This window comes from Oncorhynchus gorbuscha, linkage group LG12, assembly GCF_021184085.1.
Source record: "Oncorhynchus gorbuscha isolate QuinsamMale2020 ecotype Even-year linkage group LG12, OgorEven_v1.0, whole genome shotgun sequence".
NCBI classification, from domain to species: domain Eukaryota; kingdom Metazoa; phylum Chordata; class Actinopteri; order Salmoniformes; family Salmonidae; genus Oncorhynchus; species Oncorhynchus gorbuscha.
The window spans coordinates 60,967,001-61,111,179 of NC_060184.1; the positions used below are offsets into that span (position 1 = coordinate 60,967,001).

Genomic DNA, 144,179 nt, shown 5'->3' on the forward strand with positions numbered 1-144,179 from the left:
ACGACGCCAGGACAGCGGAGTCAATCACCACCTTCCGGAGACACCTGAAACCCCACCTCTTTAAGGAATACCTAGGATAGGTTAAGTAATCCCTCTCACCCCACCCCCCCCCTAAGTTTTAGATGCACTATTGTAAGTGACTGTCCCACTGGATGTCATAAGGTGAATGCACCAATTTGTAAGTCGCTCTGGATAAGAGCGTCTGCTAAATGACTTAAATGTAATGTAAATGGATATAAATACTAAGTGGTATCAACAGAAAATGGATTGCAACTTGCAAAACATGCGGGATGAAAATGACAGACGGAGGCGCAACAATTTCCAACTTTGTTTGACATTTGAAGCTGCACAAAGAACTGTAAGTCCGGGCCAATATAGCCGACAGCTATATATAACTTTGCTAGTGTAGCATGTAGGCTAACGTAACATTAAGTCAACGAGCCTCCACACAGTCAGTCAGTGCGGGAACGTGATCATTGCACCCAAGATTGAGCTACAACTGGCTAGGCAGTTGGTAGCCTAAATCCTGCCTGATGTTACTGCTGTTCCTAAATCCACTGACATATGTTAGCCTACTGTAACCACACAGAGTGTGTGTGTGAGAGAGAAGGTTGGGTGATTGTGGTCAAGCCTACATCGCCCGATTGCGTCCCATAGCGGGGGTCATTCTCATGGCTACCCATGTATTTCCATGAAAATGTTAATTTGGAAAGTAAAAATTATATATATATATATTTTAAAGCATTCGTGATTAGCGCAAATGTATTATACTAACTATTACCCTTGTTAAAAATATGAAATGGTATTACGTTTGGTGAAGAGCACATTATGACTTGTTATACGACTTGAAACTCAAAGTTTAGGACTTGAGACTTGACTCGGACCTGCCTGTCTTGACTTGGGACTTGACTTGAGTGCTAGACTTGAGACTTACTTAAAACAATGACTTGGTCCCACCTCTGCATTAGAGTGTCTAGGTTGAGAAACAGATGCCTCACAAGTCCTCAACTGGCAGCTTCACTAAATAGTACCAGCAAAACACCAGTCTCAATGTCAACAGTGAAGAGGTGACCCCGGGATGCTGGACTTCCAGGCAGAGTTCCTCTGTCCAGTGTCTGTGTTCTTTTACCCATCTTAATATTTTATTTTATTGGCAAGTCTGAGATATGGCTTTTTCTTTGCAACTCTGCCTAAAAGGCCAGCATCCCGGAGTCACCTCTTCACTGCTAATGTTGAGACTGGTGTTTTACGGGTACTATGTAATGAAGCTGCCAGTTGAGGACTTGTGAGGGGTCTGTTTCTCAAACTAGACACTCTAATGTGCTTGTCCTTTTGCTATTCTGATTAGAGCCAGTTTGCACTGTTCTGGGAAGGGAGTAGTACACAGCGTTGTACGAGTCCTTCAGTTTCTCTGCAATTTCTCGCATGGAATAGCCTTCATTTTTCAGAACAAGAATAGACTGACGAGTTTCAGAAGAAAGTTATTTGTTTCTGGCCATTTTGAGCCTGTAATTAAACCCATAAATGCTGATGCTCCAGATACTCAACTAGTCTAAAGTTTTATTGCTTCTTTAATCATGACAACAGTTTTCAGCTGTGCTAACATAGTTGCAAAACTGTTTTCTAATGATAAATTAGCCTATTGAAATGATAAACTTTAATTAGCTAACAACGTGCCATTGGAACACAGGAGTGATGTTTGCTGCTAATGGGCCTCTGTACGCCTATGTAGATATTCCATTAAAAATCAGCCTTTTCCAGCTACAATAGTCATTTACAACATTAACAATGCCTACACTGCATTTCAGATCAATCTAATGTTATTTTAATGAACAAATAAAAAAGTGCTTTTCTTTCAAAATCAAGTAAATTTCTTAGTGACCCCAAACTTTTGAATGGTAGTTTCTATATTAAAATTACATGCCTAGTTCAAGTGGTCTCTGAGCAATAAGAGTACAGATTAAACATGATACAAATGCCCCTGCTCTCCCCTATCATATGGCATACATCTATTGTCCACCTGCCAACCCTCTCTCAACACCGGAATACCGAACAGTACTATAGTCCCAATCTAGGCTAATGTAAAACAGTACTGCTGTACCTACCCCACTGAGACTGGCCTTCACCACAACTTAGTAAGGGACACTGACTCATCATCCTCCTTTTGTTTTCTCACTGTCTCTCCCTCCTTCCCTTCTTCTCTCCATGTCCTAAACACAATGCATAGTAGCTCTCTGTGATAAGGTGCACTGGTGGTGTTTCTAATTAGTACAAAGTTCTGGTGTGTGTGTGGGTATGTGTGTGCGCAGTGCGTGAGTAAGTGCGTGTGCATTTGGCGAGTGCATGAGAGAGTCTGCACCTGTGGTGTTTTTCATTAGTACAAAGTTCTGGTGTGTGTGTGTGTGTGTGTGTGTGTGTGTGTGTGTGTGTGTGTGTGTGTGTGTGTGTGTGTGTGTGTGTGTGTGTGTGTGTGTGTGTGTGTGTGTGTGTGTGTGTGTGTGTGTGTGTGTGTGTGTGTGTGTGTGCGTGCGTGTGTGTGTATGCGTGTGTGCGTGCAGTGCGTGAGTTCGTGTGTATTTGGCGAGTGCATGAGAGAGTCTGTCTGTGTGTCTGTGTGTGTGTGTTAGTGTGCATGTGTGTGTGTGTAAGTGTGCATTTGTGTGTGTGTGTGTGTAAGTGTGCATTTGTGTGTGTGTGTGTGTGTGTGTGTGTGTGTGTGTGTGTGTGTGTGTGTGTGTGTGTGTGTGTGTGTGTGTGTGTGTGTGTGTGTGTGTGTGTGTGTGTGTGTGTGTGTGTGTGTGTGTGTGTGTGTGTGTGTGCATGTGTGTGTGTGTGTGTGTTAGTGTGCATGTGTGTTAGTGTGCATGTGTGTGTGTGTGTGTGTGTGTGTGTGTGTGTGTGTGTGTGTGTGTGTGTGTGTGTGTGTGTGTGTGTGTGTGTGTGTGTGTGTGTGTGTGTGTGTGTGTGTGTGTGTGTGTGTGTGTGTGTGTGTGTGTGTGTGCATGTGTGTGTGTGCGCGTGTGTTGAAGCTCAAGTCAGTTCCTCTTCACAAAAATCCCTTTCTGCAGGAGAGTGACCATCCACTTCTGTCACCCACCCACACAAGGCTCAAATGATCCCTTAAACATGTCGTGAATATGTCAACTTTGCCGTCTTAGGGTCACATACTCTGTAATGGCCAATTCATCTTAACAGTGGAGGCTATTGAAGGGAGGACGGCTCATAATAATGGCTGAAACGGAGCGAATGGAAATCATACGTTTGATGTATTTGATACCATTCCACTGATTCCACCTCCTGTGCATCTTAACTGCTGAGGCATCCAGTGCCTCGCAGTTCTTTCATGTGTACATTTTATTCCTACTAGCACTGAGTTTGCTAATAGCTACTTTATTGAGGGAAAACGTACTTGCTATGCCTAAGATATGTGGTTGTCCCCCTAGCTATCTTAAGATGAATCCACTGACTCTAAGTCTCTCTGGATAAGAGCATCTTCTAAATGACTCAAATGTATATGTACAATTGAAATAATGATATAAGTATAATAAGAATAATACATGTTTACTGTGTGCATCAGGTAGCGATGACCCCACTCATCAGGTAGCGATGACCCCACTCATCAGGTAGCGATGACCCCACTCATCAGGTAGCGATGACCCCACTCATCAGGTAGCGATGACCCCACTCATCAGGTAGCGATGACCCCACTCATCAGGTAGCGATGACCCCACTCATCAGGTAGCGATGACCCCACTCATCAGGTAGCGATGACCCCACTCATCAGGTAGCGATGACCCCACTCATCAGGTAGCGATGACCCCACTCATCAGGTGCGATGACCCCACTCATCAGGTAGCGATGACCCCACTCATCAGGTAGCGATGACCCCACTCATCAGGTAGCGATGACCCCACTCATCAGGTAGCGATGACCCCACTCATCAGGTAGCGATGACCCCACTCATCAGGTAGCGATGACCCCACTCATCAGGTAGCGATGACCCCACTCATCAGGTAGCGATGACCCCACTCATCAGGTAGCGATGACCCCACTCATCAGGTAGCGATGACCCCACTCATCAAGTAGCGATGACCCCACTCATCAGGTAGCAATGACCCCACTCATCAGGTAGCGATGACCCCACTCATCAGGTAGCGATGACCCCACTCATCAGGTAGCGATGACCCCACATTTGTCGCCATATTAAAATGGAAATGTGAGCAAGATGTGCTCCGTCTTCTGTCCAGGGAGGGGTTCTCTCGGTGAAGACATTCTAATTCTCCACCTCAGATAGTTATGTACAGGAACTTCAGAAAGTGTTCAGGGCCATTGACTTGTTCCACATTTTGTTGTGTTACAGACATCATTTAAAATGGATCAAATTCAGAGTTTGTGTCACTGAAGTCAATAAGTATTTAACCCCTTTATGATGTCAAGCCTAAATAAGTTCAGGAGTAGAAATGTGCTTAACAAGTCACATAATAAGTTGCGTTTAATTTTAAATGACCACCTCATCTCTGTACTCCACACACACAATTATCTGCAAGGTCCCTCGGGCGAGCAGTGAATTTTAAAAACAGATATAATTACAAAGACCAGGGAGGTTTTCCAGTGGTTCACAAAGAATGGTACCTATTGATGGGTAACAAAGAAGCAGACATTGAATATCCCTTTAAGCATGGTGCAGTTATTAGCTACACTTTGGATGGTGTATCAATACACCCAGTCACTTCAAAGATACAAGCGTCCTTCCTAACTCAGATGCCGGAGACAAAGGAATCCGCAGATATTCCACCATGAGGCCAATGGTGATTTGGAAACAGTTACAGAGTTTAATGGCTGTGATAGGAGAATACTGATCAACAACATTGTAGTTACTCCACAATTACTAACCTAAATGACAGAGTGAAAAGAAGGAAGCCTGTACAGAATAAAAATATTCCAAAACATGCATCCTGTCTCTGTCACGTTCTGACCTTAGTTCTGTTGTTATGTCTTTGTTTTAGTATAGTCAGGGCGTGAGTTGGGTGGGTTGTCTATGTTCCTTTTTCTATGTTTTGGGATTTCTGTGTTTGGCCTGGTATGGTTCTCAATCAGAGGCAGCTGTCAATCGTTGTCCCTGATTGAGAACCATACTGAGGTAGCCTGGTTGAACTTTTGAGTGGTGGGTGATTATTTTCTGTGTCAGTGTTTGTTCCACACGGAACTGTTTCGGTTTTGTTATTTCACGTTGTCGTTTATGGTTTTGTTCAGTGTTCATTATTCTTATTAAACTATAATGGACACTTACCACGCTGTGCATTGGTCCTCCGATCCTTCCTACTACTCCTCCTCATAAGAGGCACTAAAGTAATACCGCAAAAACTGTGGCAAAGAAATGAACTTTTGTACTGAATACAAAACGTTATGTTTGGGGCAAATCCAACACAACACATCGTTGAGTACCACTCTTCATAATTTCAAGTAAGGTGGTGGCAGCATCGTGTTATGGGTATGCTTGTCATCGGCAAGGACTAGGGAGTTTTATTTTAGGGTAAAAAGAAACAGAATAGAGCTAAGCACAGGCAAACTGCTAGAGGAAAACTTAGTTCAGTCTGCTTTCCGACAGACACTGGGAGACAAATTCACCATTCAGCAGTACAATTACCTAAAACACAAGGTCAAATATACACTGGAGTTGCTTACCAAGGTGACATTGAATGTTCCCTGAGTGGTCTAGTTACAGTTTTGACTGAAATCGGCTTGAAAATCTATGGCAAGACTTGAAAATGGTTGTCAATGATCAACAACCAACTTGACAGAGCTTGACGATTTTTTTAAAGAATATTGGGCAATCCAGGTGTGCAAAGCTCTACCCATAAATATTCACAGCTGGAATCAGTGAAATAGGGGGTTGATTACTTATCTAATCAAGTTTTATTTTTCCATAATTTTCAAATAAATGTTAGAATTTCTGTTCCAATTTGACAATACAGAGTATTTTGTGTAAACCATTGACAAATAAATGACAATGCAATCCATTTTCATCCCACCTTGTAGCACAAAATGTGGAAAAAGTCAAGGGGTGTGAATACTTTCTGAAAGCACTATAGCTGTCACTGCACACTGCACACGTGAATGGGAGAGATAGATTCAGAGTCTGCAATCACGTCATATACATAAAAACACTGCTGCATTCCAGTCACATCACGTCTACTAAACACAGAATTGATTTTTCACTCCTCCTATTCGCCTGCTCTGACATAACTACGTCTAGGATATATGGGCCCATCACAAACTAATCGTATTACCCTGCACCGCGCTGAGGTGAGGAAGAGAAGATAGAAGTAAAGAAGGAAGGTGATGCCAATATTACTACATGCACCTTTAATGTGTGTCCTGGGGATTCCAAGATCCTGTATGACTCAATCATGTGCTAAGAAGGAGACACTCCAATGAATGCAGAAGTGAGTGCTGTAATATAACTGTGCTTTACTGTACTATACCCCTCGTGGATGGTACCAGACATTTTAACACCTGTCCTGGCTGTCATATATGATGGTATTTTCAAGTAAGGACAACTTTATATTTTCTGAGCTATGGACTATGATAACTTCAAAATACTAGGTATGCTAATTTCTGTAAACTCTATTTTTTGTCTCTAGCTCTCTCTCTCTCTCACACACACACACACACACACACACACACACACACACACACACACACACACACACACACACACACACACACACACACACACACACACACACACACACACACACACACACACACACACACACACACACACACACACACAAAAGCAGGTAATTGCCCACCCATCTAAACACACGATTTCCATGGAATTAGTAATTGATAGAATCAATTACAAGCCGTTCTGAGACAGCCAGGGTTTGCAACAGGGGACCCTTGTAAAACCACTCTGCACTTCTCATACATACACACAGTAGTGGGCGTCGTAGGTTTGGCTCCATAGAAATAGTACAATCCATTATCACAAACTTCTCTCTGTTTTACCTTGTATTAAAAGGCATGCTTATTTTGAGAAAGAGCAGTATATTGAAAATATTATATCATTACAGATGCAAATTTTCTTGGCAGATTGTTTTGTTGTCCGGGCTTTCAAGCCTTCAAAAAGCCTTGGAATAATGTAACGAGGAAAATAAATGTGAAAAAAGACACTTAGATTCTGCGTTTTTAGTTTTTTGAGGACTAGTTGTAATTAAATATCACTTTATCTAATTATGTCTTCAGTTAAAAACCAGTTCAAACGAATTCCTCAGTCCTCTCTTGTCCTTTGATTCGAAGGTCTCTCCACATTTTTCAGAATAGCGTTTTGTTTCCAGAATGCTCCTCTTTATTAATCTTCATGTTATTGGTTCCATGTAGTGTGGTACACTATCTATTTGTTCTGTTGTCCTCGTTCCTGCTCACGACATCCCAGCAATAGCTCTGTCCTTGGCCTGTAAACACAATTACCACACTTTTCCTTCACCTGCAGTGTTAAAGAACACACTGGCTTCCCCATTCGTTCTCTCTCCCTTGTTCTCTTTCACTTTCTCTGGAGTCATTAGTAGGGAGGTCAGGAAGCCTGTTGTTCTGAGTGTGATTCATCGAGATACAGCTCAGATACGGTGCAGGATACACAGTTTACCTCACATAACGACTGAGGTGGTGGTGGGGAGTGGGGGCTGGGTTGGTGAAGCAACAGGGCCGATTGAACGTATTTAAATGAGAGTGTGTCTTTGAAGCGACGGCGTCGGGACCTTTGTTAGCGGTCCCGGTGGAGCGGCCGTGTTGACAGTCTCTCATGTTTCTGACAGGAAAAGTGGGAAACCTTGGCGTGTGCCTCGGGGCTTGTTCAGCATCGCTTCGTCTGCCTCTCTGATCAACTCTCCCGTCTTGTTTAAAGTTACCCTTGAAGTCCAACCCGAGGAGTCAGGAAAACAACCACAGACTGGGATGGAATGGGACCTTATGTACTTCATGTGGAGGAGGATGCCAATGAGAAGAATGTCAATACCTTCATCGAATAATTTATAAAGGCCATAGTTACATGTCTCCTAAGAGTAGTGAACAACTGTACATGGAGAAAATAGTGGAAGTATGTTAATCAGCTTTAAAATGTCACCATAAGTGAAATGGCACATCCCTGATGATCATTTAGCTACGTTACACCCGCACTCACAAACAGCAGGGTAGCATATTATTAATGTTGCTGTTTGATCGTGCTGCCACGACAACGCTGAAGGTGATGCTTCTGATCAGCCGGCATGAATGTTTAGTTGAATTCATCACAGGGACTTTACTGTCTCTGAGACCTTGACAACTTGACTGAGCTTTGATTCCTGAAGTCCTTTCCCTTAGCTAACCTGCTGTGAGAGAAAGAACGTCCTCAAAGTTTAACTGAAGAGAGGATATAGTTTAGAGAGGAAGCATAAAAGAAGACAATCTAGCAACCTTTGAGGATAAAAAGTGTAAATAGTTGATAAAAGAATGTCCTGATTTGTGGAAATGTGACCATATTTCACCATCTATCCCCCTTACACACACACACGCATTCACACACACACACACACTCACACACGCACACACACACAAACACACGCACACACACACGCACACACACACACACTCACACACGCACACACACACACACACACACGCACACACACACACACACTCACACACGCACACACACGCACGCACGCACGCACGCACGCACGCACGCACGCACACACACACACACACACACACACACACACACACACACACACACACACACACACACACACACACACAGGTAATTAGAAACATCGACCAGGACATGTCCACCTGTCTTACCACTGAGGTAAAGTACAGTGACACTTCAGAGGAACAGAAAAAGACAATGATCAATATGAACCCTTCTGGAATATCAAACTTCAACATATGCTGCAAGGTTAGTATGATAGCTAACATCAACCTTACTTTCAGTTGTGGTCAGTGCCGGAGGACGATTTTTTTCATGAGCATGGCCTTATTTCTATTACAACATATTGGATGACTGTCATTCATATTCCGTTCACCCAGTTCAATGTAACAGCAATAGGTTTGGGCCCCATCATGAGCTTGCTACAACCTAGCCTATGAATGAAAGTTTACAACATATTGTAGGTGAACACAGGTCGAGAGACAAATGTGGACAGACAGTGACATTCAATATCGCCTTGCACACTCTCGCCTGCATTATTCTAGCTGATATATCTAGCTGTCCAACAGTTGCAAGCAAGAGTTTCTATTGGACCAAATCAAATATGTTTATCCCCGTTTTGTTCCGTTTGCTTCCGCTGAAGAAACATTTTTGAATAGAATGGGCAGAAGGAATACACCCCTGATCAAGTGTAAACACACAGCCAAGTTGTATTCCTTCTGGCATCCATGGGCTCTCCTCCTCTCACCTCTTCTCTTTGCTTGTGGACGTCAATGCACAACATATCAGTTGTATGTGAACAGGCAACAAAAAAAACTTTCCAAGCCAAACCTGTACACACAACCTACATCGTTGTCACCATAGCTTAACTTCATAGTCAGCATAACTACCAGAACTAACGTGTTAGTAAACCCTCAACAATCATTCAGTGTACAGTCAGTAAGCATATACACTGGCGGACCCTGGTGCCAATACATGTGTAAAACCAGAAGCTTACCTTGACATGGAAGAGTTCCAGTGTTCTGTTGGATAGTCATACCCAGCTAGCTAACATAGCATCCCTCTGTTTGAGAGCAGGGTGTTTCCGTAGGCTAAACTATCTAGCTCCATTTGCTAGCTAAGTGAAACTGAGAGTTTAAAAAAAGACAATCTTTATATATATTTCTCTCTTGTCTCTCCTTCATTTTGGAAGAAATGTATTGGTTCAAAACTGTCCAACTATTGTCTTTCTCTCTCTTTGGGTCACCTACTCAGCACATTTTATGCACTGCAGCGCTAGCTAACTGTAGTTCATGCTGTCAGTACTGGATTCATTATCTGAACCTTTAATTGGGTGGATAACATATCAGTTCATACTGCAAGAGCTCTGATCGGTTGGAAGACATCCTCTAGAAGTTGTCATAATTACTATGTAAGAACCATGAGCCTCCTAGGTTTTGTATTTAAGTCAATGTACACAGAGGAGGACATAAGCTAGCTGTCCTCCTGCTACACCATAGTGCTACCCTACAGAATGCTGTTGAGGCTACTGTAGAGCTTCTATTCAAAATAGTGTGTTTTAATCAATTATTTGGTGACATGATTATATTTAGTATAGATTTATCTAAAAATGATAACTTTTTAAATGTTTTACCATTTTTATTTTTATGAAATTCACTGAAGAGGATGGTCCTCCCCTTCCTCCTCTGAGGAGCCTCCACTGCTTACTTCACTTCAAAAACACAACAAGCAAGCAGTATTTTCAGTCAAAAACAGTCAAAATAGGCTTATGGAAAATAATAATTTGTCTTTGTATCGAACCTGACAGAGATTCCCTCTCTCAGTTTCCCAGAGGTAGGATTGAGAGCCATAATCAAACCTAAAGTAATTTCTTCTGTAGCAATATTTGTACAGACCAAGCTACTTTTCTACATGGGTAACACAGTGTTTTGGGCTGGAGGGAGGGAGATGGGCCAGAGAGGTAAATATCAAGTGTACATCTGGTGATTTAAGTTAGTCATCTGCTATTTAGATCTGTTCCCTCTACATTCTGCCCCAAATAGAACAGATGGTTTCAATCTTTGTCTCCCAAAGTCATAGAGATTAATGGAAGATGGGTGCTAGGATAGATGCTGGTTTCAATGGACATTACCGTGGCACCTGTAGAACAAGGCTTATCTGAGGCACTAGTGGAGAGGCAGGAAGCTTGTGATTCCACCGACATGATGAGCAATTTGTCAGTTTGTCAAAATGTGTCAATTTGTCAAGTTTTCCAAAAGAAAATCTGAACGTTTCTGGTGTCTCTTATGTCCTTCTTGTCAAAAATGGACAGGGGGGTTACAGGGGGAGACGTGATTCATAGCAGGGGTGTATCTGCCTCGGGGGTTGAGAATATTATAAGTCTAAATGTCTGGGTCTTGAGTCCCCATTTAGTCTCTCCCTGCTGAGCACCTTTGTCAGACACCAGGCCCACTGTGACTGTGATGATAGTGTGATCCCTGATATGCCTCCTGATGTTTTCCCATTCTCCCTCAGGAGGTGTAGTGAAATACTGTCTGGCAAGTACACAAAACTGGCTTTTTTATGGCTTCTTTTCCATCTCAGGGCAACTGGGTGTATTACTGTAGGAGAAACTGTTCATGTGTATCGCTGGGCAGTCTAGGTAATTACATACATAGGCTCTGCGAAAACACCACAATGACTCTGTAGTTATACTTTATGTTCTGGAACTCATTTAGACCTAAGTCATGTCTGCACCCTGTTAAAATGCGCCATTGTTTCCCCTCTCCAAGGTTAACAGGGATGGACTTGGTGTGTGAAAGTACCATGGTGAAGATCTTTCACTGGAATTTGCACCATTTTGCTCTCGTCCATCTCGTCTTGTCAGATCAGAGGTCACTCATCACTAGAAGACCGAACAGACAGGATAGAGGAAAGAAGATTAGAAAGAAGTAAAGAAGGAATGAAGGAATTGGAAAACCACTAATCTATTAGCCAAAATAATGTACTGTAAAAAATATTATGTCAGCACTGAGAAGAAAGAAAAGAGGTAGCCTAATATTATGGTTTTCAAAGCTTCACAACTAGCTGTCTGTCTCTTAGTTCTGTCTGTCCAGAACTGACTCAGTTTTATCTCTGAAAAAAAAGATATATTGCTTCTGTTTCACTGTCTGTTGTTCAGAACAGGGCTTTGCGTGCTTGGCACGCCCCATGTGTTTCTGACAAACACAATCTTTCATAAAAGAAGTGGTATGGAACAGAGTTTCTCTCTTCAGAACGCCGCGGAGAGAGAGAGCGTGTCCTGGTTTTTAGTATCCCCCCCTCCAGTGGATATTCCCTTTGGTTCTCTCTACAAAGACCCAGCTCCAAGAAGAAGAGAAGGAAGAAATTCTTTGTTACTTCTGGACGGACTTGTCAATTAATGTGTTTCTTTCTGCTTTCTTTGTGGTAGAAAAAAAGTGTATATTTCTTGTTTCATGTGAAATTGAATTTTTGGGGGGGTCTCAAGTGGTGACAGATATCATGAAGATTAATTAGTTGTTTGATTAATTGAGTATTTTCTTGTTTTTGAGATTGCCACCCTGTCGAGTCAAATCTAAACTACCGAGGTTTTTTCCCCCATCGATTGGCACACGGTGGTTTGATCTCCTAATCCCACTGTTGAAGGAAGGAAACCAGTCTAAGAGAACGTTTTCATTGGTTTTCAAATCAGATCCGTTTTTAAATTAAATTTACATTTATGTTTACAAGCAGTGATGATACAAAACACCCCTGGTATAATTGCCCAATATCCTTTTCGCAATGAAGTTGGTTTCTGAACAACTCACTGCTACATTCGATAATAGAACTCATACAGAGGAGGGTGCATTAGAAGCATGTAAAAATCACTACAGAAAGATACAATGTCATCTGGATAGAAATAAAAACACAGACTCCACTAGCTATGAAAACACAGCGGAGTACCAACTGTGTTGTGCTGAAACTAAACTTGTTATCTGAAGAGACTGATTGCATGTAGTCTAATAGAGTATATCGTCTACTTGGAATTCCTCAGGGAAAATCAACAATTTAGAAGAAGCCTTTTTTCCATTTATTTTTACGACAGTTATAAAATGTCTCGATTCATCATATAATCAATATCATTTATTGGGGGGGTCCAAAACTATTTCAAAGTGATCTGTTCTGACAAAATGTCAGGCATAGACATTGATGTCTATTAAAGTTGATTCAAATCCTTGCGCGCTTCGGTTTCCTTAGATAATCAAATAAGATTTGGAAAGTCTTAATTAACATGCTAATGAGATCCTGGATTTACAACAACAATTTAAATCAACATGCAAAGTCGTAATGACTTCCTTAATCTCACTGTGAAATCACTAGCATTCAAACTTTTGCGGACGGTTTCTTGTTTTTTCAATAAAGGTGTCCGCCCCATAGGTCTCGATCGCGTCTTGTGGTAATCTTATAACATCTTATTGAACTCATCATGTAGAGGTTCTCAAATGTTTATTTCCTTTTGCAATGTTTTTTATAGTCAGGAAGACTATAGCCTTGAAAAGTATTGTCAGTGTTGCTCAAAGAGAGTCAAAGGGTTTAGGATAGAAATAACTTTCTGTTGGCAATTGACTTTGAAGATTCACATAACCTCCATACTGTATACGGTGCATTCGGAAAGTATTCAGGCCAGTTGACTTTCTCCACATTTTGTTATGTCACAGCCTTATTCTAAAATGGATTAAATAAAAAAAGATCCTCATCAATCTGATAATGACAATGTTTGACAACGTATAAAAATAAAAATAAACTGAAATACCTTATTTACAAAAGTATTCAGACCCTTTGCTATGAGACGGAAACTGAGCTCAGGTGCATCCTGTTGCCATTGACCATCCTTCAGATGTTTCTACAACTTGATTGGAGTCCACCTGAGGTAAATTCAATTGATTGGACATGATTTGGAAAGGCACACACAAGTCTATAAAAGTTCCCATAGTTGACAGTACATGTCAGAGCAAAAACCAAGCCACGAGGTCAAATAAATTGTCCATAGACCTCTGAGGTACAGATCTGGGGAAGGGTACCAAAAAATGTCTGCAGCATTGAAGGTCACCAAGAACACAGTGGCATCCATCATTCCTAAATGGAAGACGTTTGGAACCACAAATATTCTTCCTAGAGGTGGCCGTCCAGCCAAACTGAGCAATCGGGGGAGAAGGGTTCCTCTGTGGAGATGGGAAAACCTGCCAGGAGGACAAACATCTCTGCAGCACTCCACCAATCAGACCTTTATGGTAGAGTGGCCAGAGGAAAGCCACTCCTCAGTAAATGGCATATGACAGCCCGCTTGGAGTTTGCCAAAAGGGACCTAAAGGACTCAGACCAAGATTCTCTGGTCTGATGAAAACAAGATTCAACTCTTTGGCCTGAATGCCAAGCATCACGTCTGGAGGAACCTGGCACCATCACTACAGTGAAGCATGGTGGTGGCAGCATCACGCTGTGGGGAATTGTTTTCAGCAACTGGGACTGGGAGACTAATCAGGATCGAGGGACAGATGAATGAGCAAAGTACATCATTGATGAAAACCTGCTCCAGAGCGCTCAGGACCTCAGACTGGGGCGAAGGTGAACCTTCCGACAGGACAACAACCCTAAGCACACAGCCAAGACAACACAGGAGTGGCTTCGGGACAAGTCTCTGAATGTCCTTGAGTGGCCCAGCCAGACCCCGGATTTGAAACCGATCAAACATCTCTGGAGCGACCTGAAAATAACTTTACAGCGACGCTCCCCATCCAACCTGACTGAGCTTGAGAGGATCTGCAGAGAACAATGGGAGAAACTCCCCAAATACAGGTGTGCCAAGCTTGTAGCGTCATACCCAAGAAGACTCGACGCTGTAATCGCTGCCAAAGGTGCTTCAGCAAAGTACTGAGCGAAGGGTCTGAATACTTATGTAAATGTGATATTTCAATTATTTTTGTAATACATTTGCAAAAATGTCTAAAAACCTGTTTTTACTTTGTCATTATGGGATATTGTGTGTAGATTGGTGAGGGAAGGAAACAATTGAATCCATTTTAGAATAAGGCTGTAACGTAACAAAAATGTGGATGAAGTGAAGTGGTCTGAATACTTTCTGCATGTACTGTAATACCGTGACGTGCTTTTTTACAACAATACAATTGATAATACATTGATGCCACATCCAAAGTCCTCTCTCTTTTACAAAATAAAACGTAAAAACAAACAATGCAGACATTCCATTCACTGTTGTTTAGAATCCAGTTTTAATATTTTAAATGAACCATTAAAAGCACATTAAAACATTTTCTCATTTTAGTTACAAAAATGGGTCACCTAAAGGACTTATCATTGTATTCACAGAAGGATCTGAACAGAAGATGTCTAACCGATAAGTATTTCTTTCTTTAAAAAAATTCCCCACCCAAAATATATAAACTTAATTGTTTAACCAAGATATATACAGGGCATAACATCCATGGATCTTATGGTTATCAAGAAAGTTTGAGGTATACGACCAAAAAGAAAAAGGGACAGATTTTTTTTTTTAAACAAATCAAAACATCAAATTTACTTAAATAAAAAGAATGAATTCCATGATTGCTTAATACAAGCACAGGATCACAACATTAGTGGGATATGTTGCTGTATGTGTGCTGGTGAGATGTTTCCAGTTGTTTTACCTATGGTCTTGAAGGGCAAAACTGCAAATAACCTAGAGCTTTGGATGGTCAATATATACAAAAGGGATACATTATCATTAGAAATAGGGAATCGTTTGAATACTAATTTTATTTGCTTCATAACAGGTACACAGTATTTATTCATCAACAAAATATCATAATTATTTCTTTCTCTCTGTCTGTTTTTATTCATTTCTTTAACTTATATATATATTTTGTTTACGAACATTGAAAATAAGAGCCAGATGCGATTCTGATACACATGCAAGTTTTGAAAGTGGATTCAGAAAAAACAGATTGTACAAAATAATAATTACAGTTTTTTTTATCATCAAAATGCACCTTCTTTCTTAGCACCTCTTTATTTTGTTGTTTGAACAAGCACCATTGTAGTCATTTCTTTTGTACAGCACCTGGAGAAACCAGAAAAGAGGTGTGTCTCTCTCCTTTCGACCTCCCTCGTTCTTCTCCTGTTCACCCTTACCCTGCCACGCCTTCAAATGTCCTTCACCTTTGCTCCATAACAGTTTTAAGTCATGTGATTCTAGCCCTACAAGGGCAACAAGTATTTTTCTAGGTAATACATACATACATGGCAAGACATGTTCGCTACACCATTTTTTTTTTTTTTATTCAAAACTTGCATGTGGCATGGAAAAGGATGGGGGGGCTGGGTGGTATCCAAAATGTCTTGACTTTCTTTCTGACCCCACCAAGGTTTTTTGTTTTTTAGTTAGCCAAGGAAGCAGACTGGACCCACTTCAAATCCAAACTTCTGGCTGGCATCTCCAAAGTCATACAACATGACATCTATGATGGGAACCTGATCGATTTTGGGAGTATTAATCTCTATCACAGTCTTTCCGTAGCCCTTCCTCGTCTGTAAAGAGACAATGGGGGGGGGGGGAACATTAGACAGTGTGCTTTCAGTCAATTACAACCCCGTTGGAGCTAGTAAACAAGTCCAACAAAACAATCAATGGGGCATTTACATAAGCGATAAGCGCCAACTCTAGGGTTGCAAAATTCCAGAGACTTTCGCTAAAGTGCTTGAACTATCACCATTAGAGACAGGAAGTATTGAGAGGCAGCCCTTACCGCGCATCCGTCTGCGAGGGCCCTGATGTAGGGGTTGTTGTCATAGGATATCTCCTCGTCGTTGGATCCTAGGAATCGCAGCGCCTTGTCATAGCTGTCGGTGGTCTCGTCGTGCCACACCACAGACTGGTGGCAGTTATAGGTGAAGTTCTGCCTGGCAGAGGCAGTCAGTAGTTTCAGGAAGGTCATCTGAACCTCGTTTATTGTGTTGCCGGCTGCGTCAACGTATGACAACTGTTTATTGGAGGAAGGGGTGGGAGAAAACAGAAAATAGATTTAGAGGTCAGAAATTGAAGCATGGGATTGGATACAATGTACTGATTAGAAGTGTTCCATCCCAAGAGTTCTTATCAAACATCTTGTCAGCATCAGTTATACAATCTCTCTCTCTCAGACCACGGCCAAATTGAGTCTTAAAGTGATAGAGCGCTTTCCTCCTCATCCTTAAGCGTCCTTCATCATTCCCAAAGTGTATGAAATGTGACTGTGATGGGTCTGAAGGGGCTGATGAGAGTTCTTATATGAGAGGTCTCGATCCCTTTGTGGCTAGCAACGTGGGGTCACTTCCAGAGACACTCTTGTCATCTTGTCTATTTGTGGCCTAACGGCAACTTCTGAAGTGCCTCTGTACTGAGGGACAGAAGACAGGGACATTGCAGAGTGGGAGCCTGAGAAATCCTCTTAGTTTAGTATTGTGGAGGAGGAGGAGACAATTATTTTGTGAGGAGAGTGGCGCAGGATGGCAGCGTGGAATCGAGGGTGCACTTACTAGTTTACCCCGCTTAAATTCACTGAACCACGACCCTGGTATTTCTTTGGGCCATGAAGATATTCTGACCTGTGGAGCCAAACAAATGGAGCACATAGGTCTTGACAAGATCACGGAATACAACTGGTTCCTGGAATTCCATTTTTGTTGTGATGCATCAAATGTTAAGTACAATATGCAGCTAGATACCCCATCCCTCAGATCTTAATGTACAGGAGAATCACTACAGTATAGTCATTATTTGATTCCTAAGTATGTGTATGTCAGTTGGTTTCTGTTTGTATACAGTTTGTCTATACTGTATGTATTGACAATTATGTCAATTCCAACATTTGAATTTAATGCATCTATTTTCTTAATGTCTTTACATTTGTACAATTCACAGAGAATACAGTATGAATGTAAATGGCAAATTAACAAGATCATCACAAAACAAGATCAACTGGGTATTTTTGACAGCTAGAAGTCAATGGCCAAGCAGTGAACCCAGGAAACATCACCAAGCATGCATCTCCCAGTCTCACAGCCCTGACTGGCATATGAATGAAAACATCAGAACAGTATCTAGAATTGAACAAGACTATGGCTTGACTCCATGCTTTACTTGACAGTACAGTATGTGCAGGCCTCTTGGGGGAAATAAAAATGCCACTCACTCCGCTGGACTTCCTGTCTGGGTAGATGCAGGTCTCTCCTCCAGCCGTGAAGTTACAGTAGACAGAGAAGGAGTCCCCTGAACATCCCTGGTTAGGATCTATCCAGTACTCGCCTGTGGAAAAACCCAATGAATCAATTAAATACGTGAATCTTTAGTTCTCTCTAGTTCCCACGACTTCACCAAGCACTCAAAATGAAACATTTCAAAGCCAAAACACGTTTGACTTGAGGCCCAACACGTCCCACCACGATGCCGGCGTGATTTGGACTTCTAACCCCTTTTTAAACATGCGCTACAGACTGGGTTGTGTCATTGGGTTTGTCTATTACTTCTGCATCCGTTGGTACCAATCATTCGTCTGTGTGATTCACAGGGGCTGAGCTAGACCTGTGTTTGTGAGACAAGGGCGGATCCTGAAGGGTCCCAGGGCCAGGTCTTTATTTACAAAAACGTCTGTAGAGTCTGAATGCTTTGAGCTGTTATTTTTTTAATTGACATTTGTCAGTAAAACTCATGTTTACGTCAAATAGCGTTGTGTTCTACTTGTAGCCATGGTTGTCCTGAAAATAAAAGGGTCAAATACTTACTTACAAGGGCAGGACATTCAGGTAGTGGAAAGTCAGACAAATGAAAAGCCGATTTTTGCTCGGGTCTCGGTACGGATCGGGTTAAACTGCGCTATGACATCCATGTGTTTAAATCATGAGAGATGAAAGGTGACGTAAATGCGGCTGGACATCATGCCACTACATGTTATGCAGCCACTACACTATTTCATTATCACCTTAAGGAGAGAAAAAGTTAGAAATAACTTTAAAAAGGTCAAAGAAGGACCTGACATTTCTCTTGTATCAATTATGGACAGTCTGTTGAATGTTAAGTATAAACCCAAGGAGGCCTTGTTTTCAGTGCTATTCCCCACAGCAACACACTCCACCTGCAAATATATAATCTACACCCCCAATATCACTGCTATGAAATAAGCAAACACAGTCAAAGACGGTAGTATTGTAGTACTGTAGTACATTTGTATAATGCACAATGTTTTCTTTGATGTAATGTTTTATCCCTGTTTGGACCTCAGGAAGATTAGCTGATGCCTTGGCAACATCGAAATGGGATCCTAATAAAATACCAAATACGAAAGATGTCCTAATCTAGCTCAACAAAATGGCCACCAATCACAGCCAAGGCATTAGCATATTACCCATGATCCCCCTCTCTGTGACTCACCATCAGGGAACTCTGGGTGGGCGAGCTGCAGGTCTTTGCAGGTCCTGGCTGGGTTGTTCTGTGTGCCCATTGGGTACTTCATCCTCTCAATGTCCTGTTTGAGGTTGTTGAGCGAACCAAAGATGTCCTCCATGCCGTCTCCGTAGTCCATCATGGTGCCCGCCGCGTCCGCCTGCATGTCTGCATGTCTGCGGTTCTTCTTGGGAGACTGGATGGGCAGTGGCTGGATCACCTCGCCAGGGGGACCCTGTAGAGCAGAAAGGAAGAAGGAGAATATTGGTACGGAATCCCATAGTGTGACAGCGTATGCTTCAGATCGTTTTCTAAGAAATAACCCTTTTTGAATTTCACCTAATAACGTAAATGCCCTGTTCTCGGTTTTATACTGGACGCCAAAGGTTAATACTCACAGGAGGACCAGGTGGACCGATCGTACCGGTGTCTCCCTTCTGACCAGCAGGACCCTGGAAAGAACATGGAGATATAAGCATGATGTTAACTTTGGATCTAACAAACACTCCTTTAAACGACTGTCACCAACTTTCACCAGTTGAAACAAAGAGTGGTTGAACAGATCTTACCGATGAACCCTTAGATCCCTTAGGACCTCCAGGACCCTGGAAGAGACAGCCAAGACGCACAGTGAATAAATAGCAGAGGAATGTGTTTAAACATTATTGTGACATTTGAACTGTGAAGGCATGCTATTAAGAAAACAGAGAAAGCAGGGGACTGTCTTACAGGCAGGCCTGGAGGACCAGGAGGACCGAGAGGACCTGAAGAGCCACTAACACCCTGTGAAGAAGAGACCAGACATCAGTGAGATGACAGTGGGATAAAGCAGGGTAGAATACAAGGGGAAACATTAAAAACCTCTAGCAGCGTGTTAACGAGTCCTAAAATGTTTATTGTCCTATTTCATTGTGACAAATATAGCTCAAACGGCGACGCCTGTTCCTCAAGCCTAAAATAGAGACCGATAGAAGGAGACACGTTTTTTTCCCCGCCCACCATTCTTCTAAGACAGAGAAAGGGAACATTACAATTTCATTAGGCTCAACGTGAAGATGTTTAATCCATTCAGTCTCTTTAAATCGCGGAGCAAGGCTGCTGAAAGGCCGCGGCGGGTCTCAAATTGCATATTCACTCAATCTGCAATGTTTATTTAAAAATGGATGAGCGCCTTAATGTGGAGCTTCATCAGACTCGAGGACTGACCCTGTTCGAGTACCGCATGACATTTCTAACTTCCAGGAAAAAAAGATGCTTTGGTATATAGGAAAATTGCTATCCAATGAGGCTGGGAGAGAAATAGGATATTAACAGAATGCCATAGAAAGCAGAGCATTAGAATCCCTGTAATGGGCGTTACATTAGTTTTTAACACATATAATTCACCTTGAAAGACTGATCCTGCCACAAGAAGGCAAAGTGTGTACATTTCTACAGTACTGTATATGAGTAATGGTCAAGTCAAGTCCGTATTCATTTCAGAAGAGCGTACACTTGATGCATAAGTATATATGGTCCATTGGAGTGCTTGCTGCACAATATAAAGCAGGTAATGTGTCATTATAAACAACTTTCTCAGTGAACTGTAGGTGGCTGCAATCAGACCAATAGCATTGTACTTCCTGGTGGAGGGCAAATAGGTTCACGAATGGCAAACAGATGAGGCCATTAATCACTTACACCATCACCCTTGCCTCCAGGAGAGCCCTGGGGTCCGGGCAAGCCTCGGTCTCCCTTCTCTCCCTGCTCGCCAGGGGGTCCAATCAGACCAATCAGACCTGAATGACCCTGGAGGACACACACACAAAACAAGAGTCATGAGGACTGGAAAAATTGAGTCAAAACATTTTAAGACGATGCATCACTACAACCCTGCTATAAACGTCACCATTCAATCAAGTGAAATACAAATCAGCTGCAAATAATGAACATTATTGAACAAATCTGAAAGCATTTTAACCTAAAAAAATGTTGGGAGACTTACAAAACAATTTCTCTGAATTTCTCTGTGTGTGCAACTGAGGACAATATTCACAATAACGATGGCTGGAAAAGATTTGATCCTGAAACAGTCCCATTGATTTGAAAGCATGACAAATAGCCACATGAAAAGCTACCCATGGTGTCCTTTTAAACCAATCCCTGTCAATCCTGCTTTCATTTTTTGGGGCATTACTGCAATGCTTTGTGCTGCGTTACTGACTATCAAACCCGTAGTCCACTGGCAGAGCTGATGCTGTGTGTCAAATAGAGAAGGCTAAGAAGTAGGATCTTATTAAATTCAAAATGGCAACCAGCTTTCTCCAAATTTCACTTTAATTTACTGAGTAACATAAAACAAAAACAATTGTATTTGCATAGTGATAAAGCCTGTTACAAATGTATTGCTGTACCGAAATAAATGGTGTGTTTGATCTTTCTAGAAGAGCCGGTTATAAAGTTCAGGTGAGGGGAACTCTAGGTCCCATCCCAGCCATGCTCATAGTCATGGTCCCATCCCACTACAGGTTGAACTCCCAACCCCTTCTGGGATCAGAGAAATCAAATCAACAAGCTCTTTGGGATGGGAAATTGAGGCGAGCTCACCTTTTCACCCTTGGTCCCGGGGTCACCCTTCAGACCTGGGAGACCAGGGGGTCCCTAATAATCACAGAGAGACAAGGGGGTTAGAAATCAATTACAACACCACAGTAGAGAGAGAAAGAAAGAGGAGAGAGGTAATAATAGAAAGAAAGAGCTACGGAGAGAAAGGGAGAGAGAGAGAGAGAGAGAGAGAGAGAGAGAGAGAGAGAGAGAGAGAGAGAGAGAGAGAGAGAGAGAGAGAGAGAGAGAGAGAGAGAGAGAGAGAGAGAGAGGGAGAGGGAGAGGGAGAGGTAATAATAGAAAGAAAGAGCTACAGAGAGAGAAAGAGAGAGAGAGAGAGAGAGAGAGAGAGAGAGAGAGAGAGAGAGAGAGAGAGAGAGAGAGAGAGAGAGAGAGAGAGAGAGAGAGAGAGAGAGAGAGAGAGAGAGAGAGAGAGGGAGAGGGAGAGGGAGAGGGAGAGGAGAGGGAGAGGGAGAGGGAGAGGGAGAGGGAGAGGGAGAGGGAGAGGGAGGGGGGAGGTAATAATAGAAAGAAAGAGCTACAGAGAGAGAGAAAGAGAGAGAGAGAGAGAGAGAGAGAGAGAGAGAGAGAGAGAGAGAGAGAGAGAGAGAGAGAGAGAGAGAGAGAGAGAGAGAGAGAGAGAGGGAGAGGGAGAGGGAGAGGGAGAGGGAGAGGTAATAATAGAAAGAAAGAGCTACAGAGAGAGAGAGAGAGAGGGAGAGAGGCCACATTATCTCTGCTCACCATAGGTCCAGGTGGGCCGTCTTGTCCAGAGGAACCAGGAAGTCCTTGTTCACCCTGAGAAGAGAAAAGCCATCCAATTATAGCCCATCATTACAGCCTGCTGTAACTCTTATGGCCTCATATTGATTTCATGTGCCCGGCTCTATGATTAATTGTAGGAATACCACAAAAAAGTGTGTTCGAATAAACAACAGAAATGTATAAAGTACAAGCCAAATGGGACTATCGATTATTCCATGAGCACTGTTGTCATACTGCTTAAGGGCTGTTTGGTCTCTCTCTCTGTGTGTGTGTGTGTGTATGTGTGTGTGTGTGTGTGTGTGTGTGTGTGTGTGTGTGTGTGTGTGTGTGTGTGTGTGTGTGTGTGTGTGTGTGTGTGTGTGTGTGTGTGTGTGTGTGTGTGTGTGTGTGTGTGTGTGTGTGTGTGTGTGTGTGTGTGTGTGTGTGTGTGTGTGTGTGTGTGTGTAAACATTGGTGAATATAGGGAAATATGATGGAACGTTGGATCTTGGACTTACAACAGGGCCAGGGATTCCACGCAGACCTTCTGGACCGGGCTTTCCTGAGGGCCCCTGTGGGCCGACTGGGCCAGTTTTACCTGGGGGTCCCTCGGCTCCAGACTCACCCTGTAGGAAGGGACAAGATTGTCACAATGACATAACTCTACATGACGTCCACAAGTCCTTTCCATCTGGTTTGGTTGATCAAAATAATATAAAAAGAAACACTAGCAATACCGTGTTAACATGATCTCTTTGTGTTCATATTTCTGATCTACAGTTCATTTAAAAACCCTAACAACAGATGGTAAAATAACAGGCTGCTTGTCAACCTGACATCCTTGCTGTGTGTACTGTCAAAGAGCCATATCTTCTGCTGTTTTGAGCTTCAGATGAATGTATTCTATGCTAGTATAGCTGACTGGTATGTTGATGCATTCCCCTGCTCACAAAGTGGCATGGCTAATATCTGAAGGGTTAGATAACAACGGGGGTGAGGGGAGGGGGATGAGGAGAGAGGGGAGAGGGGGGGGGGGCATAAGGGGAGGGAGATGGGGGGGTGAGGGGAGGGAGATGGGGTGAGGGAGATGGGATGAGGGGAGAGGGGAGGGGAGAGGGAGAGAGAAGGGAAATTAGGAGAGGGAGATTAAGGGAGAGAGCCTTGAGATGAGGGGAGAGGGGAGGGGAGAGAGCAGGAAGATAAGGGGATGGAGATGAGGGGAGAGGGGAGGGAGATGAGGTGATGGAGATGAGGGGAGAGGGGAGGGAGATGAGGGGATGGAGGTGAGGGGGGGAGATGAGGGGATGGGATGAGAGGAGGGAGCAGGGAGATGAAGGGAGAGAGCAGGGAGATGAGGGGAGAGAGCAGGAAGATGAGGGGAGAGAGATGAGGGGATGGAGAAGAGGGGAGGGAGATGAGGGGAGAGAGCAGGGAGATGAGGGGAGAGAGCAGGGAGATGAGAGGAGAGGGGAGGGAGATGAGGGGAGGAGGATGTGGGGAGGGGGATGAGGGGTGAAGCATTGGGGGCTAGCTGGAGCCTGGAGTTGCTGAGACTGCTCTCTGGGCAAAGGCTGAATTGATTTTCTAGGTTACCTTGGCGCCCTTCTCTCCTTGTCTACCCTCTGCACCGGCAGTTCCTGGGGGGCCCTGGGGAGGACAAGAAGACATGCTTTAGCATCCCACAGCAGAGTGTTGTTGTGTGTGTGCATATGTGTGTGTGTGTGCATGTCTATTAGTCAGAGTATGTGTTTGTGCATGTGCAACAACATGAGTCAACAACAACATTGTGAGGTCAGTATTTCAGTTGAATTGTAACAATTTGTTACTGTGACATTCATCCATTTGACATCAATCACAAACACACCAGTAAAAACCCAGTGTTGTGTTTGCAGTGCAATATTTCAATGGCTTCAACTGAGTCATGAGGAAAGGAGAAGCTGCTTGAACAAACTATTGGCTACAGGGCTGTACTAATAAAAAATAAACCAAAGAAAGTGAAATCAAACACTGCAAATAATGTGATTAAGGTTGAATATTTGAACTAGCCCTAGTATCAACTCTAAAACAAGTCAATCCTGAATGTGGGGTTGAGAATCACATGAAGAAATCCATCAGCCAGTCCATACCTAGTAATTCCATTTTCTCCCCCCAAGAATATTATCATTCAATCCAACACTGATGGAAACTGTATTAGTGATCAAATGTCCTTGAAAAGTCTACCTCAATTTCCCAGCAAGTTTATAAAGATCTGTTTGACTGAACGGGACTGGACATGCTTTGTGAAATGAACTACTTACTGAATGACCTTATACACACACACACACACACACACACACACACACACACACACACACACACACACACACACACACACACACACACACACACACACACACACACACACACACACACACACACACACACACACACACACACACACACACACACACACACACACACACACACACACACACACACACACACACACACCTCTCTCTCAATAGTCTCCAATCACTTCAAGGTTTTCCAGTTCATCTCTCTCTCTGGCCATCTCTCCAAGGCCTAAAGCTGTCTCTTTCAACTACACAAGAGGTCCTCACATCAAAACCACATGCAGTCCACAGAGAGGCCCATTCTTCTCTGATCAGACAGTATGGGAAGGCAGGAGATGGCAGCAGGGCAGCAGGGTTTTGTGTTTTGACTGATTGCCCATGTAGAGATGTGGTCAAACAGGGCAGCATCTGCTTTGTTTCGTTCTCTTCATCTTCGCTAGATGTGTTGTGAGCAATGGTTCAAAAATGGTCTGTTTATTTCTGTTTGTGAATAGGATGCTGCTGCCAAATGTCTAAATGCCTACTGTAGCTGATGTGTATGTTGTCTTGTCCAGGGGAAGTATAAATACAGCATCAGTCTAGAAACAAATTAAGTATTCTAAACTGTAAATGAGATGTCACTGTTTATAGAGTATTCACCATGAATATCTACAGAGAGAAAACCATAGCATTAGAGCGACTGAAGTCACTGATTCCGTATGTGTTTCTGTGTTGTTCATTAAACAAACATTTGATTTTAGTCTTGGAGGTGTGTTTCGATATGGCAGGTACTGATGCTTGTCACCCATGAGACACCGTAGGAACAAAGCCAGTATCGCTTCCTCAAAATAGTCCGAATAAATCTAAGATAACTTTTGTTAAAAACTGCTATTCATTTTGACGTCTTTGACTGTGATGTGTGACGTGTCGTTTTATGTAAACAAAGTCAGATCTGCTGCTCTGATTGCAAGATCTGTCTCACTGTCTGTGTTCTGCGGTAGGATTGGATAGAGAGCAATCACCACGGCTGTGTATCCTGTTTTAGTTGTCAAGTGAGCATGTCGAAGTCAAAACCCCAACCCTCAAGTAAGTCATGACTAACTCACCTCCAAAACTCTGTTTTGGGACGAGACCGACTTTATTAATGAGAATTATTCTATTTACACTTTGTAGTCCATTTTGACAATACAATAACTGTTTCTGACTAATAGTCCATTTTCGATCAGATAAATCGTTTATGGCCTTCAGTTGCACTTTAAGATAAAAAAAGAATGAAGAAACACATAAATAAAGAACTGCTCTGCTGCTAAATGGCTTCGGACAGGGCCTGTAGGAGCTGGAGAGTGATTTCAGCTTCATTTTCAATTGCTATGGACAAACTGCAGAGAAAGCAAAAACACCCTGCAAAGTTAAATGCAAAACAACTCTAGCCCCAAGGGACTGATTCAGAGGAGCAGAATGCCTGGGAGTTGCAGAAGTCGTTCTAGGTTACAATTTCTGGAGGAAGGCGATGAAATACCTATGATGATGAAATAGTCGTTTTCCTAACATAATCCCTTGGCCATCAGCTGCATACGCTGATATGATGTTAAATACTCTGAATGTGAATTCCATCAAGCACATTGCAAAAGCAATTGCCGTTATTTGTAAAATGCACATATTGTACGCTATTGGCCTGTGCTATAACGTTGTTGCAGAAGATAGCTTGAGATAGCAAATTTGAGAAATGTGGGACAGTAATTGCGAATTTTCATTGAAAGAAATAATTTAACACCCGACAGAAAGAACTTTAATGCATTATTTGGGATTCGATAATGTCGGCTCCCTTCAACGATCATTAGCCGACCACAAATAATGTTTCACTTGCTTACTTCCAGGGAACGTCGAGAGGGAATGTATATGGCAGTAGCTTTATACAATAAACATCAGATATGATTGCCCTCGGTCATCATGATCATAAAAAGCATTTCAAATTCCATCTAAAACGTTCTCTTTGCCCTGGAGACCACCAAAAATGTCCAAAACGTCCATTTTTACTGGGCGAACTGAGTCAGCGACGGCTGCCCTGTCTGTGTAATGACATCTCACTACACTACAGCCATTCAATCTAATGTTACTAGCGTCGTGCCTTTGTTTGGCCGTGGCTGTCAGTCAAACTAGCCTAGATCAATAGTGTGTGAGGGGAGATATCTCTCTTCCCTCAGCTAGACACAGGTAAATTAGTTTTTGGACCCTGATGCTTTTTTTTCTCTCTCTTTTTTTCTCTCTTTCTAAAACCTATTTTCAATTTCTCACTGAGAAAAAAAAAAAACTATTCCAGACATCAAGCCCTTCATTTCTCTATGGGCTTTGAGATATCGTTCATTTCCATGTACAGACGGCTCAGTGGGCTTTGAGATATCGTTCATTTCCATGTACAGACGGCTCAGTGGCCCTGACCCTGCAAATATCACACATTGTTTTTCTCCCCCACTTTTTGATGAGAATGAATCGTGCAGGTTCTCTGGGGGGAAATTGAGTTGTAGAGTTTGGAGTTATTGTTCAGAGTAAAGAATTCTCACCTGAGGACTATAGGTTTAATCAACTATGACTGAGAGCATTCCATTGTCTAGTTTTATAATCAGACGTATATATCTCATCGAGCTATCTCAATAGGTGTTGAATAGTGGACAGTTGGGTTCAGTCACACAATCAAATCTAGGCCAAACGGGGCTTGATCAGAGAGTTACGATTAAACGCACAATATAAACGTACAACGTTGTTCAATCTTTTATCTGATCGGGGTCAAAGCTGCAGTATGATGCCATTTCATATAACAAACAGTGATGCTGACGTCTGTGGTGTGTTGGTGGGGATGATGACTATGATGATGAGGATGTTGAGACTTACTCTCTTGCCGGGAGGACCAGGTGGACCAGATTCACCAGATGGACCAGGAGGACCCTGGGATGGACAGAAGAAGTAGTAGACGAATAAGAAGAATAGAATAGAGAAGGTAAGAGAGTTAGGGGTCTTCATGCACATTAACAGTGTGCTGTGTAACATGATACAGTATATAGTCATATTCTTTGAAATAGATAATAATAATAATAATAATAATAGTACAAAACCACCATTATCCTTACAAACAGAGAAATGTGTGACTGCATATTGACATTAGACAAACTGATATCTATTTTTGAAGTCACACACTGTAGTCTTAAATATCACGTCTGTTTTCAGAACCTGCTTCACCCAATTATCTCATTTAATTGGAAGCAATCATAGCACATTTAGGTTAGCATAACCAAATATTTGACGTACACAAAATTAGAAAGTGGAGAATACAACTCAGAGTGGATAGGAATTTACAGAATTATTCAACTGTGTGATGTGGTTTATATTGAAACACTGTTAATCAGAGAATGGGAAAAACATGTTCTCCCTTTCAAAGTTAAACTTCACTGAGCCATGACAAAACTTTATGATACTTTAACTTCACTTTACATAACACCTTACTCTGAACCAACACACACACACACACACACACACACACACACACACACACACACACACACACACACACACACACACACACACACACACACACACACACACACACACACACACACACACACACACACACACACACACACACACACACACACACACACACACACAATCATGACCTCATTCCTATTGCATTTAAAGTTTCCTTTTATTTTCCCAGCACTTGCTAATCTCATTTCCATCCATCAATGTTAATATGTGAATTAAGTATCATAACTCACACCCTCACAAAGGCTTAAATCATCTGATTTGTTGTTCATATTTCAAATTAAAATCTATAAAATGAATAAACAGACTCGTATACTGTACTAGACCTTAAAGAAGTAAATTATATGATTCAATGTTCTCTATTGCAGGTACTTATTCATAAATAAAAGCTTATGGGAATTTACAACAGGCCAAGCACACAAGGGGCTTTAACGGTTATGCTAAATGGGATAGGCTATTTGTATAGACCATTATGACAGACTAATAGTTAATGGTAATGGTAATGCGCTCGTACAGTCGCCCGCTATCGTGCTGCCAACTGTAAAACCAGAGTTATATAATCAAGCAGATTTTTCAGTCCCCTTATTGTTGTGTTAATGATAGTTATGACATATGGACTTACAGGCTGACCAGATTCACCATCCTCTCCTTTCTCTCCCGCAGAGCCATCCGTTCCCTGGGGAGAAGAGATATGAACATGTGAGATGGATCACCATGATCTAGGTAATGGTAATAGTGGGATCTTTACAGTTGAATTAGTTATATAATGATGTAATAATACGTACAGCAACACCGGCCTCACCGGGTGGACCAGGGTCTCCAGGGAAACCAACCGGCCCCTGGATGGTGAAGGAAAGGCCGGAGAACAAATAAAACACCAGTATAATATGATCAATAATATACAAAATACTAGAATCTTCAACGATTGTGACCAAGGCCAACACCATCAGGTTTGTTCCTAATGGTTCTCATTGATCTGAAGATGAGAGGCGAAGCTTTATGAATAGACCATATCAACTGACAAAGGCACTTTGTGTAAACCTCGGCTCCCTGATGCTGCAGATGGTAATGTCAGCAAAGCACTCACCACAGTTCATTACCACGTTCAAAAAGAAGAAGAAAAAGACAACCTGTCCTAATAAAAAGGCTTTTTAGCTCTTGGCTTAAACTTGGCTTAAAATGAAATAAACCACCCAGAAGCAATCAAGGACATTTCTTTTCATTCACAAACGTCTGTGGTTCTATCCCTGCACAGGTTGGGGTAGAGACTGAAGCTTACAGGGTTGCCTTTGGGTCCATCATCTCCAGGGGGTCCTTTGGCGCCAGCGGGTCCGGCAGCTCCGGGTGGTCCTGCCTCTCCCTTGTCTCCTCTCTCGCCTTTAGGCCCCTGTAGAGAACAACAGATACCATCAACACACAGGAGGACCGAGCTGGAGCAGTAAGGTTCCCTGCTGAAGCTTGGATAATGAGCAGCAGTAGTGTGTATTGTTAGGAATTGAGGTAGGTAAGTGGTTACTCTACAGTTAGGCATTATATTTCACTTATATTTCACATATTTGCGGTCCCTTTGTGGAGCAGAGGTGGTAGTTGTTTATATGTACTGTGTAAGGTATTTCTTGATGCGGCAGTGGGCAGTGCGGCAGTGGTTAGAGCGTTGGGCCAGTAACCAAAAGGTTGCTGGTTTGAATCCCAGAAATCTGTTGTTCTGCCCTTGAACAAGGCAGCTAACCCATTGTTCCCCGCTAGGCCGTCATTGTAAATAAGAATTTGTTCTTAACTGACTTGCCTAGTTCAATAAAATGCTCAAGGTGATGCTTCCTGACATCTGAACTATTTAAGCATGACAAGCAAAACCTATATCGGGGGCCATTTTCTGCATTAGTTCTGGGAATTCTTGAGATATATTGAGTTGGATTATTAAGCAAGGTCATTATCCATGCTACTTAGAGTTCCCCTCTCCCCTGCTATTTCAGACTAGTCATCTTTTCGACCTGTTGTTGTGCTCACATCATGCTAATGATGAATGGAGATGACAACCCATCAATACGCTATGATGGACTAACTCCGTAGCAATTACCAATCAAATCTTTAGAACTACCTCACGGGGTTAGGTAGGTGTCAACCGAAACACCTTTATGATAACATTCCGGAATGATTTTGGTCATGGTTCTGGAATGTACAGAGGATTGCATTGGAACTAAACTACCCCAGGGAAACAGCGATCGTGAAAGGTAGACGTTGTGTACTCTATTTTTGCGATATGTCACTGTTTAGTAGCTCGGCGGAGTCCTGGTGTTAAGTTCTAGTAGCCATTGTTCCAGAGCTGAGACTGATGTGTTCATATGGCTGCAGTAATCATCTGTTAAGAGTCTGGGAAGTGATTCAGCTTGGCAGGGCTGTGTTACCATAGAGCGTTGGCCAGAAACACACTGAGAACGACGCTGTGACGCTGGCCCATCAGCAGCAACACAGGACCAGCAATTACTACCACTCACATCACTAAAAGGACTTTGCATGTCTACGTGTTGTTGGACAGTACGCCGCGTGTTTACGCGGGGTGTTATGAACTAATGCATAATCATAATCATTGTCCTGGTAATGGGGAAATACACAAAACACACGATGCCTTGGATGATAGATAATTATGTGAATGTAGACGCAGACACACAGACACACTGAGACAGAGACTTACTCCAGTTCCGGGCTCTCCAGGGGTTCCTGGGTTGCCAGCTTCACCGTTTTCACCCTGTAAATGAAAACACCATTTTAGAATCTCGGCCAAGATAGACACCCTTATGAATGCATGCTCTACTAGATGACATTATACTGTTGTCAAAATAGGCTCTAACACCCTATGAGTAGGCTAACAATACGTGTCAGAGTGGGTGCTGAGTGTCATTAGGTTTTAGAATCTCTCCCGTGTTATACATTAATAGACATGAATGCTTACATTATCATGTTCTCAAAACACAGGGCTCTCAAACGCTGTGCATAACAATATACTTTGTAGGGGTTGATGCTGAGTGTCATCCGGTTGAAATTTAACATAGGTGTGATAGCATTAAGGCTAGTCGGTGTGCTCTCTCAAAGTGATGATAACCTTCCATGGATAGGTTTCATATTCTGGAGTCATCATTCCGTTGCATTAAGTATTGATGGTGGGGGCCGGCTGCCAGATGGCACTAAAATGGAGGAGTGGTGTTGGAACTGTTGTAAAATAGGCATTAATAGTGTCAGAGCGCTAACTCAGACACAGGCTGCCATAGGCAATTAATGGAGTCCTGGAGATAACATCAGTGGACTGGGGAGAGGGGAGGGAAGGGGTAGGTGGAGGGACGTTGGCAGGATTTCCACCCCAGACACACACTCCGGACTGTCTTGTAATGGGCACACGACCTCACCTTCTCACCCACGCCTCCCATGGCACCCACACCACCAGGAGGACCTTGTGCACCCTGACAGGAACAGAAAAGAGGAGAGAGGAGTCAGCATTCATTACCTCAGGAGAGACAGATTTTCTCTGTTATATCTGTTTGGGTGACATTTGGTAATGTGACGATGAGTTATTGGAGATAAAAGATTGATGTGTGGTACGTACATCAGCTCCACTAGGACCCTGAGGACCTCTGGGACCAGGTGGACCGGGGGGACCCTGTAAAGAGACAACAGGAAGTGATAGGGTCAAAACAGGAAGTGAGTTCTAGGGTGAAACGTATTTCTCATTTCGATAGTGATACAAATTGTTTTAATGATGATTATCTGCTCACCATCGGACCGACATCGCCATTCTCACCCTTCTCTCCTGGAGGTCCAGGAAGACCCTGAGGGCAGACAGAAATAAACAAGCAAACTTTTCATTATTCTGGTTTAGCTTGAGGAAACATGCAGATGTAATTGAAAAACTAAGCAAAACCTTCAAGAATAGTTTTATCAATTGATGCACTTTATAAATTGTACCAGATGTCTTTAATTTGGGTTATGATGATTAATTGGACAGAAATGAATTGGTGATGGCTGTATTGTAGCTTTTAGTTGACCACTGAGGTAAACGGTATACTGTGAACAAAGAGTTAGCAGAGCCAGTCAATTTCCACAGCAAGGGAGTGATAGAAACCAGACTCCATTCAGTGTCTTAATGAATTAATCACCAATTAAACATTATGTCCAATCTCTCAGTTCTCTAATTCTACAGATAAAGTTGTGCCCCTCTCTCTGACACAAAGAGACACCAGGGAGACATTTGTCCATGATGACAGACACAAACTGCCATCAAGGAGAAATGACTCTTTTCACACTGTGTGACAATGTGACCAATAGTGAGTTTATGGGAAACAAAATAAGGCGACAAGATTAAACAAGACTGAATGTCAAGTATTTCTCTATGTCAAAATGGAGGTCATTTGTTCCTAACCAAAAACCCTGACATGGACCCCATCGTTCATTTCCTTGCATGTTAAGTGGACTATGTGGTTGAGGCGTCATATGTACGTTTGATCCCTGACATTTCAACTTTAATTGCTTTGGTCATTCCCCATTCAGTCTCCTCCACTATTCAAAGGCAGTGTGTCTCTGTCGTCACCATGAGGAGCGAAGACAAAGATCTCATTTTATCTGCTATTTACCCTCAGTTACAACAACCTATCTTCCTCAAATACCTACGCCCGATGGGAGGAAGCTGAGGCTGAGACAGACTGTGTGTGTGTGTGTGTGTGTGTGTGTGTGTGTGTGTGTGTGTGTGTGTGTGTGTGTGTGTGTGTGTGTGTGTGTGTGTGTGTGTGTGTGTGTGTGTGTGTGTGTGTGTGTGTGTGTGTGTGTGTGTGTGTGTGTGTGTGTGTGTGTGTGTGTGTGTGTGTGTGTGTGTGTGTAAATGTGTCCGTGTGTGTGTGTCCGTGCATGTGCAAGTCCGTGATTGTGTGTGTGTTTCTGCATGCTGATTTGTCCCCCTGGAGTGGAAATCTCATCAGAATGGTGGTCTCCTGAGTCAGAGATCGTTAACAGGAACACTGATTATGCACCACAGAGTGGAAAGAGGAGAGTGTGTTCAATGGCCTACTGCCTATTGGAAGAGGTCAGTCCACGCAATTAATGAAATAGCCATGGAAGTGAATTACGCTCAATTAAAAGTTAATTGAATTGAATAGCCAGGAAGATTGAAACTTGAGACTAGCGGGTATAGTCTGTATAATTCCATCAAGACAATGACCTGGGTTTAATGAACAGCTAATTCATTTGGCTCATAAAGACAGTCACTGTACTGTACCACGGACTCCCTTATGTTGATGATTCCCTTACGTTGATGATTCCCTTACGTTGATGATTCCCTTATGTTGATGATTCCCTTACGTTGATGATTCCCTTACGTTGATGAGTCCCTTACGTTGATGATTCCCTTATGTTGATGATTCCCTTACGTTGATGATTTCCTTACGTTGATGATTCCCTTACGTTGATGATTCCCTTACGTTGATGATTCCCTTATGTTGATGATTCCCTTACGTTGATGATTTCGTTGATGATTCCCTTACGTTGATGATTCCCTTACGTTGATGATTCCCTTACATTGATGAGGTAGATAGAAACACCTGACCACTGCTTTACTATAAACACCAACCATATTACCTTTATATTTAACATAAACTAACTTAGTATATATTTTTCACATTTTACATAATATAAAACAATAGGAATCACCTCTATGCTCTTTAGTTACTGAAACATCTAGTGTGGGGAAACTAAACCAAACTATACAAAACGGATAATTTACCTCTGGCATTTCATTACAAACGGACTGTCGGTCAGAAGACAGTGCATTGTCTTCTGACATCTGTGCTGACCCAGAGTCCCATTTGTTGGCAAATGGCCCTTTAATCCACCTATATTAAAATACCACCATTCAAGACCACATAGAAATCCTTTTGTATTGAAATGCTTTGTGAGGTCAGAGCACTCGGATCAACCCTACTCATTAGCCAGAGTGTCCATTGTGCGCTCTGAATGCTCTGAAAGCAAAACGCTCTGAATTTACGAACGACCCAGAGTGTACTCTGACACTCCAGACTGAATTTACGAACGCACCCTAAGACTCAGAGAGAGAATGGATGCAAATAGTTTGCATCAATACCAGTGGGATCCATGGTTAAGTATGTTTGTGTGTGTGTGTGTGTGTGGGGGGGGGGGTTGAGGGTGTGTGTGTTTCAGGGGGGTTACTTTGTGCAAAGCCTATACTATATGTGTTTGTGTGTGAATGTTTGTCCCTGGAGTACAGGTGATGCTAGTGTTTCAGGGTGTGTTTGGGGTTCCCCACCCACCTGCAGACCAATGGGACCAGGGGGCCCGGGGAAACCTCTGGATCCTTCGTCTCCCTTCTGTCCGAACATCCCCTGCTGACCCCTGGGACCGGGCTCTCCATCACCTCCCTGAGGACACAGTAACCATGTTAACACACAGACGGAGCAAAGCAATACACTGGATGTATGTAGCTAACACGTAGCATGTCTACTGTAGCTGAGTGTCTCCCCAATGGGGGCTTAGGTGGGTCCAAGGCTGGACAGGGGCAGAGATACTCACTGCAGGTCCTGGGTTACCGATGGGACCCTGGAGACCAGCTGGGCCAGGAGGACCCTGTTCACCCTTGTCTGCTTTGCTTCCCTTCTGACCGGGCTCTCCAACCTCTCCCTGGGACACACAGGACACACAGGATACACACACATAGGACACACGTATCACACAGGAGGACACACTTCACTTGTGTCTGACATTTCTACAATAACATCTACTTTAAAATGCAAACCTTGTACAGAAAATCAAAACACTTACAAACAAACTGTCAGAGAATTGGCAAATGAGTTAATTACCTACAGTCAAAATCACTAGAGCAAAGATGCAGAAATCAGTCAAAATGTGGATTCAATTTGTGTGTGGGAAGGATACATGCGATTTTAAATACAAGTGATAGATGGTGTTGGAGATTAGTGGACAAGTCCATTTAAAGCTCTACTGTGACATATGTTTGGCAGCTCAATAGATGGGCTGGATCGTAACCTTCTGGGAAGAAATTATAGCTGCAGATAAAACAGAGACGGTTTTTCCCTTTTATATCTCTTCTAATTACATTTAGTTTGATGATTGGTTATGATGATGGATATGCAGCCAGAGACAGAGAGACAGAGAGAGAGAGAGAGAGAGAGAGAGAGAGAGAGAGAGAGAGAGAGAGAGAGAGAGAGAGAGAGACAGAGACAGAGAGAGAGAGACAGAGAGAGACAGAGAGAGAGAGAGAGAGAGAGAGAGAGAGAGTACAGAGAGAGAGAAAAAAAAAAGACAGTGAGAGTAGAGATGTATTTACAGTGCAGATGGCCCGTGCATGATTCATGTGAAACCGCTGATGAAGATTGATAAGCGATCTGTTTCACTCAAAACATTTGGCCCAGATTTGGGAGGGAGGGAGAGAGAGAGTCGATAGAAAAAGTAGAGAGAAAGAGAGAGAAAGAGAGAGAGAGAGAGAGAGTTGATAGAAAAAGTAGAGAGAGAGACATCGGTCCTTGGAGAGGTCCTGGGTCTGGTCTGGGCCAAACCAGATGGGGAGGGTAGGGTACTAACCTTATCACCGTCCTCTCCGGGTGGACCCTGAGGTCCGGCGGGACCAGGCAGACCCACTGGACCTTGGACTCCGTCCCGACCAGCTGGTCCTTGGGGACCTTTCTCACCAGGCCCTCCCTTCTCTCCAGCAGGTCCTGGGGGCCCCTGAGGGCCAGTTCTACCAGATAAACCGATAGGGCCGGCAGGTCCAGCAGCACCTCTCTCACCAGGGGAGCCCTGCGAGAGAAATGGGTTGAACACACTTTAAAGAGAGAGATCGAGGGAAGAAGCTCATTCAGAGTTCAGAGTTCATGTGGGGGTGAAATCATACATCATATGATTAATTAAATCATTCCATCTACATTACAAAGCAATAATGAATCACAGGATTCTCCATTAGGAATATGTGTCTAAGAACTACACTGTGGTCCACTGTTAATGGGTTCTACTTGGAAAATATAATGTTTTTTTCTCACAAGTACTCTATTATCCATTCAGTATAAAATACAAGAGATACTCCTCGAAAGCAAAAACAACAACATAACCCAGGTTATTTCAGGAGGGGGGGGGGGGTTCGCTATTAGCCACTTACAGCCATTGCTCTTCTTGTTTTGGAACCATTACCATTTGCTAGCCTCTCCTCTCGGAGCAGAACAGAGCAGCAGGGCTCAGACAGGAGACATTATCAGAGATGAGAAAGGAAGGGAGGGAGGGAGGAAGTGGGCAGGCTTGCAGGCAGTCTTAATCTAGCCCAGAGGAGTGATCTGACTACTGAGTGCGGGACTGACTCCAGAGGTCTTCAGGGCTCTTCTCTTCACATGCTGCCTCTGCCTGGCACATAGAAACCTAATGTTTCTACAGGGAGGTTGGCTGTTGGTGTCGTCTGGAGCTCAGCTAGTGTTAATGGATAGGTTTGTGTCCTAACAACACTAATGACTTGGGGTGTGTCCCTATACCCTTAAATGCCTTGTATTTCTTGTCTCCATTCCTTAGTTTATAATTCATAAACACATCCTGTGTAGCTCAGCGGTGGCACTACGGTGGCAGGTTGGGAAGGTGAGGATGTGTTAGGACACATCCTGTCTGACTGTCCGACTGGCTGTGTGTAGCTCAGTGACGGCTGTGGCAGGTTGGCACGGAGATGAAGGTATTTCAGATAATTGGGACACATCCTATCTGACTGGCTGTCTAGCTCAGCAGTGGCAGTCCATGGCAGGCCGGGAGATGTTGTAGAGTGTTAGGACACACCCCATGTGTGTCTGGCAGTGGCAGGTTGTGAGGTCTCCTCTGAATCATGACACATGGCATGCGGTGGGAATGTCTGTGCGGTCAGACAACGTGATGAGTCAGTATGGAATGGACACGGTAGGCTACCCGCAACGCGCTCCCATTCACCTCACAGGCCGGGAGCCGAGTCGAGCGGATTGGATTGGATTGCAGACGGGCTGGCAGCAAACCACCACAATCTCAATTCTACTTCCCGCATGACCACTCACATGATGAATTTCTAGCTGGTGTGTGGCGCTAAGAGATTGCAAAGTCACACAAACACTTCCTTCCAGAAGACGGCTACGCAATGGAATCACCACAATATGTTATATGTTATATTGAATTAAGTTCATGTTGGTATGCAAATCACATTTTTCTCACAATGCCAAATTCAGACACCTCACATGTCCTGTCTAAACCTTCAGCCCTTTGTCAAGCCATTTAAATAGCAATTACACTTGGACAATACTCATCTCGTGCTCCAGAGGGAGAAATCTGAATATTGACATTTTAGTCCTAAAAAGTTTTGAAGACACTCCAACTTTGAGCCTGTCACCTTAAGCCAACCAAGCACCTATGTCAAGATGTCAAGAGAAAGCAATTACAAAGCCAGAATCTCAAAGTTATCATTGGAAATGTGTGGGATCCTGTCGTCTGTTCTTCAAAGGAATCAAACTGCCATCTAGTGTTGGGAGTCATTATTGCAGGATCATATAGAACGCTGCATTATAGAAAAGCCTAGATAGGATCAAGGATCTGCAATGCATCCTGTTGTGCGACAAGCTGAATATTGATCCTAGACTGATCTCTACCTCCGATATAAGAGTGATAAGAACAGCTAAGCTAACGCACTGTGTTGCAGTTGTATCATTGACGTGGTAGGGGGAATATCCCCATCAATAACCATGTTATCTGAAGACCCCCAGGAATTTTAACAACATCCCCTTCACAATAACAACAGACAGGCAGGTAGGTGATGGTAGGTGACAGGGAGATACTTACCACGGGGCCAGAGGGACCCTGAGGTCCTTCTCCTCCCTTCAAACCAGCTGGACCCTGGAAGGAAGGTGAAGAAGAGATGGATGGTTAGAGAGATGTGTCAAAAGAAACACACAGCCTGAAAGATAGTGTTTGAGGTCCCCATAGGTGCGTCAGTCTGTCAGTCTGCCAGTCAGTCTGTCAGTCTGTCAGTATTGAATGGTATTACTCCTGTCCCAGACAGAGATTGGAGGGATACTGTGAAGTGACACCTTGGGGAGTCAGTCACCATTGAGTCAGTCACCATTGATCTGAATGGGAGAAAAGGTGGGTATTTATTAAGCCATATTTCCCCCTCAGGCACTTTCCCATCAAAAGCGCAGTGAAACATAACTGCTGAAATAAACATCTGTGTGTGCGTGTATGTGTGTGTACAATCCAGTGTGTGTGTGTGTGTATGTGTGTGTACACTCCAGTGTCTGTGTGTGTGTGTATGTGTGTGTACACTCCAGTGTGTGTGTGTGTGTATGTGTGTGTACACTCCAGTGTGTGTGTGTATGTGTGTGTACACTCCAGTGTATGTGTGTGTGTGTGTGTGTGTATGTGTGTACACTCCTGTGTGTGTGTGTGTGTGTGTGTGTGTGTGTGTGTGTGTGTGTGTGTGTGTGTGTGTGTGTGTGTGTGTGTGTGTGTGTGTGTGTGTGTGTGTGTGTGTGTGTGTGTGTGTGTGTGTGTGTGTGTGTGTGTGTGTGTGACTGGCTCCCTAACAGCCCTGCAGCACACATGGTGGTATTAGTAATGAGTCTTGGGGTGTTGCTGTGAGAGAGTAAATTACACCACTAGAAAACAATCAGGGGTAGCTGCTTGCCTGCTGAGACTGACCTTGACTTAGTCTGGAACAATGGCCCTATGCCGCCTTTCATTCCCTCAGCCTAATCGCTAGCGCTCCCGCTTTAGTAATTCATTTAGTAAATAATGCATACAACAAAACAAATAACCCTCCCACCAAATGTGGTTGCGGAAGAAAACGCTCCCAGTAGCTGGGTGCATCGGCGCCTTTGGGTTGAATCAGGGGTTTTGTAAAGTGACCCGGAGCTCAAGTAAACTTCATCTCTCCTCTGCTACTTTAGCAGAGGTTAAAACTGAGTGCTCGGTTGGTGTGAGGCTTATTCAGGGGGATGTGGATCTGTTCATTTGCAACACGTCTCTTTGAGTTTCCCTGCAGTGGTGGCCGGGTGACGCCCCCCCCTGTAGTGTATAGGCGCTGGTTCATTTGTCAGGGGTGGTGGTGGGCGGAGAGGGGCGTGGTCCGCCATTCTCTGCCAGTGAATACAGAGGGAACCTGTAACGGATAGAGGCGTGTTGCAGCTGATGTGTTTCTCACCGACGCGCCGGGAAGACCTCTCTCTCCTGGGAATCCTCGTAGACCAGCGGGACCGTCTTTACCCGAGGCTCCTTGGGGACCGGGGTCTCCCTACAGACACACAGCAGAGGAGAGAGTGAGAGGTATCCATCTGCACCGTGTTATACCCCCCAATCCCTTTGACATCAGGGCGACAGAAGGACCTTTCTGGATAGCCGTCATTACCGTACTTCAAGCGCTGTTTTAAGTCTGTATCTTGAGCTGACGCACTAGTTAGCGCAGCACCTTCCTCTTGTTCTGATAATGAACTACGCTATGCACATCAACAAGCTCCGGTCTCCTGAATAATGGTCGCCCCATTCTGCATCCCTTCAAATGCACAACTGATTCAAAACAACCAGCCGAGAGCTATAATAACGCAGCCCTAGAGGGCAACGAGCTGAGGGACAGTAAAACATAAACAAAAACAAACGCATCCAACAGCAGCAGCAGTCGTATCAGGCTGCTGGGCTGTGTCCACGGGTTACAATTATAAGTCCCCTCTGCTATCCCCATGACAGACCATAAATGGGTAGTAGCATGATGGGCAGTGGTCTCGTTTTTTGACTGTTTTTGTAAGGTTTAAGAGGATTTGACCTCCTCTGCCAAGCCCTCTGCCTCCCAAGCCCTCCCTCCCTCTGGAGTGTGCCAGCAGTATTACTGATGCGTCGGACTTGGTGGTGCTGGGAAGCTATAGAGCCTGAGTGGCAGGAGGGTTGGAGTTAGCCGATGGAGTTGATTAAACTGTCTCCTTCGGGGGAGGAGGTTAAATGAAAGAAGGAGACAGAGGGGCTGGCTGGGTGGCCTTGGGACTGTCTTGGGGTACATTCCTATTCCCTTTCTCGTGCATTACTCTTTTCTGAAGCCCTGATCAAAATTAGTTCACAGTACATAGGGAAAAGTGTGCCATTTGGGATGTACCCTGGGAGTTAAGACTCTCTTTTGAATAAGCCCATCCCTCCCCCAATATGACTCCTGTTTAGATCCTTAGTGGACACATTGGGATGCATGGGAATTCAACCCCTCCATAATCCTCTGCTGACTTCGCCAGGTGCTTGACAAAACAGTACTTTCCCATATACATCATGGACCCCAAAAAATGTGTTCAGTGGAGATTCTTCATTGAGCATGTTTTAGTCCATGGCTAGGCATAATCTGGGTCCAGGAAAACATGTTAAATATGTGCTGGTCAGAGCACTAGAGTTAACAACTGTTGGGCTGTGGAGTTATGAGTTTACTCCAGTGAGGTGGGCCTTTAGGGTCGCTTACCTTGGCTCCCTCTTTGCCAGCAGAGCCGGGAAGACCCTGCTCTCCGGGTGGACCTGGGGGTCCAGGGTGGCCTCTCTCACCGATGGGACCGGTCTCTCCTGTGGGACCCTGTTAGGAATTGAAGAAAAAAACATGTTGTGGGCTTATGGGTAGAGGCATGAGGCAAATTCTGCAAGAGACAAACTCAACCATAACAGATCCTTGGATAATTAAATTATGTCACAGACTACTAAGATACTGTATCACATTTGAGAGTGGATGAGATGAGATGTTTAATGTCTAAGGATGTTTGAACCATAGAATCTCCTAATGTTCTTCGTACATTTAGTTCCATGATAGTTCCTTACCTGAGGACCAACGACACCCCCTGGGCCGGGTGGACCTGTCTTTCCTTGGAATCCCTGTGGACACGAAACAACATATAAATCACATTGAAAAGTCTTCCAAACCAACTGGATCTCAATCAATGTAATCACGTCCTCCAATCTTGCTATTGATGTCATCCTTCCACAAATCATGATTTGAGTCGATGGACATAGTGGAGTCAGTGTTGTCAGTATCCCAATCGACAGAGGCACTATATGGTTGCATTCGACTGGTTCATTACTGTGTGCATGGTACATGAGAACACATGGATTATGGAAATATACAATGATATAGTTTATGTTGTGCTCCATTTGTTTATTTCCATGTTCTCATGTTTAGGATATAACTTTAGATGGCCATGTAAATAAATGCTACATGAAGTAGTAGATATTTATCATAGAGATGTATTCCACTTACTTACCACCTCACCACCAAGTGGCAAGATAAAGTATCACATGACCACAAGGTCAAAGGTCAAAGGTAATGACCTTTCACCCAGGGATCATTGCTGCAATAACAAGGTTAGGTGGCAGAAGAGAAGAAAAGCACAGACACCAGGAAGCAGCTACACATAATAAACCTAATCCTGGACTAAAAAGCTATTTCAATAGAGATTGTCCATGTTTATTAGTCCAGAACTAGGCTAAATCTGTGTCTAGGAAACCGGCTAAAATAGTATTATTCTCAAGATACAGGACAATACCAATGAGATCACCAACTCCCTGTCACAGTAAGGATTTCATCCGAGTCTCCAAAAAGGAGATAGATCTTAAACTATGATCTCAATAACTGAAGTGGACTTGATGCCAATTGGTCAGACATCAAGCACAGTAATGGAGTCAGGTGTGAAATCCATCAGCTGTCTTTTTCATTCCGATCAGATGGTAGACGGTGCAAAAAACTTCATTGATTTCCCTTCGAATGAAGCAAGTTCTACATGAATGCATCTGTTGTTGCATTCATGCCTGTGATGCCAACTCCAGACATCACAGACTGACTGAGTGGACACTGTAAAAGCAGATGCAATGACCGTAGAGCTACATGAAACAACATACAGACATCAAACATAAAAGGGAGGAAGGGACTCAAGGGAGATACATTGATTACGCCACACAAAAATGCAACAAAGAATCACAGATATCTGAAGCCAGTCATGTCACTTTTAATGTATATTGGAGTAGCTACACTTGTTGTGGGAATGGAAACGTGCTGTAGTCTAGCCAGTGGTATGCTATTGTTGGGATACTTTTTTTGTGCCAAACCTTTTCAGCTGTAGCTCATTCGAAAGTCAAATGTTTGATGACTTCTCATGGACTCATTATCTTGTGGCACAGTGATTCATGATTGGGTATTGTTTGGAAAAGATTCAGACGGCTTTTCTACAACCTGGCCCGAATAAGAGATCTTTATATGCATTGAACGCTTCGTCAGACTCTGCTATGCTGTGTGGATGGATCCGTGCCCACTGCCCAGGGCCTAGAACATTTTATTACTATGATCAATTCTGCTATTGGCCGCTCCCCCAGCCTGTGGTGTAAACATCTTAATGAAGATGCTTATCGATGTCATTTCAAGAGGAGCCAGAGGGGGGGGGGGGGGGTCCCCCAGCAGTCCCCTGGAGCCGATGTGTCAATTAATGGGGGTCACTTAAACAAATGGAGAAGAAAACTTGAACGATCGGGGATGCTCCCTGCTCCGTGGAGCTTTTAGCCTTTTTTTTAGTGCCCTGTGAGGATAATCGGATTGAGGGGGGATGAATGCAAAGCTTGCTGAATAACCTCACTAAAAATGGTGGGATATGCAGAGAGATGAGGCTTAATGCATTATTCCTGCTGGGTTTATCATGTTAGGGTGATTCCTTCCTGTGTTCCATGCTGATATTATCTAATGTTTGTTAAAATACAGATTCAGTCTATTCAACTGTAACTTAGTCCATTTAAGGCCTGGAACACAGATGAGTGATCTGGTAATTCCTTTAGCCAGATAGACTGGCTGTCTGGCGGTATTTACCATTTCCCCCCAACGACCTGGGAAGATAGACAGACTAGACCCTCTGGCTGCATTTAGACAGCCTTGTGTCTGAGTGTGTGTCAGGGACTCAGGGGTAGTCTAGTCTCTGAGCTCTGGATGTGTTTCGCTCCATCAGATACAATATGTCTGTCTCTCTCTTCAACATTATATAAAGACATCTTACTGAAGGCGCTGGCCCAGAGAGAGACAGGGAGAGGTACAGAGAGAAAGAGAGAGACAGAGACAAAGAGAGGGAGAGAGAAAGAGAGAGAAAGAGAGAGAGAGAGAGAGAGAGAGAGAGAGAGAGACAGAGAGACAGAGAGACAGAGAGACAGAGAGAGAGAGAGAGAGAGAGAGAGAGAGAGAGAGAGAGAGAGAGAGAGAGAGAGAGAGAGAGAGAGAGAGAGAGAGACAGGCAGGCAGAGACACAGAGAGACAGAGAGACTTTCTCAATCCCCCACTAAATATATCAGGTAAACCAGAGAATAAGGCCTGTCTGTGTGTCTAAGACAAGAGTGAGCTGTCCAACACCCGGGCTTCTTGGTGCTATAAAAGCATGCAGACTTGAGGAGACAAATCCGTCCAGGTGTGAAAAATTAGACTAGTCGGAGTGTTTCCCACCCCGAGAGAGCAGGGGCAGTCCTATGTTTCCACACCTGGCAGGAATTGTCTGTCCAAGCCGACTGGCCCGGTGTGCCCAGGTGTGTGACAGCTCTAACAAGGGGCGCGGTCAGGATCACTCACCGTCTCTCCTCGCTGACCAGGGTGGCCGGGCAGCCCATCCTTTCCAGGTGGTCCCTAGGAATGACACAGAGAACGTGGACTCTATCAATGACAATTACACCAACGACCAAAAGTAACCTGTTTTATTGTTCAATGACAAATACATGGGAATATATCAGAGTGGAAGTCTTTTTAAACTATAATAAAACACTAGCCGTTCTACAAAGTAATGGCCTGCAAAGAAGAAACAGAACTATCGGCAAAGGTTAAATCAAAGTCTAATCAATAGGAGGAAATGAACACTTGTCTTCTGGCAATAGGATGTTGAAAAACATGGTTCTGCTTCAATAACAGTAATGATTACTACACCCAATCAGTGATACAGCCAAATACATAGCCCACACTATTGCATTCCAAATTGCTTTCCTTTAATTACTGCAGTGGGCTAAATCAGAGTCATACAGAGTGATTCTTGGTAGTCTTAAACAAATCTACTTTGAAGTTAAAGTATAGACCTCACACACATGGTTATGTGCTTAAAACAAACAAGACACATACCATGTCAGAGTTGAAATATATTAAATGTTGAGTGTGCATCCCAATATTACACTTTATATTCATCACAGAAGACTGAAATATAACAAACCTGTTTGGCATACTGTACAAACACTGGACTTTCTACGTTTAGTTTTTTAAAATGTTTATTAATTATTAAATTAGTTTTAAAAATCAAAAAACATTCCACGTATGAGGCAGCTTGACTGCAGGAGAGGGTTACCTCAGAAATATGACTATGGTACTGGTGAGAGGATACTTACAGGGGGGCCCTTTGGTCCTGAGAACCCGACGGGGCCCTGGGGTCCTTGAGGTCCCTGGAATAAACAGAGCGGTAAATCAGACAATGGAAGAGTGAAGACAGTCTTTGAGTCTCCGAAATGAGACACTCCCATTGTAGTGGGGCAGACAACCATAAGTGCTGTTAGCCTCAGAGACGATACACGTTGCCTGATGTGGCTGAGTGGGCATGGCTTGGTGTGGTTTGGTGTGGTCGGGAGTGGCTGGGTATGTCTTGGTGTGGTTGGGTGTGGCTGGTTGGGTGTGGCTGTGTGGCTGGCCGTGAGTGGCGAGAGAGGGACAGATATGTAGATAAATAGAGAGAGAGGGATAGAGATATGGAACAACTATAGCAAAACCACAAAAAAAGGGTACCCAGATTGGCCCTTGCCTCCAACAGTGACCACCTAGCGATCATTAATCAATAAATGCTTCCTTTCCTCCTGTGGTAATCACCACCAATCCAGGTCAGGGCTCCCACTCTTTACTCCAACCCCACCACTATGTCAGACAGGCAGTCGTTGTTAACTGCTTAACTGCTTCTTACTCCAAGCCATTTCCCATTTCATTATCCATGGGACAGCCTCATAACCCTACCCCTCGGAAGCAGTGGCTGATGGGACTTACTCTTTCGCCAGGCGGGCCAGGTGGACCATCATTGCCTGCCGTGCCCTGCAAAACACAACAGACAGAAAATCAGCATCAGATGTTCTACTGCTACAAGACAACACAGTGATCACACATCATGCATAGAGGTATTAGCAGTTACACAGCTACACGTGGATCACCAATGTCATTACCCCTATGGTGTAAGGTCTTTCTATGAGTTGTCAAGTGGGACATGACTTTGAGACCTCTTTGCTGAGGAATGTGAGTGTTTTTCTTGAGTGTGTTGTTTTGTAATCTTACATATTTACATTATGTGGTATTTGTAGGGAAAGAGACATTGGTCTCAATGGGACTCCCTGCTAAGGTGAAATAAAAGGTGAAATAAAAAAAAGATGGAGAGGGTAGTTACCTTAGGGCCTGGCTTGCCTGTAGGACCTCTAGCACCCCGACCCCCTCGTGGACCCTAGGAGACAGGAGATGACAGACACACAGCTCAGAACACAGACTGATCCAAGATCAGGTAAGACTACACAGTCCAGTCCAGTCCAGTACCGCAGTCTCATACGTGTGGCAACAATTAAGACAGACAAATACAAATGTATTCATTCATGAACTAAATCAATCATTGATTCGTTCTTAACGTGGTAAAATGGAGGAGAACATACCGTTGGACCTCTTTGCCCCCTTGGACCGGGTTTGCCCGCCACGCCCTTTTGAAGAACAGAGAAGAAGACATTTATTTCAACAGAAACCAACTCAAGGTCCATCCTTCCTAAACTTCCTCAGTAAGTTGTTTTCAAAGTTACTCTCCAGGTCTGTGTAAAAAAAAACTCTAGGTGAACATAACGTTCTATTCAAGGCTGCGAAGGGAATGGGAATCACTGAGAACAAACAACAGTTTCAGCATCTTTTTGTTCTCTTCCACATTGATTCTTGGGGGTTGTATTACATGCAAACTCATCACACAAATGCTTTTGTAATGGGAATCAATGTCCTTTGTGTAGTGTTATGATGCAGTGTGTGTGCGTTCCATACAGAAACAGGGACGGGACTATTTATCTTACCCTGGCTCCTTTCTCTCCGTTGGCCCCTGGGAAGCCCGGGAAGCCGCTGGAACCCTGCGGATCAACAAGGCAGGAAGGAGAGGAATCAGGATATCCATGTTAATAAGTAATGGTTTGAGAAGGTTTTGCTTTCGCTTGTTGTTGTTGACTGTCAACCTCTATTATGTTGTGAGAGACAGAGAGCTGCATCAGACACTGACTCTGTACCCAGCACCGTGCCTTGGGGAAACAGACGACACAGAGGAGAGACTACTCCTCAGCTCAACAATCACAAGCTCATCACTCTCAGAATTATACACTAAAAACACAGCGCATATGGAGAAACGGGAAATATTATACGACCCTGTGACAAGACACACGCATGCATGCATGCACACACACGCACTTCCTTTGTCTGCGAAGACTTCAAAAATCATGATGGCTTTGTAAAGATCCTTTGAGAAAACATGTAATTTAACAGATCAGAGGAGGGGGAACATGGAACAGACACCAAACAACAACAAAGAAAACCAATGACTTGGTTGGACAACAAGTTTAAAAACCAGACAATCACTTAACGCGAAGACAGTCTGGTTTCTAATCATGGCATTTGTTGTGTATGTGGGATTCCACATCATCTTACCCTTGGACTTCAGTCCTGGTATTCGTAAAAGTATTCAAACACGACGTCAACACAATGGTTTACTCTCCCATTTCAAAGCCGCAGCTACACTGTTTTCTAGGCCCCGTTTCACAGAGTCGTGATGCGATCTGAAGCTCAACATAATGCAATGGAAATAGAAAGGGGCCAAATGTTCAGAGTTTGACGGACTACCAACCTCTCACCATATAACTGCCATTTCTCTAAACTCAGTGTCCGTGCTTTCAGACGCCCATGGCATCGCTTCAACAGTTCACTTTATAAAAATACTACTTTTGGGAGCTCTCAGGCATAAATTAGCCCTACAGTCTATTAGATACCATCTCACAGAAAGCCACATAATCTTCCAGCATAATGTTAGTAATCTTTTAATCCATATTACGGTGGATTACTGAACAGCAGATTGCTGGATGTGATGGGTAAGGAATTAGAAGAAGGACATGTAGTTCCCTGTTGTACATAACTGGAAGAATCAGAGTTACAAGAGGGACATTGCCCATCTTCTAGGTCTCTGAGGACACAACATGGCTTCTTAGTGTCTGTTTCTAATATGAATCCTGTGTGAAAGCAGTATCTACAGTACCTCCATCTTGGATCATCACTACCTATTGAAAGACAGATCTGTCAATGAGCCAACTCTGGTAAAAATGTCCCTGGATGTTGTTTAGTAAACAGCCATGTCTGCTTAACATCAGGTTACTCCTTCCTAACCGTGATACGGGTGGATGTTGTTCATTTAAGTTGTCCCCACACAGAGAAGTCCTCACAGGCATCACCGTGGTGATTGTTTACGTACCTTTGGACCTTGTCTTCCTGGGTAGCCGGGTAATCCTGGAACACCCAGTTTTCCCTGAAGACAACAGAAAAGTCTCGCTGAATGAGCACAATGTATTGGTACACAGTTGTACTAGCTCAAAATGAATTCAAGTATTTCCACAGGCTTCAGGGATATGCTACTAACAACAGATTCACCTTACAGTCTAAAGAGGGATATGCTGTTAACAACAGCTTGACCTTACAAGACAAAGAGAAGGTGTGAATGAAGATGTTACCTTCTCTCCAGCAGCACCCATGGGGCCAGACTCTCCGTTGGGCCCTGCTCGGCCCCTCAGGTCCGGGGCCCTCAGGTCCCCTGTCAAACCCAACAGACACCAGGTAAGGTATTGTACCATCACTGTGGTCTATGGGGTGTACCAAGCACACACCGAGCTCACCCTGAACAAACCCAACAGACACCAGGTAAGGTATTGTACCATCACTGTGGTCTATGGTGTATAGTGTACCATCACTGTGGTCTATGGTGTATAGTGTACCATCACTGTGGTCTATGGTGTATAGTGTACCATCACTGTGGTCTATGGTGTATAGTGTACCATCACTGTGGTCTATGGTGTATAGTGTACCATCACTGTGGTCTATGGTGTATAGTGTACCATCACTGTGGTCTATGGTGTATAGTGTACCATCACTGTGGTCTATGGTGTATAGTGTACCATCACTGTGGTCTATGGTGTATAGTGTACCATCACTGTGGTCTATGGTGTATAGTGTACCATCACTGTGGTCTATGGTGTATAGTGTACACATACCATACATACCATACATACCATACATACCATACATACCATACACATACAATTATGGGTGAATCAGTATCTACGCACATGAGTCGGCAACTCACCCTGTCACCTTTGAGACCCATATCTCCCTTGAACCCAGGGAAACCGTCCTCACCCTAAAATAAGAGAGACAAATATGAACAGGGTTACTTGGGCTAAGTTGATTTGTAGGAAACTGAATGTTGCTGTTGTTTTTCACTGTGTGTAAGAGATCAGTGGGATTCAGTATGCCTTGAGCTTGTACCTGCATTATTCAATTCAAATTATTTCAATGGTAGACTATCTGTGGACACATATTTATTTTTAAATACTTGTTGTTTTAATGGCAAATAGCCAATCTAAATGGATACGGCCTATATCTTTCCATGGGCTATAAAATAGAGAACCTCATCTGCTTCACATGTGCAGCCTCTCTGTATGCAGAGCAGACTACTGCCATCTGGTGGCCAAAGAGGAGAATCTTACTGCATGTGCATTGTTTCAAGTTTCAGATTCAGGTTTTAATGTCAAATGCACAAGCATAGCTCTAACCCCAACAATGTAGTCATCAATAACAATGTAATACAAAAGAATAACAAGGTAGAACAAAGACAAAAATAAGAAATACGAAGAACACAATCAAGTAAGTAGGCAGACTACAGGGTCAGGGTAATTGGAGCGCAAGGAACACTTCTCTTTTATTATAATGGTCCTATAGGGAGCTAATGCATTACGAAAACATTGTGGACGAGCAAACACACAGTAGAAATATCTATCACTCACATATGTAAGTGGAGAATATATGATGCTGCAAAATACGTGTTGTTGAAGTATAGTGTAGGCGACTTCAGGCAATGTCTGGCTGCTGTACAATGTACACTTGTTAACTCCCTGCACACGCTGTAAAAGTTTCGCCCTGGATCAAATTCTTATTGTATCAATTCATGGCAGCCATGAAATAGTTAACAAGAGAATAAGAAAAGCTTTCTCAGTCTCTCTCATCTTTCACTCTGTGTTCTTTGTCTCTCACTGTCTATTTTTCTCTGTAGCTCCCCGAGACCCTGTGTGCAGTCTGTCACTTGTCTGTGTCTTTTCTCATCCTAATACATAATGCAGTGTGTGTGTGTGTGTGTGTGTGTGTGTGTGTGTGTGTGTGTGTGTGTGTGTGTGTGTGTGTGTGTGTGTGTGTGTGTGTGTGTGTGTGTGTGTGTGTGTGTGTGTGTGTGTGTGTGTGTGTGTGTGTGTGTGTGTGTGTGTGTGTGTGTGTGTGTGTGTGTGTGTGTGTGTGTGTGTGTGTGTGTGTGTGTGTCTACCCTGCACCCAGAGCTGTGAAACCATGCACGTTTCGTGACAATCCCTCACCTCTTGGATGGGGGGGGCATTCGTTTTCTATTCAGAACAAACAATACCTTCTTTCCTCAAGGTTTTGGGATTACATTAAACCCTAACTTTAACATAAATTAACATAAAACTTAAACATAAATGATTCAGTAATAACATCCATGGTGTTACTGATGTAAAAACAACATTAATATTAGATCTGTGTCATGCTCTTGGTCTTGAATTAGTATAATATAGATTGGGGTAGTGTGGATATTTTGGACCGCATAAGGACTTTGTGTCTGAACATTGTGACAGAACGTGGTGTTTAACCCATTGGACGGATGGAAAGTCCTAGTTATCACAACATGGACTTCTTTGGGGCGGCAGGTAGCCTAGTGTTTAGAGCATTGGACTAGTATCAGCAAAGGGGCAAGATCGAATCCCTGAGCTGACAAGGTAAAAATCTGTTGTTCTGCCCCTGAACAAGGCAGTTAACCCACTGTTCCTAGACCAGTTAACCCACTGTTCCTAGACCAGTTAACCCACTGTTCCTAGGCTGTCATCGAAAATATGAATTTGTTCTTGCCTAGTTAAAGAAAGGTAAAAACAAATCATTACACACAATGGCAGCACGATATGAAGCATCAAATGATGATTAGGAGAAGCTTTACCTTCTCTCCCTTTCCACCCTTCAGTCCACGAACACCATCGGCACCCTAGTAGACAGACAGGAAACAGACCACAGTTATCAACCCAACACCAACTGTACCACCATGAGGAAGTTTCTGAATGTCACCTTGGTGAGCTCCACCACCGTACCTTGACACCACGAGGACCAGGATAACCAATAGGACCCTGGGGACCTGACTGGCCCTGGAGGAGGACAAAGACAGAGAGAACAATTTATCCATTAGTCTCTCAACACGAGACACGGCATAAACTATTTCAACTACTCTTTTTTTTTGTTTCATATTCAAAAAAGAACATATCAATCAATCAGCTAATCGAACGACCGATCAATCAGTCAATCAACCATATGCTACTAAAATGTCAATGTTAATTGTACTTACTAAAGCTCCCTTCTCACCAGGTGGGCCCTCTTTACCAGGATGACCCTGTAAGAGAAGAAGGAACACAAATGACTTAGATACAGTACTTCAATCTCGTATGGATGCGCCCTCTAAGTTGGTAGCTCTCACTCAAGCAGTGAACACCAGAGTTTGATTTTATGCAACACACACATCAACAAAAAGTTAATAGTTTGAATCTATGGAATAGCTCGGTGCATCAGAAAGTTCTAGAAGGCCTCAGTGTTAGTGTACGACAGCAGCAGTGTGTCTGGTCGTGGCGGTTGTGTAAACTGATGAGTGACGGAAGCTTTAACAGAGATTAGGTCTAGGCTCAGTCTTACTGTCTGACTGACTGACTGCTTACTTTACACCAGTCAGACCTTTTTACTTGCACACCTGGCACTAATTAAACCCGTCGGAGTGCAGGAGGCTGTAAATCGGTCGGCTTCAGGCTGCCTCCCTCTCAGCTTCCCAGCCTCTCCCTGATACACACTGCAGCAGATAGAGCCAGGCTAACAGACCACTGAGGGAGAGGGAGATACTAGTACAGGCCGTAAAACAAAATGCATTCTGACTTGCCTGATATTAACTCAGGGACTTTTTTTGTGTGTGAGGGGCGCGCCAGGTGTATAACCTGGTGTTATTCTCCATTTATTCCATGTTTTTATGTATTTATGTGGAAGCTGCAGCCCTCTCTAATGTTCAAGTCAATAGAATATAATATATCACATGAAGTTGGGAGAGAGCAACAGACAGGATAATTGGTCAGTGTTGTGGCTTAACGGATGGTAGTTGTCGTGGAAGGCAGAGATGTTTGGGGCACGCTATATTTTGCTTCACTTCCTCATTTTGTGTGACAGCACATGAGATCGTTCAACCAATCTAGTTTGCTAGCAAACTAATTATCGCGGTTATCATAAATCTCCCTTTAATGACTAAGTGTAAGTCGCTCTGGATAAGAGCATCTGCCGAATAACTCAAATGTCAATGTAAATGTACAAAGTCCCTGGGGCAAGCTAATCCTACTGTATATACTACAGTGTGTGGTATGTATGTCTTCCTCTACTGTATACGGATATGTAGTGGTCCTTGTGGGCTGCTATGTTAAAGAAAACGATGGCAGTCAACATTTCATTCCACCATCACAATATAAATCTCGATGTGTTATACTGCTTCTCAACGGTGTGTTGCCTGTCACAGGTACTTGTGGCTTGTCTGAGGGCAATGGATGAGCGAATAGTCTGACAGGAGGGAAGGAGTGTGAGACTCAGCGAGAGGTGTAAACAGAATGACAGAATAGCACGTACAGGAGGTCCATCTGACCCGGGTAAACCAGCCAACCCCGACCTGCCCTGAGGTCCCTGTAAACAGAGACAGAAGGAGAGAAAAACACAGCATGGGTCAAAGATCAAAACAACACTTTAACGACCTCAGCGACATAGTCAGTTCACCTCTGAGAAACACAACACGCATCTGAAAATAATTTGGATCTGTGACAGATCAGCTACTAGGTGCAATCTTTGACGTTTTGTGTAGACACTTGTATAAAGGGGCTTACATTCAGTGCATTGAAAAGCCTTCAGTGCAGGACTATGGTAAATAAGCACACAACGTTTACATCCAACAGATCACACACTTTTAGACTTTATGTGACCCTGTATGACCCACGGCCCTTTCAGGTCAATTCTGTTGACAGAGGAGTGAAGAGCAGCGCTTCAACTTACTTTTTCACCAGGCGGTCCGATGGGACCTTGAGGACCAGGAAGACCCTGCAGGACAGAAGCGGACCGACAGTTTCAGAATTTGTTGCCATAGCAGCGACACTCACTCACACACACACACACACACACACACACACACACACACACACACACACACACACACACACACACACACACACACACACACACACACACACACACACACACACACACACACACACACACACACACACACACACACACACACACACACACACACACACACAGGCTAGCTGGGGTCATGGAGGGGGATTGGGGACTCAGCAGAAGGTGCTAATGGACATGCAAGGGCAAGAATGGTGAGACTGTATTCATTCTTGAGCGTGTGCGTGCACGTGTGTGTGTGTATTTGTGCCCACGTGAGTGTGAATGTGTGTGTGTGTGTGTGTTTGTATGTGGCAGAGAGAGTAATCTGAGGCTGTGCTGCAGCTCGGGGAGCTTGCTCCTACAGGTGTGTCTCTCTCTGCAGGCATTCCACAGACATGAATGAGATGCTTTCACAGCTTCCCTCAACCCCCCCCAGAAAACCCAGGAAAATATTCCAAGAAAATCTCTCTGTGTGTGCTCTCTTTACCTCCAGGGAGAGAGAGGGGGAGAGGAAGTGGGGATGGGTAGAGGACGGGAGGAGGGGAGGGGGGAAGCAGAAGAGGATATAGGCAGAATTCAACTAATCCCAAAATGTGATGTAAATAATCATCAGAGAGCAGTATATTTCCGTAAGCTCCTGATATAATACCCCATTACAGTGAGAATATTATCTAAAAAAAAATCCAACCATTTTTTAGACATTACACACACATATAAAAACGAATGATTCATGTGGGTACTGAGAGTCAATAGCAACATCAACCCATTTAAAAAAAAACATTTGTACGTTTAGATGCATATATTTGGTCTGTGAAGACCGTGATATTGCCTTTTATTTTATTTTTTAAATATTTTATTTTTGCATTTTCCAATTAAGAACATTCAAAACAAAAGTGAAAAGATATTAGACAACGATAACGATAGGACAGTAATAGGTAGGAAGTAGGAAGTAATATTGTCTTTTAATGTCTGTGACACTATTGTATGTATGGTCTGTGTTGTCTGTGATATTGAATGTGACAATGTCTGTGTTACTGTCTAGGATGCCTGTCATGTCTGGGATACTATCATGTCTGTAATGTCTGTCATGTCTGGGATACTATCATGTCTGTAATGTCTGTCATGTCTGGGATACTATCATGTCTGTAATGTCTGGGATACTATCATGTCTGTAATGTCTGGGATACTATCATGTCTGTAATGTTTGGGATATAATCATGTCTGTAATGTCTGTCATGTCTGGGATACTATCATGTCTGTAATGTCTGGGATATAATCATGTCTGTAATGTCTGTAATGTCTGGGATACTATCATGTCTGTAATGTCTGGGATACTATCACGCCTGTAATGTCTGAGATACTATCACATCTGTAATGTCTGAAATATCTGGGATAGTATCATGTCTGTAATGTCTGTCATGTGTGAGATATTAATCATGTCTGAAATGTCTGGGATACTATCATGTCTGTAATGTCTGGAATACTATCATGTCTGTAATGTCTGTCATATCTGGGATACTATCATGTCTGTAATGTCTGTCATATCTGGGATACTATCATGTCTGTAATATCTGTAATGTCTGGGATACTATCATGTCTGTAATGTCTGTCATGTCTGGGATACTATCATGTCTGTAATGTCTGTCATGTCTGGGATACTATCATGTCTGTAATGTCTGTAATGTCTGGGATACTATCATGTCTGTAATGTCTGGGATATTATCATGTCTGTAATGTCTGGGATATTATCATGTCTGTAATGTCTGTAATGTCTGTAATGTCTGGGATATTATCATGTCTGTAATGTCTGTATTGTCTGTAATGTCTGGGATATTATCACGTCTGTAATGTCTGGGATATTATCATGTCTGTAATGTCTGGGATACTATCATGTCTGTAATATCTGTGATACTATCATGTCTGTAATATCTGTAATGTCTGGGATACTATCAAGTCTGTAATGTCTGTCATGTCTGGGATACTATCATGTCTGTAATGTCTGTATTGTCTGTAATGTCTGGGATATTATCATGTCTGTAATGTCTGTAATGTCTGGGATACTATCATGTCTGTAATATCTGTAATGTCTGGGATACTATCAAGTGTGTAATGTCTGTCATGTCTGGGATACTATCATGTCTGTAATGTCTGTCATGTCTGGGATACTATCATGTCTGTAATGTCTGTAATGTCTGGGATACTATCATGTCTGTAATGTCTGTCATGTCTGGGATACTATCATGATTGTAATGTCTGTCATATCTGGGATACTATCATCTCTGTAATATCTGTAATGTCTGGGATACTATCATGTCTGTAATGTCTGTAATAGCTGGGATACTAACATGTCTGTAATGTCTGTAATGTCTGTAATTTATGAGATACTATCATGTCTGTAATGTCTGTAGAATCTGGGATATTATCATTTCAGTAGTGTCTGTAATGTCTGTAATATCTGGGATACTATCATGTCTGTAATGTCTGGGATACTATCATGTCTGTAATGTCTGTAATGTCTGGGATACTATCATGTCTGTAATGTCTGGGATACTATCATGTCTGTAATGTCTGTAATGTCTGGGATACTATCATGTCTGTAATGTCTGGGATACTATCATGTCTGTAATGTCTGGGATACTATCATGTCTGTAATGTTTGGGATATAATCATGTCTGTAATGTCTGTCATGTCTGGGATACTATCATGTCTGTAATGTCTGGGATATAATCATGTCTGTAATGTCTGTAATGTCTGGGATACTATCATGTCTGTAATGTCTGGGATACTATCACGTCTGTAATGTCTGAGATACTATCACATCTGTAATGTCTGTAATATCTGGGATAGTATCATGTCTGTAATGTCTGTCATGTGTGGGTTACTATCACGTCTGTAATATCTGGGATACTATCACGTCTGTAATGTCTGTAATGTCTGGGATACTATCATGTCTGTAATGTCTGGGATACTATCACGTCTGTAATGTCTGGGATATAATCATGTCTGTAATGTCTGTCATGTCTGGGATATAATCATGTCTGTAATGTCTGTAATGTCTGTAATGTCTGTAATGTCTGGGATATTATCATGTATGTAATGTCTGTAATGTGGGATACTATCATATCTGTAATATCAGGGATACTATCATGTCTGTAATGTCTGTAATAGCTGGGATACTAACATGTCTGTAATGTCTGTAATGTCTGAGATACTATCATGTCTGTAATGTCTGTAGAATCTGGGATATTATCATTTATGTAGTGTCTGAACTGTCTGTAATATTGGGATACTATCATGTCTGTAATGTCTGGGATACTATCATGTCTGTAATGTCTGTCATGTCTGGGATACTATCATGTCTGTAATGTCTATCATGTCTGGGATACTATCATGTCTGTAATGTCTGGGATATTATCATGTCTGTAATGTCTGGGATATTATCATGTCTGTAATGTCTGTAATGTCTGGGATATTATCATGTCTGTAATGTCTGTATTGTCTGTAATGTCTGGGATATTATCACGTCTGTAATGTCTGGGATATTATCATGTCTGTAATGTCTGGGATACTATCATGTCTGTAATATCTGTAATGTCTGGGATACTATCAAGTCTGTAATGTCTGTCATGTCTGGGATACTATCATGTCTGTAATGTCTGTATTGTCTGTAATGTCTGGGATATTATCATGTCTGTAATGTCTGGGATATTATCATGTCTGTAATGTCTGTAATGTCTGGGATACTATCATGTCTGTAATATCTGTAATGTCTGGGATACTATCAAGTGTGTAATGTCTGTCATGTCTGGGATACTATCATGTCTGTAATGTCTGTCATGTCTGGGATACTATCATGTCTGTAATGTCTGTAATGTCTGGGATACTATCATGTCTGTAATGTCTGTCATGTCTGGGATACTATCATGTCTGTAATGTCTGTCATATCTGGGATACTATCATCTCTGTAATATCTGTAATGTCTGGGATACTATCATGTCTGTAATGTCTGTAATAGCTGGGATACTAACATGTCTGTAATGTCTGTAATGTCTGTAATTTATTAGATACTATCATGTCTGTAATGTCTGTAGAATCTGGGATATTATCATTTCAGTAGTGTCTGTAATGTCTGTAATATCTGGGATACTATCATGTCTGTAATGTCTGGGATACTATCATGTCTGTAATGTCTGTAATGTCTGGAATAATATCATGTCTGTAATGTCTGGGATACTATCATGTCTGTAATGTCTGGGATACTATCATGTCTGTAATGTTTGGGATATAATCATGTCTGTAATGTCTGTCATGTCTGGGATACTATCATGTCTGTAATGTCTGGGATATAATCATGTCTGTAATGTCTGTAATGTCTGGGATACTATCATGTCTGTAATGTCTGGGATACTATCACGTCTGTAATGTCTGAGATACTATCACATCTGTAATGTCTGTAATATCTGGGATAGTATCATGTCTGTAATGTCTGTCATGTGTGGGATATTAATCATGTCTGAAATGTCTGGGATACTATCATGTCTGTAATGTCTGGGATACTATCATGTCTGTAATGTCTGTCATATCTGGGATACTATCATGTCTGTAATATCTGTAATGTCTGGGATACTATAATGTCTGTAATGTCTGTCATATCTGGGATACTATCATGTCTGTAATATCTGTAATGTCTGGGATATTATCATGTCTGTAATGTATGTCATGTCTGGGATATTATCATGTCTGTAATGTCTGGGATATTATCATGTCTGTAATGTCTGGGATATTATCATGTCTGTAATGTCTGGGATATTATCATGTCTGTAATGTCTGTAATGTCTGTAATGTCTGGGATATTATCATGTATGTAATGTCTGTATTGTCTTTAATGTCTGGGATATTATCATGTCTGTAATATCTGGGATATTATCATGTCTGTAATGTCTGGGATATTATCATGTCTGTAATGTCTGTAATGTCTGGGATACTATCATATCTGTAATGTCTGTCATGTCTGGGATACTATCATGTCTGTAATGTCTGTCATATCTGGGATACTATCATGTCAGTAATATCTGTAATGTCTGGGATATTATCATGTCTGTAATGTCTGGGATATTATCATGTCTGTAATGTCTGTAATGTCTGGGATACTATCATATCTGTAATGTCTGTCATGTCTGGGATACTATCATGTCTGTAATGTCTGTCATATCTGGGATACTATCATATCTGTAATGTCTGTAATGTCTGGGATACTATCATGTCTGTAATATCTGTAATGTCTGGGATACTATCAAGTCTGTAATGTCTGTCATGTCTGGGATACTATCATGTCTGTAATGTCTGTATTGTCTGTAATGTCTGGGATATTATCATGTCTGTAATGTCTGGGATATTATCATGTCTGTAATGTCTGTAATGTCTGGGATACTATCATGTCTGTAATATCTGTAATGTCTGGGATACTATCAAGTGTGTAATGTCTGTCATGTCTGGGATACTATCATGTCTGTAATGTCTGTCATGTCTGGGATACTATCATGTCTGTAATGTCTGTAATGTCTGGGATACTATCATGTCTGTAATGTCTGTCATGTCTGGGATACTATCATGTCTGTAATGTCTGTCATATCTGGGATACTATCATCTCTGTAATATCTGTAATGTCTGGGATACTATCATGTCTGTAATGTCTGTAATAGCTGGGATACTAACATGTCTGTAATGTCTGTAATGTCTGTAATTTATTAGATACTATCATGTCTGTAATGTCTGTAGAATCTGGGATATTATCATTTCAGTAGTGTCTGTAATGTCTGTAATATCTGGGATACTATCATGTCTGTAATGTCTGGGATACTATCATGTCTGTAATGTCTGTAATGTCTGGAATAATATCATGTCTGTAATGTCTGGGATACTATCATGTCTGTAATGTCTGGGATACTATCATGTCTGTAATGTTTGGGATATAATCATGTCTGTAATGTCTGTCATGTCTGGGATACTATCATGTCTGTAATGTCTGGGATATAATCATGTCTGTAATGTCTGTAATGTCTGGGATACTATCATGTCTGTAATGTCTGGGATACTATCACGTCTGTAATGTCTGAGATACTATCACATCTGTAATGTCTGTAATATCTGGGATAGTATCATGTCTGTAATGTCTGTCATGTGTGGGATATTAATCATGTCTGAAATGTCTGGGATACTATCATGTCTGTAATGTCTGGGATACTATCATGTCTGTAATGTCTGTCATATCTGGGATACTATCATGTCTGTAATATCTGTAATGTCTGGGATACTATAATGTCTGTAATGTCTGTCATATCTGGGATACTATCATGTCTGTAATATCTGTAATGTCTGGGATATTATCATGTCTGTAATGTATGTCATGTCTGGGATATTATCATGTCTGTAATGTCTGGGATATTATCATGTCTGTAATGTCTGGGATATTATCATGTCTGTAATGTCTGGGATATTATCATGTCTGTAATGTCTGTAATGTCTGTAATGTCTGGGATATTATCATGTATGTAATGTCTGTATTGTCTTTAATGTCTGGGATATTATCATGTCTGTAATATCTGGGATATTATCATGTCTGTAATGTCTGGGATATTATCATGTCTGTAATGTCTGTAATGTCTGGGATACTATCATATCTGTAATGTCTGTCATATCTGGGATACTATCATGTCAGTAATATCTGTAATGTCTGGGATACTATCATGTCTGTAATGTTTGGGATATAATCATGTCTGTAATGTCTGTAATGTCTGGGATACTATCATGTCTGTAATGTCTGGGATACTATCACGTCTGTAATGTCTGAGATACTATCACATCTGTAATGTCTGTAATATCTGGGATAGTATCATGTCTGTAATGTCTGTCATGTGTGAGATATTAATCATGTCTGAAATGTCTGGGATACTATCATGTCTGTAATGTCTGGGATACTATCATGTCTGTAATGTCTGTCATATCTGGGATACTATCATGTCTGTAATATCTGTAATGTCTGGGATACTATCATGTCTGTAATGTATGTCATGTCTGGGATATTATCATGTCTGTAATGTCTGGGATATTATCATGTCTGTAATGTCTGGGATATTATCATGTCTGTAATGTCTGGGATATTATCATGTCTGTAATGTCTGTATTGTCTTTAATGTCTGGGATATTATCATGTCTGTAATATCTGGGATATTATCATGTCTGTAATGTCTGGGATATTATCATGTCTGTAATGTCTGTAATGTCTGGGATACTATCATGTCTGTAATGTCTGTAATGTCTGGGATACTATCATGTCTGTAATGTCTGTCATATCTGGGATACTATCATGTCAGTAATATCTGTAATGTCTGGGATACTATCATGTCTGTAATGTCTGTAATAGCTGGGATACTAACATGTCTGTAATGTCTGTAATGTCTGTAATTTATGAGATACTATCATGTCTGTAATGTCTGTAATGTCTGGGATACTATCATGTCTGTAATGTCTGGGATACTATCATGTCTGTAATGTCTGTAATGTCTGGGATACTATCATGTCTGTAATGTCTGGGATATTATCATGTCTGTAATGTCTGGGATATTATCATGTCTGAAATGTCTGGGATATAATCATATCTGTAATGTCTGTCATGTCTGGGATATTATCATGTCTGTAGTGTCTGTAATGTCTGGGATACTATCATGTCTGTAATGTCTGTAATGTCTGGGATATTATCATGTCTGTAATGTCTGTAATGTCTGGGATACTATCATGTCTGTAATGTCTGGGATATTATCATGTCTGTAATGTCTGGGATATTATCATGTCTGAAATGTCTGGGATACTATCACATCTGTAATGTCTGTAATATCTGGGATACTATCATGTCTGTAATGTCTGTCATGTCTGGGATACTATCATGTCTGTAATGTCTGGGATACTATCACATCTGTAATGTCTGTAATGTCTGGGATACTATCACATCTGTAATGTCTGGGATACTATCATGTCTGTAGTGTCTGTAATGTCTGGGATATTATCATGTCTGTAGTGTCTGGGATATTATCATGTCTGAAATCTCTGGGATATAATCATGTCTGTAATGTCTGGGATACTATCATGTCTGTAATGTCTGGGATATTTTCATGTCTGTAATGTCTGGGATATTATCATGTCTGTAATGTCTGTAATGTCTGGGATACTATCATGTCTGTAATGTCTGGGATATTATCATGTCTGTAATGTCTGTAATGTCTGGGATACTATCATGTCTGTAATGTCTGGGATATTATCATGTCTGTAATGTCTGTAATGTCTGGGATACTATCACATCTGTAATGTCTGTAATATCTGGGATACTATCATGTCTGTAATGTCTGGGATATCTGGGATACTATCATATCTGTAATGTCTGTCATGTCTGGGATACTATCATGTCTGTAATGTCTGGGATATTATCATATCTGTAATGTCTGTCATGTCTGGGATACTATCATGTCTGTAATGTCTGGGATATCTGGGATACTATCATGTCTGTAATATCTGGGATACTATCATGTCTGTAATGTCTGGGATACTATCATGTCTGTAGTGTCTGTAATGTCTGGGATATTATCATGTCTGTAGTGTCTGTCATGTCTGGGATATTATCATGTCTGTAATGTCTGTAATTTGTAAGTCGCTCTGGATAAGAGCGTCTGCTAAATGACTTAAATGTAATGTAATGTCTGGGATATTATCATGTCTGTAATGTCTGGGATATAAATGTATATAATCATGTCTGTAACGTCTGTAATGTCTGGGATACTATCATGTCTGTAATGTCTGGGATATTATCATGTCTGTAGTGTCTGTAATGTCTGGGATACTATCATGTCTGTCATGTATGGGATATTATCACATCTGTAATATCTGGGATACTATCACGTCTGTAATGTCTGGGATACTATCACGTATGTAATTTCTGGGATATAATCATGTCTGTAATGTCTGTCATGTCTGGGATACTATCATGTCTGTAATGTCTGGGATATTATCATGTCTGTAGTGTCTGTAATGTCTGGGATACTATCATGTCTGTCATGTATGGGATATTATCACATCTGTAATATCTGGGATACTATCACGTCTGTAATGTCTGGGATACTATCACGTATGTAATTTCTGGGATATAATCATGTCTGTAATGTCTGTCATGTCTGGGATACTATCATGTCTGTAATGTCTGGGATACTATCACATCTGTAATATCTGGGATACTATCACGTCTGTAATTTCTGGGATATAATCATGTCTGTAATGTCTGTCATGTCTGGGATACTATCATGTCTGTAATGTCTGGGATACTATCATGTCTGTAATTTCTGGGATATAATCATGTCTGTAATGTCTGTCATGTCTGGGATACTATCATGTCTGTAATGTCTGGGATACTATCATGTCTGTAATTTCTGGGATATAATCACGTCTGTCACGTCTGTCATGTCTGGGATACTATCACATCTGTAATATCTGGGATACTATCACGTCTGTAATGTCTGTAATATCTGGGATACTATCATGTCTGTAATGTCTGTCATGTCTGGGATACTATCATGTCTGTCATGTCTGGGATATTATCATGTCTGTAATGTTTGGGATATAATCATGTCTGTAATGTCTGTAATGTCTGGGATACTATCATGTCTGTAATGTCTGGGATATTATCATGTCTGTAATGTCTGTAATGTCTGGGATACTATCACATCTGTAATGTCTGTAATATCTGGGATACTATCATGTCTGTAATGTCTGGGATATCTGGGATACTATCATGTCTGTAATGTCTGTAATATCTGGGATACTATCATGTCTGTAGTGTCTGTCATGTCTGGGATACTATCATGTCTGTAATGTCTGGGATACTATCACATCTGTAATGTCTGTAATATCTGGGATACTATCATGTCTGTAATGTCTGGGATACTATCACATCTGTAATGTCTGTAATATCTGGGATACTATCATGTCTGTAATGTCTGTCATGTCTGGGATACTATCATGTATGTAATGTCTGGGATACTATCATGTCTGTAATGTCTTTAATATCTGGGATACTATCACATCTGTAATGTCTGGGATATTATCATGTCTGTAATGTCTGTAATGTCTGGGATATTATCATGTCTGTAATGTCTGTAATGTCTGGGATATTATCATGTCTGTAATGTCTGGGATATAATCATGTCTGTAATGTATGTAATGTCTGGGATACTATCATGTCTGTAATGTCTGTCATGTCTGGGATACTATCATGGCTGTAATATCTGGGATACTAACATGTCTGTAATGTCTGTAATATCTGAGATACTATCATGTCTGTAATGTCTGTAATATCTGGGATACTATCATGTCTGTAATATCTGGGATAGTATCATGTCTGTAATATCAGGGATACTATCATGTCTGTAATGTCTGTAATAGCTGGGATACTAACATGTCTGTAATGTCTGTAATTTCTGAGATACTATCATGTCTGTAGAATCTGGGATATTATCATTTCTGTAGTGTCTGTAATGTCTGTAGTATTGGGATACTATCATGTCTGTAATGTCTGGGATACTATCATGTCTGTAATGTCTGGGATACTATCATGTCTGTAATGTTTGGGATATAATCATGTCTGTAATGTCTGTCATGTCTGGGATATTATCATGTCTGTAATGTCTGGGATATTATCATGTCTGTAATGTCTGGGATATTATCATGTCTGTAATGTCTGTCATGTCTGGGATACTATCATGTCTGTAATGTTTGGGATATAATCATGTCTGTAATGTCTGTCATGTCTGGGATACTATCATGTCTGTAATGTTTGGGATATTATCATGTCTGTAATGTCTGGGATACTATCATGTCTGTAATGTCTGGGATACTATCACGTCTGTAATGTCTGGGATACTATCACATCTGTAATGTCTGTAATATCTGGGATACTATCATGTCTGTAATGTCTGTCATGTGTGGGATATTAATCATGTCTGAAATGTCTGGGATATAATCATGTCTGTAATGTCTGTAATGTCTGGGATACTATCATGTCTGTAATGTCTGGGATATTATCATGTCTGTAGTGTCTGTCATGTCTGGGATATTATCATGTCTGTAATGTCTGTCATGTCTGGGATATTATCATGTCTGTAATGTCTGTCATGTCTGGGATACTATCATGTCTGTAATGTCTGTCATGTCTGGGATACTATCATGTCTGTAATGTCTAGGATATAATCATGTCTGTAACGTCTGTAATGTCTGGGATACTATCATGTCTGTAATGTCTGGGATATTATCATGTCTGTAATGTCTGGGATATAATCATGTCTGTAAGGTCTGTCATGTCTGGGATATTATCATGTCTGTAGTGTCTGTAATGTCTGGGATACTATCATGTCTGTAATTTCTGGGATATAATCATGTCTGTAATGTCTGTCATGTCTGGGATACTATCATGTCTGTAATGTCTGAGATATAATCATTTCTGTCATGTCTGTCATGTCTGGGATACTATCACGTCTGTAATGTCTGTAATATCTGGGATACTATCATGTCTGTAATGTCTGTAATATCTGGGATACTATCACGTCTGTAATGTCTGTAATATCTGGGACACTATCATGTCTGTAATATCTGGGACACTATCATGTCTGTAATATCTGGGATACTATCACGTCTGTAATGTCTGTAATATCTGGGATACTATCATGTCTGTAATGTCTGGGATACTATCACGTCTGTAATGTCTGTAATATCCGGGATACTATCACATCTGTAATATCTGGGATACTATCATGTCTGTAATGTCTGTAATGTCTGGGATATCTGGGATAGTATCATGTCTGCAATGTCTGGGATACTATCACGTCTGTAATATCTGGGATACTATCATGTCTGTAATGTCTGTCATGTCTGTGATATTATCATGTCTGTAATGTCTGGGATATAATCATGTCTGTAATGTCTGTAATGTCTGGGATACTATCATGTCTGTAATGTCTGTAATGTCTGGGATACTATCATGCCTGTAATATCTGGGATACTATCATGTCTGTAATGTCTGTAATAGCTGGGATACTAACATGTCTGTAATGTCTGTAATATCTGAGATACTATCATGTCTCTAATGTCTGTAATATCTGGGATACTATCATATCTGTAATATCAGGGATACTATCATGTCTGTAATGTCTGTAATAGCTGGGATACTAACATGTCTGTAATGTCTGTAATGTCTGAAATTTCTGAGTTACTATCATGTCTGTAATGTCTGTAGAATCTGGGATATTATCATTTCTGTAGTGTCTGTAATGTCTGTAATATCTGGGATACTATCATGTCTGTAATGTCTGGGATACTATCATGTCTGTAATGTCTGTAATGCCTGGGATACTATCATGTCTGTCATATCTGGGATACTATCATATCTGTAATGTCTGTAATGTCTGGGATACTATCATGTCTGTAATGTCTGTAATATCTGTAATATCTGGGATACTATCATGTCTGTAATGTCTGTAATGCCTGGGATACTATCATGTCTGTCATATCTGGGATACTATCATATCTGTAATGTCTGGGATACTATCATGTCTGTAATGTCTGTAATGTCTGGGATACTATCATGTCTGTAATGTCTGTAATATCTGGAATATTATCATGTCTGTAGTGTCTGTAATGTCTGTAATATCTAGGATACTATCATGTCTGTAATGTCTGGGATACTATCACATCTGTAATGTCTGTAATATCTGTAATATCTGGGATAGTATTGTGTCTGTAGTGTCTGTAATGTCTGTAATATCTGGGATACTATCATGTCTGTAATGTCTGTAATGGCTGTAATGTCTGTAATGTCTGGGATATTATCATGTCTGTAATGTCTGTAATGTCTGGGATGTTATCATGTCTGTAATGTCTGTAATGTCTGTAATGTCTGTCATGTCTGGGATACTCACTTGTGTCCCTGGGATCCCCTGCTGACCCGGAGGTCCTGGCTCTCCTTGAGGTCCCTAAACAAAGACAGACAGATACGATCAATCTAACATGACAATGAGCTAAGAGCAGAGCAGGGCACAGCAGTCCTTATGTGAAGTCACCGGTGCCCACACACATTGACTCTATATCTGTACCCTGTATATGGCCTCGCCATATACTGTTATTTTACTGCTGCTCTTAAATTATTTGTTACTTTTATTTTTATTTCTTGCTTCTACATTTTTTATTTCACAATTAAGGTCTACACCTGTTGTATTCGGCGCGTGTGACAAAAAACAATTTGATTTGAAGTATACTTGTGTATTTTACTAAGAAGATGGAGACGTTTGAGGAGATATTTGAGGGTCTACTCTCAATACGTTTGGGACCGAAGAAAAATCAATCAATCAAATCAAATTGATTTATAAAGCCCGGTTTACATCAGCCGAAGACACAAAGTGCATCTGGTTTAAATAGTAGAGACAAAGTTGAACTGTTGTATACACTGAAGAAACGGATATTTCTGAACCAAACAGACAACTAACGTGCAGTCGGTTGCTACTCTGAACTGTAGGATTTCTGTTGCTGAGGTACCTTTCCCAAATCCTAGCATTAGCCATTAGAAGGTTAGCTTGCAAAACTGACCTAGATCAGTGCTTAGGGGCAATATCACCCTACTCCAATGTGCCTCAGGGAGAGGCCCCAGCGGACAGTCATTTGGAAGGTTAAAATAGCATTAGAACCTAGCCCAAACAACCTATCCTAAACACTGACACACTGTAGTAGACTACACTTCTCTCTGGTGACAAATAACCTATTGGTCAGGCTTATACAAACACTATATAAACCACTTCTGGTTCCATCAGAGTGGGTGTTTTAGTATAGCATCTGTGTGAGATAACGTTATGAGTGTTCATACCATGTTTCCTTTGGGACCGTGTGGCCCGTCCACTCCAGCTACACCCTGTGGGAACACAAACATTCAGATGAGTAGGAACTTCTTATTCAGTGCTGTGATATATAGGAGGTACCACAGTGACACCTCTGTCATAGGAAAGTATGTGTTAAGTACTACTTACAGGCTGTCCAGTGGGACCGGGTGGACCGCGGGGCCCAAGCAGACCTCTAGGACCCTAGAGACAGAGAGAGAGAGAGAGAGAGAGAGAGAGAGAGAGAGAGAGAGAGAGAGAGAGAGAGAGAGAGAGAGAGAGAGAGAGAGAGAGAGAGAGAGAGAGAGAGAGAGAAAAGAAAGAGTTTCAGGATCACACAAAGATGGTGAATAAATGAAAATAGTTCACTCAAGCCATTTACCCTTGTAAAAAATATTAAATGTTCCTGTCTGGGGGCATTCCCTCTTTCACCTGAGCCTGCTTTCCCCCGTGAGCTCACAGTTCCTTCATGATACTGTATCTGGTATTCTCCAGTGAGATAGAGAACCGCTGCCTACGGTCTACCTATTGTCCCTTCTCCACTTGCCTCACTAGTTCCACCCCGCCTAGACCAGATAACATTTGCGTTTGAGACGTCTCAGTCTGGGGCACCCAATAAGTAGACCAGAGGCCCCCCCCCCCCCCCCCCCCATAAGATAGAATGGGGGGGGTGGGATGTCTCGCTTTCTCTACTGTCTCTGGGTCACATAAAACAATGTTTAAGTCATCTTTGGAACAAATGCACCATGAAGAAACACTGCACCCTAACGGACTAATATGATTCATACATGAAATAACTGATACAGAAGTAGTCGAGCTGTCAACCAGAGGAGATAGTAGGTCATAACAGGGTGGTTGAATACTTGTATTACTCCAATACCGTTGTTACACTGTAGGGTCCTATTTATCAAACCTAATAGCAATTCAGTGAACGCTTTCTTACACTCTCTCCAGCCAATCCCCTTGGCCCGATCTCTCCATCCTCGCCCTGCACAGAGAGGAAAAACAGTTAGTTTACATAGTAAGGACGGAGGGATGTAAATGAAGAAGAGGAGTGGGAGGATGATGAAGGGGGAGAGGATACTCACTCTCTGTCCATCTTCTCCAGGGGCTCCAGGTGGTCCCAGTGGTCCTGTCTCCCCCTATGGGAGAGAGGGGGGTATAGAGGGGGAGAAAAGAGAGAGAGAGAGAGAGAGAGAGAGAGAGAGAGAGAGAGAGAGAGAGAGAGAGAGAGAGAGAGATGTGTGCTATTATTATTATAAAAGAGGATTGGGCCAGGCCAGCTGTAGACTTGAAGCCGCTCACAACCTCTTATTTACTTCAGACTGGCTGGCTGTGCTGGCTGGCTGGCTGGCTGGCTGGCTGACTGGCTGACTGACTCTGTTGTTACCTTGATGTTACCCAGGCCAGGATTAGGAACCGCACGCCCAGGCTGGAAATATCTGAGGCCTCCTAATATCTATCTTCGTCTCTGTCCCTTCTCTCTGTTTCTCTACCTCTCTGCAGCCCAAGCTCCTATTTAGCCTGGTGGGGGACTTGTGTGGCTTGCCTCTTCTAAGTGCCCTTCAAGCAGACAGTACATAACATAACTGGCACTGGGAGTTCTGTATATGCACGTGTATCATTGTAGCATGACCGAGATCTTCAACATGCTGCCTGGCTATGTGTCTGGTGAGTAACTCTATGGAATAGATCGATATAAGAGGATCAATGTGTCCAAGCTATTGGTCCGACTCTAAGTCTAAATAATGCTAACTTTATTTAGTGATTTTTAAATCACCACTTCAAAGCCATTCAGATTAGCTCTACAATAATACAATAAATATACATCATTCAGCATTTCATTTCCTGAATGAAGGACTTAGCTGATTGTACAATATCGCACTATACAGATTATTCAGTAGTAACACCCACAAGCTGACGTCGCCAAAAATGTCAAAGACGTTTTATAACTTCCAAAAACCCCTGGTATTTCCAAAATCCCCTGTTCAGAGTCTAATAGCGTTGGCATTTTGTTTTAAGCCAATTTGGTTTTATCAAATAGGGCAACAGTGTTTTTACCCATAAGCCTATAAACGTCCAAGGCCATTTGTTGCTCAGACCAACACTAGTCTATTGTTCAATGATAGTCAACCAGTATGTATCCCCTTGATCACCTGCTGTACTAAATCTCACTGTAATTTACCTCAGATCCTCTGGAATGAGTGATAATACTAGACGTAAAAGACCCGTGTTTTTGGAACATACTGTGTCGTTGGCCATACCACGACCCATATTCTCTCTCTTTCACTATTTGTTCAAGCGGGTGGACGGGTTGAAGAGCGAAGGTGACCTCAAATCAGACCCTCAATCGAAGTGAACCAGTATAGGTACTGAAAGTCATGTTTTGTAGAGGGAGAGAATAGGGAGATCCTGATCATTTGATGTCTGCTTCACGGGTCATTTCCCTGAGATAGTGTGCAGGCTCTCAACTGCCTAAGGTACAGATGTAGGATCTTCATTTAAAGCCAGTTTGCTACAGCAGGAAAATAATCCTGCAGCAAAAATATATTTTCATTGTTATGTGGATTATAATTCATGGACATTTGTGAAGGGGGTGATACATTTTTTCGGAAAATGTCAAACTTCAAAAGCCTTTTTAAACCTCAAGCACAGTTTTAGTTGTCCTGTACCAGAGTGATCAAATCAAGATCCTACATCTGTATTCCCATTACGGAATAGGTGAACATGCAGGAGCTTGTGACTTTGTGGTGACGTTACTATACTCACCCTGTGTCCCTTCTCACCAGGCAGACCGGGAAGGCCATCAAAGCCTCTGTCACCCTGTGGAGAAACAATGTGACAATGACCACCGAGTCCCAAGACGACACAGACATCATCCTGCATAGGTTTACAACACAGTATTGTGATCAAAACAGAGCAGTCACACTTGACAGAGACAAGTGACTAGGGAAAAGTGACTAGTAGACAGAGGTCCTTGTGTACCTTAGAGCCTGACTCTCCAGGCATTCCTCGGGCCCCATCGGCTCCGCCACGACCCTACAAGAGAGAGGGAGAGAGAAAGAGATAGGCTGAACATGGTAGCATCAAGACCAATCAGGCCATGACATCTACCTGGAAACACAGCTACGGACAATTATGTGTCCACTGCCAGGTTGTCGTTTTTGGTCATTTTAACTGGATTTTAGCACATATCAGACATCTGTTTTTGATTCATTAGGATAAACCTCTCAGATCTCACGCGGCACACACACACACACACACACACACACACACACACACACACACACACACACACACACACACACACACACACACACACACACACACACACACACACACACACACACACACACACACACACACACACACACACACACACACACACACACACACACACACACACACAAGCGCTAGATGAGGGTCACTCAGTTCACTTACCCTCTTGCCAGATTTGCCTATTTGTCCTGCAGACCCTTGGACTCCCCTGGGGCCCTGTGAATAACAAGTGATGTAGTGAGGTATTGGTAAATGTAGTGAGGTATTGGTAACTGTAGTGAGGTATTGGTAACTGTAGTGAGGTATTGGTAAATGTAGCGAGGTACTGGTAACTGTAGTGAAGTATTGGTAACTGTAGTGAGGTATTGGTAACTGTAGTGAGGTATTGGTAAATGTAGTGAGGTATTGGTAACTGTAGTGAGGTACTGGTAACTGTAGTGAAGTATTGGTAACTGTGGTGAGGTACTGGTAACTGTAGTGAGGTAATGGTAACTGTAGTGAGGTATTGGTAACTGTAGTGAGGTAATGGTAACTGTAGTGAGGTATTGGTAAATGTAGAGAGGTATGGGTAACTGTAGTGAGGTATGGGTAAATGTAGTGAGGTAATGGTAACTGTAGTGAGGTATAGGTAACTGTGGTGAGGTATGGGTATCTGTAGTGAGGTATGGGTAATTGTAGTGAGGTATAGGTAACTATAGTGAGGTATGGGTAACTGTAGTGAGGTATGGGTAACTGTAGTGAGGTATTGGTAACTGTAGTGAGGTATGGGTAACTGTAGTGAGGTATGGGTAACTGTAGTGAGGTATTGGTAACTGTAGTGAGGTATGGGTAACTGTAGTGAGGTATTGGTAACTGTAGTGAGGTATGGGTAACTGTAGTGAGGTATTGGTAACTGTAGTGAGGTATAGGTAACTGTAGTGAGGTATGGGTAAATGTAGTGAGGTATGGGTAACTGTAGTGAGGTATGGGTAACTGTGGTGAGGTATGGGTATCTGTAGTGAGGTATGGGTAATTGTAGTGAGGTATAGGTAACTATAGTGAGGTATGGGTAACTGTAGTGAGGTATGGGTAACTGTAGTGAGGTATGGGTAACTGTAGTGAGGTGTGGGTAACTGTAGTGAGGTGTGGGTAGTCTACAGGTATATGTTTAACCTCTCACCTGAGGACCAGGATCTCCACTATCACCTTTAAGTCCAGCAGAACCAGGAACACCCTGAGATAGAGATGGACCAGTGAGAAACATGGACACAAACCTTAAGTCAGTCTTATGGCTTGATCATAACTCCACACAGCCAGTAAGGTGAGTATGTGTTTCACACAAGGAAACAGCAGATGGCGACATTTAGCTGTTAGTTGATGCCTCTTGTGTTGTTGGAACGGATTCATTGACATGTATTGAAGAAAAAATGAAAAGTTTATCAAAACAATGTTACAAAACCATTGTATATAATTATATTCCAGGCAAAGTAATAACTCTTCATCTTCATCTGTTTTTAAAAGGATTTAGATAGGATGACTAAATGTGTGAGTATCTTTAATCAGGTTTCATCTTGAACATCTCTATGTGTCAGCTATCTAGTCAGCACCAAACATGTATTATTCAACAGAGATGAATGAATATATATATGTGAATTTCCTTTTGGGGCTCTAGAACTGAATTGAGTATTTTTGGGGCATATACTTAAGTCTAAAATGGTGGGGTTCTATTGCAGGGCTAGGTAGAACTTTTGAAGCACCTTACCAGTCTTCACGACTGAAACATTCCCAACTAGTGATTTAATAATTACAGCCAAGTTTTAAGAACTATCATGAACTTTGTGGTTTTAAAGGGGAAAACCTAAAGTAGACCTATCAAATGAACACAAAGGGAAATGCACTAGAATTATAAAAAGAAGCTTCAACCCTCTAATCTGGTTCATGTTTCATCTCCACTCAGGGACCTATATAGCTGGTTAATAGCTCATAGGAAGGATGAAAAATAGAGCTGAATTTTGAAATAATACTTTGTAGGTTTTTGACAGGGCAGTCGATGACCTGTGTTCACCATTCCTTACATGAGGTGGAAAGACTTAGCAAGAGGGACGTGTTTGGCCGTGTGTGTTATGACGGGTGGAAGAACTGAAAATTACCACTGGACCGGATCTTCCTGTGAGACCCATTGGACCTGAGGGACCTCTCATGGCGAGCTGTGGGGTAGATGGCGGGAGGGTGGAGGGGGGTGGAGAAGGGAAGGGATGACAAATCACCAGTCAGAACGAGACACCCTACATATGCCACAGCGCCCCACAGACATCCTAACGTTCTAACGCAAACACTCTCTTATAGCCCACTGCTGCTCTTCCTCTGTGGTGTCATGGGTTTACCGTAAGTGAAACATGATGACGCAATGGCCTACACTTGTACAAGACCCAATCCTTTCCTTCTCTCTCTCTCTCTTTCCTCAGTCACCTGTTGGTCTGTTGGGATGGCCCACCCGTGGGTCACGAACTCCTGTAGTATTTTTAAATGCCTCCTGCATCTGTCCAAACAGGCTGTGGTCCTGCCTGTAGCCTGCTCAGCACCTCTCTCAGGGCAGCCCCACCACTCCACTCCCCCCTTACCATGAACCACAGCTGTGAGAAGACCCACACTTATAACGAGCAAGATAGCTGAAATGCCAATGAGGTTCTCGTTTTAATAAAAAAATGTTTTAATTTCAAGAGAGATAGCTGCGCCAGTTTTACCCCCTCAAAGGCTACACTGGAGCCGCTTGGCCTCCTTTGGCCCACTTCAGCCCTGGTGTACTGTTTGACCTGCTTTGGCACCCTTCGGCCTGCTGCAGCCATGGCATTCGGCCCTCTTTGGCCAATTACGGCTCTGGTGTACTCACTCTAGCCTGGGAGAGGATGGCCTGGGCTTGGGCCTCCTGAGCAGACACCACGGGTCCCTTCTCTCCGTCCCCTCCAAAACGGAACTGTCACACAGAGAAACACAGGCCTTACAAAAGACAAATCACAATCGTGCTGCGTGTGAACAACGAACACCTAAATATCAATCAAGGATATGGACCAAGAAAGACAACATATGGATCATGATCAAGCAAGACAATCGAACAATTCATTTATTTTTTACCTTTTTCCATCAGCAGTTGTCGTAAAGTGCTTTACAGTTGCCAATACATTTAAATACTGGTAGATATTAGTGTTTGTTGGATTGTATGTCAGGTCTGGTACTTACTGGCAGCATCAGCATGGTACCAGGAGGACCTGGTAAACCGTCGGCTCCTGCCAGACCAGCCCGCCCTGCGGGACCCTTGGAAAAGGAGTCACAGAGAGGAGGTGATAAATCTGAATGAACAACCATCAGGATGGAAAGATGCCATGCTAGAACATGCCCAGAGAGGGAGGGAGGGAGGGAGGGAGGGAGGGAGGGAGGGAGGGAGGGAGGGAGGGAGGGAGGGAGGGAGGGAGGGAGGGAGGGAGGGAGGGAGGGAGGGAGGGAGGGAGGGAGGGAGGGAGGGAGGGAGGGAGGGAGGGAGGGGCAGACACCCTATGTTCACCACTCAAAGGGAAAATAAGAACATCTCATCCATCCATCATTACAACAACAGAAAGATAAGGAGAGGAGAGGAGAATAGCCTCACTACCAGGTGGCTGGAAGTGACTGTACTCAGCTGGAATATCTAGGAATGTACTGTAATAACTACTTTACCATATGTACTTGAGTAAAGTATCAGAGCAGAGGACTCTACAGCAGCCCAGGTGATTATCCTGTCCTTTCGGCCTGACCCATTTCCTTCACTTACACTGACCACAGAGTGGTGTCAAGATGGGTGGAAGGACATTTGCAGCTGGACAAAGAAGTACTAATTTATGGTACACATGGCAAGTGTGTGAGTCTAGTTATGTGAGGTGTTATAGGGAGGTTGGTTAGAGGTGTATGGTATTACGCCCTGCTCAGGGGCAGAGAAGAACATCATCTGAATATGAATCCTCTTTGGTTCAGGAATTGTGATTATTAGGCAAAATGAGTACGCACCAATATGAAATGATCATGTTGAGCTGTAAATATAACTATACACACACATAGGGATAGGCCAACACAAACACACACAGTAAATGGCAGAGGTGTGTTTGCCCAGGGACGGTTGGCATCATTAGCATGCCTCTCCACTTCCTCCTCACACAACCAGAATAACCTGGCCTCTCTGTGAGCCATGGCTCTGTCCTCTCTCCAAAACCAATAGCCACTTGCATGCCTGGCTGTGTGTGTGTGTGTGTGTGTGTGTGTGTGTGTGTGTGTGTGTGTGTGTGTGTGTGTGTGTGTGTGTGTGTGTGTGTGTGTGTGTGTGTGTGTGTGTGTGTGTGTGTGTGTGTGTGTGTGTGTGTGTGTGTGTGTGTGTGTGTGTGTGTGTGTGTGTGTGTGTGTGTGTGTGTGTGTGTGTGTGTGTGTGCGTGTGTGCGTGTGTGTGTGTGTGATCGATTGTAGCCATTCCAAGAAAAACAGAACAAAAAATGTTAATGATTTTATGTTAATTTTATACTATTGCCAGTACTAATAATATTAGTATAATAGTATAATATATTCAATAATATTAAATGAAACACATATTATTCTATTGAAACATATTTTATAATTACTGAAATATATTCTCTAATTCTCTAATTCATGAATTTGTTCTTTCGTTCATTCTTCCATTCATAGAGCAAACTGACATACTGCCACCTAGTGAGTTACAGCACATGTATTACACTGTTCCACGGTCGATTACAATGTTCACTAATATCTGGTCTGAGCACGTAACTATATCTTACTATTCCAAATCATCTGGTTCTGTAGGAATTGAGGAAATCAAAGTTTTGTGACCTTAACCAAGTGCCTTAACCGTCAGTCTGTGGTGTGTTAAGAAAGGAAGCCATTTCTAAGTATTCTGCCACAGCTTCATGCTGATTACGTGCTGATCTATGACCAGGTCCCCCTTGTCCATGTAATCATATTCATTAGGATCTAAAAGACAAAGCTGATTCTAGATCAGCAATCCTACTCTGAGATCATTTATACAGGCCCTGAAAACACAATATGATGACTTTATACATGGAATCAGCTGTACTGTTGGAGCTAATGAAAACAAGACTTTAACCATCTGTGAGTCTCCCCTCCTCTCCACCCTACAGTCATCCTTTCATCTCTCTGTCTCCCTAGTTCTCCATCCAGCTGCACATGCCTTCCCTCTTCTCCCTTGCAATTTCATCCCCCGCTCTCTCTCCCTCCCTCTCTCTAATTTAATGTTTTACAACTGTCTCTTCAGTCTCTGTTAATGTGTCTATATATTCTACAGTAATTTCACTGTAGACCGTTTGTAGTCATTGTCAAACATAAAAACTACAACCACTAGATGACTTAAACTGCCCTCAGATAGAGACCGTCCTATGTGACGGGACCACACAGATTGACGATGACAAGACAAGGAAAACAAACCTCCCTTGTAAAACTACTGTGTTGCTTCCTGACTGAGCCCCAGGAAGCAACACAGTTGACTACAGACCTGACATGGGAATTCCCCAGTTCACTCCATCTTTCTTCCTCTCCATCTCTCCCTCTTGCACTTCTTTCTCCCAGAGGTAGCATAAACACACACATTCACACATGCTTACACAGAGAGAGAGTGCGAGAGTGAGAATTAAAAAGAGAGTGAGAGAGAGGGAGGGATAGAAAGAAAGAAATAGAGAGCCAGAGAGTCTGAGATAGATAGAGAGAGAAGAGAGAGAGAGAGAGAGAGAGAGAGAGAGAGAGAGAGAGAGAGAGAGAGAGAGAGAGAGAGAGAGAGAGAGAGAGAGAGAGAGAGAGAGAGAGAGAGAGAGAGAGAGAGAGAGAGAGAGATTAAGATAGAACGAGGAGTATACAGGAACAGAGACTCACCCTGTCACCAGGATCTCCAGCAACACCAGGGGGTCCATGCAGACCTGAGGGGCCTGGTAGACCCTACAGAAACACAACCCAGTCAAAACAAGGCACGGCAATGTTGTTACATAAGCCCGAATCCTGAATTGAGATAGATCCATATACATTGAGGATGACTCACAAATCATGTACAGTATGCTACTTAATAGAACATTTTCATTGAGGTTTGAGTAAAGATCTGTCCCATTCTTTTGACATCCTAAATGACACCATAGTTCACTACATTAAACCAGAGCCCTATGGCCCTGGTCAAAAGTAGTACACTATAAAGGGAACAGGGGGTCATTATGGACGTTCCCATAGCCTTAGGATGAATAGATATGTGTTACTCACAGCTGGGCCTGCAGGTCCAGGAGGTCCTTCAATCAGCATGCCCTAAAAGTGATGGACAGACAACATGAATGAATAAACGGGACAGCAATTACCACAGCACTTACACAGCACAACACAGCACTACACAGCATGGAGGAGCACATTCATTAATAACCAAACAGTTATTTCAACTTCCTGTATGACACAATTTGTTTGGGTACACGTATTCCCTCAACACCGGCGGTGTTGTGTTTCGGGTCTTACAGGTTCGATCACAGCGGGTTCGCCCTTCTCTCCTTTCTCCCCACCACCAGCCACCTGTGAAGATAGGGAGGACACCTGTATGAGCTTCTTCATATGGAGCTACAGTCACTGGATCAATGACAAGTGGGGATGGGCGGAATGATGGGGTGAGAAGAATGAAAGAGGCAATTCCACGAGCAAAGAACACGATCTTATCGACGTGCGGCGTATAGGAATATGATATTTGTTACGAGAGTATAATGCTGAGGACAAAAGTGTAACAATCGTGTCAATCCAGTATCATATTCTTATATGGACACAGCAGATTGAATAGAGTGATGTGTGATGAGCTCGTCAACAACTACAGTAATGGAAGGAATGAAGAGCAGAGAGAGAGAAAGACAGAAGCGGGTAGAACATGTTAGTCTCAATGAAGGAGGATGGATCAACATGCGTGAAATGGAAAGCAGTGTCATTGCATTCATATGGATCACATGGGACCGTGTGTTAGGATGACTGGATGAAACATACAGGGAATCAACACCAATGACTTGGTTTTAATATATAACATGAGTGACAAGGCAAGTATACTGAGTAGAAGTCTCCTGCCATGAGAGCTTCGGCCTGGCGGTCTCAGACACTAACGGCCATGGGCTCTATGATTTCCTGTCTCGAAGACATTAAAGCAGACATCCAACTCAAAATGGAAATGTGGAGGGGAAGTGGTAGAATTCACTGTCTTATGGTTATTTACTTCTGTGGTAGGTAATTTGGGCGGTGGATTCTATAATTTTGTGTTCTCCACTGAGCTAGTCACACATACTGCTCAGTAAGAAGCCTGTTTGTGTACTTGGTGCCTGTTTAGTTGGTGAACTCGGCAGGGTCTAAGCAGGGTGTGTGTAAGCTGAGAGTGGGTAGAAGAGGTTATGTCAGTGTGTGTGTGTGTGTGTGTGTGTGTGTGTGTGTGTGTGTGTGTGTGTGTGTGTGTGTGTGTGTGTGTGTGTGTGTGTGTGTGTGTGTGTGTGTGTGTGTGTGTGTGTGTGTGTGTGTGTGTGTGTGTGTGTGTGTGTGTGTGTGTGTGTGTGTGTGTGTGTGTGTGTGTGTGTGTGTGTGTAAAGACATACAGTTGGCTCTGTGGTAGGGGGTAATTGCCGTTCCCTCAGACCTAGGCGGTGTTGAAGTTAAGTCGAAGGCAAGCTGCTACCTAGAAGTGTCATGCACTTTCCTTCTCCCTATCGGACCAACCCCTAAAATGTCTAGCCCATCCAGACAGTGGGACCGCGCAGGCAGACAAACGCATTCACAGACTGGGAAGGAAGGTGAGGTGTATGATTCAAGCTAACACAGCCTCCACACACACAAACAGCATGACAATGACAGACAAACTCCCCATGCCAAGACAAACTAGAGCCACAATGCTTCTGAAGGGAGAGAGTTGTGATTTCCATAACCACAGCCCGTGGGCCTGGTTGGGACCCCACGGCGTTCACCCCTGGTTCATGCACACACCCCTCAGTCGGGGGGCGAGGGGTGCCATACTTACTGCAGTCTGGGTGAATTCCTCCGTTTCCGCGGGAACCCCCAGCCCCACCTCTTCTTCAACAGTATCCATGTGGTTGGGTAGCTCAGCGGCCACATTTCCATACTCATCATACACCCCATACTCATACTGCTTATTGTCCAACACGCCCCCTAGGTCATACTCCTTAAAGTCATACTCGTCCACTCCAGGGTCCACACTGTCCAGGCCAGCCTCGGGGGCACCGGTGGGCTCCTGACTCAGTGGGGTGGCTCCAGTGACAACATAGTCACCAGCAACAATCTCCTCCTCGACAGCCTTATGTTACCCAAGCAGCGGAGCGTTGAGGGGATGAGGGAGGTGGAGGGGTGAGCAACGGAGGGAACAGGGTTGTTAGTCAAGCAGTCATCGGTAGGTAGAGGAGACTACTGTCTATGTAAAGCCTTAGCAGGTCAAAATGAAACGAGCAGGGTGATCCATGGAGAAGGCTATGGTAATGTGGTAACACCTTATTTAAGTCCCATTTACCCTTGTGGAAATCTAGATGTTTTGTTGGTGAGATATTGATTTAACTTTATGATAGTGTGCAATTATTGTGTAGCCATATACGGTTACTCTGCAAGTCATTACGTTGAGGACTAGTCTCTCACAGTGAAACAAACTGGTGTCTGTTACTCCGTGATGTTGATGCACTGTACGTGTAACAGATATTATCATCGTCCAGAATTGACTTCAGGCCTAAAACAAGAAGGGACAAATAAAGTGTTACCTTGATGACTTCAAAAAAAAGCATTATCAATTTAGATGATCGAATTTACATCAATCAGTCAGGTCTAAGACAGACTTTAGGTTCTTTCAGTCTTTAGGTTCTTTCAGTCTTTAGGTTCTTTCAGTCTTTAGGTTATTTCAGCCTTTAGGTTATTTCAGTCTTTAGGTTATTTCAGCCTTTAGGTTATTTCAGCCTTTAGGTTCTTTCAGTCTTTAGGTTCTTTCAGTCTTTAGGTTATTTCAGCCTTTAGGTTATTTCAGTCTTTAGGTTATTTCAGCCTTTAGGTTATTTCAGTCTTTTTTGCACAAACATAATACATACCATCAGCATGTCAATATATGTACAGTGGTGAAAAAAGACTGAAATAGATTCAGTAAATCTGAAATGACACTACAAGCATATTTCATAAATGGTCAATCTACAATATAGCAATGTGCAAAAATGCAGAGTACATATGTGTACCAGGGATCTGATGTTCAATGCAGAGTACATATGTGTACCAGGGATCTGATGTTCAATGCAGAGTACATATGTGTACCAGGGATCTGATGTTCAATGCAGAGTACACATGTATACCAGGGATCTGATGTTCAATGCAGAGTACACATGTATACCAGGGATCTGATGTTCAATGCAGAGTACACATGTATACCAGGGATCTGATGTTCAATGCAGAGTACACATGTATACCAGGGATCGGATGTTCAATGCAGAGTACACATGTATACCAGGGATCTGATGTTCAATGCAGAGTACATAAGTCTACCAGGGATTTGATATTACATTTACTAGATGATGTGGATAGATACCAAATGTTTATCATGTGACTGTATTATTTATGACATACTCTGCATTTGGCAAAGCTCAACAACCACTCAACAGCACTGTCATAACGAGTGATCGTTGTGGATTTCACTAAGGAAGCCAACTAAATGGATGTCATGACACAGGTATCTGAGCTGATAATATCAGACTAAATTTAGTGAGGGAGAACCAGATTTTGGCATGTAGGGGAGAACGGGGTCAAAGGTGATCCAGTGGGCCCAGCTTACTCCATTTTACCCTATGGTCAATTTAAATGATATGCAATCAAGGACAAGATAACTCAGTGAAATCACATCCATGTGGAACATATTGCTACTGCTGTAACACAGTGCAACAAGTGTCATAATCGGCTGTGAAGATTCCTCTGCTTGGTTGATCATAGTTCTATTGGTGCGATTGGGAGAACTATTCACCAAAAGCTGCGCAGCGGGCTGGCCATCTACGGCTGAACAGAGGTGATTGCTGTGACACCCATATCTCACTGGAGACAGAACACAAACCCCATGTTTAACTCAGCAGAAACTTGATGGCTAGAAGGAGGGGCTTGGTTCTCTTTCACCTACCTACTGTACCATCAATCTCATACAGAAAAGTACACCACTCCTAAAAGTAAAAGGTACATTTTGTCCATGAAGTAAACACCAAATGTGACTTTGACGATTGGATTTAAGATTATTTTGGTTTGCGATGCCTCTGAACGCAGACTGTGCTGCAGTGTATATGGAGAATCCCTTTGTTGGGCCTCTAAACTGACGACATATTGCTTCACTTACACCCTGGGGGGATTCTATTTCACAAAAGGCCTCTGGCAAAGTCTTAGAGCCACACAGACTAAAGGAAACATTTATTTTCTTCTAATCAAAAACTATCATGAAATATATTCCTATCTTATTTCTCCTTTCAGCTGTGACCCAGTTAATTTCACAAATAGTTCTTATTGCTTGTCATATAACTGGCAGTGTGACTATACCAGAATAATATAAATGGCCAAAATACTGTTTTTGGAATACCATTATAATACCATTATAATACTATTACCGTCTAATAGATCAATCTATACTGAGGGAGGCAGATAACCGATTATTATTTCAATGTACAAAAATTATCCAGCAATTAATCAGTATCCTGTAAGATGACTGTTGATGAAGTGTAATGCACATACATACATACATACATACATACATACATACATACATACATACATACATACATACATACATACATACATACATACATACATACATACATACATACATACATACATACATACATACATACATACATACATACATACATACATACATACATACATACATACATACATACATACATACATACATACATACATACATATTAGATACGCATAAAACTGCAGCCTTAGCCAGAATTGAATTAAACAACAGAAAGCTACACATTATTTACATGGCAATCCACTGAGGCTACATTATAGGATGCAAAACATACTTACAGGTCAGTGGATAGTACTAAGTGGATTAAATAAAGCCATGAATGACATATTGTTGTAGCTTTCTAATGCTTAATAATATCTTCTATCCGACAAAAAACACAATGTTCAAAACAGAACAATTACATTTGAATTGTTTTGTCTTTGTCATTTCATACCATATACTTCCTTTGGTAATACGTCTTCCTGGTTTCTTTTACTCCCCCAAAACTGCTCTTTCTTTCTTATAGTAATAAGTAAGTAAAAAACTAAATATGAAATGTAAAAAGTTACCTCGTTTGGTCCACTGGTGGCAATGGGAGACTGAGTTTGAGTACCCTCTACAGTTCCGTAGTCAAGCTCACTGTCAGTATACTCAGTGTATTCTCCGTCTACATTGTTTAGCTGAAGTTGTGTCACATCGAAAAGGAAAGAAGAAGAAGAAGAAGAACATAGAAGCGGGTTAAAACAGAACGAGCACAACACAAGGTGTTATTCGCTTGGGCCTTTCCAGCTGGCTACAACTCTGCTGGGTCTAGAGAGGCAGTGTAGGAGGGGCGGGGGGGTTAGGTATAGCTTTCAGTCGAGCATCACAGATTTTCCCCAGAAAACGTCAGAGGAAAGATCTGGATGTGATCTGATGTTTCTTCACTGGTACTGTTACCCCTAATACTCTGTATCGGTGTAGTTCCGGCGCGGTAGCTTGGTAGCCATGATAGCCATTCATCTGTCTCTTCTTCTTAGCGACCGCTAACTTTTTAGCTGCAGATTTTTTAGAGGCCTGGAACTTTAGGGGCTTAGACTTAAGGGACTTTCGGGTCCTCTTCTTTTGCATGTAGACGCTACGTTTCTTTCTCTGGAAGAAGGTTATGGTGATAGAAGAACAAGACAACACATAACAACATTGAGAAGTTGAAGAGTTGGGGTTGAAAATAAACAACGACACCAGAAATCGTGGGATATGTTTTCAACCTGAGCTACAAACTGAACATAAGACAAACATTCAAAGCTGGCATTCGCCGTGTGAGAGCAGAGGGCGGGTCTTGGAGCCATGAATACAAGTTTGATTGACACATCAAGGCATACATTAGAACAGTCAACCAGAGAGTTCGGAAAGGGAGGGAGGGCACAATAACTGACATTAAGACACCACAGGACAAATAAATGTATTTTTCTGTCTTTTCAGTATTTCATTTACCTGAGGGTCACTACCCGCCTCATACTCGTCTGTTGGAACATTCTCTGTCTCTCCTTCTACTTCAGAGTAATCATAGAACTGAGTGTAATCTAAGTCATCGGCAGTAGTGTACTGAAGGGGGAGAGGGAGAGATGTTAGGATTAGCATGTTAGCATTAGCATTAGCATATCAGAGAACTCCTTTTTGTCCGAAAAAACATGATATACATATAACATGTCCGTCGTGGATATATTATGAATTAAAACTGTCACAAGTTACATTCATTAGATTGCATTATTCACAAAAAAAATATGAATAATATTGTACAAATGTAATAATTAGCGTGGCATATTGTAAGTCATCAAAATATTGTCTCCAACGATATCCTGTGTAGCTTTTCTGCCAATGAAAATCCATGGCTAACGTTTGTTTACAAAGCTGATGTGTAGCTGCACAGCATGAGACAATACTTTGCTATTATAGTAATATCATTTAGGAGCGATAGCTAGCTCTTAAACAATAAATCTGCACGGCGAGGTTAGGGTTAAGCATCAGTTGGCCATTGATCTTTAAAAGGATGGCTAATGCTCCAAACATGGAAATAACCACTAAGAACAGCACATGATGGAAACCACTTGAGAGCTACAGATGTATAAACAGGTGTGCAAAAGCTATTAAAAAGCGGAGGTGTACATCAGGGAAAGCCATGAGAACAACACCAGCTGCATGTAATATGGCAGCGCTTGGTTAATGGAGCTTTGCCGTCATAGCAGCGGTTTAAAAAAAAAAACCCACCTCTTTAAGGAATACCTAGGATAGGATAAAGTAATCCTTCTCACCCCCCCCTCCCCCCCTTAAAATATTTAGATGCACTATTGTAAAGTGGCTGTTCCACTGGATGTCATAAGGTGAATGCACCAATTTGTAAGTCGCTCTGGATAAGAGCGTCTGCTAAATGACTTAAATGTAAATGTAAATGTTTCAATTCCATCCTATAGCACCTACATCTGAAGCAGAGTAGATTAAAGAGTGGGATTTACTGAACGTTTAACGTCCTGATAGTTTTGATTTCCCTTTCTTTCCCTGTGGTTATATGTGGTTACAATGAGGAGCTGCACGTGTGTCTGGCATGCTCTCGTTAACAGCATCCCCAGTGAACATAATAAAACACTATCATATGACTCAGAGGAAGTGGAAAGTGGAGAAGGGATTTATTAAATGAACAGAGGCAGTAAAACTCTCTCCTCATCCTGGTAGTTATAGGTGGGAAGACTGAACATGTTCAAGTGCGTAATTAATGACGAGCTACGTATACTGACATATACATTTGGAGTAAATTGTGTACTGAATATACATTACATTTTACATTATCTGATGAAACTCATTGTTTTGATAACATTGTATATCAAACAGTCAGAGGTTTAACTTGACTGTTTGACATGGGGTTAAAATAATTGCATCCTTCACAGATGAATCAGGGTTAGTCCCCATCCAGCTGCATAGCTGACAATGGGACTGATGAGATGTCTTCCATGGGCTCATAGAAGAAAGAGAAAATAGAGAGAGAGACAGAGAGAGAGGGGGGGGGACAAAGAGAGAGAGGGGGGGGACAGAGAAAGAGAGAGAGGGGGAGACAGAGAAAGAGAGAGAGAGAGAGAGAGAGAGAGAGAGAGAGAGAGAGAGAGAGAGAGAGAGAGAGAGAGAGAGAGAGAGAGAGAGAGAGAGAGAGAGAGAGAGAGAGGCCACATGGAGAATCCCGTCCAGGCGAGTCGGCAGATTTACATCCTGGCACCGCTCAGATAAGACACCAAGAGCAAGGCACTCTGAGTAAATACTGGACCCTCAAGGAGACTGGGGGGGTCATTAATATGTACTGTCAGCAGACTGTTAGAGAGGTGTCCCTCCCTCTCCTGTGGTCTCCCCTATTGTTCTACTGTGGGTTTCTAAGTGTTTTTAATCGGTGTATTAATGACTCATGTATTTATCTGTGGATAACACAGATGTCATGTATCGCTTTACAGGATAGTGTTAAGGCACGTGGATGGCTGTGTTCTGTGTTCTGTCCCTGCGGTTTGGCTCTGGTGCTACGGTGGATCTGTGAAACGCATTAGACGAACGAGCCATAGAACTCTCCTCGCCAAAGTGGACAAAGACATCGTGGCATTTAAATCATTTCCACTGTGGTACAATTCAAAGAAAAAATACCTGTAAGGAAATTCAAGAGCAAGTACCTCGAGAGTGTTTTGAAAAGATCGTTAGGTGTTGTACTGAGATAAAACCCTCATGGCTGGAGGAGACTTCAATCCCCTCGCTCCTTCCTCTATTGACGTTAAAGGTAAAGGAAGTAAATACTATAGAAATACGGCAATTCATTGACACATCTAATGATGCTCTAAGACGGACTAGTGAGTCTTTGTATGTCCTGTGTGTCTAGGATCTAGGATCTATGATTTGCTGCATAGGGTCCCAGAAGGACCTCAAGAGCTGGCAGTGCCAGAATGGGTCCAGGTGCACTCTTTCACACTGGGGACCTGAAACTGGGACCCCCATAGTGCCCCATCCCATCCTGTGGCCCTCAGCATACTGACCTCGTCCTCGGGCTGCTGGGCCTGCAGGGAGTGCCCGTGGGGAGTTTCACAGTCGGGGCTGTAGTGTTCACAGTAGTCATAAGCTGCTTTGGGATCGGCCACAATCAGAAGCTGCTGGATGTCACCCTGCAGAAAGACAACGAGGAAATGAAGAAGGATGAGGTGTGGGAAAATCCTGTTTACCTGTAACCCTTCCAGTTGGTGAGAGTTAGCAGAGCAGACAAACACAGTATTGTATAGTATGTACCAGAATAACAATCAATAACATGTCTATCTTTAGTCATTGATTTGATGAATATTGATCCCTGTACTGTTGGAAAAAAACACGTTCACATCAGATAAAACAAGGTCATAGCAGGAAGTACAGAGGACAGACAGAACGTCATAACCATAACGTCAGATAACATTTCATCCCATCACCCCCCTAATCGTCTGTGGCAGTGCAGTCTCAAAGTTCTCAGGCTAGCAAGGGGTAGTAAGGGAAATGGAATGTGATTCTAGCCAACTGGTTAAACAGCTTGACACATACCACAAGACACGCATCCACAGGGCACAGGAAATCGAGTTTAGACACTGGCTGGGTAAGTCAATTATTATTCTTACCACCGGGGTTTACCCAGCCAGGCAGGGAAATCAAACAACCATCAGGAAGACAAAAGGACGAAACACCTGGAATCCATGTGTGCTGTCTGAGCAGCGGGAAGAGCAAAGGTGTGATTTAAGATGGTGCAAAGACAGACAACAGACAGACAACAGACAGAAAGCCACGGATGGAAGTGCAGTATTTACAATCTTGTGTCAGACTGTGATAAACAAAATGTCAGCAGAGAGGCACTGTGCTGTTGTGACAGGGAAAAAAGAACAAAGAGCATCGCAGAGCTCATGAATCTGCTGCTCAACACCAATCCAACGTTTATTGGTAGAGCTAATAAGGGTTGAGGTGGGTGGGTTAGAGGGGGTAGTATACCCCTGGGTACTTGAGGGTACTCAACGTGAGTGAAACCAGATGAACCTTTTAAACTACACCAGTACCAGGGGCCAGGGGCCAGGGCTAAATGTTCATGGCCCAACCTGGTAGCCTCATCTCTGTAGGAACTAAACCAGGTAGTTTTCACCCCCATACCACAAGCCCAGGCTTGAGAGTTAACTATAGCCATAACTATAGCCACAAGGCCACAAGTATAACCAGAGTGGTTGCTGCACTTTACACCTTGGGAGAGTCTCAGCACAGTAGCGTCTCAAATGGCACTCTATTCCTTTTATAGTACAGGGCCCTGATCAAAAGTTTTTTTTAAGTGCACTCAATAGGGAATAGGGTGCCATTTGGGATGCATGCAGCCTGTGTGGTTGTAACAGAACCCGTCATCCCTCGAAATGTCCTCGGGGAAGACTGAGAATGTTGGGAGGATGTCTAGGTGGTGAAAACACACGCATCTTAAACAGAATAATGGAGGCTGTAAGAATAGAAAGCATAATAACATAGAATCATCACTCTGCACAGAGTGATACAAAAATACTGAAAAGCCTCCATGGTTGGCGAGTTCACTCAAATCACTAGCAGGTTTTCTGGCTGCCACAATGACTGACATCATTCCAGAACTGTTTCTAGGTTCTATTCATTCTAGAAGTGTCTCTAGGTTCTATTCATTCCAGAACTGTCTCTAGGATCTATTCATTCTAGAACTGTCTCTAGGTTCTATTCATTCCAGAACTGTCTCTAGGATCTATTCAAATCAAATCAAATGTTTTTATATAGCCCGTAGAGAAACCCAGCCTAAAACCCCAAACAGCAGGTGTAGAAGCACGAATAGGATCTATTCATTCCAGAACTGTCTCCAGGATCTATTCATTCCAGAACTGTCTTTAGGATCTATTTGTTCCAGAACTGTCTCTAGGTTCTATTTGTTCCTGAACTGTCTCTAGGATCTATTCGTTCCAGAATCGATTCTAGGATCTATTCGTTCCAGAACCGTTTCTAGGATCTATTCATTCCAGAACTGTCTTTAGGATCTATTTGTTCCAGAACTGTCTCTAGGTTCTATTTGTTCCTGAACTGTCTCTAGGATCTATTCGTTCCAGAATCGATTCTAGGATCTATTCGTTCCAGAATCGATTCTAGGATCTATTCATTCCAGAACTGTCTCTAGGATCTATTCATTCCAGAACTGTCTCCAGGATCTATTCGATCTTTAACTGTTTCTACGTTCTATTCGTTCCAGAACTGTCTCTAGGTTCTATTCGTTCGAGAACTGTCTCAAGGTTCTATTTGTTCCAGAACTGTCTCTAGGTTCTATTCGTTCCAGAACTGTCTCTAGGATCTATTAGTTCCAGAACTGTCTCTAGGTTCTATTCATTCCAGAACTATTGCTAGATTCTATTTGTTCCAGAATTCTCTACCTTGTATCTGTTCCAGTAGATCTACGGTACATCTAAGCTGTATCACTGATCTCCAACAGGGCCGATACAGCCAAAGCACATACAGATCATGTCTCACTCTAGTTTGCATCTTGGCAGCAGTACATCTTGGCTGCATCATCTGAATTCTTCTCAATCGATAATTGCTAACAAAGTTTCCTGCACTTATTCACACCTTTGAGGGACAGCTGGAAGGGAACTTGCAGGAGTATAAACTCTCATGCCTGGCAGACGAGTACTGTGCCTAGAGGAAAAGAAGCTGACTGATCCTGTTACGTGCATGTCAGACAGTGTTTCTGCCACACACTATACATGGAATAGCCGCAGAGGTTTGGCAGAGAGACAGAAGGGGAAGGCAGCAGGCTATAACTTGTCGAAAGCTAAGTGGACTGTGGACTGTGTATAGAAAGTGTGTGTGTGTGTGTGTGTATTTATGTGGGCGCGCATGCGGGTATGCGTGCATGCGTGTCAACCATGTTAACAAAACAGATTTCTGAATCCATGACAGGTATTGTATAAATATCAATATGCCATCTCTCCCTTTGTGTCTCCCCCTCTATCTCTCTATATCTTTCTTTCTCTCTCTCTCTCTCTCTCTCTCTCTCTCTCTCTCTCTCTCTCTCTCTCTCTCTCTCTCTCTCTCTCTCTCTCTCTCTCTCTCTCTCTCTCTCTCTATCTCTCTCTATATCTTTCTCTCTCTGTCTCCCACAATATCTCTCTCTATCTCTCTCTGTCTCCCCCTCCCCTCTATCTCTCTCTATGTCTCCCCCTCTCTCTGTCTCCCTCTCTCTCTCTCTCTCTCTCTCTCTCTCTCTCTCTCTCTCTCTCTCTCCACCTCTCTCTCTCTCTCTCTCTCTCTCTCTCTCTCTCCTCCTCTCCACCTCTATCTCTCTCTCTCTCTCTCTCTCTCTCTCTCTCTCTCTCTCTCTCTCTCTCTCTCTCTCTCTCTCTCTCTCTCTCTCTCTCTCTCTCTCTCTGTGACAATCCCAGGGTACAATCCATCAACAGCTCATTGTACAACTGCAGTTCCACACTACAGAACATTTTTAAAAAATCTCACTGTAGACCAGGTTGGAATTTAATCAAAATCCCTTTCTCTGGCCCGTACATACTGTAAATCAAAACCAAACAGACCACCTAATGGACCATATATCTCCAAAGCACCTACTGCCTAAACCAATGAAACTACCATGCCAGAGCCAAAGCATATATTCTTATAAGCCACGTTTAAGTTGATCACCTGTGATCACAGGCCACCTATTTCACACAATCCTTGTGCCAAGGAGTCTGGAGGACTGAAGGAGGAGTGGGGGGATGGAGAGATGAGGGAGGCGTGGATAAGTGTAGCGGTGGAGTGGTGAGGGAGGAAGAGGTGTATAGGTGAAGGGGTGGATGGGTGAGGGAGGGGTGGAGGGATGAGGGAGGGGTGGAGGGATGAGGGAGGTGTGGATAGGTGAAGGGGTGAGGGAGGGGTGGAGGGATGAGGGAGGGGTGGATAGGTGAAGGGGTGGAGGGGTGGCGGGATGGAGGGACGAGGGAGGGGTGGATAGGTGAGGGAGGGTTGGAAAGGTGAAGGGGTGAGGAAGGGGTGGAGTGGTGAGGGAGGGAGGGGTGGATCGGTGAAGGGGTGGAGGGGTAAGGGAGGGGTGGAGGGATGAGGGAGGGGTGGATAGGTGAAGGGGTGGAGGGTTGAGGGAGGGGTGGAGGGATGAGGGAGGGGTGGATAGGTGAAGGGGTGAGGGAGGGGTGGAGTGGTGAGGGAGGAAGGGGTGGATAGGTGAAGGGGTGCAGGGGTGAGGGAGGGGTGAGGGAGGGGTGGGGAGGGTGAAGGGGTGGAGGTGTGAAGGGGTGGAGGGGTGGAGGGGTGAGGAGAACACAGGAGAGACCAAGCTGAGATCAAGCTGTGGTCTGAGTTAAATTGAAATGCATTACCTCCTTTGTCACCCACACACGAAAAGAGAGTGGCTGAACCCTGCCTATAGTCAGCTTTCATTAGGATATGCCTGAGAGATGGTTGTCTGTACACAAACAGGGACCAGAGACGCTGAGACACCAAGTCCTGGGCCAGACTGGGGACAGACAGACACAGGAGCAGAGACGGAGACAGCCAAGGCCCAGACTGGGCCAGAGACACGGGATCAAGAAAGGACTGTATGACTTCTGTTTCTCACATGTACAGTACAAGAGATCAGAGAACTTGCAGGGACATGAATTCAACTGTGTTGTATTTGGCACTGTCATAATACAATTGAAGTAATTAAAGTCTACAAATTATATATGTTTGGAAAGTGGGTAAGAAACATTTATCATTTTTAGACAATGAGACAAAGACAAGTGTTCGTAACGTGAACAAGGGAAGAATTAATAAGAGGTTAAGGGATTAAGGGACAGAGTGGGAGTTGAATATATATACAGGTATTTATATAGAGAGAGAGAGGGGGGGAGTGAGTGAGTGAGTGAGTGAGTGAGTGAGTGAGTGAGTGAGTGAGTGAGTGAGTGAGTGAGTGAGTGAGTGAGTGAGTGAGTGAGTGAGTGAGTGAGTGAGTGAGTGAGTGAGTGAGTGAGTGAGTGAGTGAGTGAGAGAGAGAGAGAGAGAGAGAGAGAGAGAGAGAGAGAGAGAGAGAGAGAGAGAGAGAGAGAGAGAGAGAGAGAGAGAGAGAGAGAGAGAGAGAGAGAGAGAGAATAAAGCTCTTCGAATTGAATTGAACTGAAAGAGAGAGAGATCTTTTTCAAGGGCAGAGATTAGGATGCAAAAGAGACAGCAAAGAAGCGTACATAAACGAGACACTGAAAACTACCGTGAATTTATGAATGACAACCAGACCTATGGTGTCTCACGTTGTCTTAGTCTAAAGAACCTGCTTCCCTAAACCAATGACGTGGTTCACCATTCTTAAATAGAGACAGCCATCCAAGTTACAACTTGACCTCGTCGTGACCGCAGGGAACCATAAGATATAAATACATCTTGTGTCAAGAGGTCAAAGGTAAAAGCAGGGCATTAGGCTAAAGACACCCACCATAATATCACTGAGTCTAAGGGCGTGTCGATAGTAAAGAATGTCTAACATCCAGTCTGAAACCAATCATGTTTCAAACAGTAGGCTAAATAGTGGATAACATTTCATTGCCTGTTGGGTTCTGGAAGTTAAAAGCCAACATGACATATGATAAGTAAGGCTCCCTGGTTACTAAGTGTTTAGCTCTATGCCATTGTTGTTAAAAACACAAATCCTCTCTCTCTCTCTCTCTCTCTCTCTCTCTCTGCTCTCTCACTCTCCATCTCTCTCTCACCTTGCACTCCCTCCCTGTTTATGTGAGGTAGCTCTCTGTCATTGTTCAAAACACAGACAAATCTCTCTCTCTATTTCGCGCTCTCTCTCTCTCTCTCTTTCTCTCTGTCTCTGTCACTATCTCCCTGTCTCACACTGTCTCTCTGTCTGTCTGTCTGTCTGTCTCTCACTCTGTCTCGTTCAATCTCTCTCTCTCGTTCTCACACACACACTCTCTCCCTCGGTCCCTCTCTGTCTCTCTCGCTCTGTCATTCTCTCTCTCTCTCTCTCTCTCTCTCTCTCTCTCTCTCTCTCTCTCTCTCTCTCTCTCTCTCTCTCTCTCTCTCTCTCTCTCTCTCTCTGATATTTGCATAGTGTACATGTTTAATTACAGAGTGAAGCAAGATGAGAGCAGCAACGCTGCCCAGATCAAAACAAAAGGAGTTGTCATGTGACCTTTGATGTACCCTGGGCAACAAAACACACACCCGACCCAGTTAACCACTACACACCCACCCACACAATCCCACCAAACACATCCTCTTAACGGACCAGAGACGTTTGATTCAACTCTCCAATTATTTAAAGGAATCGATCTAACAGTTGCAGATTGCTATATAAGATCAACAGAAGCAGAAGATAAAGGCAGCTAGATATCAAAAACAGCTCTTGTTAGAGATAAGAGGAAAGGAGAGAGAGGTTTATTTTATGAGGTGTAAAGTGAAGACAGAGAAGCGAAAAACAGTTAGCTAATTCACTTCAACAGCACTTATCCTCGACGTGACTTTACCTCAGAAACACGTCCAAACTTCGTTTTTTCAGACCCTCGCCCCCTTCATATAATCTTGTCAGTGAACTCACGTAACCTCCCCATCCCTTACAACCTGCACGTTTCTCTCACAGTCCCGGAAAAGTAACAACCAGCGGACAGAACAGTCAGTGGGCCACCTTCATACCGTCCTACAGGGACACATTAAGCGGGGAGGAATTTTGGGCTGTCAGGAACAGAGGATACAGGAGAGAGAGGGGGGGGGGGTATACAGGGCTAGAGTCTGTGCCGCTGATGGGTAATGTCAGCCCGGGATGAATAGACGGTCTCATGGCGGTGGCTCAGTAGGGGGGCCGGAGAAGGAGGGAAGGAGGGGAGGAGGTGGGGAAGAAGGGAACAGGGGGGTGAGGAAGGTCTGAAGGGTGCAATGAAAGGCTCTCATTCATCCACTCAGTCCTGTATGGCTAACTGAACCCTTCAGACGCCGTGAAGCAGGTATCATAGGCTAACAGCAGCATATTGTAGAGTTAAGCCGATTTACAAGGAACATTCTAAGTTCAAAGTATGAGCTAGGGACATAACGACGTGTGTGCATTTAATGTGTCATTTGCATAATAGGTTATAAATGGTCCGGTTTAAAATATTATGACTTTAGCTTTTGGTTTCTTAGTTTTCTCCCTCCTTCCACACACAGAATACTCGGGTATTTCCTCTGCACATATCCCAGAATACAACACTGTGAAGCTAGGTGATTACTACGCATAGACAACAGATAGAAGTTCTGTTCCAGACTCTGTTACCTTGGTCTTATGGGTCTCATCCCGAGCCATTCCACTGGGCAACTTCTCATCGGAACCACTATATTTCATACAGCTGCCGGCTTCTGGGCCAGCTAATACATCTCATCAAAACTGAAGGGGAAAATAAAGGTAGAGGGACTTTCAATGCTGTTCATGTTGGGCTGAATGAAAGATTTCAAGCTGATACTGTAGTTATGGTCTATTGAAAACATGAAACAAATGGAATAGCTTAGTGTGAACTGCAATGCAACTAGGATACACTCACACCACATGTAAAATGAACAGCAAATGTGCTATGACCACACTTTGCTATTACTCCATCAAAGTTAATATCAGCACCCTAAAACAGTTCATATACAAGGTGACTCTACGATAATCACACAGCAAGCCACGTTTCAACACACAATGCAACAACGTGACCACTGAGGCTCCCTCCACACCGCACCACACACCAAATCACCGGGGTGATGACACGGCACTATGTGAAATGGCTTTCAAGAGCCAGTAGCAGCAGCCGAGTCAGCCCACAGTCAGGGTTAGGGTTAGAGCCAGCAGCAGTCAGCCCACAGTCAGGGTTAGGTTAGGGTTAGAGCCAGCAGCAGTCAGCCCACAGTCAGGGTTAGGGTTAGAGCCAGCAGCAGTCAGCCCACAGTCAGGGTTAGGGTTAGAGCCAGCAGCAGTCAGCCCACAGTCAGAGTTAGGGTTAGAGCCAGCAGCAGTCAGCCCACAGTCAGGGTTAGAGTTAGAGCCAGCAGCAGTCAGCCCACAGTCAGGGTTAGGTTAGGGTTAGAGCCAGCAGCAGTCAGCCCATAGTCAGAGTTAGGGTTAGAGCCAGCAGCAGTCAGCCCACAGTCAGGGTTAGGGTTAGAGCCAGCAGCAGTCAGCCCACAGTCAGGGTTAGGGTTAGAGCCAGCAGCAGTCAGCCCACAGTCAGGGTTAGGGTTAGAGCCAGCAGCAGTCAGCCCACAGTCAGGGTTAGGGTTAGAGCCAGCAGCAGTCAGCCCACAGTCAGGGTTAGGGTTAGAGGCAGCAGCAGTCAGCCCACAGTCAGGGTTAGTGTTAGAGCCAGCAGCAGTCAGCCCACAGTCAGGGTTAGTGTTAGAGCCAGCAGCAGTCAGCCATCAGTCAGGGTTAGGGTTAGAGCCAGCAGCAGTCAGCCCACAGTCAGGGTTAGGGTTAGAGCCAGCAGCAGTCAGCCCACAGTCAGGGTTAGGGTTAGAGCCAGCAGCAGTCAGCCCACAGTCAGGGTTAGTGTTAGAGCCAGCAGCAGTCAGCCATCAGTCAGGGTTAGTGTTAGAGCCAGCAGCAGTCAGCCCACAGTCAGGGTTAGTGTTAGAGCCAGCAGCAGTCAGCCATCAGTCAGGGTTAGTGTTAGAGCCAGCAGCAGTCAGCCATCAGTCAGGGTTTTTAGGGTTAGGGTTAGAGCCAGCAGCAGTCAGCCCACAGTCAGGGTTAGGGTTAGAGGCAGCAGCAGTCAGCCCACAGTCAGGGTTAGGGTTAGAGCCAGCAGCAGAGTTGATCAGCCCACAGCCAGGGTTATTAGGGTTATGGTTAGAGCCAGCAGTAGAGTCGATCAGCCCACAGCCAGGGTTATTAGGGTTATGGTTAGAGGCCGCTGCAGAGTCGATCAGCCCACAACCAGGGTTAGGCAGGGCCAGAGAATGATGAGGAGTCAATCCCCAACCACCCAGCCCCCCATAAACAAACACACTCTCTCACAGGCAAACACAGCCCTGTCCTCTGCATTCACACCACAGGGGTGACCTTTACCCCCCCCCCCTACACAGACACCATGTGTTTTAATTTATCTCACGTGACAATCAGCCCATTGTCAGACATTATTTACATCCTAACTCACTCTGATCCAATACCGTCCACCTCTGTCTGAACTGCAGGGACCCGGACAGAGATAACACACACATCACTAAAGGGAGACGTGATGAAGTCAGAGAAACACTAAAACATTCTAATCACCTTAACTAGCGTGAGTCAATGTCATGCCATACCGCTAAAACTTCCACAATTGAAGTTCTTTCAGGAAACATAAAGTTACGTAAACTCAACATAGTGCTCAGATTTCTCTTTTCTAGCCAAAAAAACAACAAACTAAAACATGAAACACTCCTCTTTTAACCACCAAAAACAGTTTACTACGCTTTACTAAGCAACACATTTCCCTCACAGCTTCAGCGCCCATTTGAAGTTCCCTCCAAATGAAAAGCACCTGCAGTAGACAACCAAACATTCCTACAGTCCAGTGTTGTGTGTTCAGTGAACCCATCTCCCCTGAAGTTGCACTCTGTCAAACAGTAGGGTTAGGGTTAGATCTTTAATTGCAAGCTATAGGAGACGCTTCAATGTCGATGAGAATGTAGCCTAGTAGCCTACCAGAGGTTTAATACGGGGCTACTTACACTACATGACCAAAAGTATGTAGACACCTGCTCGTCGAACATCACATTCCAAAATCAAGGGTATTAATCTGGAGTTGTTTCCCCCTTTGATGCTATAACAGCCTCCACTCTTCTGGGAAGGCTTTCCACTACAGGATGGAACATTGCTGCGGGGACTTGCTTCCATTCAGCCACAAGAGCATTAGCGAGGTCGGCCACTGATGTTGGGAGATTAGGTCTGGCTTGCAGTCGGCGTTCCAATTCATTCCAAAGGTGTTCGATAGAGCTGAGGTCAGGACTCTGTGCAGGTCAGTCAAGTTCTTCCACACCGATATTTACAAATCATTTCTGTATGGACCCTGCTTTGTGCACAAGGACATTGTCATACTGGAACAGGAAACGGCCTTCCCCAAACTTTTGCCACAAAGTTGTAACTACAGAATCGTCTAGAATGCCATTATATACTGTAGCATTAAGATTTCCCTTCACTGGAACTAAGGGGCCTAGCCCAAACCATGAAAACAGCCCCAGACCATTATTCCTCCTCCACCAAACTTTACAGTTGGCACTATGCATTGGTGCAGGTAGCGTTCCCCTGGCTTCCACCAAACCCAGATTCATCAGTCAGAATGCCAAATGGTGAAGCGTGATTCATCACTCGAGAGAATGTGTTTCCACTGCTCCAGAGGTGGCGAGCTTTACATCACTCCAGCCAACGCTTCGCACTGCGCATGGTGATCTTAGGCTTGTGTGCGGCTGCTCGGCCATGGAATCCCATTGTGTGAAGCTCCCGACGAACAGTTCTTGTGCTGAAGTTGATTTCAGAGGCAGTTTGTAATTCTGTAGTGAGTGTTGCAACCAAGGACAGACAATTTTTTACGTTGCAGCTCTAACAGAGCAGAAATATGACGAACTGACTTGTTGGAAAGGGGGCATCCTATGATGGTGCCATGTTAAAAGTAACTGAGCTCTTCCGTAAGGCCAGTCTACTGCCAATGTTCATTGCATGGCTGTGTACTCGATTTTATACACCTGTCAGCAACGGGTCTGGCTGAAGTAGACAAATCCACTAATTTGAAGGGGTGTACTTTTGTATATTTAGTTGTATGTCTAATGACTGAAGCCATAGACAGACCGCTGTTCATTTGGAACTGGCCTTTGTGTTATGATCATCATGAAGCTAAATGACATCCAATGTCTCCTTCTGCTAGTAGAAATATTTGGCTTGGTCCTTTGTAAGGTGTCTAACAGTGTTGAATGTACAGTATTCCTGAGCCCACATAAGGCAGACAGACATTGAGCAGACTGGTCTAATTACCACCACATTCCTCCAGGTTCCTCCAGGTTACATCAAAGGAGAGTAACAATACATTGTGTACCAAAATGGCACCCTATTCCCTATATTGTGCACTTCTTTTGACCAGGGCCCAGGTGAAAAGTAGTGCACTACATACGGAATAGGGTGCCATTTGGGGCACACACACACACACATGGTCAAGGAGGCGAGCACTCCACGCGCTCCTTTTCTCACACAGCAGAGCAGCAAGAGCGGAGAGCTCGCTACACATAACAGAGGAAAGCTGTGGCTGATTAGCACAATGCAGTCTGTACAGACGCCGTTCCTCCAAAGTCATAAAGAAACAACCGTGTTTGATCATGGACACGTTTTGTACTGTCAATCGTTTTGGATTAAAGCATCTGTTAATGGTTGTCGTTGTTTGATGTACTGTACAATCAAACATGATGTTTGAAATGTTTCTTGCATACTAAATCAACGGGCTACAAACATTAGTCATTGTTACGTTGGTTGGATCGTTTAAAAGACCTTCAACTTTCAATGCGTGCTTTTTTCTTTAAGTTAAAACATGAACACCCTTGGTGCAATAATTAATGTATATCACGCAGCCTCCTGCATGCTTGTCTCTCCTTCAAGACCCTTTCAAAGAGTAATCAAGACACACACAGGCGGAGTATCTTCCTCTCTGATTTTGCAATGTGATGAAATATCAACAACAATGAACTGATTATATGATACATGGACAATATGATTCTGTTTGTCTCCAAAGCTTGGGTCAATAAGGACAGAGACAGTTGGATCTCTCTCAAATATATAATGGCCCAGTGTACACTGTAACATACATCCGCATGGTCGTATTCACAAGAAAACAAATTGAAGAAAGCAGATTGAAATGGGGAGGGACTACCTGAACTTGTCTAATAAGAAACTCACATTTTTTGTTGCAAAACATTTTGTTGTGGCATGCTACGGTGTGCAGTAATGAATACGGCCCATGTTACATCAACCAATCAGAGTGTACAGTACAGCCTTATATCCAACAGCATGTGTTTACCTGAAAGACTTCCTCGTCAAGGATCCTGGTTCCGAACACAGTGATCCCGTTGGTGTTAATAGAGGCACGGTCACTCCTGAGGAGGGGTTTGGTGATCTTCTGTTTACAGTCCACAATGATGGTGACTGTCTTCTTCTCCACACTGATGGCCACACGATGCCACCTGTTAGAGGGAACAACAGAAACAAGATATGTGGTGAGAGATGTTCAGATTAGACCTCTGCAAAAACCTACCCTGAACGTTGAGCTCACCAAGTCAAACAGTGGAGTTGTTTGTAGCGTTTAGCCAGGCTAACAAAAACCTCCACAAACAGACAGACCATGGCCTGTGTCTCAAATGGAACCCTATTCCCTATATGTTGTAGTGGACTACTATTTACCAGGTTCCATAGTCTAAAGTAGTGCACTATATAGGGAAAAGGGTGCCATTTGAGACACATACAAAGGGTTAACTGGGATGGTCACGCGTAAGCCCAACACCTCCCAAAGCCCCCTTCAGGACAGTTTGCCACCGGCAGCACTTGGGCTATTACATTCCAGCTCAGGCCATGCAGCCAGGCCATGCAGCCAGGCCATGAAGCCAGGCCATGAAGCCAGGCCATGCAGCCAGGCCATGCAGCCAGGCCATGCAGCCAGGCCATGAAGCCAGGTCATGCAGCCAGGCCATGCAGCCAGGCCATGCAGCCAGGCCATGCAGCCAGGCCATGCAGCCAGACCATGCAGCCAGGCCATGCAGCCAGGCCATGAAGCCAGGCCATGCAGCCAGGCCAGGCAGCGGAGCACATTTTTGCCCCCACACTCTGGCCCTGTTTAACACGGGATTATACTCATTAAACTCCAAACTTAATCCTCCTTCTGGGTTACTCAACATGACAGACGTGCTGAACATTGTGGAAAGTGTGTGTCAGGAAAGAGCAAGAGGGAGCAGAAGGTGCACAGTCAAAACATTGTCTGAAGGAGGAAGAGGATGAGGAAGAGGAGGAGATAGCAGGAGGAGGAGGAGATGAGGAGGAGGGCCGTAACTGATCAGATCCCATTGACCAAAAGCCAAGGCAAGGCGCTCCAAGACCCAGTCAGTCAGCAATACTGATCAATATGTCTGCCTTTGGATGACAACTCTTTTACTGTATACCTCTCATTATGATAGCAACCCAAGCACTTAGTTAATCAGCCATTATGTACATGTTTGATTTTGGCAACAATTATAAAGGAAATCCACTTTCTCATCTGACGGTTGCTTCAGCTGATACCTTGGAAATGTTTGAATGTCTTTCCTTTGAATGACACTACAGCAATACTATCATTTTGCCACTGTTTAAGTACACATTTACAGTATATGTCTATAACAATGCATTAACTGAAGGGGGCTGGCCGGGTAGATAGGTAGCAGTAGTTACAGCCTAGTCAGTGATTTGGAAAAGGCCTTGTGTTGGACTTCATCCAAGTCCTTAAGTGCTAAGATCCTGCACAGAGTCCATTGCTCTTCAACCCGCAGAACTGCCACAAAATGGGGGTTACACTGTTCTGTTAGAATGGCAGCATGGTCTCTACTCTTACTCTGTGGTGTTAGAATGGCAGAATGGTCTCTACTCTTACTCTGTGGTGTTAGAATGGCAGCATGGTCTCTACTCTTACTCTGTGGTGTTAGAATGGCAGCATGGTCTCTACTCTTACTCTGTGGTGTTAGAATGGCAGCATGGTCTCTACTCTTACTCTGTGGTGTTAGAATGGCAGCATGGTCTCTACTCTTACTCTGTGGTGTTAGAATGGCAGCATGGTCTCTACTCTTACTCTGTGGGGTTAGAATGGCAGCATAGTCTCTACTCTTACTCTGTTCTGTTAGAATGGCAGCATGGTCTCTACTCTTACTCTGTGGTGTTAGAATGGCAGCATGGTCTCTACTCTTACTCTGTGGTGTTAGAATGGCAGCATGGTCTCTACTCTTACTCTGTGGTGTTAGAATGGCAGCATGGTCTCTACTCTTACTCTGTGGTGTTAGAATGGCAGCATGGTCTCTACTCTTACTCTGTGGTGTTAGAATGGCAGCATGGTCTCTACTCTTACTCTGTGGTATTAGAATGGCAGCATGGTCTCTACTCTTACTCTGTGGGGTTAGAATGGCAGCATAGTCTCTACTCTTACTCTGTTCTGTTAGAATGGCAGCATGGTCTCTACTCTTACTCTGTGGTGTTAGAATGGCAGCATGGTCTCTACTCTTACTCTGTGGTGTTAGAATGGCAGCATGGTCTCTACTCTTACTCTGTGGTGTTAGAATGGCAGCATGGTCTCTACTCTTACTCTGTGGTGTTAGAATGGCAGCATGGTCTCTAGTCTTACTCTGTGGTGTTAGAATGGCAGCATGGTCTCTCCTCTTACTCTGTGGTGTTAGAATGGCAACATGGTCTCTACACTTACTCTGTGGTGTTAGAATGGCAGCATGGTCTCTACTCTTACTCTGTGGTGTTAGAATGGCAGCATGGTCTCTACTCTTACTCTGTGGTGTTAGAATGGCAGCATGGTCTCTACTCTTACTCTGTGGTGTTAGAATGGCAGCATGGTCTCTAGTCTTACTCTGTGGTGTTAGAATGGCAGCATGGTCTCTACTCTTACTCTGTGGTGTTAGAATGGCAGCATGGTCTCTACTCTTACTCTGTGGTGTTAGAATGGCAGCATGGTCTCTAGTCTTACTCTGTGGTGTTAGAATGGCAGCATGGTCTCTACTCTTACTCTGTGGTGTTAGAATGGCAGCATGGTCTCTAGTCTTACTCTGTGGTGTTAGAATGGCAGCATGATCTCTACTCTTACTCTGTGGTGTTAGAATGGCAGCATGGTCTCTAGTCTTACTCTGTGGTGTTAGAATGGCAGCATGGTCTCTACTCTTACTCTGTGGTGTTAGAATGGCAGCATGGTCTCTACTCTTACTCTGTGGTGTTAGAATGGCAGCATGGTCTCTAGTCTTACTCTGTGGTGTTAGAATGGCAGCATGGTCTCTACTCTTACTCTGTGGTGTTAGAATGGCAGCATGGTCTCTAGTCTTACTCTGTGGTGTTAGACATAACATTTTACAAAAATATAACAAAAAAAAAATGTTCTCACATGAAACTAAGGATCTTTGATGTATCTAAAGATGACATTACACTTTAAGCGGAAGATCCCATTCTAATATCTATCTAGACCACAAATGTCCACTGACCGGGTTACGGCTTCTTTCAAGCCCAGGAAAACAAACTACTCTGTAAAAAAAAAAAAAAACATTTGGCTGCTTAGGAAAACAACACAGAGAGACATAATACAACTATTTGTTAAGATAAAAAAAACAGAGCGTTTTCTCAGCGTCTCCTCTGTTTGTTTGTTCTCCCGTGTTTCGCCACCGGCTCATGTACACTAAGCTACAGCTCTCAGGGAGAATTCCGGGATTTCCAAACCCCGAGCGGATAATCAGGCATCCACTGACGGAAACTAAGAGACTCTCTGCACGGAATCTGATTGGATGAGGTAACCCAGGAGGTTAATAATGTAAGGATAACATCCCTCCTCCAACCTCTCCTCCATTTTCCTCTCATGGCTGTGGTCAGAGTTCCCATGGTAGTCACTTCCGCGCCCAACTAATCCACTGTCTCTGATCCTTGTATCCCCTTGTACTTCTGTTACTACCCAGGACCCCCCTAACCCTTCATATCCCCCGTGCTGCAGCCCAGGATCTAACCCTAACCCCTGGGACAGACCATTTCAGACCTAATCCTGTGATGGGTACCTGTGGTGAGATGAGTTTTCTGCTTCTTAGTGAATACAGAGGACATGGCAGCAAGTAAGTATGATTAGGAGTATCATACAGGCCGTGGCTGTACCTTGGCTTTATATATATTACACGCCCCCTAACAAACATCCCAGCAGTACTAGCCACGTCAAGTTGAGCATGACTGAAAGGCATTCAAAGACCACAATATTTTGTCTTGCAGTGTTAACATAGAACCAATGATGACTAGTAAGACAAATCACATACACCAAAAAGATTGCCAAGGCACTCTGAGCATGCACCAGGTTTGAGTATGGACAGAGTCAGAGTGGAGAGACATGCACCAGGTTTGAGTATGGACAGAGTCAGAGTGGAGAAACATGCACCAGGTTTGAGTATGGACAGAGTCAGAGTGGAGAAACATGCACCAGGTTTGAGTATGGACAGAGTCAGAGTGGAGAAACATGCACCAGGTTTGAGTATGGACAGAGTCAGAGTGGAGAGACATGCACCAGGTTTGAGTATGGACAGAGTCAGAGTGGAGAAACATGCACCAGGTTTGAGTATGGACAGAGTCAGAGTGGAGAGACATGCACCAGGTTTGAGTATGGACAGAGTCAGAGTGGAGAAACATGCACCAGGTTTGAGTATGGACAGAGTCAGAGTGGAGAGACATGCACCAGGTTTGAGTATGGACAGAGTCAGAGTGGAGAGACATGCACCAGGTTTGAGTATGGACAGAGTCAGAGTGGAGACACATGCACCAGGTTTGAGTATGGACAGAGTCAGAGTGGAGAGACATGCACCAGCTTAACTAAGCTCTGTTTTCATCCCTTCCCTCTAGTCTCTGTGAGCAGCGATGGTCTCTCTTCCTCCCTACCACCCCTCCCCTCCCCTACCTCCCTCTCCCTGATCTCTGTGAGACAAACCAGCAGCAGTAGTGGTAGATCAGGCTTTACTTACTTTCCGTCGGCCAGGTTGAGAGAGCGGAACAGAGGGTAGTCCTCAGGGGCGGGCTTGCCACTCTGGTCCTCATACAGGAAGACAGGTGAGCGTCCCACCTCCACCCCCAGCTGCTGCACGCCCTGCTCACTGTAAACAGACAGCAGGAAGGACTGGATGCCGGCCTTGGGCCTGAGGGTGGTCAGGATGGAGAAGTCTTCAGGGAACACACCCCCTAAAGAACACACGGGCTGGGTTAGAAATACAGAGATACAGGAACACACCCCCTACACAATGGACAGAACGCAGGTTAGATCAGGCTATAAATACACAGGAACACACCCCCTACAGAACACAGGTTAGATCAGGCTATAAATACACAGGAACACACCCCCTACAGAACACAGGTTAGATCAGGCTATAAATACACAGGAACACACCCCCTACACAATGGACAGAACGCAGGTTAGATCAGGCTATAAATACACAGGAACACACCCCCTACAGAACACAGGTTAGATCAGGCTATAAATACACAGGAACACACCCCCTACAGAACACAGGTTAGATCAGGCTATAAATACACAGGAACACACCCCCTACAGAACACAGGTTAGATCAGGCTATAAATACACAGGAACACACCCCCTACAGAACACAGGTTAGATCAGGCTATAAATACACAGGAACACACCCCCTACAGAACACAGGTTAGATCAGGCTATAAATACACAGGAACACACCCCCTACAGAACACAGGTTAGATCAGGCTATAAATACACAGGAACACACCCCCTACACAATGGACAGAACACAGGTTAGATCAGGCTATAAATACACAGGAACACACCCCCTACACAATGGACAGAACACAGGTTAGATCAGGCTATAAATACACAGGAACACACCCCCTACACAATGGACAGAACGCAGGTTAGATCAGGCTATAAATACACAGGAACACACCCCCTACACAATGGACAGAACACAGGTTAGATCAGGCTATAAATACACAGGAACACACTATGTGACTGACACCGTCGTAAGATCTTTATTGATTGAGACAAAAAGGAAATCAGAGGTGAAGACTTTTGGATTCAGTTACCCTTTACATTCTCACATAAATGTATAGTTTCTTATAAATACACATTGCTTTTATGTTGTTTAGTGTAAGGTCTCATTTGTTCTAATATGACTATCCCAGGTTTACAATACCTCAAGCATCCAAATAGACTTGAGCTAATTATCTACTACTTTACTCATGTACATTTCCAGGCTTGTGCACAATTCTATAAGTTTCGGAGGACAATGATAATGAATATGAAAAATCCCAGGTCTTTAGAGTAACATTTTCCTTTCGGAAGAGCCAAATTGGAAGGCAACCAATGCCTGCACATTAAAATAGATTTATTGACAATTTTTTCGTAGTTTATTAGACAAAAATGATCCATTAGCGATTTCATAAGTTTTCCCAAAGTGGAAAAAAAAACGTCATTACAATATCCTACAAAACTTTAAGAGGACATAAAGTTACTTCAACTCAACAGATCTACGAATGAGTCATAGATGTGTAAAAAAAAAAAAAAAAAAAGCATCTTACTGTCTCTCATAAAACAGCTGAAACACCTCTGGAGTATAATCAAGACTCATAATAATAGTTGATAACTTTTTACACGTCTTCCATTGAGTCCATAGTCTTCATTCCGTACGACCCTGTCCTATAGGCACGACTGAAAGCTTAACATGTGTCTTCCCTTGTCATGTTAATCCATTCAGTGGTGTATGTTTTTGCTGATCTGTTTGTAGGAGCTTCACTCCCTGACTTAATGCGTGCAACTTTACATGAGTCACAACTGTTGAAACGGTTCACTCCAGCCCTGTCGAGCCACAGAAATGTGATCAATGGTCTCTAAATCTTATTAACCAAACAGAAGCAGGCAAAGTACAGTACACCAACTCTACTGTGCCTCAGACCTGCAAAAGAACGTGCATTGTGCTGTAGTTAGCCGAGCTAGTTCTCTCAGCCAGATTCTCTTTCTCTCTCTCTCTCTCTGGGGTTGGTGTATTACAAACACTCTGGGGGAGAAATACAGCACTGTCATATAATCAGATCAGGGATGGCATCCCCTGTCAAAAGCCTTGGCAGGACCAACAAAAGACACATTTAAACACCACTCCCTCCGCTCGGCACAGCCAGGATGTGGGGCAGGACAGAGAGAGACAGGGGGGATAGAGGGAACGGGTTCGTCTTACCTGGGAATAACTGCTTGGTGGGAGCACTGATTTGGGCCAGTTTTCCAACTCTGTAGGCTGTGTCCGGCTTAGACGCTCTTCGGTTTGTGCAAAATCCTGATGTTTTCCGAACTCCTTCGGGGGAATTGTGAAAATCTAATACTTTTAGCACGTCCACCGGTTCAGCTGTTGGAAAGAGAGAGCAGATGCAACATGGTATATAATCTGAGAAGAACTTCAGAGGGCACGTGAATCTAGATGGCACAGCACTCCGTTTCAACAGTAGGAATGTCAAGCAACCATAATCTATTGCACTTACATAAAATGCATGTGTCACGTCATGCCAAACTACTGTTTCATTCATGAACGTGGTCTTATAGCCTTCAATAGAAAGCACATTTCAATCTAACGAACCATGTGTAAGGTGACTCATCAAATAAAGTGCTACAGAATAGCTCGCTCTTTAATTAAGACACCATATCTATCTACTGAATATCCATTTCTGGTGATAAACTAATGAGGAAATAGATCAAATAATTGAACATAGACAGAAGCATTGGACAATATGTCAGATGCAGCATAAACCATAGAAGAAATCACCCACTGGGCACAGATGTCAATTCAACATTTAGTCCACGTTGGTTCAGCGTAATTTTTTTGACATTATGTGGGAAAAAAAACATTGATTCAACCAGTGTGTGTCCAGTGGGCTACACACGGGTTATACCCCCCCCCAAAAAAAAAAACAGGAGCCCATTGTGACACATCTGTGTGATCTGCATGCCCAGCTAACACTGTACGGGACCATGTGACAGGAAGTATCTCCATCCCAAAGCAGAATGACCACTAGCAGCATAATAAACAATGCTCCCACGGCCGGCCAAGCTTATAACACAACGTTGTGGATGAAGGTATACTTTGATAAGGGTCACAGTCAGAGCCTGCACTCTGGGTTTCTCATACCCTCCAATCTGATGCTCTTTACATAAAGGAACCTGTGTTTGATCCGACACCCCAGTGAGACAGACCCATGGGAAAGCTGGGGTGGTGATCATACTGTTTATCAAAACACCTTCTCAGTGTTAACATCAGCTCCGTGATAGGGCTGGGAGACTGGGAGGTAGCGCGTTACTCCCAAGAGTTCATCATTGAGTGTTGGGATAACATATAAAACAGTAGACTGCTAAGAGAGAACAAAAAAATCTGCCTAGACTCAAAATCATGAGTGAGGAATTGAAACTGAGACTTGTTTCAGACTGTGCTATAGAATAATATACACATTACACAGGCAATACACTACCGGATTGTTAAGGGGCTTGAACCTTCATCTGTTTTTACACGGTTCAGAACCAGCCCTTGCTGTCTAAAGGCATCAGCTAGGCCTTCTGTGGCTGGACTAAAACCACTGTTTGCTTTGGCACGCGCCAATCAGATCATTCATACGTTTCTTTAGCTACTTTATGCAAGGAGATCTTATAAAAATGTATATTTCCCTCTGGACACACGCAGGCAGACATTCCAGGTCCACAAGGGACAAGCAAACTATAATGACATGCTTCATACTGCTCAATGGAGCATATGGAGAATCCTGTCCCTGTTTCAACATGAAGCAATTTCCATTGCATAAAAGGATGTCTTCAGTACTAACTAGATGATATATACAGTACATACAGTATATACGTAAGTACTGAGCCAAAACTAGCTGTTCTAGTCCACAATGTGTTGGTTTCCCACCTCAAACTAAATGCATGACCTGCTTTAATATATTCACTATGACTGTTATCGTGTTATATATTTCACAGCATGAGATGCTGTTTCTGCATTTATCTCATTGGGTCATCAACATCACCATTAGTGACAATCTAATCCGTTTGTTTTTAGTCGGGGTGTGAGAGTGTCAGTGCTTAATGAATGACTGACAGGTGTCAGGGAGAAGCTGCCATAGGTCATACCTGTATCTTTCCCATTCCCATGCTAAATGATTAGTGCACCCACCCATAGGAGGTTCCTATCTGGGTCTCTTGTCTCATATAGGACAGATAGCTACTGTGATTAAAACATGTGTCTCTGAATAGAAAGCTATTTTTATACATCACCAAAAAACGACTTCTCCAAAAAGTCTAGCATTAAATTAAACAGCAACCACTCTCCTTCATCTATGCTTTGAGGCCTGGGTTGAAAAAGACAAGAAAAATAAACGATGTCTGAGAGAGTCTGCAGAGGCAGAGTACCACACACACACACACACACACACACACACACACACACACACACACACACACACACACACACACACACACACACACACACACACACACACACACACACACACACACACACACACACACACACACACACACACACACACACACACACACACACACCAGCAGCACATTCCCCAGGCTGAGAACACACTCATGACCCCCTTAAATCTCTCAAAAGCAAAGGTCTGTCACATCTATTATTCTGTGTCCCAAAGGAAACCTTCTTTGTGTTGACCAGTCTGCCTGCCCATTGAACCAACCATACCCCGACTCCCCCTCCATCACACCAAGGCTATAGCCCCTATATATGACTGAATGAATCACTCACCCAGGGGGAAAGACAGAGACAAACTTAGCTACTCAAAATGGACTCAAAATGGAACAAAAAACTATAGACGAAGTTGAAAAGAATCTCAGAAGAATATAATGTTACTCTGAGAGAGAAAGTGATAGGGATATCATCTCCAAGACCACGTGGTCATTTTGTATACTGTGAAAGGTACCCAGGAAGCTACAAGGCTTTTCTAACTGAACTGAAGAGCTCATTGTGAGTGAGTTTTATTCCAAGAGAGCACCTCTCTCTCTCTCTCTCTCAGTCAGCTCTAACTGTCTCAAGGCCTCATATATTCCAGATGGGTGGTAATTTGGCCAATGGGCGACCCCCTCACCCAGGTGCCAAAAAAACGTCAATACACCCAAATCCATTAAAACACCAAATGAGTGTGTGAAGTCTCTAAAACCACCCATCTGATGTGCTGGTGTGAGTTTGCTCATGGCCGCTGTGCAAATAAGGACACATATCTCCCAGTCCAAATCCCTAGGTGGCACGGGAAGGAAAGGGGCCCTACATAATCCGAAGGGGAAAAGGGCCAACTCATAGTATCCACATACAGGGGCCTCCACTGTTGCTCAGTTATTGGCTGTTCAAAAATATCTACCAGTGGAGGCTGCTGAGGAGAGGACAGCCCATAATAATGTCTGGAACGGAGCAAATGGAATGGAACGTATTTGATACTACTGCACCTATTCCGCTCCAGCCATTACCACGACCCGTCCTCCCCAATTAAGGTGCCACCAACCTCCTGTGAGACCTACGGTGTGCTAATTGATGAGTTTGGGGGGGAAGAAGAGCTAGGCAACATTAGCATAAAATATACATGGATTGCAGGTTTTTATGTTACCTCACTTGTCAAGTTAACACATGGATATTCATGCAGATGTATAGACAAGACAACAGTGTGTTTCTGGCAGTTCTACAAAGACTAAAACATAGTTCTGGGAACAGAGGCCAAAAAATGTGCTCTTCGGGTCTTTTCTCATCACAAAACATGCCAGATCATCAGTCAGATATGAGGAGCATGTAAGAAGGATATATTATGTTCCAGACTTTGTTGTTTTTGGGAGGTGAAATTGGCTGGTAAAAAGAGAATACCTTTTCACCTGCTGCTCCCTGAGACTCAAATAATGTATTCAGACAGAATATCTCTCCCTCTACCCCTACTCTCTCGCTCTCCCTCTCCTCTCTCTCTCCCTCTCTCCCTCTACCCCTACTCTCTCGCTCTCCCTCTCCTCTCTCACTCTCCCTCTCTCACTCTACCCCTACTCTCTCGCTCTCCCTCTCCTCTCTCACTCTCCCTCTCTCACTCTACCCCTACTCTCTCCCTCCCCTCTCTCGCTCTCCCTCTCTCACTCTACCCCTACTCTCTCGCTCTCCCTCTCCTCTCTCCCTCTCCTCTCTCACTCTACCCCTATTCTCTCCCCTATTGGACTTCCACGCTCCAGGCTCAAACAACACTGCTTTATGCTGGTGTGTCATACCAAGGAAAATTCACTGAAAACGATCCATGTTTCAAAGTGTGTGTTTGTTCTGCTCTCTTTAACTCTTTTAATTCCACTGCATAAATATCAAAGCTGAATATCACCTTGCGGACTTCTACTTCAAAAATACCCCCAAAAGTCTAAATATATTGCCTAATTACAAGGCATGTCTTATACAGTCCAAACAACATGTAATCATGTAAAATCAAAATCACCATCATGAGGTAAAGGGGGAGTGATCATGATGAACGACATAAATAATCCCCATCAATATCCCCAACAGGCCAATGTAAATCAAACTAGTCATGGATGAGACAGTCGGCTTGATACTACCTACAACAAATAGAACAAAAGTCCCCTTCACTTTAGACCTGATTGTCCATGTTTCCTTACCCTTGAGAGAGAGAGAGAATAAAGCCTTTTGAATTGAATTGAAAGAGAGAGATGTGTTTCTGAGGGCAGAGATCAGGGTAGAGTAGAGTAGAGTGGGTTTTGAGGGTTCTGTTTGTCTGCAGGAATGCACCAGAGAGGAGCCCATGCCCCAGGGGCTGTGAAAACGTGTCTGTACACTGCTAGCTCAGAGAAGGCACCCTTCAGAAACAGCCTAATGCTCCATAAACACCAGCAGAGAAACTCACAAAGACATAAAACACATACTGTATATACAGTAGGCTATAGGACAGAAAAATTGATGGAAGTGAATAGTTAATAGCGACTTATATGGGTTTCAACCATGACGAGTTCTGTGTAGGCCTTGTTCTGCTCTGGACGGCCATTAGCAAATATTGAAAGACTGAATGGGGGCGACGCATATACGTGAACAAATATAATACATTGACTGTTCCCAGAAGTACAATCATCAGAATGCAAGTAAGAAGAATGAAGAATGAAAAAGACCAAATGGCATCAACGGTTTAGAGTCAGTCTGATGAATCCCTCTTAATGAAATATCTACAATAGCATAACGCTACAATAAAGTGTGTAGCCTAAGTAAAATAAAGATGCATGTATCCTAGAGAAGTAGTTTAATTATAAAGAGGTCTATGATGTTGAAGACCTAGAGTCAGTGACTCACTCACCCCCCACTATGGGACTGTATGCTGCTGGCCTCTATACTATTGGCCGGCCCTTTGAAGCCTCTAAAATAATAGGGAAGTGCAACGAGAACCATCATCAAATAACTGCACAGCACTTAGACTGGAAACATTCCCACCATGGAGGGAGTGCGCACCGCTCCGAGCTCAGACAACGCGGCCTTGTCTCCCCAAACCAAACATGCAAGTGCAAAATTCAGGGGGAAATGTTGGCCACGAAGTTGCACAAGCCCCTCCAGTCTCTCGCTGGTCTTCAGTGCGGACTAGGGCAGTGTGGAGAAAGGGTCCTCCTTTTGTCAAGTCAGTGATGTGCTGCTTGACCACTCTGAATCTATCAGAAAGTCCACGGGCACGGACAGCACAGGGGCAGACTGGGACCAAAAATCGGCTCAGGCATTTCTAACACAACAGCCCATTTTTTTTCCTCGAGGCTCCCATTATTAGCCAGATAATGATAATTCTGCGCAAAAATCTGAAGTTAGACAAGCCGGCCCACTGGGCTACAAATGGACCAGCCCATCTGGTATTTGAAATACCAGTTGGCCAGTCCGCTCCTGGGCCACCATACACCATGACCCGAAATAATGCCAGGTAAAAATGTGAATAAATAAAGTCTAGTTAGCCATGACACACCCTTCCCCAGTGGATGAGTCTCAAGGGTCTGCCACACTGCACAACTCCCCAATGTCACTGATCAATCCATGCCAATATTCAATATCATTTCATTGTTAAAAATGGATTCCAGCTTGCAATGACCACACTTTCAGAAATAGATGCATTGTCTAGGCTACAGGGGGACAAGAGAGGCAGGTAGAGTAGCGGTTGGGCCAGTAACCAAAAGATTGATGGTTTGAATCCCCAAGCCTACTGGGTGAAAAATCTGTTTATGTGCTCTTGAGTAAGGCACTTGACCCTAATTGCTCCTGTAAGTCGAAGAGCGTCTGGTAAAATGTATGGAAATCAGGGCCCAGTTTTTCAAAAGTTACGAATCTGGATTTCGCCTATCAGGTAGGATTAAATGCATAGAAATATAATGAATAGAATGGGGGTCCCCATTCAAGTCAATGACTCATTCATTCTTTTCATTATTTCTATGCATTTAATCCTATATGATAGGCGAAATCCACATAGATAATTATTGAAAAACTGGGCCCAGATTAAATAGAATTCAATACCTAGGCTATAATGTGCGCTGTATAACGGATCTAAATGGACCATTACTGTTTTATTGTATTATAAAACAGTAATGTGACCATTGACAATAACTAATTAATTAATAACTAACTAAGGACTATATTAAAGACTAGATTAAGGACTATATTAAATGATACCGGGTGCTTTAGAGAGATTCGGAATGCCTACCCCGGATTTAGGTCTTGAAATTTCCCGTGCCCCGGAGCCATGAATCAAATTGACAGACACCTCTCCTCTGGCTGCATAATTATTTAACAAACTGCGAGGCTGCAATCTCAAGCCGTGCGGAATTCCACACACGCCTAACGGACCACTAATTCTAACGAGGTTTTTTTTTCAGCATAAATCTCTAAAGCTGTCTCTAAATGGGGTGCTAGACAAATTATTTAACGGCTCATTCGCAACGAAACTAAGCGAAGTACCTGAAAAGAAAAGCATGTGCACCAATTAAACATTGTGCATAATAATTGTGCGATATGTGTTAAATGTTTCAACTTTAAGGTGGCTATAAAAGCTATTTAATCATGCATAAAACTGCCGTGAAAAAACAGGTAGAGGGTATATTAGCTGCAATGCATTTAAATTAATGTAAAATAACAAAAATCGTCATAACCCTTTGAAACACTCGACATAGTGATAACTACATCTATTTGGAACCAATGTCAATAGTATGCAACGTATATTTGGGTCAATATCTTTGAATTTAAATGCTCGATAAAATATGTGATTCGCTTTACTTTGTGAGGAGGGGCACTTTGGTTCAATTGTAACTTGCCTTGAGTTAATTGGTAGCTATACATCCACAGATCGTTTGACTGAATCATATAGGGTCAATCCCTTTCCTACCTTTCTTCTCACATCTAGTTGCGTTGCTCATTGAAAATACAGTTGCCAAAACCCGACCCTTTTGTTTTCCCTGATCTCTCCATCATGTTTTCTGACCAAACCCACGTTTTCTGCCGCGGTTGAATGACAGTCCTTACTCTCCAGTACTTTTACACGCACTTTTTTGGATCCTAAAAGTATTCTTACCTGCTCTGACATGTGTAGCCTGCAGAACCAGGGTTAAAGTGATGAATGCGGTTACAGTGGAATCCATAATCCACCTTTTCGTTTTCCACCTTGTGGACCACCTTTGCATCTCCATGATCGGCGCCCACAAAAGTGAACAAAACTTGGGCGACTTCAACTGATTTGAAATGACTTCCCTTCCACAATCCCAAATGTGATGGATAATTACACTAAACAGCCATAAGTAAGAGTTTAGCCTCTTCTCTCAGCCACTCCAGGCCCCTGTACGGTCTTCTTTTCCAGTGCCCAGCCTTCTGACTGAAGGTATTTGGGCTTTAATCAAAACTCCCAGAGAGCACTCGATACCCTAGGAGCCACACCGACAGGAGGGCTGGGCAAGCACCACAAACCAAGCCCACGGTTACAGCGAAATGACAAGGGGAAAAGCCCCCGATTAGCAAATCACGGGGCTAGAAATTCTCATTGGGATCCACCCATCAGTTTTGCAAAGCTGATGTGAATTCTTCCCTGAGCGCTCGTCCACGTATATATATTTTTTTAAATAAATAGTAAGATAAAAAAAAACGGCTTCGACTTTCGGGAAATGTCCCGGGAATTAACGGAATGCCATTGGGGTGAGAGAGAATTAGGCATGTGAGCAATTCTCAGTGTTGGACAGTGTCTTGTGGACTGTCTGCCCTGTCCCACATAGAATATTGTTCTGCTCTGGTCACCTGCTGCCGTTAGTGTTGGTTGTGTTCACATCGGAGACAATATTAGTTTATTAGAGCAAACAAAGTCATATTTTAAGATTGAGATCACTTTATTAACCCAACCCCTCAGAAAGTCACATGTATATACACGTACATATACCATTTTTTTTGGAGAGGTGTGGGGGGCTGCCACAGGATTTGATACAAGCAACCCACTGGTTGCCACCTCACTTTATTATATTATTACATATTTTCTGTGGATTTAAGCATCACTTCATGCATGAGCAATGCATATCATTGATTCATTTTCACTCTTGTTCTCCGCGTAAAACCTTGACAGACTGAATCATAGTCTCCAGAAATATCAGACTTTTCTCTTTTCAGGAGAGTTCCAGAAATCCTACTGGGCTGGTCAATTATAGCTGACTGAGGGAGAGGTAGAAAGAGAGAGACAGAGACATCGAGAGAGCAAGGGAGAGAGAGAGGGAGAGAGACAGAGAGGGGGGAGAGCTAGTGAGTGAGAGAGAGAAAGAGAGAGAGTGAGTGAATGAAAGAAAGAGACAGAGAAAGAGAGAGAGAGAGAGAGAGAGAGAGAGAGAGAGAGAGAGAGAGAGAGAGAGAGAGAGAGAGAGAGAGAGAGAGAGAGAGAGAGAGAGAGAGAGAGAGAGAGGGAGAGACACAGAGAGACAGAGAGGGAGAAAGAGAGAGAGCTGTCAGATAGTGTTGCTTCTCACCTGACACCCCCCACTGAGACCTTTCATCTGATCCAGTTGGCCAGCTGCTCACATGACCTCACAGGAAGGGCACAGGCAGGTTACATATCCCCTACCCCCAGCCTCACTCCAGCCCAACTTATACCCCATACCCCCGGCCTCACTCCAGCCCAACTTATACCCCCAGCCTCACTCCAGCCCAACTCCATATGCCTCTACCTCCTACCTCCAGCCCCACTCCTCCCAAATGCATAGCCACAGTCTCAGGATGAGCAAGGGAAACGTCCTCTGACAGAATGCTACTTTTTAGGTCTTGTCTGGTCAATATTGTCTATTCTCCATTGACTCCATAAGATCTGATGCAACCAGGCACACTCTATCATGGACAGGTGCCTATTAACAAGTCTGGCCAGTCGGAAGCAGGGTGTGTGTATACCCACTACAACGCTCTGTCTCTTGGCTGGCCTCAAAACAGTAAGACAAGGACCCAGACCAGATCACATCTGTCAACATGCTTGTGTTGTCTATCCTGAGATACACAGCTGCATCCTAAATGGCACCATATCCCCTGTATAGTGCACTATTTTCTACCAGGGCCCGTAAGGAATACGGTGCCATTAGAACATAGACACATAGTCTTTGGGTTGATCCTGAGACTAGCCAATATCCTAGCCAAGTAGTATCAGATGGACTGTCAGGCCTCTTCACAGACAGACAGACACAGATCTGGGTAATGGTCTTGTGATGGATTGGTGTCCAGCCAGTACAGGGAGAGCTGCCCAGAACATCATGCTTCTCCACGGTTCAGAGACCACAGGCCTGAGACAATGTATGCATCCCAAATGGCCCCATATTCCCTATTTAGTGGACTACTTTTGCCCAGAGCCCAATGGGTGTCTATGTAGGGAATGGGGGGCCATTATTGGATGAAGCCAATAGCATGGAACTGGGTAGCACAGTTGGAGGATTCATGCAAGTGATTGTTTGGTGTATTGAATAATGCAAGGCTTTCAACCATTTTACCATTGGCTTATTGTCACGCCCTGATCTTTGTTTTCTTTATTATTTTGGTTAGGTCAGGGTGTGACGAGGGTGGTATGTGTGGTTTTGTCTTGTCTAGCCTTTTTTTGTATATCTATGGGGTTTTGGTTTGTCTAGGTAAATGTAGGTCTATGGTGGCCTGAATTGGTTCCCAATCAGAGGCAGCTGTTTATCGGCGTCTCTGATTGGGGATCCTATTTAGGTTGCCATTTGCCATTTTGGTTTTGTGGGTTATTGTCAATGTGTAGTTGCATGTCAGTGTCACGCCTTGGTCATTGTATTTTGTGTTTTTGTTATATGTTTGGGTAGGCCAGGGTGTGACATGGGTTTATATGTTGTGTTTCGTATTGGGGTTTGTATTATTTGGGATAGCGGCTGATTAGGGGTGTGGTATAGGCTTGGCTGCCTGAGGCGATTCTCAATTAGAGTCAGGTGCTTATCGTTGTCTCTGATTGGGAACCGTATTTAGGCAGCCTGACTTTCGCTTTGTATTTTGTGGGTGTTTGTTCCTGTCTTTGTGATGTATTCACCAGATAGGCTGTAATTAGTTTCACGTTTCGTTTGTTGTTTTCGTATTTCAGTTATTTCTTGTACCGTCATATCTTTCATTAAAGTCATGAGTAACCTACACGCTGCGCTTCGGTCCGACTCTCTTCTTTCAACAGACGAACGCCGTTACAGTCAGCACTAGTTGTTTATAGCGGCACATTTGTTTTTGTTAGTTTGTTTAAGTGTTCTTCGTTAAATAAAAGAAGAATCTATTCACGCTGCGCCTTGGTCTCCTCGTTATGTCGAACGTGACAGAATAACCCACCAAACAAGGACCAGGCAGCGTGAAAAGGAGGAACAGCGCTTAATGGGGAAATGGACCTGTGAGGAGATATTAGATGTAGCAGGACCCTGGACACAGCCAGGGGAGTATTCGTCGTCCTAAGGAGGCAGCGAAAGCGGAACAGTGATACTACGAGGAGAAATACCGGCTAGCACGGAAGCCCGAGAGGCAGCCCCAATAATGTTTTTTTTTGGGGGCACACAAGGATATTGCATGAGTCAGGTTGGAGACCTGAGCCTACTCGTGCTTACTGTGGGGAATGTGTAACTGGTCAAGTACCGTGTTATGTGGTAGAGCGCACAGTGTCTCCAGTGCGCTATTCTAGCCCGGTGCGCTATATTCCAGCTCCTGGCATTGGCCGTGCTAGAATGGGCATCCAGCCAGGAAGGAGTGTGCCGGCTCAGCGTTCCTGGTCTCCAGTATACCTCCTTGGACCAGGAAATCCTGCGCCGGCTATGCGTACTGTGTCTCTGGTGAGTCTGCACAGCCCAGTGTGTTCTGTGCCAGTGCTCTGCATTTGCAGGGCAAAAATAAACATCCAGCCAGGACGGGTTGTGTCAGTTCTACACTCCAGACATCCAGTGCGCCTCCACAGTCCAGTACATCCTGTTCCTCCTCCCCGCACTCGCCCTGAGGTGTGTGTCACCAGCCCGGTACCACCAGGGTCGGCAGTCTAGAGCGCCTCGGCAGTCCAGAGCGTCCGGCGACAGTACCCAGTCTAGAGCGTCCGGCGACAGTACCAAGTCCAGATTGTCTGGCGACAGTACCAAGTTCAGAGCGTCCGGCGACAGCACACAGACCGGAACCTCCGGCGACGGGCCACAGTCCGGAACATCCGGCGACGGGCCACTATCCGGAACCTCCGGCGACGGGCCACAATCCGGAACCTCCAGCGACAGGCCACGGTCCGGGGTCTCCAACGACGGGCCACAGTCCGGGGTCTCCAGCAACGGGCCACAGTCCAGAAAATCTGGCGATGATCCACGCAGCGAGGGTCCCCAGCCCGGGGCCTACGGCGAGGATCCGCAGTCCAGAGCCTCCGTCGATGATCCTCGTGTCAGTGTAACAAAAGCGCACTTGGAGTAAAGAAGAGGGGCGGCGTCCAGAACCAAAGCCGTCACCAAGGTTAGATGCCCACCCAGACCCTCCCATATAGGTTTAGGTTTGCGGCCGGGAGTCCGCACCTTGGGGGGGGGGGGGGTGGTACTGTCACGCCCTGACCTTAGTTATCTGTGTTTTCCTTATTATTTGGTTAGGTCAGGGTGTGACAAGGGTGGTTTTTGCATTGTCTAGGGGGGTTTGTATGTTTATAGGGTTTTCCTAGTCTAGGTGTTTTTATGTTTATGGTTACCGAGATTGGTTCTCAATCAGAGGAAGCTGTTTATCGTTGTCTCTGATTGGGGACCATATTTAGGTAGCCATGTTCCTTGGATAGTTGGTGGGTTGTTATTCTATGTTTAGTTGCCTGTTCTGCACTAGCCATATTACTTCACGGTTCGTTTAATTTAGTTCTGTTCAGTGTTCTCTCTTTATTAAAGAGTTATGTTTGCTTACCACGCTGCGCCTTGGTCTCCTCTTTATGACGACCGTGACACTTATAGAAAAACCAACTCTTCAATATATCAATATTAGACACATGTGTCACTGTCTTGTTTGTTTCCTTCTTAAAGATAAAACAAGGGAAATAATGGAGTCACACTTTATCTGGATAATCCCGTGTAGATGGTCATACTATCAACAAAATATCTGTTGATAAGCAACAGAGGGTTAAGTCTAGGGCTAGTGGATAGTTAGTTGAAATGTTATTGAACATCTACAAACCATTTACAACCCCTCTACTTGGGACTATCAAAACAAAGAAAAATATGGAAAATAGCCTGATACATTGGGTAAAAGGTTGTGAAATTGGGTTACGATTTTGGTATTCACAATGTTGGATGTGATTGACACATTTTTTTAAAGTGCAGTTGGACTGGAGATGATCAACAAAGCAAATACATTTGACTTGGTGTTCATGACCTAGTTGGTCACATATGGTCTATTTATGGCTGAATATTATGAATGACACAGAAAACAAAGCAGCTTTTCCACAGGAATGTGAGTTTGGGATTTCAACAGATTCCCTGTTTTTTTTTACTCAAGTGTTTCGACTATGGGACCTCCTGCCCCTGTCACACCAAACATGTGGTAGTGGGCCTGTCTAAATGACTTAAATGTAAATGTAAATGTAGACCAGGTAACATACCATAGAATAAAATGCTATTAATGTGATTGTCTCTATGGTAGTATGTAATTCCTGTATGTATAGTAATGGTTTACATTGTATCATTTAGTGAGGTTGTTGGTACCTTGCAAGATGTTATTACAAGGTTATAGGACACACAGCTTTTTATTATATTAGTATACAGTATTTCACATTAAAATAAACACAGATCCTTGGTTGGGTACTTTCTAAATGTAATCTGTTACAGTTACTAGTTACCTGTCCACAATTGTAATCAGTAACGTAACTTTTGGATTACCACTGGCTGTCCTCTGGTTTCAAAAACAATAATTGATAGGGATCTTAAACTTCTTGAATTCAACCATTATTGAGTTCCAATAAACATTTAGATTTGTGAACAGCCATCCACAACAACCACAAACCGTAAGGCGCAAATAACTAAATGAGAGAGCAGCAGTGTGATTCACATCAATACGCTACGTATATGTCAATAATAAGAGTACACCACTGCTGTCATTCTTACCGCCAAGCGTTTATTCAATTTGAATAATCTTTTGATGCCGACGGCAGTTGCACCAGTGGAGTACATAGCTTGGACTGTAGTTCGGCTCTTTTCCCTCGATCCATCAAACATATTTGGTGTGTCATCATAATGGTCTCTGATTTATGGTCAGACACGCTCAGGAGGAAGAATTTAAATTTGCGCCTTTTTTCATTGCTGATTTGAATGTCATTGAAAACAGAAGTGTCAAAGATTTTTTTTCGCAAACATGCTTTCTGAATTTAAAAGAAATCCTTGAAGTAGTCAACTAGTTTTTCAAAAGTATCTAATAGGATTACAGTATTTTTGCGTGTAACATAACGGATCACAGTTACCGTTTTTGTAAGACCTTACATGTCATCCCGTTACTCCCCTCTGCATAGATTTTATATGATCCCTGTAATCTGAAGTTTTGATGGTGGCTGTATTTTGGTACTGTCTTATTTTGAGTTGGTTGTATTTACATGCACACAGTAAGATCTTAAGCACCGCTACTTGAAAAAAAGTTGTGTCCTCTGTATATAAAAACAATACTACAAAAACGTAATTCAGGTTTATAATGTCTGCCATGTGATTTAGCATGCAAACTGCCTGCCAATTTATGACACAACTACAGTATAATTATGCTAAAATTAGTATACAGAAACGATACATAAGAATCCTGCCAAGTATGTCTGTCTGTCTGTCTGTCTGTCTGTCTGTCTGTCTGTCTGTCTGTCTGTCTGTCTGTCTGTCTGTCTGTCTGTCTGTCTGTCTGTCTGTCTGTCTGTCTGTCTGTCTGTCTGTCTGTCTGTCTGTCTGTCTGTCTGTGTGTCTCTCTCTCTCCGTCTGTCTGTGTCTCTCTCTTTCTGTCTGTCTGTGTCTCTCTTTCTGTCTGTCTGTGTCTCTCTCTCCTGTCTGTGTGTGTGTCTCTCTCTGTCTGTGTCTCTCTCTCTCTCTGTCTGTCTGTCTGTGTGTCTCTCTCTCTCTGTCTGTCTGTCTGTCTGTCTGTCTGTCTCTCTCTGTCTGTCTGTCTGTCTGTCTGTCTGTCTGTCTGTCTGTCTGTCTGTCTGTCTGTCTGTCTGTCTGTCTGTCTGTCTGTCTGTCTGTCTGTCTGTCTGTCTGTCTGTCTGTCTGTCTGTCTGTCTGTCTGTCTGTCTGTCTGTCTGTCTCTCTCTCTCTGTCTGTCTGTGTGTGTGTCTCTCTCTCTCCGTCTGTCTGTGTCTCTCTCTTTCTGTCTGTCTGTGTCTCTCTTTCTGTCTGTCTGTGTCTCTCTCTCTCCCTGTCTGTGTGTGTCTCTCTCTCTGTCTGTGTCTCTCTCTCTCTCTCTCTCTCTCTCTCTCTCTCTCTCTCTCTCTCTCTCTCTCTCTGTCTGTCTGTGTGTCTCTCTCTGTCTGTCTGTCTGTCTGTCTGTCTGTCTGTCTGTCTGTCTGTCTGTCTGTCTGTCTGTCTGTCTGTCTGTCTGTCTGTCTGTCTGTCTGTCTGTCTGTCTGTCTGTCTGTCTGTCTGTCTGTCTGTCTGTCTGTCTGTCTGTGTGTCTCTCTCTCTGTCTGTCTGTCTGTGTGTCTCTCTCTCTGTCTGTCTGTCTGTCTGTGTCTCTCTCTCTCTCTGTCTGTCTGTCTGTGTGTCTCTCTCTCTCTCTGTCTGTCTGTCTGTGTGTGTCTTTCTCTCTGTCTGTGAAAATCAGCAGAGAAAAAAGCATAATTTTAGGATCCACCTGGTACGTTTTGAAGTGTTTCAGTCGAAATTATGTTCAAAATGTAGACATTGGAACATTTTCAAGAAGATATAAGGTTACTCAGGTCTTCATCCCCGTCTTTAAACAAATAGAGTATACCGACGCCCTTAGGCAAATATTTAACTTTGTCTCCTTACTCTGAAGTATTATTAATATACACACATGTTCCTGCACATATATATAAAAATAATAATAATAATGGTCACACTTTAAATAAAGAGACTTTCACTGCAGAACTTTATAAACATAATATCGTGGATCCGAACGTGCTTTATGTTTCCTGTTACACCGCAAGTGACTGTATAAATGGCATGTAATATGATTACAAAAATATTGTAATCAGTTTGTTCCATCTGAGCATTCTAACCACACTTTAGAGACCTCAATGCTGACACACCAAATGTGTTTGATGGATCCTTTTTGTCTTCTTCTAATGCCTCTTAAAGGGAAATAAATCAAAAAGTAACTGAAACTAATCAGATTACTTTACTGAGTTTGGATAATCCTTAAATGATGTTACTGATTACAATTTTGGACAGGTAACTAGTAACTGTAGCAGATTACATTTAGAAAGTAACCTACCCAATGCTGAAAGTGAATTACAAATCACCTACAAAGAATACAAACCCTAGAATTATTTACCTAAATAGAATGTAACTTTTACTCAAATAAATGCTCCTTTAGATATGAATATCACCAGGGAGAGCAAACAAGGGAGTTCAAATATATTCCCCCTTATAGTAGGGAGGATGGCAATATTTTAGGGCTGTTGACACTTTCACCTTTGAACTCAGAGTCAAAACTTGTGTTTTTTATAACCTGGAAGAGCAGAGTCACTGTCACTGCTTAAAACGGACCCTACTAGGACTAATGACAACAGCACCAATTGGCAGTGAGGAGAATTGGAATCAGAATTTCAGTTTACTTTCTGAATTGAAAGATAATTGACTTCAACTGTGGCACCATGTTCCAAACATTTCCTGGCAACAAATTAGCGAACAGTGGCCATAACACTAGTATCTACCTAGCCTTTTGAAGAGTACATAGTTTGATGGTGAATTCTGCCAGTTGGAGACTAGGTTGGTTGGTTGCACAGCATCCGTTAAAAAAAGCTCATTAAGCCGAGAATGGCTCTTTTTATTCAACATGTGTATGTTTGACCTGGTGTGGTATCGTAAGAGAAGCGCTTTTCACAGGCACACTCAAGCTAGCCACCCGCCACTGTCCGTCAGTGTTTAAACACACACGGCTGGGCTGAGGCTCCAAGGAGCATAAAGGGCTCTTTCTCTAACAGACACACAGTGGCCTGAATACAGGGAGGGGAATTCAGTTCAACTTCAGCTACACTGTCTGTCTGTCTGTTACTTGGATTTTCCTTCATATTTATTCACTGCTGAAACATATGGTTTAATATCTATATTTCACTAAAAAGAAAACAGCGGTGTTAATATTCTCAACGGCAAGTTTCAGAAGTGTTTAAGGGTTCTACGACTCTTCAGGAGATTTCTACAAGGTGAAATGCCTCCATCGATGTCACTGAGTTTAACCTGCCACTGACTACCTTGTAGTTTCATTGTGGTCTACCATGCTAAACACCAGACTGAGCATTTGGTTAAAGCCTACATCCATTTTGAGACTGCACATATAGGCATATAACATGCAATTGTCTAAAATTTGAGTCAGAGAAGGGAGTGCTGCTAACTTTATATAAGTAAATACACACAATTATGACACACGTCTGTATAATATTTTGAACTGGGAAAACAGAGAGATGGATGCATACAACTGGTGTTTCATGTAAATAGCCTTCCAGCCACATTGGTTTTATTGTCTTGCCAATACAGGCCCTCTAAACTGAATTCCTGTTAGTCAACATCAAGACATGGATTAGAGACACTAGGAGCTGAGAGAAAGAAAGCTTGACACGACCACATCGGTCTTGGGTTTTGGCTGACCAAAGTTCATATTTCCTTTAAGATGATTTTTCTTTTCAATCCTTTTATCGTTGATCATTGATTGAGCTCCACCCTTAATTGTTATTTTAGGAATTGGGTACTAATTGGTAGCCTAAATAACAATGTGGTTCAAACGCTTTCATAATTCCTGAACACTTGTGGGCTCTCTCCCTTTATAGAATATATAATAAATATAATAAGAAAGCCATCTTGATCGTAAAACAGTACTGTAGCTAGATACAGCACTTCCACAATGTCAACCTCTCTACTTCAAAGATGGGCGCCCACTGTGCTGTTCAGCATGTGTGTTCTAATCTGAAGCAGACTCGTATGGAAGCCAGAGACTGTGTCCCAACTCACACTCTATTCATTATATAGTCGACTACTGTTAACCAGAAGCCTCTGGTGCACTAAATATGGAAAATGGATGAAGACAGGGTCTGTGTGTGAGGAGAGAGGGGAGGGGAGCAGATGTTTGAAACTGGGAAGAGCATCTAGTGTCAGACATGCAGCCCATGCCGCAATGCCTTAGACAGGAATGTCATTCTGTCTGAGCACATCAATGCCGGGGGCATCTACTGCGATGGGATGGGATGGCCACACTAGACACAAATACCATCCTGGGCTTTATAGGATCTACAATGAGAGACTCTGGCTTCTGAAATACTACTGGCTCTGTCTGTGACAGTCCTGTATAAAAGTGATGTATATATTTGAATTCAAAGGTGATATGACGTCCATTCTGAGGGAAAAATGTCAGTTTCGTAACAATATGTGAAGTTGGGGTGAATTTCATATTCAGTTTACTTTTTCTTCCAGTTATAAGGCATATTTGATGAGCCAGTCCATCTTGGAGAAAAAGGGGATTCCTCTGGCTGTTTCACCTTGGTCTTAAAATGACGCTCTTTGGTTCCAGGCTTCGCTGGCCTCTGCCTTGCAAAGAGAGGGGGTGCCCAATTTCAAGTCCTCATAAACATCAAATGGCCAAGCAGGGGGAATCCCAGTTCTCAAAGTAAATGATATGGTCAGATAACGACGAGAAGGGTTCATGTAGAGTCAATGGGTGTTTAAACAGTCAATCAGAACTATTACTGTGGAGGGTGGGTGATAACCATACTGCCTCACCAATTTCCCTCACACCACGAAACAGTTAAAACACTCTAAAACCTAAAGGTTTCATTAGCCCTGAGCCAATAGAAGTGGAGCTTGAGGTAGAGCTGTCAGGTCGCACCACCCAGTTAGGGCGGAACTGCAATAACCAACAAGAATAAAAGTGAAGCTGGGGTTTGCAGGAGATTTGGTATGCAGGCTGGTCCCTATCTACTAAAACCAGATGAAGAAGCCATACAGCTACATATATACTGCATTACTAAATACAGCCCTGAGTTTCCATGGTAAAGGTTGTTTGTCAGCAGCACAGTGTGTGTGTGTGTGTGTGTGTGTGTGTGTGTGTGTGTGTGTGTGTGTGTGTGTGTGTGTGTGTGTGTGTGTGTGTGTGTGTGTGTGTGTGTGTGTGTGTGTGTGTGTGTGTGTGTGTGTGTGTGTGTGTGTGTGTGTGTGTGTGTGTGTGTGTGTGTGTGTGTGTGTGTGTGTGTGTGTGTGTGTGTGTGTGTGTGTGTGTGTGTGTGTGTGTATACGTGGCTGGACTGAGGTTGGTTGCCATAATCTCCTCAACTCAACCTGGCCCAGTTGTCGTCATAGAGCTCATGAGACCACCAGGGAGCCAAAAAGGGGTGGTGAGTTGGTCGTTGGGCATACAGAGGTCACTGCAAAATGATCCCAGATGGGCTACTACTGACCACAGGGGTTGACGATGTGGAAAACAGGGAGCACCCCGGGAGGGTGGCTGGATAGATGACCCACTGTGAGTTGCAGGTGGGTGGTCTGGTCTGGTCTGGGCAGAGGGTGGGCATTGGAGGGGTGGGGTAGGTGGAACTAATACACTCCCAAACTAGCTGACAGAGCAGTGAAGGCTCCATCTGTCAAGACCCCATAGTAGTTGATATATGATACTGTGGAAATGGAACAGTAATGGGAAGATCTACAAATGATTGGAACTGCAATGGGCAGTCGCTGGTGAATCAGCACTTTTATGTATTGAAAACTCAAGTGATTGAGCTTTTAATTGAGGAAGGTTATAGCTAGCCTAAGTTACCATAGAAGCACGCACGGACACACTCGCACACACACTCACACTCGCACACACACACGCTTGCACACGCACACACACACACACACACACACACACACACACACACACACACACACACACACACACACACACACACACACACACACACACACACACACACACACACACACACACACACACACACACACACACACACACTGTATTATTTCATATTGTTTTACAGAATCACTTTTTACATTTTTATTATTATTGAGTATTAAAACATACAATCTACCTGCAGTCATCTAGCAGACTCCCATCCAGAGCGACCCACAGAAGCAACCAGGGTCAAGCGCCCCGTCCAAGGGCATGTCGACAGATCTCCCACCAAGTGAAAACGGGGACCCGACCCAGTGACCTATCGGCCACCGCCCCAAGCTCCCAACCGCCAGGCCGCCAACCATCCAGGATCCCCCCCACAGTTCCCCGAGAGCTGCCCCTCAACCATCTGAGACCCTCTGATGAGAAAAATGAAATAAAACAGAAAAGAACAAAAACAACAGACAACAAAACTCTAAACAGCAAGGCCAACTGGATATGTTTGACTGCATGTGTGGCACTATTTACATGTGTGTATGTGTGTGTGCGTTGGTGTGTGTGCACGTGTGTGCGTTTGAATGCGTGCATACGGACGTAAACAGTGTTGTCCCTCAGTGTCATTCAAACATACTTTTGTTTGTTTATTTTGTCTTGACTTTTTTTTTATCCCCTTGGCTTGTGATGAATGTGAAACATTAAGCACTTAGAAGGAGAGGTGAACAAACCCTTTAAAACAAAACCTAATGTACCGTTTTACACATCCCAGCTGATGAGAGTCGGCTGAAGTCTGCTTGTCTCTCACTGTTTATTTGAATCACTTCCTCAGTAAACAGAGGTGGACCACCCATTGTATTCCCATCTGGACAACGCTTGTGCATCTATATTTATGTCTTACCAGAAACACACAGCTTTTTACGAGTAACTTAAAGAAACACCAAAATAAACAGAACAAGATCTATTTCACCTATAATTTAGATGATATTTGTAGAGACAGACATCATTTATGGAAAGACTCTCAATAAACTATTTCTGAAGTATTGGAAATAAGTATACCAAATCAAATTCAATATTTCAAATACTCCGAATACAACAGGTCCAGTAGATCATACAGTGAAATGCTTTACTTACAAGCTATTTCCCAACAATACAGAGTCAAAATAAGAATGAAGCTATATATAGGGAGTACCAGTACAATATCAACGTGCAGGGTTAGAGTAGAGTGACTAGACATCAGGATAGATATAATAAGATAGTAGCAGCAGTGTATAAGATGAGTGTATGTGTACATGTGTGACGTCAGTACACATGTCTGTGTGAGTGCATAATGTGTGTGTGTGTGTGTGTGTCAGTGTAAGTGTGTGTGAGTGTGTGGGTAGAGTCCTGTGAGTGTGCAAATAGTCAGTGTATATAGTCCGGGTAGAAATTTGATGAACTATTCATCAGTCTTATGGGTCGGGGATAGAAGCTGTCTTGGAGCCTGTTGGTCCGAGACCCTATGCTTCGGTACCGCTTGCCGGAGAACATTCCACTTGGAATGCTGAAGTATTTGGCAATTTTCCGGGCCTTCCTCTAACAGCACCTGATATAAAGGTCCTGGATGGTTCAACCTCACGCATGCATACAGCACGTTCTAATGAATGTGTTCTGTGGATGACGGGCCAGACATTACACAACCAATAATGGTGAAGATTTCATAGATTAACAGTTGAAGTCTTTTGCATGAAAACACACAAGTCAAACAACTAAACTTATTTTAGCGGGGTAACTAGTCTTTTTAAAAACGTTGAAAGCACTTCATTTTTTACAGTTACCAGGGAAGAGATGGGCATTTCTCACTGGCAGCAGACCACTTATTTAGGCCCTGTCCTTATCAAGATATTCCAGGCGTTCCAGGTTCAACCTCTCCCTGTCCCTCTCCTACCCCATTGTTCCTCCTCTCCCTCCCTGTCCCTCTCCTACCCCATTGTTCCTCCTCTCCCTCCCTGTCCCTCTCCTACCCCATTGTTCCTCCTCTCCCTCCCTGTCCCTCTCCTACCCCATTGTTCCTCCTCTCCCTCCCTGTCCCTCTCCTACCCCATTGTTCCTCCTCTCCCTCCCTGTCCCTCTCCTACCCCATTGTTTCTCCTCTCCCTCCCTGTCCCTCTCCTACCCCATTGTTCTTCCTCTCCCTCCCTGTCCCTCTCCTATCCCATTGTTCTTCGTCTCCCTCCCTCTCCTCTTACTGTGCCTCTCCTCTTACTGTCCCTCTCATCATTCTTCTTCTCCCACACCTCTCCCACCCCGACCCTCTCCCACCCCATCGTTCTTCCTCTCCTCTCCCACCCCGGCCCTCTCCTCTACCAACAGAGGCTTCTTTCATACCTCCCGCCTCCTAATGAACCCCTCCTGTACATCCTGTACCAGCACGCAGTGCTGCATGTCTATGGAACTGCACTAGAATACCAGCAGCAGGGTCGGGCCGCAGTGGAGAAGATGAAAAGCTTCAAGTTCCTCTGCGTTCACATCACTGTCAATCTTAAATGGTCCAACCACACAGACAGTGTGGGGAAGAAGGCACAACATTACCTCTTCAACCTTTAGGAGGCTGAAGAAATAAGACCCTCACAAACTTTTACAGATGGACCATTGGGAGCATCCTGTTGGGCTGTATCACCGCCTGGTACAGCAACTGCAAAGTCTGCAGGGCTCTCCATAGGGTGGTGCGTTCTGCCCAATGTATCACCTGGGGCACACTGCCTGCGCTCCATGACATCTACAGCACCCGGTGTCACAGGAAGGCCAAGAAGATCATCAATGACGAGGTCAGTACAGGTGCATCAAAGCTGGGACCGAGAGACATCTTCTATCTCAAGGTATTCAAACTGTTAAATAGTTACCACTAGGCCAGAATCCACCCAGTACTGTGCCCTGAACTTTATTCACGGTCACTAGCCGGCTACCACCCGCTTACTCTACCATACACTGTAGAGGGTGCTGCCCTATCTATGTAGTCATGGAACACCGGTCACATTAATAATGTTTACATACTGTTTTACCCACTTCATATGTATATACTGTATTCTAGTCAAGGCCATCCTATTCAACTATTGCTGTACATATACTATTCTACCCCACGTATTCTTCTGATATATTACATATTCTATCTGCTAAACATCTGCTAAAAATGTGTTTGCGACCAATACTATTTGATTCAATTTTTTATATGGATGTCAGTCTATAAATCTGGGTTTATGGACACTGTAAGGGGTGTCTGTTAAGACATTGAATCAAAATGATAGGGTGTGAGTGAGAGGTATGCACACTGGAATTTTTTTTTTTATGCGTGTTTGTTAAGGGGCTCCCCCGACAACCGGTTTTGACTAGATGGGATAAAGCTTGAGTCCGATTTTACTTACAAAGCAGGTTAGGATAATTAAAGTAGCAGATTATGATAATTAGGTTAAGGTCAGGGTTAACGAAAATGCAACAACAACAAAAAAATCTGTTTTTGACATTAATTTGACAAAAGCTGATTCCCTTATAGAAATGACTTTGACAACCCTATAACTACTGTATGATCTGCGGGCCTACAAAAGAGGATGATCTGGATGATCTAGATTCATGAATTGGTTGTCTCAACAGTATCACTGCACTGGACCTAGCTCTTGGTTCTTCTCTCTTGGTTATTCTTCTAGAGTGGGGATTAAACAACTGTGAATAGGAATGCTGACATTCCCCCCAGCTTAGGTCGGCCTTCCCTTCTTGCAGCTAGCTAGCGTACCAAACCCCTTTGTAAATTAAAACACATCCTGGGGGCTGGGAGGTGCCCCTTCTCCCCTTTTTCACACTTTTGAAATATGTAAGGGTAGACTTAGTCATATGTCTTGTTTGTGCTAGACCACAAGATCCCATTAATTTTAATATCGTTTCAAACGAGGAATCACTTGATTTGGAAGGAATTTACACACAGAAGAATGATGTAATTGTTTTTTGGTCACCTCTGTATCGCTAGTATTTTAGTGTTGTTTCTTTTAAGCGCACATGGGAACACCCATTGCTTTCAGCCCTGTCCAAACCCCCTTTAGCAAGTAAGCGCTCTCATTTCTTCAGAGAAACCATAATGTATATGCTTCCACACACATTTCTATTTCAGCTAAAGTACTGGTAATCCTGCTTTGGCTGCAGTACTCTCTGCCCTGTCTTCTCGCTTGCAGATGCTTTTGATGTTTATTTTTTCCACCTCGCCCAATCCACTGGTTAAAGCCATGCTGCCCTTTCTCAAGTACCAATTATCTCTGTCTAATACTGGGCCCCTCCCAGAGATATGTGGGGATCAAATGGAACCATGGAACCATACAGAGCCGGCCACAGTCATAAGCGACATAGGCGGTTGCCTAGGGTTCTAGGCTTCTAGGGGGTCCCCGGCCAATAACACATATCTATCTATATACAGTACATGACCAAAAGAATGTGGAAACCTGCTCATCAAACATCTCATTCCAAAATCATGGGCATTCATTTGGAGTTGGTCCCCCTTTGCTGCTACATCATCCTCCACTCTTCTGGGAAGGTTTTCCACTAGATGTTGGAACATTGCTGCGGGCACTGATGTTGGGCGATTAGGCCTGGCTCACCTTCGGCATTCCAATTCATCCCAAAGGTGCTCGATGGGATTGAGGTCAGGGCTCTGTGCAGGCCAGTAAAGTTCTTCCACACCGATCTCGACAAACCATTTCTGTATGGTGCATAGGGGCATTGCCATGCTGAAACAGGAAAGGGCCTTTCCCAAACTGTTGCTACATATTTGGAAGCACAGGATCGTCAGGAATGTCATTGTATGCTGAAGATTTCCCTTCACCGGAACTAAGGGGCCGAGCCCGAACCATGAAAAACAGCCTCAGACCTTTATTCCTCGTCCACCAAACTTTACAGTTGGTACTATGCATTGGGGCAGATAACGTTCTCCTGGCATCCGCCAAACCCAGATTCGTCCATCAGACTGCCAGATGGTGAAGTGTGATTCATCACTTCAGAGAGCGTATTTCAATTGTTCCTGAGTCCAATGGCGGTGAGCTTCACACCACTCCACCTGACTCTTGGTATTGCACATGGTGATCTTAGGCTTGTGTGCGGCTGCTCGGCCATGGAAACCCATTTCAGGAAGCTCCCGACGAACAGTTCTTGTTCTGACATTGCTTCCAGAGGCAGTTTGGAACTCGGTAGTGAGTGTTGCAACCGAGGACAGATGATTTTGACACACTATGCACTTCAGCACATTCTGTGAGATTGTGTGGCCTACCACTTTACAGCTGAACCGTTGTTGCTCCTAGATGTTTCCACTTTACAATAACAGCACTTACGGTTGACCAGATTGTTTCAACATATTGTAAATTAAAGATGAACATTTTTGCTAAGAGTATTATTATATAATATTGATCAATTGACTATGACTTTTCAGATCACCCAGCTGTGCTATTTGCAGATTTAATTCCAGGTAAATGTTGCAATTCCTCAGCCATTTCTGAACCAGTACCAAAACAAATGATTGAATGATTCTGTCTCTTTGCAGAAAAATCTGCAAAGCTGGGATGGTTGTATCCCCCATATATATAACATTCTATTGGATGCAATATATTTTTTAATAATAATTTCAATTGAAAAACGTAACGTTTGAATTTGCAGTTGTTTTGTGTATCAATTCATACACCATGGGGGTCTCAATTTACTGTTGATAGGTAGAATACGGGCCTCCTGAGAGACGCAGCAGGTCCACAAAATGCTAGGCCCTGGATGTCATGCAGGTGAAGGAGGACCCAAACGCGACTTAACAGAAACAGAGTTTATTAATGCTCAAAACCAAATAACTGAAATCCTCTAGATAGTAGAGGGGAAAACAACTGGAGAAGCGGCCACAGACTGCAGGTCGCTCAGGCGCAGGCCGTAGTCCACTGAGACACCTGCTCACACGCAGCGTCTGAAGAAGGCACAAAACACGACAGGACAGGGTGATACACAATCACGGCAAAAACACGACAGGACAGGGCGAAACGCAATAACAGCATGGAATACAAAACAAGGAACCGACGGCACAGGAACGGAACACAAAGGAATAAATAGGGAGTCTAATCAGGGGAAAGGATCGGGAACAGGTGTGGGAAGGCTAAATGATGATTAGGGGAATAGGAACAGCTGGGAGCAGGAACGGAACGACAGAGAGAAGAGAGAGCGAGAGAGTGAAAGGGGAGGGGGAGAGAGAGGGATAGAACCAAACAAGACCAGCAGAGGGAAACGAATAGCATGGGGAGCACAGGGACAAGACATGACAATAAATGACAAACATGACAGTACCCCCCCACTCACCGAGCGCCTCCTGGCGCACTCGAGGAGGAATCCTGGCGGCAACGGAGGAAATCATCGATGAGCGAACGGTCCAGCACGTCCCGAGACGGAACCCAACTCCTCTCCTCAGGACCGTAACCCTCCCAATCCACTAGGTATTGGTGACCCCGTCCCCGAGAACGCATGTCCATAATTTTATGTACTTTGTAAATAGGTGCGCTCTCGACAAGGACGGGAGGGGGGGAGGGAAGACGAACGGGGGTGCGAAGAAAGGGCTTAACACAGGAGACATGGAAGACAGGATGGACGCGACGAAGATGTCGCGGAAGAAGCAGTCGCACAGCGACAGGATTGACGACCTGGGAGACACGGAACGGACCAATGAACCGCGGAGTCAACTTACGAGAAGCTGTCGTAAGAGGAAGGTTGCGAGTGGAAAGCCACACTCTCTGGCCGCAACAATACCTTGGACTCTTAATCCTGCGTTTATTGGCGGCTCTCACCGTCTGTGCCCTGTAACGGCAAAGTGCAGACCTCACCCTCCTCCAGGTGCGCTCACAACGTTGGACAAACGCTTGAGCGGAGGGAACGCTGGACTCGGCAAGCTGGGATGAGAACAGAGGAGGCTGGTAACCCAGACTACTCTGAAACGGAGATAACCCGGTAGCAGACGAAGGAAGCGAAAGCGTATTCTGCCCAGGGGAGCTGTTCTGCCCAAGACGCAGGGTTCCTGAAAGAAAGGCTGCGTAGTATGCGACCAATCGTCTGATTGGCCCTCTCTGCTTGACCGTTAGACTGGGGATGAAACCCGGAAGAGAGACTGACGGACGCACCAATCAAACGACAGAACTCCCTCCAAAACTGTGACGTGAATTGCGGACCTCTGTCTGAAACGGCGTCTAACGGGAGGCCATGAATTCTGAATACATTCTCAATAATGATTTGTGCCGTCTCCTTAGCGGAAGGAAGTTTAGCGAGGGGAATGAAATGTGCCGCCTTAGAGAACCTATCGACAACCGTCAGAATCACAGTCTTCCCCGCAGACAAAGGCAGACCGGTAATGAAGTCTAAGGCAATGTGAGACCATGGTCGAGAAGGAATGGGGAGCGGTCTGAGACGACCGGCAGGAGGAGAGTTACCCGACTTAGTCTGCGCGCAGTCCGAACAGGCAGCCACGAAACGGCGCGTGTCACGCTCCTGAGTCGGCCACCAAAAGCGCTGGCGAATAGACGCAAGAGTGCCTCGAACACCGGGATGACCCGCTAACTTGGCAGAGTGAGCCCACTGAAGAACAGCCAGACGAGTGGAAACAGGAACGAAAAGGAGGTTACTAGGACAAGCGCGCGGCGACGCAGTGTGCGTGAGTGCTTGCTTAACCTGTCTTTCAATTCCCAGACTGTTAACCCGACAACACGCCCATAAGGAAGAATCCCCTCGGGATCAGTAGAAGCCACAGAAGAACTAAACAGACGGGATAAGGCATCAGGCTTGGTGTTCTTGCTACCCGGACGGTAAGAAATCACAAACTCGAAACGAGCGAAAAACAACGCCCAACGAGCTTGACGGGCATTAAGTCGTTTGGCAGAACGGATGTACTCAAGGTTCTTATGGTCTGTCCAAACGACAAAAGGAACGGTCGCCCCCTCCAACCACTGTCGCCATTCGCCTAGGGCTAAGCGGATGGCGAGCAGTTCACGGTTACCCACATCATAGTTGCGCTCAGATGGGGACAGGCGATGAGAAAAATAAGCGCAAGGATGAACCTTATCGTCAGACTGGGAGCGCTGGGATAGAATGGCTCCCACGCCTACCTCTGAAGCGTCAACCTCGACAATGAATTGTCTAGTGACGTCAGGAGTAACGAGGATAGGAGCGGACGTAAAACGTTCTTTTAGAAGATCAAAAGCTCCCTGGGCGGAACCGGACCACTTAAAACACGTCTTGACAGAAGTAAGAGCTGTGAGAGGGGCAGCAACTTGACCGAAATTACGAATGAAACGCCGATAGAAATTAGCGAAACCTAAGAAGCGCTGCAACTCGACACGTGACCTTGGAACGGGCCAATCACTGACAGCTTGGACCTTAGCGGAATCCATCTGAATGCCTTCAGCGGAAATAACGGAACCGAGAAAAGTAACGGAGGAGACATGAAAAGAGCACTTCTCAGCCTTTACGTAGAGACAATTCTCTAAAAGGCGCTGTAGAACACGTCGAACGTGCTGAACATGAATCTCGAGTGACGGAGAAAAAATCAGGATATCGTCAAGATAGACAAAAACAAAAATGTTTAGCATGTCTCTCAGAACATCATTAACTAATGCCTGAAAAACAGCTGGCGCATTGGCGAGACCGAACGGCAGAACCCGGTACTCAAAATGCCCTAACGGAGTATTAAACGCCGTTTTCCACTCGTCCCCCTCTCTGATGCGCACGAGATGGTAAGCGTTACGAAGGTCCAACTTAGTAAAGCACCTGGCTCCCTGCAGAATCTCGAAGGCTGATGACATAAGGGGAAGCGGATAACGATTCTTAACCGTTATGTCATTCAGCCCTCGATAATCCACGCAGGGGCGCAGAGTACCGTCCTTCTTCTTAACAAAAAGAACCCCGCCCCGGCCGGAGAGGAAGAAGGCACTATGGTACCGGCGTCAAGAGACACAGACAAATAATCCTCGAGAGCCTTACGTTCGGGAGCCGACAGAGAGTATAGTCTACCTCGAGGAGGAGTGGTCCCCGGAAGGAGATCAATACTACAATCATACGACCGGTGAGGAGGAAGGGAGTTGGCTCGGGACCGACTGAAGACCGTGCGCAGATCATGATATTCCTCCGGCACTCCTGTCAAATCGCCAGGTTCCTCCTGAGAAGTAGGGACAGAAGAAATGGGAGGGATGGCAGACATTAAACACTTCACATGACAAGAAACGTTCCAGGATAGGATAGAATTACTAGACCAATTAATAGAAGGATTATGACATACAAGCCAGGGGTGACCCAAAACAACAGGTGTAAACGGTGAACGGAAAATCAAAAAAGACATAGTCTCACTGTGGTTACCAGATACTGTGAGAGTTAAAGGTAGTGTCTCAAATTTGATACTGGGAAGATGACTACCATCTAAGGCAAACATGGGCGTAGGCCTGTCTAACGGTCTGAAAGGAATGTTATGTTTCCGAGCCCATGCTTCGTCCATGAAACTACCCTCAGCCCCAGAGTCAATCAAAGCACTGCATGTAGCACCCGAACCGGTCCAGCGTAGATGGACCGACATAGTAGTACAAGATCTAGATGAAGGGACCTGAGTAGTAGCGCTCACCAGTAGCCCTCCGCTTACTGATGGGCTCTGGCCTCTTACTGGACATGAAATAACAAAATGTCCAGCAACTCCGCAATAGAGGCACAGGCGGTTGGTGATCCTCTGTTCCCTCTCCTTATTCGAGATGCGAATCCCTCCCAGCTGCATGGGCTCAGTCTCAAAGCCAGAGGGAGATGGTTGCGATGCGGAGCAGGGAAACACCGTTGATGCGAGCTCTCTTCCACGAGCCCGGTGACGAAGATCTACCCGTCGTTCTATGCGGATGGCGAGAGCAATCAAGGAGTCCACATCTGAAGGAACCTCCCGGGAGAGAATCTCATCCTTAACCACTGCGTGGAGTCCCTCCAGAAAACGAGCGAGCAGCGCCGGCTCGTTCCACTCACTAGAGGCAGCAAGAGTGCGAAACTCAATGGAATAATCCGTTATGGACCGTTCACCTTGGCATAAGGAAGCCAGGGCCCTAGAAGCCTCCTCACCAAAAACTGAACGGTCAAAAACCCGAATCATCTCCTCCTTAAAGTTCTGGAATCTGTTAGAGCAATCAGCCCTTGCCTCCCAGATAGCTGTGCCCCATTCTCGAGCCCGGCCAGTAAGGAGTGAAATGACGAAAGCAACCCGAGCTCTCTCTCTAGAGTATGTGTGGGGTTGGAGAGAGAACACAATCTCACACTGCGTGAGAAAGGAGCGGCACTCAGTGGGCTGCCCGGAGTAGCAAGGTGGGTTATTAACCCTGGGTTCAGGAGGCTCGGCAGGCCAGGGAGAAACAGGTGGCACGAGACGTAGACTCTGGAACTGTCCAGAGAGGTCGGAAACCTGAGCGGCCAGGTTCTCCACGGCATGACGAGCAGCAGACAATTCCTGCTCGTGTCTGCCGAGCATGGCTCCTTGGATCTCGACGGCAGTGTAACGAGCGTCTGAAGTCGCTGGGTCCATTCTTTGGTCGGTTCCTTCTGTCATGCAGGTGAAGGAGGACCCAAACGCGACTTAACAGAAACAGAGTTTATTAATGCTCAAAACCAAATAACTGAAATCCTCTAGATAGTAGAGGGGAAAACAACTGGAGAAGCGGCCACAGACTGCAGGTCGCTTCGGGTAGGCGCAGGCCGTAGTCCACTGAGACACCTGCTCACACGCAGCGTCTGAAGAAGGCACAAAACACGACAGGACAGGGTGATACACAATCACGGCAAAAAAACACGACAGGACAGGGCGAAACGCAATAACAGCATGGAATACAAAACAAGGAACCGACGGCACAGGAACGGAACACAAAGGAATAAATAGGGAGTCTAATCAGGGGAAAGGATCGGGAACAGGTGTGGGAAGGCTAAATGATGATTAGGGGAATAGGAACAGCTGGGAGCAGGAACGGAACGACAGAGAGAAGAGAGAGCGAGAGAGTGAAAGGGGGGAGGGGGAGAGAGAGGGATAGAACCAAACAAGACCAGCAGAGGGAAACGAATAGCATGGGGAGCACAGGGACAAGACATGACAATAAATGACAAACATGACACTGGAACCATACATCTGGACCACAACAGGGGTCTCCTCCAACACTTGGCAGCGGTCAAGGCATATGACTCCTGGGTTGTGTTGGGTGACATGGACTGTTTTCTTCAAATGAAATGTTAATGTAACCCCCCTCTACCCTTTCCCATTAGATTATACACAGACTGGACCCTCATTGGATTCCATTTTCACCCCTCCTTTTCTGAGCAGATATATTAGATCTCTATGGTAATCTTTGTCTAGTCAGCTCTGCCGTCAATCTGCTAACATTTACAGACGCTCGCTCGGCAGGGAACTCAACAAGTTCAAAAAGAGAAAAATATTGAGTGTTAAAACAACCAAAATGCTGCAACGTCATGTAAGCATACTAAATGCATCACCGTACCATGCGATGGTATCAGTAAAAAAAGGACTCCACATAAGCAGACCATTCAACTCACTAAATGACTCTTTACACCAGTTCCCAGCTTTACACAACTTCCCATAACCATGCTTATCTAGAACATATTCTGGAATATTTAAGTATCGGTGACAGGCCTTTTCTGACATCTATTACCTATAGGCCACATCATGTCCCAAAAACAGACCCGTTTTGTTTTAATAGGATTGGTTAGAAGTGGAGAACATGTTAACTTAAACATATTTCTCTGTACTGTCAAAATAAATATTGCCATCATATCTTGGGTGAAAAGTTAACCTCCAGACACTGTATTTGACAGTTTGAAGCTGGTCCTCTTTGTAAATGATATCTAATGTGGACAGGAGTTGGACATGCAGAGGCTTGACGGTCACATATGTCATGAACTTTGAGAGTAGAGTACCCTACAATTCCACTCTTCTCCTGATACGGGCCTGAAAACAGATGACATCACAGTTTCTCTTTCCTGGAGCGAGGAGGCGAGGTATGGGAGGACCGATCCATCTTGACGAAATAGTTACTTTCCTATTGACTATCCTCTGTTACAGCAATTAGTATAGATAAAATTTAAAAAAATACAAATGAACAGAGTATTACGTCGTTACTGTGTTGGAACCTTCGTGTGTTCTCTTTCAGCATAAGCTTGTCTTTCTTGGGGTAACAGCAGAACAAGAAGCCTGAACTTTAAAATAACGATCGGTCACATATTTTTAAAATCTCCCTTCACTGTACAAGAGTCAGTCAGTCAGAGCCAACAGGAGCTCCATTTTTAGGAGGGATATACTGAAGGGAATGAGAGAAACATGTACGGAGGTACTATAATTACGCAGAGAGTTGAATACGTTTCAGAGAGACACTGTGCTCCTGCTTGCGGTCTAAGCCAGGTTAATGTAAAGCACGTTATGACAACTGTTGAGGTAAAAAAAAAAATGAAATAACAATTGACCGATTGATTGACGTTATTGGATCCGCCGCAGGCAGAAAACAGTTGGAGGGGGAAAAAAGCGGAATAAACATGCACCTACTTCTCTTTCTTTATTAAAACTCGGTTCTGATCAAAAGTTTCTCTTTGCCACTAATTGTTGATTACAGATCTAGAGGTAATATGAGGGGGCCTCAGAGTGCAAGCAGCCATTATCTGACTGGCAGGCTTGTGGCTCCACATGGAAGGCAGGTGATACACTGTCATACACTTCAATGTATACAGCATACTGTGTTACATTAAAGACATGTTGGGTTAATGATGACACAATAAACCTCATTCCTGCGGGGTATTCTAACACTTTTTAAATCTCACGCTGAGATTGTAATGACAATTGTTCACTGCAGCGGGAGGTAGAATTTGATGGCGATTAAAAACAGGGAAGACTAGGGGCAAATAGTCACCTGGAAGGTAAGAGGAAAGAACACGCAGGGCAAGCTGAAACATGTGTCTTATCTAACCATACACCTGCAGAAGTGAAGGTCTCTTTTTTTGTAAATAATAATTTTTCTGTCCATTTGCTTTTTGGCAGCACACTCAATCACAACACGGGGCTTGTGGTGGAAGGTGGAAGTGAGCCCTGGCGCTGGTGCTGGAGGCAACGAGGGGGGCATTGCTGGGATGACACAGCCCAGACATGGCAGAGCAGGTCTGGGCAATACAGAGACAGGCAGCAGTCCGACGCTGGAGGTAGTGAACCAACCAACATGAAGTGGAAGCCTTGATCCTTGACCCCAACATGTTTCACCTACAGGCTGAGAGGTCAAAGGCCCTAGAGACAGCTGCACACCAACAGAGATGCTGCAACACCATGATAACACTACGCTGGTTGAAATAATGTAGTCCCTGCAGCATAGAGGTAGTTCTAACAACCCCCTTAAGAGTGAAAGAACAATCCTGGTGACTCCTGGTGACTATGCACAATCATTAAAACAATCCTGGTGACTCCTGGTGACTATGCACAATCATTAAAACAATCCTGGTGACTCCTGGTGACTATGCACAATCATTAAAACAATCCTGGTGACTCCTGGTGACTATGCACAATCATTAAAACAATCCTGGTGACTCCTGGTGACTATGCACAATCATTAAAACAATCCTGGTGACTCCTGGTGACTATGCACAATCATTAAAACAATCCTGGTGACTCCTGGTGACTATGCACAATCATTAAAACAATCCTGGTGACTCCTGGTGACTATGCACAATCATTAAAACAATCCTGGTGACTATGCAATTACAGTGACCATGTTTAGACAAGATTGTGATTTCTGAAAACCATGATTGCACTTGGCTATCAACGTGTGAGATTTGGTTTAATTTTGGTAGCGTTTGGAGGGCAACGATGTGATTATGCTGCACAGAGAGAGTACCTCCCTATTACTGCTGTTAAAGAGCTGTGTCTTTCTTCCAGTCATTCCAAACAAGGATTTAAACAATCTCCCAGTGACACTGTTCATATTTAATTAAGCTACTCCTATTCTCCACATTTTCCGTGTTTACCAGACACCATCAATACTTTGATTTGTTTCACTCACAATGTGAGTAAAACTCAGATTTTACTCAACTAAGACAACTTGGGCATGTTGGTTTGTGTCTGAACTGCGCCTAGCCATTGCCTTGACATGCTGAGAGAGAGAGAGAGAGAGAGAGAGAGAGAGAGAGAGAGAGAGAGAGAGAGAGAGAGAGAGAGAGAGAGAGAGAGAGAGAGAGAGAGAGAGAGAGAGAGAGAGAGAGAGAGAGAGAGAGAGGTGTATAGGCTACATCACTCAATTTGACAATGCACTATGAGGTAAGATTTAGCAGCTCAAGGCCAAAAACACTCTCCTTTGAAGCTTAGGTACCAGGTATGTAAGTCAGTAGCCTCGCAAGAGCCTTAGCTTGTGCCAACCAGAAAGGCTAATAGGAGTCTATCTACTGTAACATGAGGCAGCTTGAAGTACACCACCTGGACAGGACGCTAGTCGATCACAGCGCTTTACCACCAATCTAGCTCCTTAGAGACACTTCAGGTCCCATTTGTACAGACTTTGGTATGACTCAGCCAGGACAGCCACTCTCACCACTATTCCACTCACCTCAGTAACACTGCATGTCAAATAAAACAATTGACTAGCAGCAGTCCTTTCACTGTTTATTTCTGTTTCAGGTGTTTGGATAGAAGACATCCAGTATGAAGGATGGAGTGAATTGATCCTCTTGGTAAAATAGGGTTGGGTGGCATAATCCCATAGCAGAGCAGCATGCAGGAAGAAAGAACAGTGTTAATGCTCTTCTTCCTCAAGGGGAGAGACTAAATGGCCTGAGCAGATTAGTTCAACAAGCCCACTGAGACTGCTGCCGTTCTCCTCTGCGCTCAGTACGCTGCTGGAGATGGGTTCTCTTCTTCTTCATCTTCATCTTCTTCGCTGATACTGAAAACAACTTCTCCAAATAACGGAGACATTTATTTGTGTTGAGATCAGCCTACTTCTGATAGCCTTTGTAAAAAAGTACCTTGGATGATTCTTGATATACATTAGGCATATAGGCTACTATACATGAAAAGCCTGTTCTGGCAATTGGCTCCTAGACATACAATTCAGGGCTTTCCCAAGTACAATCTCAATGACGCTTAACAACGATGGCCACTTTTCTTGGGAAAAACCCTGTATCATATAACAACTAAATCACAGGTAGACTAGCATCATGATACAACCACAGCAGTTTGCTTATCGTGTCGCATTTGGAGAGGGCTAGATCCCCTTTCTCAGGGGGTTCACCTGTGCTAAAGAATAGTGTTTTACAGTGCATTACAGCAACCTCTGAGTAAATGTCACTCATTATCGTTCATGCCTATGTGGCAGATGGAGACTCTAGGTGAGCAGTACAGAGAGTCCATTGTAGCCCGTGTCAGGAGCAGCCTTCATGACTGGGTCCTTGTTGTAAGAGAAAATACTGATTCCATGTGAGGGCCGAAAATGCACCTCAAAATAGAGGTCCGTGGAGAGGCTCTATACCATGTCCCAACCTTACCCTCACCATGCCAAGAAGGCTGCCTTTCTCTATGCACACACTCAAACAAAAAAAAAAAAGACATAATGTACCGTATATGCCTGATAAGATAAACCTTAAAGGCCAGACTTGGCCGATGAGTGTTTAGGCTACCTTTCAACTGAGATTCACGGAGAAAAATTGGCAATAGAAAGGATCCTTTTTTTGTTAACCAGGTAAGTTGAATGAGAACACATTCTCATTTACAGCAACCACCTGGGGAATAGTTACAGGGGAGAGGCAATGAATGAGCCAATTGGAAACAATGATTAGGTCGCCATGATGGTATGAGGGCAAGATTGGGAATTTAGCCAGGACACCAGGGTTAACAGCCCTGTTCCCCAGGCACCGAAGACATTGATGTCAATTATGACAGCACCCCACACCTCTCTGATTCAGAGGGTTTGGGTTAAATGCAGGAGATAGATTTCAGTTGAATAACTGACAAAGTATCCCCCTTTCCCTACACTTACGCCAAGTGCCATGGGACCTTTGGTGACCACAGAGAGTCAGAACACTCGTTTAACATCCCATCCAAAAGACAGCACCCAACACAGGATAATGTCCTAAATCACTGCCTTGGGACATACAATTTTATTATTTTTTAGACCAGAGGAAAGAGCGCCTCCTACTGTCTCTGCAACACCACTTCCAGCAACATCTGTTCTCCCATCCAGGGACCAAACAGAACCAACCCTGTTTAGTGTCAGAAGCGAGCCAGCAGTGGGATACAGGATGGTATTCTTCTGGTGGTAGGCTGCTGGATACAAATGATCATAATTATAAATGTTTGATTTCTTGTTTCTTGTTGAGGTAGCTAAGTTAGACCTAGTTAGATTAGCAATGTTAGACCCTTTAAACTATGTCTATGTTGCTATTGGGAGACATATTTTACTGTCGTGCTTCAACATGCTGAAACTATTTGATAGCCTGAACATCTATTTGTTGTTTTCAAAAAGTACCTTATGTTTGTTTCAAACTTCTCTTCTTACAGGCAATGATAAACTCTGATACAATGCAGCAAGATCCCTTGGACAAATCCTGGGTCTTTTTTCTACCGTAATTTGTTGGTATGATCTCAGTGTCACCGAGAAGTAATTGTCAGTATGAAACCATAACTCCATATCTCAGCTCTCTGTGGTCTCCCCAGACTGAGCCAACATATGTCAAACAAGGACTTCATGAGTTGATTAGAGAGGCAGTGTCTGAAAATGTCAATGCCTGGCACGAAGGCCTCCGCTTGTCATCTCACAATGTTGTGACCTATTTAGTCCGTACTATTGGGGGCCTCATGTAGAGCTTTACTATCAAGAGGGTGTGGTCCGAAATGAGCTTAGATTTGTTTCTGTTCTTGGGTGACATAATTGGATCAAACTACCCATTTATGTATTAACATGTTAACTCAAAACATTGGGGAGTGAATTTTGGCCATTCCTAACAAATATATATATATTTTTCTTCCTATCCTTCCTTGTCAATACCAAGGCCATGTAGAATGTCACCAGGAATGACACCTGGTGGGCACTACTTTATACCTCACCCACAGGGTCGCTTAGTGACCAAATAAAAGGAACTCAGTCTGACATTTTAGGAACTCAGTTGGGGTCTAAACTTACTGTTGAGAGTTAGAATAGTAGAATAACCAAGGTGCCAGCTATCTAAACTTGTGCCCTGTTGCTGACAGGTGTATACAATCGAGCACACTGCCATGCAATCTCCATAGACACACATTGGCAGTAGAATGGGCTTACTGAAGAACTCAGTGACTTTTAACATGGCACCGTCATAGGATACCACCTTTCCAACAAGTCAGTTTGTCTACTTTCTGCCCTGCTAGAGCTGCCCCAGTCAACTGTGCTGTTATTGTGAAGTGTAAAAGTCTAGGAGCAACAACGGCTCAGCTGCAAAGTGGTAAGCCACACAAGCTCACAGAATGGGACAGCCGATCTCTGAAGCGCGTAGCGCGCAAAAATTCTCTGTCCTCGGTTGTAACATTCACTACTAAGTTCCAATCTGCCTCTGGAAGCAACATCAGCACAATAACTGTTCATCTGGAGTTTCATGAAATGGGTTTCCATGGCGGAGCAGTAGCACACAAAACAAAAATCACCATTTGTAATGCTAAGCGTCTGCTGGAGTGGTGTAAAGCTCACCGCCACTGGGACTCTGGAGCAGTGGAAATCCGTTTTCTGAACTGATGAATCACGCTTCACCATCTGGCCGTCCAATGGACAAATCTGGGTTTGGCGAATACCAGCAGAACGCTACCTGCCCGAATCCAGAGTGCCAACTGTAAAATTTGGTGAAGAACGATTAATGGTCTGGGGCTGTTTTTCATGGTTTGGGCTCGGCTCCTTAGTTCCAGTGAAGAAAAATGTTTATGCTAAAGCATACAATGACATTCTATACGATTCTGTGCTTCCAACTTTATGGCAACAGTTTGGGGAAGGACATTTCCTGTTTCAACATGACAAATTGCATTGTGTACAAAGCGAGGTCCATACAGAAATGGTTTGTTGAGATTGGTGTGGAAGATCTTGACTGGCCTGCTCAGAGCCCTGACCTCAACCGCATCAAACACCTTTGGGATAAATTGGAATGCCAACTTTGTGCCTAAACGCCCAACATCAGTTCCGACCTCACTAATGCTCTTGTGGCTGAATGGAAGCAATGTTCAAACATCTAGTGGAAAGCCTTCCCAGAAGAGTGGACTCCATATTAATGCCCATGATTTTGGAATGAGATGTTCGACGAGCAGGTGTCTACATACTTTAGGTCATGTAGTGTATACAAACATGGCATAAGTCATCGTAAATTGTGTAGAATTGCAGCAAATTTGCTTTGAAATTGCAATATTTTCTCTGCGTCCCAAAATTATGGTCAGGGCCCCAAAAGGTCTAGGGCCGGCCATGCTCCAAAGGGAGAATATACCGGAATAACACAAGATTTAGTTCCTTCATCATTGATTATCACTAAGGCCCCTTGAAACACAAGGAGGATATGGGCCTAACATGGATAACATCTAGGACTGGACTTTGTCTGTCTACAGTCAGTCATCTATACTGGCTTCCAGTGTAGTTAGTGCGTGTAGCCAGGCTAAGAGACATGAAATCAGGAAAACAGAGATTCCAGCACAGAAACCACAATCTCATTCAAATAAATGAAGATGAAATAAATACTGGGACACTATCAATTTGTATATGACTGTTGGCCTCAATACAAAATGTCATAATCCTCTTCCTGGTCTAAGCAGTGTAGGCCACCTTTCCCGGTTCAGTTCTGTTGTTGAAAGCAGATTGAAGAGAGCAAAGAAGGGATGAAAAAAAGAAACCCTTTTAAAAGAGTCCTGCCTGGCGTAGATTTTTTTTTCCATCAAAAGAAGTGAAGCACATCTGCATGGCACATTACCGTGGAAAACCATTGGAGCAGGAGAGTTCATATCCTCTGGACATGCTTCTCATTATGCTCTCTGAGATTAACTAAATGTGTGGAAACACAGATATGGCCCTGTTTTGCCCCATTTAATAACAAGCAACCCATGTAATAGTATGTCATTATTAAATATTGGTTGTGATCCTACAAATACCTTCATTGTGTGTGGATAGGCTGCATCTTGTCAGAAACCTATTTCATATAGAGTGCACTTTTGACCAGCAGGATAAGATGAAAAAAAATCTTTAAATCTTAAATTATCTAAAAAATGACTAATTACATGCATAAAGGTCTTATCGTGTTAAAACAACACAAATACAAACCCACCCTGTGAACACCATGGAAACTGCACTCCCAGTTCGCCACTTCCTGTCCAGGCTAATGAAAGGACAATGTATCATGGATAGAAACTTCAGTTTCCATAAAGGACATTATAAACACACTGTCTGGCCCCTACTTACCTGAGGGTACTCTCTCCCCTACCTAGATCCAGTTCTCCCATAATGAAAGACCTCACTCTGAGGCTGGGGATGACCTGGTTTACTGTTTGGGTCTGGGCTGAGGTTGCTGCACCAACGACCTGCTGAAGGAGCACTCAGGGAGTTTGAACAAACAGTACGACCCAGGCCAAGCTCAGAAATATGGAACCTTCAACCTTTGGAATATGGAACCTATTTTAATATCTCTCTCTCTGCAACTGGATATTGAACTTCCTGACTCCCCAGGTGGTGAGGGTGGGCAACATTACTTCCCCCACGCTGACTCTCAACACGGGGGCCCCACAGGGGTGTGTGTTTAGTCCCCTCTTGTACCTGTTCACCCACGACTGCGTGGCCACGCACGACTCCAACACCATCATCAAGTTTCCTGACAACATGGCGGTGGTAGGCCTGATCACCGGTGAGGATGAGCCTACAGGGCGGTCAGTGATCTGGCATGGCACTACTTAGGGTGGTGCGTTCAGCCCAGTATATCACTGGGGCCGAGCTCCCTGCCACCCAGGACCTCTATAACAGGCAGTGTGAATGGAAGGCTCAGAAAAGACTTCAACCACCCAAACCGTAGACTGTCCTCTCTGTTTCCGAAAGGCAAGCGGTACCGGAGTGTCAAGTCTGATACCAACATGCTCCTGAACAGCTTCTATTGCCAAGCCGTAAGACTACTAAATAGCTAACAAAATGGCTACATGGACTATATGCATTGACCCTTATATTTTTATTTTAGACTCTACACACACACACTTAATTTGCTCACACAAACATAACAAGCACACACATTCATACTGACACTCCACACACACACACACACACACACTCAGGCATAATCATAATATACGCTGCTGCTACTCTGTTTATCATATCTCCCGATGCCTAGTCACCCTACATCTATACATACTGTATCCACTCCTACTACAGTAAAGGTGCTATCTTAGAAAATGTTCTATCTAAAACCATAAAGTGTTCTTCGTCTCTCCCCATAGGAGAACCCTTTCTAAGAGTGTACCACTCCAGTATCCCTGCACATTGTAAATGTGGTACTGGCACTGATCCTGGAACTAGCTTACATACTTTCTTGTGTGTTTTTGTTCTACTTTACTTTATTTTACAGTATAATATTTTTTACTAATGATACTGATTACAGCATTGTTGAGAAGGAGCTTGCAAGAAAATCATTTCAGTGTACTTATACACATGCCAATAAAACTTGACATTTGAATCAGGAACCTTCTCAGAGGACTTCTAACCTGCTGGTCCCAGATCAGTTTGAGCTGTCTTACCAACTCCTACGGTCGCTGTGTGAGTATTACAGCACGAACAGATCTGCAACCAGCAGGCTTGTGGATCTCTGCTGAAGTTCCCACCCACTGTTAAGAAAGTGACTGAGAGATGTCAGATCTGAAACATCTGCTCCACATAGCTCTAAAACTTAAAAGTGGGCAACTACAGTTCACCCCTC

The 144,179-nt window shown here is 43.6% G+C and overlaps 1 protein-coding gene across 1 annotated transcript; it reads right to left on the reverse strand.

Moving 5' to 3' along the window:
- Positions 1-14,934: 14,934 nt before the first annotated feature.
- On the reverse strand, positions 14,935-111,685 carry col11a1a (collagen, type XI, alpha 1a). The gene is given in 66 exon segments (XM_046292518.1): positions 14,935-16,255; positions 16,474-16,707; positions 17,243-17,311; positions 17,899-18,011; positions 19,134-19,380; positions 19,544-19,597; positions 19,715-19,750; positions 19,875-19,928; positions 20,826-20,933; positions 21,732-21,785; positions 22,473-22,526; positions 22,991-23,098; positions 24,066-24,119; positions 27,674-27,727; positions 28,944-28,997; positions 29,107-29,160; positions 29,601-29,708; positions 31,014-31,067; positions 31,723-31,776; positions 31,920-31,973; positions 32,089-32,142; positions 34,630-34,737; positions 34,889-34,996; positions 35,918-36,133; positions 38,168-38,221; positions 39,528-39,617; positions 40,815-40,922; positions 41,162-41,215; positions 43,935-43,988; positions 44,732-44,785; positions 45,375-45,419; positions 45,766-45,819; positions 46,022-46,066; positions 46,421-46,474; positions 47,857-47,910; positions 48,113-48,169; positions 48,171-48,275; positions 48,742-48,795; positions 50,653-50,697; positions 50,801-50,854; positions 51,052-51,096; positions 52,359-52,412; positions 52,776-52,820; positions 65,912-65,965; positions 66,850-66,894; positions 67,010-67,063; positions 67,803-67,847; positions 67,948-68,001; positions 69,629-69,682; positions 69,845-69,898; positions 70,301-70,354; positions 71,298-71,351; positions 72,268-72,324; positions 73,008-73,091; positions 73,355-73,429; positions 76,037-76,099; positions 76,412-76,453; positions 76,655-76,708; positions 78,177-78,470; positions 81,485-81,595; positions 82,389-82,499; positions 84,956-85,081; positions 96,956-97,118; positions 101,655-101,868; positions 103,887-104,051; positions 111,268-111,685. Coding segments are annotated over 66 exon segments (5,517 nt in total). The 5' UTR covers positions 111,383-111,685; the 3' UTR covers positions 14,935-16,108.
- Between the last annotated feature and the right edge of the window lie 32,494 nt (positions 111,686-144,179).